General features: G+C 39.7%; 2 protein-coding genes across 20 annotated transcripts in view; one reads left to right on the top strand and one right to left on the bottom strand.

The window, feature by feature from the left end:
- The first annotated feature begins 28,729 nt into the window (after window positions 1-28,729).
- Window positions 28,730-140,765, top strand: thrb (thyroid hormone receptor beta). Of its 19 annotated transcripts, XM_044171200.1 has the most exons (12): window positions 28,736-29,188; window positions 39,355-39,407; window positions 95,788-95,854; window positions 109,461-109,533; window positions 111,432-111,482; window positions 127,093-127,193; window positions 127,276-127,423; window positions 128,304-128,509; window positions 129,642-129,668; window positions 130,106-130,252; window positions 131,237-131,495; window positions 133,569-140,765. In XM_044171200.1, exons 4-12 carry the CDS (start codon window positions 109,527-109,529, stop codon window positions 133,808-133,810), a joined length of 1,188 nt encoding a protein of 395 aa, XP_044027135.1. In that variant the 5' UTR covers window positions 28,736-29,188; window positions 39,355-39,407; window positions 95,788-95,854; window positions 109,461-109,526; the 3' UTR covers window positions 133,811-140,765. The 19 variants fall into 19 exon arrangements, with proteins under 19 accessions (XP_044027131.1, XP_044027132.1, XP_044027126.1 ...); XM_044171191.1 differs by lacking the exon at window positions 39,355-39,407 and having other exon boundaries at window positions 28,731-29,188; window positions 109,465-109,533; window positions 129,582-129,668; XM_044171186.1 differs by lacking the exon at window positions 39,355-39,407 and having other exon boundaries at window positions 28,731-29,188; window positions 129,582-129,668.
- A 3,017-nt stretch (window positions 140,766-143,782) lies between these two features.
- The window catches only part of nr1d2b (nuclear receptor subfamily 1, group D, member 2b), a 13,014-nt gene continuing 12,617 nt past the window's right edge, over window positions 143,783-144,179 (bottom strand). The window contains exon 8 of the mRNA XM_044171183.1: window positions 143,783-144,179. This exon is cut by the window's right edge and continues 1,339 nt beyond it. The gene's annotated coding sequence lies outside the window, so the exon portion shown is untranslated.

The following is a 144,179-nucleotide window of genomic DNA, read 5'->3' as shown; positions in this document are numbered from 1 at the left end:
TATTTGTGTGCTTGTTTTCAGTTCAGTACAACTTTATTTATCTGCCTTAAGGGGAAACTGTCTGCAGTAGCTCGCCTCCTGGATCAGCAGATACACACGCAAAAGACAGGAGAATGACGCAAACACATAATTATAAAGCTAAAAATAATCAAGGAGCACAGCAACGTCCTGAAGGCAGCGATAGGAATTCACCTGCTCAGATGCGCTCAGGTGGGATCAATAGTTTTTGTGTGTTTTTTGTTATTTGTGTGTTTGTGGATTTGGGGGTCCATTTGTGTCTAAGTGTGTTTGTTTTGAGTGCATTTTTGTTTTGTTTTTTTGTGTTTATTTGTGTTTTTCTATTATTTTGGTGTGTTTTTTATTTGGGTGTTTTGGATCGCCTGCGTGTGTTGTTTCTGTGTGTATTTATACGTTCAAGTGTTTGTGTGTTTGTTGAATGTGGGGTACTGGTACTGTTTGTTTATGTGTTCATTTCTTGTTTGATTGGTTGATTTGCGTGTTTGTTGTTGTTTGTGAGTGTGTTTTTGTTCGTTTCTCAGCCTGGGTGTTGGTTTGTGTTTGTCAGTTTTGCATAAAAATGGTCACATTTAATGATTTTGAACATGTTAGAAAAGTGATCAGCTGTCAGCAGCTCCAGTCTAAATGTGTCACCTGCCGTTAACTCCCGGCAGCTTTCGTCCGTTCTCGATCACACAGGCTTAATCACATCAGATATGATGGAGGAAAATCATGTGAACGTTGTGGGCTTGATGGATGACTTTGTGCCATGGTTTCATCAAGCTCTGGCCGATGTAATTGGATCCCCTGGAGTCTCTGGGGGGGGGAAAGCACAAGAGCAATCAGGAGAGAAGGCTCGATCCAGCCGGCCACGGCGCCGAGAACAGTCCTCGAATGCATCACCGCAGAAACAGAAGAACCTATCACTAAAACATGAAAACACTGACAGTGGAGGTTCATCAAAACACCCAGCATCCGTCATTCAGTCTCAGCTTCGAACACCCAGCAAGTGCTTCCATCGTGTTCATTCCCGAGCTCCTCGCAGACCTTCCAGAAGAGCGCTGCCGCCGCTGCTGCTGCTGCAGTTAAACGATATTGTTCGAAGCATTTTTGCTGAGAACAACACGTCTCATTGCAGACGGATGGAGGTCCGAGTTCGCCCTGTGGTGTATGATTGCTTATCTCTGTCAGCAGGCGGTGGCGAACGCTCACCAGGCTTCAGAGGACTATCTGTCTGAGTTTGCAACACAGCTCAGGGGAACTGTTGACGGGGTCAAACTGAGGGCAGCGCAGGAAACAATGACACGCTGCAGATAATGACACAAGACAATACAGGCGCTTGAAAATGGCTGTTTTATCATCAAGGATATCATATGTCGGGGAATGTTGTGACAGTGATATGAAAAACAAGTACTCCCCCTAGTGAGGGAACTCATTTTTTAAGAATCTCCTGTTCCACCTGAGCATGACTGAGGCTGAGAGAACTTGCAACTTGAATAAATATCACACTGTGAAAAGTACTCCATTACAAGGAAAAGTCCCGCATTAAATTAAAATTGTATGTCAAAATATTGTCCCCTATTGTAATATGATATTTCTAACAGAAGCATGTATGTGTTGTATGGGTCGAAGCTAAATTTAACCATTTTATAAATGGTTGGGTAGTTTGTTCTGTAATAGTACATCATATTTTATATGGTGAAAAGTAACCAAGTACATTTACTCAGGTACTCAATACAGTTTTGAGGTACTTGTTTCCATTTTATACCACTTTATCTTCATGTATATGCAGTATATTATTCTACTACTCCACTACATTTTGGAAGGAAATATTATATTTTTTACTCCATTCCATTTATTATACACCAAGAGCTCCTCATTACTTTTCAGTGTACATTTCAAATACAGTATAAATATCAATTCCATGTCATTTGAAATGCCATCGGTAACATGCAGCTGTAAACTGCCGGTTGTAGCTCGGCTTTCTCCGCACTCTCAGGCCCGGGGGGGTGCTGGCACCGCACCTTGTGTGGGGTTTTTGTTTTTCTTGGTCTTTTTTTTTATCTCTTTTTCTTGTTTTTATAAAAAAAAAAAACATATGACGAGCTTTTAATGTGATTTTTGGATGCATTTTTATAGGTTAAAACACAACAGCAAGTAGTTCAAACTGGCTCCACCTCGACAAGCTACAACAGTCCTACTAAAAGCACAGGTTCACCTTTTTTAAATCCGTCTCACAACAACAGTCAGACTTATTGACAATAAGTCCTCCTGAGCAGAGATCTGTTCCTAAAGTGATTCTGATGTAAGTGATGGGGGACAGAATCATGGACTTCTTTCCTCCCCCTTTATATCCTGCCCTCTTTCCCCCTCTTTGTCTTGGTTTTCCCATCGCCCCTTGGCACATGCTGTAAGTCAGACATGATTCCCCCCTCTGCTTCTCTTAGCCTTATTATTGAGTAGTAATAATAAAATAATAAAAAAATTTACCTGCAGAGTAACTTCTTACTATAGCTGTCAAATAAATGAAATAAAAAGTACAAATTTAGCCCTGAAAGTGTAGTAGAAGTGTAAAGTCGTAGTACCTCAACATTGTACTTACTGTGAGGACAGTCCTTGAGTTAATGTTCTTGGACTCACTGTATAGGTGTTATGAAACATTTGGCTCATTATGCAGATTCTAGATTTAGAATGAAATAATTGACTTGTGTATTTCTATTAACTGTGTCTACAGCTCAAATTTCTCATGTCCCTTCTGAGATTCTCCCATTTCCCTCGTGTGTTAAGAGTTTTAGGAGTTTAATTAAAGACAAAAGAGTTAAATGATCAGGAAATAAATTCAATCTGCCATCGCAGTCTGCAAATCAAGATTTTGTGCATTCTCAGTTTGAAATCCCTGTCCATCACTTTTGGCAGATGTTTTTGCATATTTGCCTTACTTTATCCACATGCATCTACTTGACATTATGGAGATTGTGAGTTTTATACTGTTTATTTGCCATAAATAAGCCTCTCAAGATATCTGATTGTTTTACATTCTGTATGGCTTTTAGCCGTCCCAGTCCCGTACTGCACACTGATTTTAAGCAGCTCATGAGTCTACAGTGTGTTCACTGAGAACAGTGACAACATGATGTATACTCAAAACAGTCAGTATGCATACTAAAACACTTACTGTCTGAGTATGCTGTTGATGGTCACTATTGTCCCACAATGCAATGCATAAATGGACAGCTGCAAAAAACTGAACGACTGAAAATAATGGTGGGAAAGCTTGGAAAGCAAAAAAAACGGAGCTAAATATTAGATGTTTCGACATTTTGCTTTGTCTTTGTGAAGTTTAATTGGCAGTCACAGGGTGATCAGCACATACTGCATGAGTTCCTGTTTCCTGTTGATACTCGTTGCTATAAATATGATGTATGAGGTCGGCTGTTGCTCGGCAATTCGCCGGTCTTCTTAATGCTTTGATTGCGTTCCGTTTCATTTCGCTCTAAATTCTGCCACCGTCCTTCACTGCAAAACTGCCCAAGAGGTTGCTTTATAGGACAAGAGTCTGGCTGCAGTTTTTCTTATGGTCCTCATAGTCTTATCAACTGCTTATCTTCTAGCCTTATCACATGCTGTGTGTGTTCATTTAATTCAGTGTAATGAGATAGGCTATGTTTTATCACTTTAGGCTTTTTCCAAACTTACAATAAGGACAACAGGATAATAACATGGGGAGAAAATACAGTTCATAAAAAGCTCAAGGCATTTATTGAACTGGAATATAAAATATTATACATATATACTGTATATATATATATATATATATATACAGTACATTATATGTTCTGGAGACAAAATATGAGCTTTGGATTGTGATGTTGTGTTTAATTGGGGACCAATTTTTGACACATCGTGCATCAAATTATTTTGTTCAAAGATATTTTCAGAAAAGACCTACAGTACGTAAAGGTTCCTCAACAAATTTAAAAAAGGCCATAAAGAAACATTCAACAAACCCGATCATTTCAAATTCTCCAGATGTGCAGTTCCCACATATAACCACTTGATGGCAACAGCAGACTGTTGTTGTTTCCATGTTACATAAATCGGCACAGTACCAAAAGTTTGTCTACCAATCAGATAAAACCATAAAAGTGCCACACACAGCAAATATGTAATTCATTCTTGTTTAGCATGTGTTCATGCGTACTGTGAGGAAAGACAATAAAAGGCTCACATCAAAGCCACATTTATCAGTACCGTGGGAGAACTGCCAGGATGCAGTGAAATATTTGGATTTGGCAGCTGGGGAAGGCTTCACGGTGACCCGGTGAGAGACTGAGGTTACCGTGTGTGTTTAAACTGTCTAACCAGCTGTTGGGATTACAGACTCAGAGGACAGAGCAGTGGGAGTCTAAAGAAATCTCAGTCTGTTTCTAGCAGTACAGACCCTGTACTCCTCTTCACTGAGTCTGTGGCCTGAAGCGAACCCAGCAACACTCACTGTTAGTCAGCTGCTGCTAAATGACGCTGTATAATAATATACTGTCTTTTATTAGAGGGTGTGTTTATGGCCCGTACTTTCAACTTATCAAAGGTCTAGAACATAGTTTGGAGACAGGCCAAGTTTCCAAATTTCCCAATTCAACATGAGCGTGAACTGAACACTTACATAACAAGACATTAAGTGTCCTTATGTGAACATGTTTATGTTATGATTCATTTCTATTCAATTTTATTTATATAGCGCCAATTCATAACAGAAGTTATCTCATTGCACTTTTCCTATAGAGCAGGTCTAGACCGTACTCTTTATAATATTAATTACAGAGACCCAACAAATCCCACCATGAGCAAGCACTTGGCAACAAATAGAATTTTAAAATAGTAATAATGTAACGGTGGAGGTAATATTAATATTAATAAAGTAATAATAATAGGAATGACAGTCACAGGTCTTTTCTCTAAAAAGGCGATGCTAAACTATGAAAACCACTTTTTATTTTTCATTATTCTAAACAGTCATCAAAGTGGAGACACGTTCCCAAGATTCTGTTAGGCCACTCGCTTTAAAGAGGACATCAGAAGGCCGGGATCAGACCACATGATATCGGCCCAGCACCACAGATCTCAAGTTTTATCTCAAGTAGTCAGTTGTGGAAGTGTAATGGTACAATGGAAACGCTTCTTCGTGTCATTCAACCTGCTAAAAATATTATCAAGGACGCGACCCTCAGAGTCCTCACTGGTATATGGCCCTGAACATGAGACCTGCATACTGTATATAGCTATAGAGTTCAATATCGTTTCGGAGTTGTTAGCAGTTCCACCAAAGAGACATCTCCCCTCTAAACTTCTCAGATGGTTTCATTTTAATAATTATTGAAGGCCCTGAGAATAGAATTATAAAACATTCACAAAAAAGCAACAATGTAGTTCAAAGTTCAAAAAAATGAAAACAGATTTATGTGTCAGAAGTTTGTTTTTTCTTCCTTGCTGCTATTTTTGCATTGTTGTGTTTTATTATTCCACTACTGCGTGCAGCGTGTCACAGTGGAAGACATCCGAAGCCTCATGATGCCAGACAAACGCCCTCTCTGGCCAAATTTGACAGCTTCTTTGATGTGTTCCATAATGTTGACCTACAGGAGCTCTTCTGCCCACAACTGGGAACATGATAAGGTAAAAAAAGGAATCATGTTTTGTTTTATTTCACTGAATCTGCAACCATTTCACTATCACCCATGTGTCAGGAGCATTATATCACTTTAATCACACCTGTGGGTGTGACATCACACATGATATGTACTGTATACTGCTCATTCACACTCTTTCTCTTCCTCTTTCTACCGACTCTTACTACCACGTGACGATAAATGGTTCCAGGTTCATGTAATGTGCAGAGGGTGACGTCGCACCCGCAGGTGTGATAAATTTGCCAAAATGTATAAAAAATATAGGCTAAAAAACGGGGATCAAAAATGTAATGCCAGAAGAAGAAGCATAATACAGAAATAGCCAGAAACCAGAAAAACGTATAAAACCGCATGCCCACTTTCACTTTCACCATCTTTTCCTCCATCTAACAAACCAACACAGAGGGCTACACTAACCCTTATTAAAAGACCTCAGTTTTATATGACTTACTTCAGTTTGATGCTGTACTGCACAGCTGCAGTGCAGCATTTCTTTTTGTTTCTAAGTGGCAATACTCCTCTCTCCAAAAATCCTGAAATAAGGGAAACTTTGGTGAACAATTTGGTGGACATAGAGAAGTAACCTGTAAAAGGCGGTTTAAGTGTTTCCCATGTATTCACCTTTTGCCCTCCCACATCACGCCTCTGTTGGGCCGCACAATACATTTAATGCATGGCTTCATGTATGATGCAGCATTTTCTTGAAGCATTAGTCCACAAGACATTGTATCTCTGCAATAATCAGGCTTAACAACCAAACTACCAGAGGCCGTGCCCGGAGCTGGTTTCACTCTCTGGTTAATGTTAGTTCACCTGCATGGTGACCTGTGAAACAACTGGTTATGAGATGTTTGTGCGCGCGCGTGTGTGTGTGTGTGTGTGTGTGTAAACTGGTCTGGAGGGCTCTGTGTTGATGTTGATCGTAACTGTACTTGACAGCTCCCAGAACAAAATTCCCCAGTTGCCAGAGGGAGCAGCCCCTCAACTGCACACATACTTTATTTATAGGTGGAGGAGATCAGAGAGAGGACGGGTTCATGAGGTCAGCGGTTTGTTTTTTACATTGCTGGATGGCACTTCAGACAAACCACAAAAACGGGAAGAATGCTCTTTGAATTAGGCGTCTAGGGAATACGGAGCAGATTGATGCAATTTTCGTTCAAGAACTAATTTTACTGGAAATTAATTACTTTAGACTGCTAAAGGCATTTTCATGTGTGAATGTATCAAGTTTAACAAGCAAAAAGTTTCACGTTGGTCAACTTTGGAGGCAGAAACAAGGGAATCATTGGACGAAATAAGTGAGTAGTATCAGTTAAAGTGACATCAAAGCAGACAACAATCATTGCCCAGTCTGCTCATATCACTTCATGCTGTACAGTATATCACATGTCATTTTAACTTGTTTTCTTGAGTCTTGTGGCCCTTTGGCCCTAATAGCCTCAGATAACATTTCAACACAAGCTCTGTCACTGTAAATATTAATGTTTCAGTGCCCCTGTGCAGCCCTGGACCACCATTCAGGGTTTACCCACTAATGGCAAAGTTAAGAGATAATAAGAAAAGTTGGAAATCTTAGTCAGATTTACAGGGAGAAATATTTGAATGAGTATTGCCACACATCTACAGCTTTCATTCTCTTAAAACACGAGAAGCAGGTCAAAATCGTTGGTTGTCATTGGATTAGGCTACTAGCCATTACCTAGTTATTATGATTGCTGGCTAAGTGGCTGAGTATTAGCAAGACTACTGTATCTGCAGTTTCCAGTTTTGCCTTTTATTTTGTCATTTTGTCCTGGCGAACGTGCAGGCAAAAATTGTTTATACGTACAGATACAGAGCAACATTGGCGTTCATTTGTTCATTTTCTCTCTTTTAGTAGAAGAAGACAACAACATTGCAAACAAATTCGGAGCAAGAAACGAGTAATCAGACAATCAGGCAGGTTGTAAACAAGCCAGCAGTTTAGCCTGATTATCCACACCACTTCATTTGGAGGTAAAACTGAAAGTGAGCGCAGCCAAAATGTCAATAATAATTCCTCACCGCACAGGAAAACAAGTTGTTCACAAAACTACAGTGAGGGTCACATGACCGGCAGGGGTAGCCGAGCTAGCACTACTGCTAGCGAGCTAATCTGCTATCATATTACTGCTGGCTAACCACTTTTCACTGTGCAAGTTATCAGTACGTATATTATCTCATAGACTACACTGACTGAGTTTAACAATGTTGTTTGATGAGTTTTTATTTAAAAATGCCACAATGGAACTTATCATTGAAAATGGCGCTTGTTGTCTTTTTACTACAGTAGCATTTCGCTGTGCAGTCAGAGATGTGCAGAGCTGGTGGAAATCTTCAGCTGGGCAACAGATCCATGCATTAAAGAGTATTGTGCAGAGTCATTTTTCAAAAACAGATGTGCTATGCACTTCTTCACTGAAAAGTAGCATAGCCTGCTGACGCTTTCTGCTGTCTCCGTCTGTCACGTGACCCTTGCTTTGCAGTCTGTTGTAGCAGTCATTCATAAGTCTCCCTTTTACAACTGTAAACCGACATCTCAAACCTTTTGTCTTCCAAATAAGTTTGGCTAACCTGGGGCTGTGTTTACAACATGTCTGACTGTCTGACTGCTTGTGTTTCTTGCCCCATCTGACTTACTTATAAAGCCAGTTCCGGACCGCCTGAGGAGTCATCACACGGAGTCTTGAACCGAGATGGGGGTTATGTTCAACTCCCTAATTACAATGACTTGTTATCAAATGACCAAGTTAAAGTCATGTGATGACTCTTCAGCCAGTTCCAGACTGAAGACTGTAAAATGTGATTGAAAGCTCTGAAGCGAGGAGCGTAGGTATGTGAAATGAGTGGTGAGGGGAGCTTCATCAGCTGTCACTCACAATAGAAATATATGAATATGCATCTGAATGTGCAGATGATGACAGAATTAGGTCTTTGGCAATTTGCTTTTTGGAACAGTTTTGTTATGATATTCATAAAATGACTGGTTGAAAACCCACCTAACAGCATTGTCTTGGAATATTTAAAGCCGTTCTGCAATGTAATCATATTTTAGCTCTCAATTTTTCATATTTACAGTAGATCTGATAAGAATATTTCTCAGAGGGCCCAGTGACTGACTTATCTGTTATAGTCCAAACTGTTGTTAATGGAAAACTCATCAGGACCGTTCTGCAATAACAATTTTCTTGTCAAACTCAAGAGGAAGACTTTCTTAGCAAAACACAACCTGACCTGAAAAAGCCACAACCCAAAAAAGAAAGAAAGAAAGAGCCTGCTCTTCTTAATACATCCGAGGACAGTCATTAAGATAAGACATCACCAGTCTAAAAGTACTGTTAAGCTAAAATCTCCCACAGCTCCAAGTCCATTAAGATCCACTCAAATCAGCTCATGGAGGCCATACAAACATTGAAGCCAAAGTTGGAGTAATATTAGATCAGATTACAATACACTGGATCAGATGAAACTTTAATGATCCATGTGGAGAAACTGGGTCACTGCAGCAGGCAAAAAGATAGAAAAGAATAGAAAATGGAGAGTACTGAGGATAATAAAACAAAGAAGAAAGATGAACGCACGAAAGATGAGTATAACAGTCACAAAGTAAATAAAGATACAGCATCTCTATGCTTCTAATACAGAGCTCCAGTTAGTTAACGAGAGCAGAATTTACAAGTTGGTGGATGTTTGCCTTTTATAGAACTAACTGACAGAAGAAATGGATGGCATGTAAATAAGGATCTTTGCCTGTCTGCATTACAGTTACAGAGTGGATGTGCAGATGTACCTCACCAGCAGCTCATGATCATCATACACATGGAAAAACATATTTACACAATTGTGTAGAGACTATGCTAACTAGGCAGCCTCCTAAGGCAAGAACTGAGTGTTGGAATTAATGCAAAGACTGTTGATTCTTGACTCAGCACCAACAATATACGTAGTGTAACACACTGCTCTAAATTCTTCATATCTCTGTCATTCACAATATTACAAGGATTAGAAAAATCAATAAATTCCTGCTGATGAGCTGTTTATTGCACTATATGAAGTTATACAGTGATTGAAGGTTCTATAAAAAATCAGTCTCAAAATCTTCGTCTAGTGGAGGGGTTAGGGTAAGGAGGACCTCCAGTCACATTACAGCCTAAAGGTGCGTCGAAGCTGATGTTACCCCAAGACCAGTCATGGCCTGGTGCAGGGAAATTACAGTCATGGTCTAGTGCAGGGGTCAGGTTTTAGTCTCGTGCAGAGGTCTCAGAGTCTTTGTTTGGTGCAGGGATCTCAAAGTCTTGGCCCAGCGACGTCGATGTTAAATATTTTTGCCAAAATGCAAGTTTTGCGAACTTCTAAACGTTGTTTATTGGCTCAGACTGGATAATCAAACCCTGAAGTTGACGTTGCCCCTAGACCTTTTCTCTTCAATGATATGTTTGTTCACTGCTGTTGAAAAGGTATATAATTTAGTGAAGTCAGATACCAGTAAAATTAGCTTCTCTATCATTTTCATCACTGTGGTTTCTGTGGTTGCCATGGTCACACAGCGAGCCGTGACAGCAAGTTGAAAAGGCTGAACCATCATCAGCTCAGACAGCAGTGGCAAATAGCCACATGCGTTCTTGATAGCGGCAGCCGGCCTCTATCCCCTTGACTTGCTGTCTTAGAGTACCTTAACTGTGCAACTTGTCAACATTCAGTAAATACTTCATGCTATCAGCAGTCTAAATTTAATGCGATGCCAAACACCTGGCACAAATAAGATCCAAGGTGCAATATACTGGAATTATCCTTCAATTTAATTTCTGAGTGATCATGCAGGTAGGTAAGATAGTGGTTCAAGAAGTTAAATGATTTAGAAGTAACCATCCAAAAATAGCCAGTCTGGAACTGGCTGAGGAGTCATCACATGGAGTCACTTGATTGTCCTCCAGCCATCCACTTTGATTGCAAGGAGGCCATTCACATCCGGCGCCAAAGGCCAGTTTTGAACCAAGATGGGGATTATGAGTTTTGGCCCCTGTATACAACCACTTGTTATCACGTGATCAGCCAGTTCCAGACTGGCTGAGGAGTCATCACATGGAGTCACTTGATTGACACCAAAATGTTCCTGTCTAAACTCAAGAGAAAGGTTGATGACAACAGATATCAGCTAAAAATCAGTTCCCACCCCCTTCACCCCCTTCACTTCACAAGCTGGTTCCTCTGGGACCACTTGATGAGACTCTCCTTAGAAGTTTCCCATGATGAGGCACTAAGACCGAGCCAGGTTCTAGGCTTATGTTGGAAGTTATTCAGTTGTACATCAAAACTTTGTGATGGTTTAACATCTGGTGCTTTGTCAGTTTCGGGCCGTGGAGACGTGAAATAGGCAAAAAAACACAGAATGTAGAAAAGTAATGGTAGTCTAACGTTATCTAGCTCATGCAAGCTAATTATAGCTTACTCACTGACCTTCCAAGATTAGGGATGTTTATGCAGCTATACCTCCAGTGTGCCTGTTTATGATGTGCAGGTGTCCTTAAGATGCACTGCCCTGAGCTTCTCCACGAGCAAATGAGTCAACTAAATGGTTCTCACATGTTTCAAGGACCCTCTAGTGGGAATAGGTTGTACTGAGCAGGAAGGCTATCTGAATGCTTATGTTGGCCTGGATGTAAACACGGAGAGAGTCCTTCAACGCTAGTCTCAGAACCCATTCTCAAAGGGCTTTACATCAGACAGTGAAATTGGTTTAAACAACAACAGGGTGGGGTGATTAATAAATACACTCACATTGTTGGTCTCTGAAACAATGATGCTTGACAACAACAGCTCTAAAAAACGAAGAATCTGCTTCTCCATGAAATCATGCTGTTGTCTAGAAGACGCGGAGCGGCTCGATGCGAGAGCACAGGACCACAAATCTGCAGGCAGAGGCAGATGTGTGGGGTTTTTAACAGTTAATTAGTACAATGATGATAGAGATAAGTAATTTAAAAAATTGTTAAGTGAAACATTTTATATGATTACATCAATCCGACTCGATTTCAGTCATAATTCTTCTGTATTTCATGTTGCAAATGGTTACATCATATCTTAAAATGTGGCACAGCAGCATTTGCTTCGTAATGCATTTCAAGAATAAAACATGAACTCCTGATTTATTTAGTTTTTAAGTTGAAGGCTGTGATGCACAGGATGAATGAGGCCAGTAATCTGATGTCTCCCACATCAACAGCAGAATACTGAGTTATAGCGACCAGTCTGAAGTGGTGTGTAGGTGTGTGTGGTTATTTTGTGGCAGCCTGGTGGACGGCAACAGGTAATGGCACTGTGCTCTCCAATCAGAGGCTGCAGATTTATCAACATCTGTCCTGCTGCCTTCAGGCTGCTGCAGGGATTTAATGAGCTGTCATTGTAAGAATCACACATATTATAGATAAATGCACTGTTTTACCCACATTTCTGCTTTTTCCACAGTAAACGTTTTGTTTTTTTATGACAGTTTAAATACATCTACTGTGCTGGTCACTGCGCTGCCACGAAAACAGGGCCCTAAGAGTCTGCAGTCACACTACTGGCTCTGTGTCCAGCAGTGTGTATCCATCCAATACTTGTCAAGACATTTCATAAGTCAGGGGATCACCAAAGTCAGTAGGATTCATCCTCTGGGACCATGAATGTCTGTACAAATTATATTGCAATCCATTCAGTAGTTGTTGAGTTATTTCACGCTGCTAGCGTGTTACCTTGAATTTTCTGACATGTTGTTTAATTTGCCTTTAAAACTAAAATCCATCTCAATATGAACAATATTAATATGGTATTTAGATGAAAAGAGGAGTTGTTGGTGCATTGCAGTTTGCATTTAACGTGTTGTTGTTTGGTGGTCATAGGCAATGGGATATCATGTTAAGATATTTTCCAGTTTAGCTGTGATACAGTTTGACTGCAGAAAATGTGTCAGCTACTAAAAAACATCACCAGTAAACTCAGGCTTTGGTGTCAGTCCCACAGAATCAAAGAGCAAGGGCTTCTTCTGAAACTCACAGTTTTGCACTGACAGGGAGGAATACACTAATAAATCAGACACAGCGCAAGCGTCAGCATTTTGTGTGTCCGCCAGAGGCTTCGTCTTAAACCATCATAAACTGATATTTTTTCAGGTTTTTAAGCTTTTTTTCCTGGCTATTGTTTTACCTATATGTTTTAACACGGTAAAAGTTTTTAGTCATCAGACGTTTGGATCTTAAGTGATTTTAAGCTGGCTGTCAACTCGACGTGGTTTACCGGCGCATGAAGCCGTTTCAGCCAAGACTGAAGATCCGTGACTCCCCATGGGTGCGAAGCCCAAAGCAATTGCCATTTCTACTCCGTGCCGAGCCCCAGTGGATGCACGGTCACTCGCCGGCGGGGGTGGTGAGAAGGCTCCGGTGAGTTCGACTCCACATCAGTCGGAGCACTGGACTGTAGTCTGCAAGGACAGACATGGTGCAAAGCGCCCGCCTCCCCCTCCTTCACCATCGGGGGCTCCCGCTGGCCAACAGGTTTGACATCCTGGATACGCAGGACTTTCCTCCACTGGAGGGACGCTCCCTTTTTCCAGCGGTCAAGTCTTCCTCCTCCTCTCGCCGCAAGTTACTGAAAGAGGCCGTGATCAGGAGAAACTCTGGAGGTCTCATTCGTCCTGAGACGGCAGAGAACTCCTCTGCTAAGGAGGACGCCGCCCCCTCGCCGCAGCAGTCCCCGGCCACGACTATCCCACAGACGGCTGATGGAACTCGGCGGTCTCCACGATCATCGACTCTGCCTCCTCTCATCCCCCCAACTACGCTGATAGTTGGAGATACATACAGTACACATTCATTCATTGAGGGCATGCCCTCATTTTCAATGATGTCAAGGGTACAAAACAGAATAAATACACACAAAAATAAGTAACAAGAAAGCAAACAAATAGACAGCAAAAGAACATAGTTAAAAACAATTCTATTCAAGTGCAGAGTCGTTGGTAATATTGTTTCTTTAAACTGACCTATAAGTACAAATGTGTTGAGTTTTGGTGTGTGTTGTAAAATGTTCCAAGTGTGTGCAGCACAAAAACCGAAAGCAGTTTTCCCAAATTTAGTATTTGTACGCAGGACATCGAGCGTCAACCAATCACTAGATCGAGTCAAATAATGACTGTGGGACCAGTTTAATAAGTATAATCACAGTTTAATCACTTTTATCACCACCCTTATGCACCTGAGGGATAACTCCAGTAGAAAAAAAGAGGGTGTAGTTTATCCTTCCCAGTTGCTTTCCTGCAGTCAATAGCTTGAAGTGCCTCCTTAACAACAGAGGAGGTGAAGGCCTGTAGGGTGAACTGAGAGGTATGGTTTAAGGAGGGCACATGAGCCCAAGGCTTAGTATTAAGAGCAGATCCTGAGCACACCATATCAAACTGATTCCCAGCAAGAAAATGTGTGTTGAAAGCATGGCAAATCTCTGATGTCTTATTTATTTGGCAGTTATTTAACGTAACATGAGAAGCAATAGATAAAGAGGATTTGTTTTTATTTACATTTATTGCTTTCCAAAATTTTGACAGGTTTGTAAAAGAATCAGAGATTAACCCTATGTGATCATTTGCTTTGGCTCTTCTCAGGGAGGATGTGCATTTATTTCTGAGTTGCCTAAAAGTCAGCCAGTGGGCTGCTTCACCAGTACGGCTTGCTAGCGCCCAGCATTTGTCCCTTGCCTTGAACATAATTGATAATTCCATAGAGAACCAGGGGCTTGATGGGGGCTCAATGATAACAAGAAATTAATTTGTGAAATATTCCAATGCCAATTATACATCTGGTATTTCAGAGGTGTGATGAATATTACTGTCAGCAAAGTCCCTGAGAAAAGCCTGTTCATTAAAAGTTTCTTTAAATAAGAATCCTAGAGCTTGATCTTTCCAGTTTAGTACTTGTGATGCAGGCGAGAGGACAGTGGCCACTAAGGCCATGCGCAAGAACCTCAGAAGAGGTCATTTTGCCCCTCCTATTGGACAGAATCAAATCTATCACTGTTGATTTTAAAGGATCCTTTAATTTAGGTGTGGGCGGCTCATCAATTAGCTGTGACAGATTGAGATTGTCACACATCTCCTTTAGACTATTTGAGTCATTTCCTAACCAGTTTAGATTAAAGTCACCTAGAACCAGCATCTGAGTTACTGTACCGAGCAAGTAAGTCTGCTAGTTTATTAACTGCACTAGAGACAGCTGAGGGTGGTGCGCATACACCCATCACATTTATTGAATAGTTACTAGATAGGATAACTTTCAGAGCAATAAATTCAAAGGAATGAAGTATGGTGACGGCATTTAAAACAGATAAACATGACTTCATATATACATATAAATAATACCTGGCCAGGGTCACAGGGGGGCTTACTCGCAAATGGCAACCTGGAGCTTGTTTGGGGTTTGGGTTTTATGATTATTAAATTTTTTTGGGTTATGGGAATGTAAGACACAGGAGCAGAGAGTGAGAGTGAAGGACAGAATGCGTTCTGAACCGGTTTCACCTGGAAAATGAGCCGCCCAGGTCATACCTTCAGGTGGTGAATGCTTTGCAGGAATGTAGTGTGGGTTTGATGTTCATAGATTGAAGACGGGATCCTGCATGATTTTGAATGGAGGCGATCATGTTTAAAGAGATCTGATCTGATGCAGAATGCGGTGAAGTTGTCTATGTAGGGGATGTTTCCGGTACAGCAGTAGCCCTTAAGCCAGATGTGAAGTTGCCTTAGCTAAACTTTACGTCGCCAAAACGGGCGAGGGCCGGGGGCCTGAAATTATGCACTGTTTGCCAGTGTTCAAGACACAATCCATGAGGCAGACAAAATCCTCTTTAAGTTTCTCCAATTTCTGCTTCTTGAGATCGATTGTGCCCACACGCATTACAACAGTCGAGACAGACGGGTGATGACGTAGCAGCTGGGCGGAGGTGTTAATGTCCTTAACGAGGGAACCTGGGTGGCATGTGGTGCGGCACCTGCTGATAATGACCTGTTGTCTAATCCTAAACAAAAGCAAAGGTGATGTAAGGTAAGTGAACAGGCCTACACCAGGTGATCAGCGCCATCCAAGGTGCTGCATGCATTACAGGGAAATTCACAAATCGCTGCCAGAAGACTTTGAAATCTTCCACTGATAATTTACCTGGAAGCTGTGTTTCTACCAGGAGTTTAGAGCCAGTTCAACACTAAATCCATTAAGGAATTGGAGAGGTAAATAAGAGAAAGGCTAGTCAGGTTGGTGGGACAGACTGATGCACATATCAGGTGGACTCAGACGACCCACCACTAGATAAATTAATGTAAAATGATGAAAAAGTTTATGAAATTATGTTGCAGTTTTTTTAAGCACAAATGGTCAAAGCAGTTAAGTACAAGGCCAACATTCAATGTTCCCTCCCAGCCAGCATGTCCATGTGGGCCCATATGGGTTAAATGTGGGCTACATGGATACCAAGTGGGTGTGGGCTTGAACTGGGCATATTGTGTGGGAAGCCCATATTGGCTGATTATGCGGGCAACGTTCAGGTTAAATGTGGGCCAAGTGGGCATGGGCCGGAGCAAGTTAGACTATCTGGGACCTTTATGGATTCGTTTACTTGGGTCCCACATGTCCAGCCCATGTGGGCTCACCTAATGGGCCCCCTCGTGGGCAAGTAAGCAAATAAATCTAAGTTTTGTCATAGTAATCTGTCACAACGTCTGCCTCTCTGTCCCTCCTTTCAGCCACATTCCCACTTTCCTGGACCCTGTACCTACCTATCTACCTACTTACCTACCTGCACCTGCACCTGCATGTCTGCCTACTTGTACCTGTACTTGTACCTGCCTGTAAGCCTATAAATACCTTCAATTTATCAATAAATACCTGAACTCTTCCTGCCTGCCTGGTCTGTCTGCATTTGTCCTTCCCTTGTTGCCTGTGTTCACTGGTCTTGACAGTAATCAGTGCAGAACTGAGACTGAAAGACTTTACAGCTGTCACTATTTTGCTAACATTACCTTGTTCCTCAGTGGGTTCGCGTCAGTATACCCCTTTGCTTTATAAAGTAGCACTGCCATTTAAATTCATAACGTCATGTAAGTGGCCTCCAAATCTTATTTATTTTACATGGCCTAGACTTAATATTGACAGCCAAGCAAATTATATAGATCAGAATGCTGTATATTATTAAAATAGATACAAAAATTGTACTTTAATTTAGCATTAAACGGTTTTACGAAGTTGGTGATGGAGCTGCTAGCTTGTTAGTATATAATATGGTAGCTACTGAGCTGACCTGACCGCTAACGTTAGCATGGCCAGGTTTGGTGCTGGGCATACTTAAACAAAAATAACTATTGGTAATTTGTTGTTGATGATGTAGCATAGCATTACAGTTAATTGTAAAGATCCATTCTTTCAAAAGGGCGGTCATTCTTGGAAAAAGTTGCGTGAATCCTTTGCAAAGAGATGTAGCTAAAAGATTTTTTTTTTTCAGTAGTGGTGAGATGCTTTTTGTGTGTGCACTTAAAAATTGGGATAAAATACAAACTAACATCAACCACTGAATGCAGTCTGATTTTGATTGTAAAGAAATGCTTGTTTTGCACATGAATTTTGTCCTATCTTTTTGTACGGTCAATGAATGAATGTGCCATATTTACCAATGACGTCTCTGTGCTAGACGTCACTACACATGGTTTCAGAACATGCTGGGTTTTTTTACTAGGGTTAGCAGCCAAGTTATGAGTATCCACCCTGTGACAAATGCAGGAAGAACGTTTAAGGTTGCAGAGTTTGTTTCTGTACAGGTTACACAATTGAGATACACTGTGTAAATACATCAGCTTTAGAGTTGTTAAGGTTATTTTTAAGCTTACTAATCTCCTTTCTTTATGCTAAGCTAGTCTATACACGTTCTCAGGTCTGTACTCAAAGCATAGACATGAAGTAGATATTGATCTCCTTGTCTCTTAACTGTTACTTAACAGCTCACTGTTGCTGCATGTTATGGCTGATTTAATGAGTAGAGCAACTGGCTCTATGATCGATGCTCTCCTAATCAGTGTAATTGTGGCTTGGTGAAAGTTGCCAGTTGAAATTTGGGTTTGACAGAACAAAGACTGATGGCTTTCAATGGAAAATGCATCACTATATTTGATGTGATTTATTTGGCAAAGAAAAACCAATCTAGCGATTCACAGGTGCACACAGGCTCTCTTTCGATGTTCTCTTGCGGCTGATAATTAATTTTACTTACTATAATTTAAGTCTGCGGACAGAGCCACAAGTGAAACTTATAACTGCATGCCCATGCTGGATCAGGCCATTTCTCTTTTTCTCTCCACTTGCATGAACTTGGTGTAGGCCTAGTTCAGGTTGACAGGGAAATCATTCTGTCATGTTGGTTTACTGGTGAGAACAGGATGGAGTGTTATTGGGCTGTAGGCCTGAGTATTAATATCATCAAGGCAGTTAAGAAGCTGCTACAGCCAGATTCTTCATGGAAGGTATACAGCTTGCGTGTAGTCAGAAATGCAGGTAAAACAAATGTTGGTGTTGTGGGCCCAGGGGATTATTTAGATGCAGGTGCAAAATGTACATTGGTTGCACTTATGTTTTTCTTGGCTTTTTGTTATTTTGGAGACACATATACAGATGCTCCAGCAGAGGCTACATCTGATCTACAGACACTGAACTACAACAAAAGGTAAGAGAAAATTACTTACATTTGGTATTGTTTATCATATAACTTGCTTTGATATAAAGCTGTTTAAACCTATTATACTGACTGCATTGGGCATATTTTTCTGGTTATAAAAGTCATGAGATTGTATTGCCACCTACCCCTCCTCCTGGAACTGGCAAACATGCAACATCAGGGCATGTTGTGACCCAGAGAGTGTTCACATTAATAACATTAAAGTTCATAATAGTAGCCCTGCAATAAATCCTACCATACCTTAAATATTTGCTTTTTTTTAAGACGACTTAGGTTTGTGTGTCGGGTCAGTTCTGTGGCGCATTCTAAGCTGTACCTTGCAGTAGTGTCGTATTGGACTGAATTAAATGCAAAACTGTTCATGTTTGTCTAACTAATTTTTTTTAATACACGTAGGAGCCATATATTAAGCCCTATAAATTAATCCAATACAATGCTATCACAAAGTGCAACAGGTAACAATGGAATGTTTTGCATTCCTGCACATTGGGGATATTGCATTCCACTGCACAAGGGTCATTCATTGTATGTTATGTGTTTGTCAATGTACTTTAACTAGTTTTACTGAGCATATGCACAGAGATTCTATGGTAGTTTACAGAGTTACAGCAGCTATGTTAGGCTCACAAAAGGTTAACATAAAATGTGCATAACTCATCTGGATAATCCTTATAAGATGGTATTTTTGTGGACACTAATGTTCACTTACTGTTATTTAGGGTTGGGAGGGTTACTTTTAAAACATATTCCACTACAAATTACTGAATACATGCACTAAATAGTCATTTGTAACGTATTCCATTAAAGTTAACGTATTCCATTTAAGTCTGTGTCTCAGGGCCACCATATCAAGGCCCAACTTTGCTGCAACATCAATTACTCTATAGTCAAATAAAGGCGGTTGTAATGCAGCAAGAGAAAATGTGTTCAAAGTGTTCATCGGTCATGCAGTTACAATGTGAGGTGAAAATAAGCCCTCCCTGATTAAAAGGTCGCGCGACAGGGGCACTTGAAGGCAGCCTGGTGTTGTACTTAAAGAAAAGCGCTTTGACCATCGGATAGACCTTCAATGACTCCAAAGTCTTATCAGGATCCTGGAGGTACTTGTGCACCTCATTCTCTGGCGTGGTGCTCGTCATTTATGTGCTCCCGAAAGAGAAGAAGTCATCCTCACTGGTGCATTCACACTGGTGCTCGCATCAATGTCTTCAATCACTTCAGCAGCACCTGTTGAGCAGTGAGCCTTGTTCCAAATGGCAGCACATTTTGACATGGCACTTCTGTACAATTTCTGTGAGGGACCTTGTGATGCAGCCTTGTCCAGATCATTTGTGGCAATTAGATTAAGAGTGTGAGCATCGCTGGTGTGGGGGCAAAACAAAGTTGAGCTCTTGCTCCTCCTCAAGAATTGCAGAGACGTCTGCAAATTGCACATCATCTGTGTCCTCTTCTGCAGCTAATGCTCCATATTCTCTGAAAGCTTTGACAAAATTGCTTCCACAGTTGGTCACTGTTGCTGTGACTTTGCCCTGGATTTGAAACTCACCATGTATCTCGCTAATTTGTGTTGCGATGATGTCCTCTTATTCTTTTACATGCCACCGCTGCTGACTTCCTCTCCAATGTCTCTGGCTCGATCCAGTGACAAGTGATCCCTCAGTAATTTCTATGGTGGGCAGTCCATATGTTTGCTGTCATGTATACTGTGTGAATCCCGTAAAGTATTCTGGTCATTGCCCCTGTAACGAAGGGCACTTCATTTTTAGTGACTGATGGCTTTGGCATTGTAAATATTGTATAAAGGGTTTTGCATTAATTACACTTTAAACAAACAACTTTATATATCCACGTTAATAATGGCATTTTGCACTTGGGTAGCAATATTTTGCACTTTATAAGATTTGCACAGAACATGTTTCACATTGCATATTTGCACATTTTGTATCAAGTATTTATTGACTCTATTTATTGAATATTTATAGCACAAGTTTTAATTTTGGGGGTACTCATAGCAATAAGTAGATCATTATAAATATTATGTGTTAAATTATATTCTTTTCATTGTCTATGGTAAGTTAGCCATGTGATAGTATTTTGAGAACACCTGTTAATGGAAGCACCCGATGTAGTCAACCAGGGACACAGTACAAAAGGCGCTAGTTTCTATCTGTCTGGGTTGCTGGTTAGGTCTCACTGCCTGTGTTTCTGCCATGTTTGTAGTAGTAGTAGTAGTAGTTGTTGTTGTTTAATAAATCTCACATGGTCTACTGCATTATCCAGCCACTAAAGGGTCATTCTAACAGACTCCTTCATGCTCTGGAATGCTTTTTCGATGCGCTGCATCAGAGTTGTCCTGCACATAGGAGTTTTTCCACCACTGATTCCCTTGATCAGCTTAAAAAAAAAAAAAGGAATTATAATCAGGTGATTAGGTACATTTCACTGAGAAATTAATTTAGATGTACAGAGAGAATAATACAATACTGTTGAATAATTATATAGCCCAGTGCTGATGAACACAAGAATCAACCTAGTGGTGTCAATACGTTTATGGACTAAATAGTAGGCTGGCATGTTACAAATCATACAACAGGAGAGGCCCAACACAACACGTGATTTTGTTGCATCATTCTAGATTTATTTTTCTTGCCACTGTAATGATTTACTACATTACTTTAAACCAAATATCTCACTAGAGAGAACCCTTTACTGTTCTCACTAGGTCACATGGAGCACTACTAAATAAAGGCGGTTGTTGCCATCTTTTGGCCACAAACAGTAGAGTAGCTTATGCACTCCACACATGTCCAAAGAACATGAATCACATGTCTACTTAACTTGAACGGACCATATTTCATCGTTGTTTTGTCGCTTGATGGGTTAGCCACATCAACCGACTGGCTAGCCAGCTACTCTGCCACTAATGTTAACTAGCAGCCAGCTAGCTAGCAAACTGGATAATTAACCGCTAGGTGGCTAATTAGCAATACATATGGGCAGTTCGGCTAAGCTAAGTAGCCAGCTAGCTAAGTAGGTTTTGAGTTGAGCTTTAAATGAGCGCAGGGAAGGGGCTGATCTAAGAAGAAGTGGAAGATTGTTCCAGTTTCTGTACGAATTGCAGGCGGGACATGGATGATTGGGTGATACCGGAGTAAAACGAGTTGCAGTAGTTGATCCGTGAAGATATGAAGGCATGGATGACTATCTCCAGGTCTGAAAGGGAGAGGAAAGGTTTTAATTTGGCTAAGGATCGGAGCTGAAAGAAACTGGACATGACGACTGCATTTATCTGTTTGTCAAATTTCACGGCAGAGTCGAAGATAAAGTAGATGGAGAAGAGGATGGAACCCAGGATGGAACCTTGTGGCACTCCACAGGAGAGATTGGCAGGAGGGGAGGAAAAATGTCTTGTTTACTGAGAACGTTCTGTTGCCGAGATAGGAAGAGAACCAATCAGCGCTGTACCCTCAATGCCCAGCCCCTGCTTGAGGTGGTTGATGAGGACGACATGATCTACAGTTCTGAAGGTGGCACTGAGGTCAAGGAGGAGGAGAATGGCAGTTTCCAGAGTCCACAGTCAGGAGCAGGTCGTTGTGGACTTTTAGAAGGGCTGATTCTGTGCTGTGAGCTGTCTTGAATTCTGACTGAAAAGTGTCCATAACGTTATTGTTTTAACGTTTTTTAAGTGATGCAATAGCTGGGATAGGATGACTTTTTCTAAGACCTTTGAGAGGAAGGGTAATTTGGAGATGGGTCTGTAATTGAAGAGTATTTCAGGTGATGGGGAGGATGTTGGGACTGACCGTGTCAAGGGACTCCATGAGTAAACGGGTAGAGACAGTGTCAAGGGGGCAGGTGGTCGACTTCATCTTTGAGACTATCTCAAGGAGAGAGGCTGGTGAGATGGGTTGAAACATATAACATTTTAAGGGCAAACTAGATTTGGGACAGTTAGGGCTTGGGGGGTGATATGTTGGATTTGTTGAGAATGACTTTGTTGAGGAAGAGCCTTGAGAAGTCATTACATTTTGAAGGTGATCCACTGGGAGGGGACCCTGTGAGGGAATTTATGGAGGTGAATTTGTAGGTGGCTTCTTAGTATTTCAAATGAAATTACCAGATTATTTTCTTTCCACCTGCACTCTGCTTTTCTGCAATTCCTCCTTAAGGTTCTGGTGAGGTCAGTTAGCCATGGTTGGGAGTTGGGTCCAGCATCCAGCATAGAGGAGCAGGTGTAATTAAACCATGATACCAGTTCCTCTGTGCTAAATCGGGGATGGGAAACCTCAGGTGTGCAAGAGTTGTTATGGAATACAGGCGTGACACATATCAAAGAAAATACAACTAGTAATAAGTAACTGTTGAAATGACAAGGCCTTTAGAGATGATCAGGTCAGAATCAGAATCAGAAATACTTTATTGATCCCCGAGGGGAAACTCTTTTGTTACAGCTGCTCACTATCACGTCAGTGTACACAGGAATAGAAGTTCTAAGCAAATCAAAATATAATACACTATAATACAGGCAATATAAATTAAGTACAAAGTGGATATAGAAAGTATAAAATTAAAATAAGTGTAAAGTACAAAGTGGATTTAGAGGTTGATAAGTATGTACGGTATAATACAATGTAATAATATAAGTAATGAGTAATTGTGCATGTACTGTCAAGTTAAGTGTAGCTTATTGAGATGATTATGAGACAGTGGATATTGCACAGCAGTAACAGAAGCATGAATAAATATCAATAAATAGGGAATTTTAAACTGAGACGAGTATGTTGCACAAGAGTATTAAACAGAGCATATTGCACAATTATTTCAAGTATTGCTGTATTGATGTTAATGTCCAATGTCCACTTTAGTGACTTAGGGTCATACAGACAGACAGACACTTAGAGGGAGGAGTTAAAGAGTTTAATGGCTTCCTGTGGCGCTCTGTGGTGCATTTTGGGGGGATGAGTCTTCCGCTGAAGGTGCTCCTTTGTTTGACCAGCACGTCATGGAGCGGGTGGGAGACACTGCCCAAGATGGCATGTAGTTTGGCCAGCATCCTCCTCTCTGACACCACCGACAGAGAGTCCAGCTCCACCCCCACAATGTCACTGGCCTTACGGATCAGTTTGCTGAGCCTGTTAGCGTCCGCTACCCTCAACCTGCTGCCCCAGCATGCAACAGCATACAGGATAGCAATAGCCACCACAGACTCATAAAACATCTTCAGCATTGTCCGGCCGATGTTGAAGGACCTCAGCCTCCTCAGGAAATAGAGGCGACTCTGGCCCTTCCTGTAAACAGCTTGAGTGTTCTTAGCCCAGTCCAGTTTATTGTCCATGTGTACTCCCAGGTACTTGTAATCCTCAACAATGTCCACACTGACCCCCTGGATGGAAATCGGGGTTACTGGTGCCTTGGCCCTTCGTCGATCCACAACCAGCTCCTTAGACTTTGTCGCATTGAGCTGCAGATGGTTCTGCTCACACCATGAGACAAAGTTCCCCACCGCACAGGTCCAGAGTGTGCCCCCTGTTATGATTAGGCCCTGACACATGCTGGGAGAGACAAAAGAATCAAACAAAGCAGGGAACTCCCTAGAGGTGGAGGCGTTGGGATTATTGATGTGAATATTAAAATCACCGGAGATGAGAAAACTCAGTGGATATAATGGATAAAAGCTCAGCAAAGCCATCAATAAATTGCACAATATTTCAGAGGCCTATAAATAACCAATAGAAGGATGCGGGAGAAGCATTTAAAAATGGAGGAAAGGTATTCAAAAGATGTAGTTTCCAAAAGACAACTGTTTACACTGAAATGCAACTCTTGACAAGGCAGCCAATCCACCACTTTTCCTATCAGTTTTGGCAGCATTCATTAAATTAAAATGGAGAAGGGCTGACTCAGTACTTCGCAGAGTTGCAGTCACACAGATAACAAGTAATTTACCAGCTGTAATGTTAAAAATAAAATGAATTTAATAAAAATACATACATTTTTAAATTAGTTAATTGTGAAGTGTGTATTTCTCTCATTTATTATAAAGTTTTAAAAACTGCGAACATGAATTAATTCATTGTGAAATAGTCTAAAATGTCGATTTCAATTTTATTCATACCTTGAAAGTCATTAAATGTCTTCAATTTGAATGAAAAGCTGATAGAATGGCTGAAGTTCTTGTAAAACCCATAACCATTCTACGTCTTCTCTTACCCTAATATGCTTGATGTTAATTGTTACATGCTGTACTTACAGTATCTAGAAATGGCCAAAACCAGATAAACCTGTAATACTGATCTGATGTGAGAAACCCAAACACATGGATGTGTATAATGTAAGGTACAGATTTATTACACTGCTTAATCACTTACTTTGCTACTGACTTAAAGGAAACTAGTGTTGCTAAAGTAACATTCACGAAGCTCAATGTACTACAAACATTTATACCATTAAATTGGTTCTTTTCAACAAATTACAGCCTCATTGGAACCCCTCTATGTGGCCACCTGTTGACTGAAAACCTGCTTAATTAATTCAGAACACCGTCTTAAGTTTCCTTATATTTGATCTTCAAAGAATTGCATTTAATTTTCTCGCCTGAAGGAGCAGTCTTCCTAGTGACAACATTCAAAGATGTAGAGTTATAAGTTGATTCTCAGATTCGTGTTTCAGTTCATTTGTATTTATTTGTGCCTTCCTCAAAGCAGGGGAGTGGCAGAGGTTGGGGCTGTTCAACGGTGAATCCATTTTTAAAAGTGAGTGTTGTCATTTAGCAGAATTAGAAAGGGGAGAATGAAGGATAATATTCTAGCTGCATACATGTGGAATTGTCTTTCAAATTTGTTTTTTTTTGCTCGTCATGGCTAGAAGTTCAGAGATCGGCACCTTTTTGAACTTGGATATGGTAAATTTTGTATTAACTTTGGAATGTTACTTCTTTAAATGTCATCTTTAAATGTTGCCTTGCTGAGAAGTATATCTACTCAAGTAGAAACATTGAAGAGCAGACAGCTGTGGAGGCCTAGAGTGTAGAATAAATCTGACTAGAGGCATCTGCTGTTCAAAGGTTAATAGTAAATCTTTGGCCTTTGGATAATGTATTTGAAGTGGACAGTACCAAATGCCTGATATTGCTATTACTGTAGTGAACACAGTCGCACTGTCAAAGCCCCATGGAGTTGCAGATACTGAATGATATACTGTTGCATGAGGCAAGACTTTGGCTTTCAATTTTTGTCTATTCTCTCCCTGCCGTATTGTGTATATGCTTTCATAATGAAAGTAGGAAGAATGGCTAAAAATCAAACTGCAGTAACATTGTCTTGTTCCTCTCCAAGTGGTTCTCGGGACCTCGTGATAAGAGGTAGAAACGAGATCTCAGAGAGTGTGTGACACAAGACCGATCGAGGACAGTGCACAGTCCAAGTAGGCAAACCTGGCACGGTAGTGGTAGGAGCATGCACACACACACACACACACACACACACACACACAATTCATTGAGCACAGGCTCATTCACTGTTGCTGTCCTCTCTGTTTTAACAAATTATTCAAGCCGTTGTGTTTTTTTCTTACTGGGTTAAGGCATCCTTTGTTTAGTTGTCATTTTATCATGGAGGGTGACGCTGTTATGTTTTGTAAAGATGTTAGCTTGATATACTGTGCCGCAGCTGGACGTTGCTTGGGATGAAAACGGCATGGTTTGTTATAATTAAGAACAGATAATAGATGGTAATACCGTGTGGCATTAGTGTTAACTCTTTGATTTCTTATTTTGAATGTCACTTATTGCCGATCACACAGTACAGGTGATGTTATATATGTGTTTATGTTGTCAGATGACTTTGGAGCATAGTGATTTCATGGACTGTGCTTCAGCTCAGGAACTGTTGTTCAGCATTAATGAGCTGCAATTCAATCACTCGTATATTCACCTAGTCTGATAACAGAAAAAAAGAGCACTGAGAACAAGTTGTGAGTTAAAACACAAAGTTAGTGCTGGGAACATTTAACCTGTTGAGGGGTGGGACCATTTTCAATGTATGCCTTCTGTGACCCAACCCCCCCAGGGGTGCTTGGGTAGAATTCCCCCCCGGAGAACATTTTAGAGACATAACAGCTAAACTGACCATTTTAAAGCATTTTGAAACAAAAATCCTAGATGATGCCTTCACTCCTTCTGTCTCCCTCCCTGTCCACTGAGTCCACAAGAGTCAGCATGAGATAATTTGGTAACCTACTGCATGCTATTTGAACAGCATGGGTCTACATGATTACATGACAGATAGCTGTAGGTGAATGTAGTGTGTTGCCTTCTGAAGTCGATCCTTTCTTATTTACCTCCATGCTTCCTCTGCTGCCATCGATCTCTTCTACTTTCCCCTTTTCTTTTGCCTGATTACAACAAAGTGAACGTGCCATAAGGAGCAGCATTTGGTTAATAAAAGACACTTCCATAGAAATACAGCTATGGAGCTATCTTTGTGGTTTTCCTAAGAAAAGCCTAATGTCGCAGTTCCTTTTCATGGTTAATGTTATGACGTCAAACACAGGTCAAACGGCCAAAGTGCGAATATTGGGGGTCATGGCTAGACCGGATACTAGTTTTGTTGAAACTGCAAATTTCTTGCAGAGTGAGAGACAGCTGGAAGCTCGCGTCAGCAAAGGAGTGCAGACCCTGCTCACCGCAGCGTCACGGATTATGTAATCTATGTTTCAACAAAACTAGTATCCGGTCTAGCCACGACCCAAACAAGCAGGGATTCTCTCTCCCTTGAACCCAGATTTGGAACGTCAGTGCGTTCTCGTTAAATGCGTTCGAGGTTCACTGTTGCTGGAAATTAACGTCGATTGGTGCCAAACTTTATGCATATTATAGAGCATGAAAATAGTCGAAATCAATACATTATTGAGGGGGACAATTTGATACTTTCTGAATATTGTACCCTCCAAAATGTATTGTGATTACACCCCAGCAGCAGTGTAACCAGGCTGTGTCTGTCCCACTGTTTTGATGGCTGTCAGTTTTGTTTTACATGTAAACAGCCTTTTCATATTTATATTCCCGAAAACCTTTCCTTTTCGGTGCATTTGCCACTAAGATAAACAATTGTGCTGTTCTTCTGACATGCGCCATTTTCAGAATTCAAGCAGTATAGCAGAAACAATGTTGTGTTAAGGTCAACTGTGTTTATTCAGTGTCTGCTAATGGCGGCTCAGTGACTACAAATGTGTAACTTGAATGCTGTAATACATTTTAGTTATTAAAAACAATTCTGTCATATTGTATTTTCAGCTGTGAATGTGAGCGTGAATGGTTGTCTGTCTCTGTGTCAGCCCTGTGATTGAGGTGTACCCCACCTCTGCCCAGTGTCAGCTGGGATTGGCCCCGCCCCCCACCCCACACCCTCAGGGATAAGCAGGTGTAGCTAATATGGATGATGGATTTTCAGATTTACAGTAGATATTTATTGCATGCATGGGCTCAGTGTGGATTTACCCGTATACCATTTAAATACAAGATGGGGCTATGGCTCTCAGGGACAAACCCAGAAGCCCACACGTGCCACCCATGTGGCATGTAGCCCATGTGCCACCCACCTAGGCTGCTAGAGGTGGGTTTCAATTGGGTTTGTACACAGTGTGTCAGCCCACAGGGGCTTCAAGCGGATTTCATAAGGCTGAAGGTGAGGCCCGGATGGGTTATACCTATAAGCTCACATGTGGCCTAGGTTTCATCCACCTAGGCTGTAAAAGGTGTAAATAACCCACATGGGGCCCCAGGTAGCACCCAGTCATATCCAACACCTTGGGGCCACTGTGGAACCTGCGGACAAACGTGGTTGGGACCCGTATTTCGGCCTGTCCTTAACCCATGCGGGGCCCCCACACAAATGCTGGGCTCTGGACTAGAGATAGTTTGGTGACCTACACGAAATCATTTTGTCGGTTAGGATTTGTTGAGCACACGTGCACATACACACGCGCACGCGAACACCCACTCAATAAATATGTAAAAAAAAAAAATAAATAAAAAGAATATATAATGAAAATAAAATAATATGAATGTAAACGAATGTGAATCAAATGCATTGAAAAAATACAATGAAATAAATGCTAATATTAGAATAAATAATATAGCCTAACTACATAATTAGAATTTCACCAGAATCGTCCGCCTGCTTTCCCTGAGCACACACACAGTAAGTTGGAGCAGTGTGTTTCCTGCCCTGTCGACATGTACCAGGCCTACTGTGAAAACAGCCAACCGCCATCGAAAAAAAAGGGAAAAAACTTGGGAGTTTGTACGAAGGGCGAGGCTTATTTTGTTCGGTTCCTGCCGTTCGTGAATCGGCTCTCTGATTCCCCGTAGCGATCAGTAGGAGCGCTACAATTGTCGGTTTCGTTAGTGTGCCGCTTTTTTTTTTTTTTTTTTTGCTTTTTTTTTAAGGTTTGTTTTCGGCTCCATGTTGAAGTTTTTGCGTCCAGAGCACAGACTCCCGTAGCCGCATACACTGTTAGCACATACTACACTCACTCCACACAGAGACAGTACTAACGCAGACACACACGTATAGCCCTCGCCTGATTTGCACTAGCTCGGGTCATTTCAGGTTAAACCCTGGCGCTGTGTCCCGTTCAGTTTAGCCGACGGAGATCGACACTGGTTCCAGTTGAGGAGGAATGCACAGGCACTGGGACTCCAAATAATATCTGGATACGAGCTTCGTCTTGCATATGCGGTATGTTTAATTTTTGTGGTATTTTTGACAACAGTCGAACGTTAGCCAGTGAAAAAACTGGGTGCTTGACAGTACCGCAGCTGGGTGGCCGTACATTGCGCTTCCTAAGCTAAACGTTCATATTAATGTTCACGCTTTTAACATGACCACCAATGTGTTATTTATGTCCTATGGAGGGAATAGTGTTTGCCGAACTACATTCAACATTTCTGCAATTCAATGCTGCCTTGCTAATCGGCAGGCGGTTTACGTCTGGTTGAACATGACTTCGACCTTTTACATAATTATATGAGTCTTTATGACAATTCGGAGTACAATATATTCAGCAAGCAGTACATAATTACAGTAATATTTAAACTTTATAATTGGTTAACACTGTTCCCTTACGCCCACAATGGTGTATTATGTCGGAATGAGATAGCAGGAATAAAAGAAGTGATTAAAAAAGTTAAATTTTTATTCAATTTCTGGTGTATTTGAGTCACGCCGAATTGAACACTGTCTCGTAATAATTCAGAAACGTACTAATATGTTATTTTTATGGGTTGTTAATTTGAACAAAAAGCGAGAGGCCATTAAATTGACAGTTATTTGGCTCGAGGTTCTGTCAGTTCAAGAGAACAACAGCACGTACCCGTATTTGCTTTTATGAAGACTTGAGGGAGTTGGTTTATGGGCCCAAGTTATCGTTTCCCTTATAGACTAGGGTTTCCTGCCAGCTTATGGTAATACTTGTCTGGCAGGGTCTGGTTTACTTTAACTTCTGTGGCCTGAAATATAGCCTATGTCAGAAATGTATTTCAGCTCAGTGTTTCTGATGTAACCTTTGCTTTCGCATTGGCAACATGAACTTCATTGAAGCGCTCGATCAACATCTGGCATGCAAAATAAGCAATCCTTTCACAGTGCATTAGTGACCTTAAAGGTTGGACTTTACAACTTTACATTTCAGTGTATCACTGACATTGCACATAGAGTTGACAACATATGTGGCATTATCCCTGGGGAAAGATTTGTTGTAACGTTAGCTTTGTCTATTTACAAACAATTACAAACTGTCCTTTTTGCTTTGCGGTAGCGTGCAGTATGATAGGTGACATGTTACCATGTGAGCATAAAAGGATGCCTTCAAAGGCTGTCAGGAAATACAAGTGTACTCGATCCAACAAGGTGACAGTGGGAGGGTTTTTTTCTGGATGTCGAGAGGAGCATTGAGACTATGACAGCAGTTGGTGTTACAAGTAATGTTTATGATATTCATAAAAGCACATTGTCCTCCTCAGTGCCAAAAAAGACAAATGACCAGAAATATATGAATATTTTGTGAACGTATTTGTAAAACACAGCAACAGACAAAGCATTTCAGCCATTGGCCATCATCAGCTTCTGTTTTCACTGGTAGGTAGTGAGAATATAACCTGTCAGTTAAGCATCATATCAATTTTTAATTTTAAGTAAAAATTATATTTAAATTATGTGAATATTTTTCCAAGGTATATAGGCATCTTAACAGTTTTCATTCGCGAGCATTATTTATTTATCTCTATTCTTTAAAATAATTAACTGACATTTTTATTTTCAAACCAGAAGCACTCAAATGCACGACAAGTCATATTTACATCATGCACACTGGGAGTTTCCAAGGAGTTACTGAAGGCAGCATCAGTTCCCAGCTGAGGGTATTTAAGGTCGTTCTGTCTGCCTATTTGCTGCAGTTTTGTGGGAGCTAGCTTGTGTGGACATCTTCAACTCACCGAGCAGGATCATGTTTGCAACAGTGCAGCCTACAGTGTATTACTGCGAGCTGCATTAGCAGGTTTTTAAAATAATGTAATTTGTGTACATGCAGGAAAGAACACATAGCCGGGCAAATAGCTATAAAGCATTAGTAATGGATGTGCAATGCAATCAGCCCTTTGATGTGTTAGTTGAAACTGTTAGGCTGCTTTCAAATCTAGATGGACACCCCACCCCTATGATGACAGTTGTCAATTTCTCCTAATAGGGGGAATATTCCCCTAATAGGGGAATAGATTAAACTTGTGGCACTTACCTTACAGTCAAACCTGTAAGACCCTCACACAGTTTCTCAGTAAATGATTACATGTAATTGATTCAATTAATTCTTCAAATTGGCAATTTGATTTAAGAGCAATTATTTTACTTTTTCCATTCATTTACAGAAACCAAGATTTGATTCAGTAACAATAAGCAAATAATGTACATTCATCAAATACATGGGCAGTAATTTGAAACTTGGTATTCGCTTACAAGGTAAAAATAGAGAGCATCATTAGATTGAAAGTATCATTTTTTTATTTGGCATAATTTATAATCCATGCATGGATGCAACAAATGATTTGTGGCTCTTCAGACTACAAAGGTGGGGCTACTTAAGCATAGTGTGGCAAGTTGTCCACCAGCCAAACATTGTGTATACCGTAGTGATCATATACTTTCACAGCTTAACATAACATTATTTATAGGGATGCCCCAAGCCTTGTGACTCCTTGTATTTATTTCATCTATTGTCTCTATAGTATTTCAGCTACAGTCATGCTGCTATTGGTTGAAATCGGCATTTGAAGTTCAGTATTTTGTTCATCCTGGAGACTTGTTGCCGCAACAGCTCCACTGTGACATGCATCTCTCCACAGATAATATACAAAATACTATAGGAAACCGTCAAATTGATTAATAATCATCAGAGAAGAATATTTATTGTTCATTCAATTGTAACCTTTAAAAATCACATTCAGTATGTAATCAAGTTTAATAAGCCTTTGCCATTTTAAAAGGGCCTTTTTCATGAATGCGTGAAAAAGTAGGAATAGCACAGGTATAAATAAAGACAAAGGAATGCAAGGTGCATCTCAAGGATCATCTCAGAATTCATTGGGTGTCTATTGTGGTTTGACAGGGGATCTACGGTTTTTCCCCTTAAAAGTTACAATTTTCAACTTTTTTCAAAAAATGACAAAAAAAAAAACCTAGCTGTGTCTCAGTGCTGCTCTGCCGTAAGGCCACAAGTCGCATTTATCCACTGAAATACAGGAAATTCAAAAGAGTTTGTCCCTGAGTCATGTGTTACTATGTGAACATATGCTTCTGCAAAAACTTGTCTCATTATGACATGTGCAACAACTATTATAATAATCAGTATTAGTATCCACAGTCATACGATTTTATTGACTTCTTGCCACATAACAATTAAATGTGGCCCTCAATTCATATTTGAGCTCCCATCTGCCTCTTGCTCCAAATCTTGTCAGTCATCTTGATGAGCTTTCTAGCCGACTAACCGAAGCGTAGTCCGTTTGATGTGCACTTTATCCACACTGAAGCTAAGACTACTAGGAATTACGTTTTATGTGTAAGCCCCATAATGCATCATGTTGGGCAATCTTAACAGACAATGCAGTGAAATGACATCATTAGGCATGTCCCATTTGTGTTAAATAATCCATGTGCAATTGTGTTGCAGATGTATTTCTACTCTGCTGGAAAATGTACATCTCATGTTACAATACAGTGCATCACTAAAGTGTGTAAGATACATGTGGAGTAAGCACATTATGGAACTAGGCAGAATAATGGAGACTTGCAGATGATTCATGACATACAATGCTTAGGGGGGTTGTCACATGATTGTGTTTACTTATTCAGATAATGCAATGGTGCTTTTGTCCATTGTAGGATATAATTAAGCAGAAGAATGAGAAGTATTCAACCTGTTAACCCGAAAACCAAGGCGTGACTTCACAGGAGTTATCAGTCACATGATACAAGCACAGCCAAAGCCGGTACTCCAGTACTGCTCCACTTGGTACTGTAGCTTATGAGGCCGTTGGCTATGTAAGTTGGCAAGAGTGTGTTTGCATGCAAGTACAGGCGGACATGCTCGTAGTTGTACGGGGCTCATTTATTGTTCTTACTGGAGAATCTTGTTACATTCCGAACTGAATGTTGTCTGGTGTGAATTTATCTGATCTTGCAAAAACAGAATGACATTCTGTAGTTGCTTAACCAATAACCATAGATCAGTTTTGATAAATCAATTGTAAAGGCTATGATATGAGGTATTGGCTTTATGGTTTGTTAATGAGGTTAGTCAGGTGTAGAAATTGATATAGGAATCAATTGTACAGTATTGTACTGAGAGGAATTCTATAGCACCAAATTGTAGTAGTGTTTGAAATACAATCAATTATTGAATTGTGGTTTAACAAATCAAACAATCTTACAGTGGAAAAGCCCAAGGTGTACACTAGTGCGTGTGCATGGGTAGTTGATTGGGCATAATAAACCTTTAAAAAAAAAAAAAAAAAAAAAAACATTCCCAATGGTAAAAAACTATGCAATTCTCAAAATTCAGCCAAAATATTTTACAGAACTTATTTTTTGGTCTCAAATAAGGTTTGAACAAAATCTAAAATGTAAACAAAAACCTCTATCTGATTTAACACGGAATGACCCTGGTGTAGTTTTAGGAAGAAAGTTATCTTTAGCTTTGTAGCTTGCTGAAAAGGCTGGTACTTAATGTGTTAAGCTAGCTAGCTACACAGTCCTTTTGATCGCACCTGTATTCACAGGTGACGTTCAATAGAAATACGAAAAGTTGCGTGGGGAAAGTACAGAACAGATAAATGATTGATATGCGCTAAGAGCAAAAAGAATACTAGAAAACTAAGGAGCTGAAAAATAAAATGAGCTAGTAAAGGGGAAATACATAATTGCTCCGTGTATATATATATATATATATATATATATATATATATATATATATATATATATATACCACAGGTTTGCATCAACTCGCTGTGGTCCATCAAATAACTACTTCCTGCCAACATGGAGTATTACAGTGCAATGAAATTTATGATTGCATAGTTGCAATTATACTTTCAAAATAAATTAATTACAGCACTAACAATAGCAATTACATAAATTCATCTTGCAGTTGCAATATTCAGAAATAGTCACAAGTTATTTTTTCTCCTCCCAGTAGTGGGTCTTCCTAGGAGAGACATGCTGGGAAATCTACTCCTGCCATCACTCAGATAATGCTATGAATGGCTGTAATCAACTTCTCATGCATTTTGCACGTGTTAGGTTGAGCTATTGTCAGTGAAATCAAATCACATTGGCTGTGAGGGTTCCAGTAACAGGGTACAGGTAACGGGATCCAAAAGCTCACACCGGGACACAGCAGGTTGAGTTTAAAGGCAGTTCACTCGGTCATTGAGGCAGGATTACAGTTGGCAACTGGTGCACTGAATCAGGCAAACAGCTCTCAGATAAACACATAGGGAGACGGGTATGGTAGGACAACAGGTAAACAGCAAGGCAGGGCTTGAACATTTAGGCAACTTAAAGGGGAACTCCACAAATTTTACATCTCTAGATCCTAGTCTTCAGGAGTACTACTCAACCTTTTGAAAACGGTTGTATAATGTCTTTTGTGGTTTTGGAGGAGCTTTGTTGAGTCTGAGAAATGATGTCATTAGGGTTATTTAGGCTTGGGTTTGGAGAATACAGATGTTTTAATGGAAACTGATTTTCAAGCTGGGGGAATAGAGTTTAAAAGATGTAGATGTATACCAGTTGAAAGACGCTATTGAGTTGCATTATGGGACCTGTAGGATCCAGTGTTTTGGAGCTTGACCCATACTAGGCACTAGAGGTCAGGATATCTTGGGCTCTGCTGCATTGATTTTGAAGATTATTTTCAAATCTGTCTCCCAGTCTTATGGAAGTACAATACTAAATCACTTTAGGATCCCCTTAAGCAGTCCGGCAAAAATAACTACAAAGTTGATTCAACACCTCTCTAAGTGCATTTCCATCCATCTGTTTTTATGCACATTTTCAATGTTCGCATAAACCTGAGTGGAAACGTTAAGTGGAAAAGTCAAAATACTGCAAAAAGTTTTTATGCCTGGCTGAGATAGAAAAGTTGGTTTATCAATAAAAGCAAAATATGACAAAGTGTAATGGAAACAGACTTAGCAGGGCTCAACAATAAGGATTGCCTGATTGCCCGGGGCAAGTAAAATGCCACGTCGGGCAAGTAAATCTAGCAACTCTAAAAAACTAAAAAATAATTAAACATGTATTTTTCCGGAGCTGAGGATGAAAGTAGCTATCTCTGCTGAGAGTTGCACATACCAATCGGGCACTCGCTAGTAGGGATGGGTACTGAAACCCCGTATTAAAAGGCCCCAGGGCTAAATCATTAAAGGCCGTAGTAATATCACGCTCACTGCAGCCTCTCCTGCTGTCTGTGTCGGGCTGATCTCCTCCACACACACACACTGACCTCAGCGGTCAGCAGATCAGACCAAATCCTTTGCAAGTAAAAAGCAATACTTTATCAATACACCTGTTCAATTGATAAGCGCTAATAAATAAAAGTATTTGTATAAAGGCAAGTAAATATTGACTTCGGGCAAGTAGATTTCTGACCCACTTGCCTGACCGGGTAAGTGGGGGGAAAAAAAAAACCTTTACGTTGAACCCTGCTTAGTGAATTAATCATGACACATGTGAAGCAAACATCACTGAAGCTTCCACAGCAAACAAAAACATCAGACCTATGTGGAGTGATGAGGAGACTGTAACCTTCCTCCAAGTAATATATCAAACAAACAGAAATGTCATATTTCCATCACGTTTTTCAAATGGTTTTTGTTTGTTTGAAATTTGACTGGCGCTCTTTTTAATGGTTAATGGTTTAATGACACCCGACAAACCCGAGAATTACTGCCACCAACTGTTTATCTGGATGTGCTCATTTATTCGCATAACAGTAGTGGATGGAGACGTGCATTAATTAGGATTTTCTTTTTCAAGAAAGGTATTTAATGTGGATCGGTCATATCTGACCAATACCTAGACCATTTAAGGTCTAGGTATTGTGCCGGCACCAGTACATATCCACTATATTGGGTTGATGCATCACTACAAATTTATCAGTCTAGTTGACTTGGCTGCCTCATGACAATGTATTACTTTAATAATCAGTATATAATCCTGTAGCTCAATAACAACCTGTCAGCAAGTCTGAACATTGTGCTATCTTAGTTGTACCTGATATCCCAGACACATATGGACGACACACACACACACACACACACACACACACACACACACACACACACACACACACACACACACACACACACACACACACACAGACATGCCTTCTCATGTCTAGATCTGGGGATTCATCTGTCGGTGTGACTCAGATGTATTTGATTTTATTTGAAATGCAGGCAACCTCACAATATAGACTTTTTATTTGAAATACAAACCTCTGCTGTTTTTGTCTACATTAATGACTTAACTTGAGCTCAACTTTATGACCTCAGGACGTATTATTTACACACCTTAAAAACACAACTGAAACCTCATCTCTGTGAACTCTCATTCAACTGATAACTTGTTATGGATTACTTTATGGCAGTACTGTTTGGATTCTACTATAATTATTATAAATGTTCCATGTTAGCTTCAGTTTTATTGATGCTTATGCTAACCCTTTTCCCCTTCTGCGACATCCTCCACAGTTACTAGAAGTTTCACCAATGCAACAATTGGTGTTCAAATAGCTGTGATTACGTGTTCTTTTAACTGAATGACTGTACTGAAATGTCTAGGGTAGCTTTCAGTGTTGCCACTACTCCAGGAATGCATGCACACAACTGGAGCCGGTTGCACCAGCTGTTTGTAAGTTCAAACTTGGCCCGGTTACAATTTATGTTTAAGTTTCCACACAAACTTGTTCTGATGTGCAGATTAGTATTTACACCCAGTAACTGCCAGGTGGAGCTGTTATGTAGCGGATTGAAATGAAACCCAGGCTAGCTTTCTAACATATGACCTGCTGGAATATGGGCAACATATCTGATCGGACACATTTAATAATACAATCTCAAATTACAAAACTTGTTTTTATTATGTTGATAATAGCCCCATTTGGACTGGATTTATATCTCTAGGGAAGGTGGGGTGATTTTAACATCACCTGCGCTAGTTAATGATTTTAATTCCATCTGGTGGACATATCGTATTTTCTCAAATAAAAGCCGGTAGTCAAATAAAAGCCGGGTCTCAAATAACAAGGGTGGATAAACTCCTGGTGCCTGTCGTATAATATGCATGTCAACTAAGCATAATGTACAACCTTTCAGTTCACCAAAAATATGAGCACATTCAATGAATGGCGCTCTTTTAGCGTGTTCGTGCACAACACTGCATGTCACATTCAAACACTGATGGCAGAGGCTACCATGCTAGGTGACAATTGCTCATCAGAAAGAAACTAATCATTCACACACACTCACACAACTCTTGACAAATTGTTGCGGGTGGTGTAATGTTTGGCTGGCTGCACATACTGTACTCTGCAGCTGTCAGAAACAACTGCTCTCATGGCATGCATACAAGAGTTTGGTGATACTGTAGGAGTTTTTAAATAAACAAGTGCCCTTGTATTTATGCCTTATTAATAGTGGACCCTGTAGTGTGGGGTTTCTTTGACTGATACTCAGGACTTCGCTGTTTTCCGAGATACATCACATGGATATGTTAGGTGTATGTTACATGTAAAGGCTTTGTATACAGCAGTTTTGTAGACGTGACACAGAGCTAACATCACATCATTTGTTGAAGACGAGATGATCACCAAAAGGAAAACTCAAACCCCATACATACAGTAACTTGCTTAAGTACAACTGTCAATGCTAGAGAGGTTATTTATATTTTTTATGCTTGAAAAGCTATGTGATCACAGGCCACATGGCATTACATCCCATGTCATCCATTCTTTCTTTTGCTCTCCACTGTAAAACTCTCTCATAGTGTTGATTGGTCAGTAACTGTTTTGCCCACATGTGCTCAGAAATAATGGGTCTTTGGCTGGGTAAGCTCGTTAAGAAAAACACCAAACAGCATCATAAAAACTAATACTGCATGTACCTGTGGGTTTGTGGTCAATAAAGCAAGCACCTTGACATTCATGACCTATGCTGTGAAGAGATTTGGTGTTAAAATTGGCAGTGGCTTTAACATTGTCATAGAAATGCTTTTTATCAACTTTATTGTCCTGGCTTGTTTCAAACAATAGTAATTCCACATAGTTTGTGATTCTGATTTTGAAATTGTTGTTTGACCTTTCCAGGATAGTGATATATCACAAGATGTGCACTCTGAACACATACAGTATGTACCCCAATATATAACTAAATCTTCACAAAAATTACAAAAATATTGAATTCATCAAAATATGTTGTGTATGTACCAATTTGGCTGATGATCTACAAACCAACATCAACTTCCCGTCATTGACTGCGTTTACATGCACACTAGTATCCCAGGTTTGAGTCTTATCCAGGTTTTGGGGTTTTCATGGAACAACTTGATTGTTAATCTCCTTGTATACATGACCCTTGAGCGGAAATGATTAGTCGATTAAGTGATTAGCCGATCGACAAACACAATTTTGATAATCAGTTAATTGTTTTAAGCCATTTATCAATGGAAAAACATCAACAATTCTTTGGTTCCAGCTTCTCTGAAATGAAGATTTTCTGTGTTTGATTTCATTGTAAACTGAATATCTTTGGGTTAGTTGGGCTGTTTATCAGCCAAAACAAGACATTTGTAGACGACATCCTGGACTGTGGGGAAACTGTGAACTGGGATTTTTCACGATTTTGTTAAGTTTAACAGAGTAATTATCCATTTATTCAGAAAATAATGGTTGGATTAATCGACAATGAAAATAATAATTAGTTGCAGCCCTACATGACTAACGTTATGCAGGTTTCTGATAGTGGGGGCTCATTGATTTGCATTTGTATTATTCCTCGGTAGTTGTAAGTTTCATGTATACTTCTGTGTTAGGGGTTATACCATACCTAGGTTGACTACATGTGTGGGCTCAAAGCTGCCGACATGTGCCTCTTCAAAAATGTAACTACATATTGGGGCTACGGCAACAACAGAGATACGAGATTGCAAGAACTATTATTGGTCAGGTTCAGCTGCTTGTATTTTCTCCTACAAATTTCTGATGCCGGTAGAAATTGATCAGAGTGAAGACAACATGAAGCAAGTTAAACAATAGACTCAGTTATCTGCTACTGTACTCTTCTCTAACACAGATGTAGCAGAGACCTCTCCACTGCAAACATTGCAATCCCTGCTCTTTATCACAGTGAGTGAAACAACATAAATACAGCAAACACATGGAATAGTCTCATATTTAGTAATGAAATAAGGCAGACCCTCCCGCCGTTGGTCGAATCACAAAGTAAATGACAGCCTGTATGAATGAAACACAGCAACTGTGGGGAATATCATTAAAGCACGATATGACAATGTAAGATCATCCGTCTAGTGTTGTGGAGGTGATATCAACGGGAGAACTCCGACGCTTAACTATAAATCAAAACCTGTGCCATCTACAGTGGGACTCCCATTAACACCTTGTGTCGACCATGAATCCAGCTACAGTAGCCATGTTACCGCTGTTTTTTCTCTCATGGCCTCAGTGAGCAGAGTCTGTAATCAGTGGAACTTGTCTGGTGCATTGCTGTCCAGATTTTGCAATACACTCTTTCATTTCTCTGTCGACGGAGTTATCTCAGCAGTTGAGGATAAACCCAGTTTAGTTAATTTACCACAGCATTTACCTCTCTGCTTAAGCCTGACACATCAAATAATAGCCAGAAAATTCAAATTTTTTTTAAACTGAAGTGTTTATTGGACCTTTTTTTGACAAAATAAAAAAAATAATGTTTTTTCCCCCTGTATCATATTTGATTCATCAGGCTTTTATGGCAATTTAATGATCACAGCAATATTTATTTTATGAACAAAAACAAATTTGTTTGATTCATTTGATTTAGTTCAGTTTCTGCTCTTTGCCATCTAAAAATACACACAAAAAACAAATTATTGTGTACTCTGAATTTCTTCTCTGAATTGGTCAATATAACATACAGTTTATGCCAATGAATTGTTTTAGTGAAAAAACAGACAATTATTAACAAGTGAGCCATTGCAACATCCAAATGATTATCATGAGAGCAGGTTCCATATATAAATAAAACATATAAATATCTTAATTTCCACTAAATATATCTTAGGATGACATTTTAATCTTTAATTTGTTTAATTAAATCATCAAAACAGTGTATTCAGCATTGTGGTAGGTATAATGCGGATGCATCATGAAATTCAATGACGATTGAGGGTTTTATTAATCTATATACCTGAGAAATATGGTTAGCTTTGGAAAGCTCTCCCCTGTCTGAACGGTTGGCTGATGTAGACCTCACCCGTTTTTATATATAATATAAATAACAAAAAAATATGACTGACACTGGGATTCAAACCCACTGCTGGATGTCCAGCAAGAGACAAGAGAGAGGTGGAGATATACAGTGGTGTGAAAAAGTATTTGCTCCCTTCCTGATTTCTTTTTTTTTTTTTGTCACACTTAAATGTTTCAGATCATCAAACTAATTTAAATATTAATCAAAGTAATAACGCAAGTAAACACAAATTGCAGTTTTTAAATGAAGCTTGTTATTATTAAGGGAAAACAAAATCCAAACCTACATGGCCCTGTGTGGAAAAGTGATTGCCCCCTAAACCTAATAACTGGTTGGGCCACCCTTAGCAGCAACATCTGCAATCAAGCGTTTGCGTTTGCAAACTTGCAATGAGTCTTTTACAGCGCTGTGGAGGAATTTTGGCCCACTCATCTTTGCAGAATTGTTGTAATTCAGCCACATTGGAGGGTTTTCAAGCATGAACTGCCTTTTTAAGGTCATGCCACAGCATCTCATGGAACTCTGTCATGCCACAGCATCTCATGGAACTCTGCCATGCAGGCCATTTTTGTCCAGTCCCTTTCTTATGGTGGAGTCATGAACACTGACCTTAACTGAGGCAAGTCAGGCCTGCAGTTCTTTGGATGTTGTTGTGGAGTCTTTTGTGACCTCTTGGATGAGTCGTCACTGCGCTCTTGGGGTAATTTTGGTTGGCCAGCCACTCCTGGGAAGGTTCACCACTGTTCCATGTTTTTGCCATTTGTGGATAATGGCTCTCACTGTGGTTCACTGGAGTCCCAAAGCTTTAGAAATGGCTTTATAATCTTTTCCAGTCTGATAGATCGCAATTACTTTCTTGTAATATTAGTATCTGTTCTTGAATTTCTTTGGATCTCTGCATGATGTCCAGCTTTTGAAGATCTTTTGGTGTACTTCACTTTGTCAGGCAGGTCCTATTTAAGTGATTTCTTGATTGAGAACAGGTGTGGCAGTAATCAGGCCTGGTGTGGCTAGAGAAATTGAACTCAGGTGTGATAAACCACAGTTAAGTTATGTTTTAACAGGTGGGGCGATCACTTTTTCACACAGGGCCATGTAGGTTTGGATTTTGTTTTCCCTTAATAATAACAACCTTCATTTAAAAACTGCATTTTGTGTTTACTTGTATTATCTTTGACTAATTAAATTAAATTAGTTTGATGATCTGAAACATTTAAGTGTGACAAACAAAGAAATCAGTAAAGGGGCAAACACTTTTTCACACCACTGTAGTTCAGAAATAAAAGTAAAGCCTCTAAACGGTAAAAAAGTTTAGAGGCTTCCACACAATATCAATTAACAGTGTGCCATTCTGCAGGAACGTCACAGGAATGAACTAGGCAGTGCTAGTAAACAAACACTTCGCTAAATGGAACACAGCAAACCATTCTCATTTACTACACATAACTTTGGCAATCAAAGTAGTATGCTTATGATTAACGTTACAGCTTTCAATAGAGCTAACATCAGCAGCAAGCAAGCAACAACGTGGCTGTTACTAAAAACAGAAAATCCGTATTTTACAGAACAAAACAGAGAATCAAACACTCAGTCTTTATTTTTCTGTGATAACTGGTAGGAAACCAATAAACGTAAATGAAAGATTGTCCTTTTTAACAATACCCGCTGTATCAAATTTGATACACACATTTTCAACACAATTTTACTATAAAATAAGGTACGAAATATGAAGTAATTATAAGTTGCTTTAATACAGTAAATATTCATATTGAAATATCAGTAACAATATAAATGTTATTCTAACCGTAACTTTTTCAAAATTTGCAAAAACTTGCAAATCACAACATGACAGCAGCCATTTTGGATATGGCATTCAAAGGCCCGGTATGGCCTCCACCAGAGGACAGAAGACGTGTCAGATTGCATACAACAGGTTTTTCAGGAAAGTACTGATCCTGTTGATGACGTAGAGGTCTCAGAAACTGGCGTTACAGGATTTACCTTCACCATCTGATAATGGAAGACAGGAGCAACAATGAAATGTGTTCTCTTTATTACTGGTGGCAGACGTTGACTTTAATTTTAGCATGTAGATCATCATTAATTTATCCTAATTTTTTTGTTTTACTGCCGAACCACAAATTTTTTTGTGTGTGAGCATGCTCCAACGTGCTTTGCTGCTCCGTCCCATCGTCTTACTTTTTCCAACTTTTAGCTTTCCTTTTTCTTCAAAACTTAAGTAAACTTTTGTGTAAGGGTAATTTAAACTAAGCTCTTTACGAAAATGAGAGTACAGAGTGTTTTGTTTTTTTGTTTTTTTTCTCCTGCTACTCGGTCAGGGCACCGCTGCAGAACAGCTGTTTGGCCGCATTGTTTACACCAGGGAACAGCTAATCACGCTGAAGCTGAGTGGCATGGCACCCAGGACAACCAATATCCCCACTGAGATCTGAAGGAGGACACACAGAGGATGCAGAGGTGGAACGAAGCGGCGAGCAAAGAGAGAGGGGTCCAGACAAAAGAGACTTAAGAATAAGAGATTTAAGCCGTGTCTGCCTTCTCTTGTCATGGGCAACGTGAGATCACTGGCGAATAAAATGGACGAGCTAATGGTGTTAGCCCGGAGTCAGACGGAGTTCTGTGAGTGTAGTTTGATGTGCTTCTCATGGCTACACCAGGATATCCCGGATCATAACGTTTCCATCAGCGGCTTTCAGACTGTTCGGGCTGACAGGGATCACACCGGGAGCGGTAAGCGGAAAGGCGGCGGGCTTGCTGTTCTGGTTAACAAGGGATGGTGTAACGCTGGTCACGTTACTATCAAGTAGAGTATCTGTAGCCCGGACATTGAACTGTTAGCTGTGGGACTCCGGCCATATTGTCTGCCACGTGAATTCTCACATGCCATTGTTGTGGCTGTTTACATCCCCCCCCCGCTAACCCGGCATCGGCGTGCAACGGCATTCACACCAACAAAGCACAACTCCAAACTAAACACTCCAGACTAAACACCCGAGTGCCTTCATATTAATTTCCGGTGACTTCAACTATGTCAGTGTTTCAACAACACAAGTGCTATCCAGTGCTATCCTGTATGCTGTTGCATGCTGGGGCAGCAGGTTGAGGATAGCGGACACTAACAGGCTCAACAAACTGATCTGTAAGGCCAGTGACTGTGGCTGTGGAGCTGGACTCTTTGTCATTGGTGTCAGACTACATGCCATCTTGGGCAGTGTGTCCCACCCACTCCATGATGTGCTGGTAAAACAAAGGAGTAACTTCAGTGGAAGACTCATCCCCCAAAAATGCACCACAGAGCACCACAGGAAGCCATCAAACTCTTTAACTCCTCCCTCTAAGTGTCAGTCTATATGACCCTAAGTCACTAAACTGGACATTGGACCATTAACATCACTGCAATACTTGAAATAATTGTGCAATATGCTCTGTTTAATACTCCTGTGCAATATACTGTTTTCAGTTTAAAATTCCCTATTTATTGATATTTATTCATGCTTCTATTACTGCTGTGCAATATCCACCGTCTCATAATCATCTCAATAAGCTACACTTAACTTGACAGTACTCATTATTGCACTATTGCACGCATTGCTTATTACTTATATTATTACATTGTATTATACCGTACATACTTATCAACCTCTAAATCCACTTTGGTACTTACACTTATTTTAGCTTTTATACTTATATCCACTTTGTACTTAATTTATCTTACCTGTATTATAGTGTATTATATTTTGATTTGCTTAGCACTTGTATTCCTTCTATTCTCAAGTGTGCATTGATGGGATAGTGAGCAGCTGTAAAGAAATCGTTTCCCCTCGGGGATCAAAGTATTTCTGATTCTGAGATGAAGCGCCTGCCCACATAGCAGACAGTATATCTGCGCATATCTGCATAACATTGTACCTACCAATATTTAGTATCTTTAGTTTTGGTAGCGTGTTTCAGAGGTCAGAAGTCAACCAAAAGGACTTTTGTTTATGGTGGAATCATGAAGTATCCTGACCTTTCCTTTCCTTTCACCAAAAGCTTGCAGGCTGTACCCATGCAACAGTCAGTGTGAATCCTGCTGCTGTGTCCTTGAGCCAGTTACTGAACCTCTCTCCAATGAGAAAGGCTTCAGTTAAATGCCAAAAATGACTACGCTTCCTGTAGGTTTTTACAACCCTTCATTTTTATTCACTTAGTTGTTCAGTTAAGTTAAAATTGATTAGGCAATATTTTTGTGCCGTCAACGCACACACTCTACCCTAAAATGAGAAAGCAGGTTAAAAAAGTTTAGCTGAAATACAAAACAATAGGTGTTTTCAGAAGCTTCAAGCTTAAAGTGTTCTTGACTCTCTACAAGAGTTGTATACTTCGATTTGAGCAGATTCTTCCTTGCAGATCCTCTAAAGTTTTGTCAGACTTGAAGGGGATTATTTAACTGATCGTCAGCTCACTCTACAGTTTGTTTTGGAGCTCAAGTTCAAACTTTGGCTGGGTCATTCAAGGACACTCAAACTTGAAGCCACTCCAGCTTTGCCTTGGCTCGGAGCCTCGTCCACTCATGCTCTTCCTGTCTGAGGCTGTGTGCGCTCTGCAGCAGGGTTTCTTATAGGATCTCTCTGTATTTGGCTCCAGTCATATCCTCAGTCCTGACCAAACTCTCAGTCCCTGTCAGTGAGATCCATACCCAAAGCATTATGTTGCCACTGTGCTTCACAGCAAGAAAGGTGTTATCCAGATGTTGAGTACTTACTCACTTACTGGTGTTTCCCAGGTATAGTGGTTGGTATTCAGGCCAGAGGGTATTCTTTAATCAGACCAATAATCTTTTTGCACATGCTGAGTCGTTTAAAGGACCACACCAGTAGTTTGACAATATAATCTCAACTCAAGGTCTGCTTGCTGGCGATGGAGATGAAGACCGTTAGATACAGTTGAAACGTGGCTCAAACTACTTTTTCCAAGGTCAAGAATGAACTTTCGCACTCAACCACAACAGTAGATTTCCATGTTTTGGTAACTAAAAATTGTCTGTACTTAGTTTTGCATTCTTGCTGACCACTTTCCAAAGAATATCATCAGTCTGTGTGTGTGTGTGTGTGTGTGTGTGTGTTGTTGGGGGTATCAGCAACAGGCGAGCCCCCAGACCCTGTTTTAGGTTAAAGTTCTCCTATTGAAGTCCTGTATAGATGCTAGTAGCCTACCTACACCTTTTTGGCTAAACAACATGGAACTTTGTGTGCAGTTTCTCAGCATTCACTTCACTTACACTTCATTAAGACAGATGCAAATGATATTAGAGACAAAGTGTAATGCTTTAAGTATGCCATTCAACCATAATGTTGGAAATGTGAGTGATGAGACAAAAAGTTATGAAATATCAGTAATGTTATTGATGTGTAACAGTGAAGAGTTATGTAGCTGACTTCCCCATACATCAAAAAAGTGATTTTAAGAGAGAGTGGGCAAGCCAGGGCAAGAAATGAACCTAAAACTGCTAAAACAGTTACCTACTAAAGCAGAGAAACACTCACCAAGAGAAAATCACAGACTTTCTCTCATGGAGTTTTTAAGTTTTTAATAATTTAATTTTAAAGTCACTGTTCAAAGAAGTGGTAGCTTTGCTATTATATGGGGAGCATTTCCAACTTTATTCCAGCAGTTAAATAATACCAAAACTTTAAAGCTGCTCTAATCAATATTTTTCTATTAACAATGGATCTAATGACTGTGTAATGTGAAAGATGGCGCTCATATTGATGAACCCACAGAGCATTATCACAATTATCAGGCTGCAGAAAGAACATTTAGTTGCGGCTAGCGTTAATGTTCTGTGGCCATCAATAGTTTAAGCTAATTTTAGGTAAGGGCTAGCCTAGGTAGTTAAAGCTAAAGTTAAAACTAAAAATATTTTTATATTAACAATGGATCAAATGACTATGTATAAGGTGTTGCTTATAGTGACGAACCCACAGAGAATTATCCCTGAACTTTGCAGTTCCCCTCAGCTCTATGGAGCGTTTTAGCCTCTTTTGGTTCATTCTTTTGGTTTTACAGTTCAAAGCATTTGGTACAGTCTTCTCACTCTCCTCAACCTCGTTTCCAGCAGCAGCAGCAAAAAAGCTTTGATAAATCCACTATACACAGTTAGCAATTAGCTGATGAACATAGTGGAGCATTTAGCAGCTAAAGAGCTATATATTTTTGGGACCAAAACAGAGCTAGAAGAGTGGTGAATATTGGACTTTTCATTTGGCTAAAAACACAACTCCAATGAATGCTGATGTTGCTCTGTGTCTGCTGGGTGTATAAATAGGTGATAGTTTGCTAATATGTTTGTCATAAAAATGTTATTGTTGTCTTGTTCCTCTGGGGGAAAAAAATTACATATATTGCAGCTTTAAATAAAAATGATTTCTGATACTCTTTAATAGCCAAACTTGGGTGATTTAAATTCTGGTTGAAGGTGGAGGTCGGATGGTTGGCGCTTGCTAACATTTTTGTTTAGCTGTCTGCAAGGCTTGAATCACTGTAGGAAAGAATTTGATGGTGAGGTTAATGGGTTAAATGAACATTCTCATTCTTCTTTGTGAAGTGGCTGTATGTAGCCATATTGTTTTCAGTCACGCTTCTTCACCCTCCTCTCATCTTTGCTCAGCATATCACAGCCAGACACTTAGACAGAAGGAAGTAAAACAGATAGCTAGGCAGAAAGGAAGCTGTCAGACTGTGCCCACACAGACACACGACTTACTGTCTTCTGGCATCATGTAGACTCTGTATGGACCTGTGTGTAGGATTGTGCAGAAGAACACAAGTTGTGCAGAAGAACACAGGTTGGCCAGTCTTCCTTGTATTCTCTGTTTTTGCCATGAGGTGTACTTGCTCATCCCTGTCATTCTGCTTTCTCTTCCTGTGTCACTTCTTTTTTCTTTTCTTGTTCCTGTACCGTAAGTTGGTCTCTAGTACATGAGTGTGTGTGTGTTTCTGTGGTTGTTTAAGTCATTTGAAGAGCAAAGAAAAAAGAATTCTGCAAAACACTGAATTCTGAGTGATGTGAGTGGTTATTTTGCAGACTTTATATTTACTTGTCAAATAGATGCTGTGGCATAATTTGATATTTTTTTTAAGACTTAAAAAGATGTACTTTCCAGATTAGCTTAATGAAAAAAATATAGGCGCTTTGAGTAGTCAGAAAGACTAGAAAGGCGCTATATAAGTACAGTCCATTTGCCATTTACCATAATAATAGCACATTTGTTTCAGCAGGGCTTCAGAGGAAGTGTGCATTCAAAGTTGTACTAGCAATTCCTCAAAACCTTGAAAATGGATTTAAAAGACAGTATGCTTGTTGTGAGAGAATGAGACATGGGGACTGCTCGAATCATTGAAAGGCTGTCAGAGAAAAATCCCAGTTTTGTGTCTTCGCAGTGGGATTTTCAGAGAAGACACATTAGGCTAATTAGATTTCCAGACATCTAAGCAATCAGATGATTCAGCCTGATTTGGTGGAAATAGCTGAGAAGTAAACCAAACGCTTCAGTGCTAGTTCTGCCACAGGCAGTCTTGTACCTTTTAACCTTTTTGCTGCAATTAGATTTATGTCAACTAAACCCTGTGTTGAAATCTGCTTTGGGGTCGAAAATGAAAATCAGAACCTAAATCACAATCTGATCTTATTAAGATCTTATTGATTACTTTTAAGGCTCTTCATGGCCTGGCTCCAGACTATATTTTAGATGTTGTAATCCCTTATGAACCTTCACGTAGTTTGAGATCTTCGTGCAGGGGTCTCCTGTCTGTTCCTGAGTCCAGGATGAAAACTAAGGGGGACAGAGCTTTTGCTATCAGGGCCCCAAGGCTCTGGAACAACCTGCCCGAAGGTGGTGGTATTTTATTTCTCTCTCTGTGAAGCACTTTGTACTTTTTGATAAGTGGTCTATAAATATTATTATTATTATAAATTAAACAAAATGTCAATATTTGTGTGTTTGATATATGGAATGCACCCAGTAATATGTGTAAAATATGATAGAAAATCATCTGTGCAACATAAATGCTTTTCCTACACATCCCCTCCACCTGTCTGCATGTCCCAGCAGCTCTGGGGTGATGGAGCAATCACCCACAGGAGGTGGGTCTGAGTAGCAGTTTAGCCAAAGATATGAATGGATGACAAAAAAATTTGCCAATCAGCGTCCTCAAATCGTATCCGAAAAGGGCGATATTTTTTATTGCCCCAAGCGAGCCACTGCTATAGGTCAGGACCCTCTTTTATACAGTCTATGGTCAGGACCTCTACAGGTGCCATTTTAACTACGTGATAATGGTGAGCGTAATCATTAACTTACTCCGCCCAGACCCAACGTTAACTCGGTAAAATCTATTCCAAGATCGGTTTGAGAGGAGAACTTTGGCGGAGAAACTACAAATGAAAGAGCTGGGCCCAGATCAACGTGACCCTGCAATCAGAAAGCAGGCTAGCTAGAAAGGCAAGCAGTGTATGTGATGCTTCTCTCGTAGCTGCTACACCAGAAAGGCCTGGCTAGCTGTATACAGTCATGCTAATGCCTTATGTTGCTTTCCATGCTTGCTTTTTTAAATAAAGGGGACAGATCCAGCATGGACAGTTACAGGAGTGAGGGATATGAAGCATCTGTCTGAGAAAGTAAGGAAACATGAGAACACCAGGGCACACATGGATAATTCTGTCACGCTAACGTTAGCCACAATAGGCAGAGTAAACATCGCTACACAGCTGGATGATGGCCCCAGGATCGTGGTGAGGAAACACAGTGAGGAGGTGGATAAAAACAGACACATTTTATCCAAAATAATTGATTGTGCGACGTTTTGTGGGGCTTTTGAGTCGGCCTTGCGTGGTCATGACGAGACTGGCAACCCTGGCATTTTCAGGGGATTGGTGGATTTTGTTGCCTCCCTAGACAGCGTGCTGGAGGAGCACCTGCTAATGTACCGTTTTAAAGGCAGTCAAAGACGGTACAAAACGAGCTGTTGGACTGCTGTCAGTGCTAAAGGATTACATTCTGAAGGAAGTAACGAGCGCTGATTTTTATCGCCATTCAAGCAGATGAGACAACTGACATTTCCACCTACTGCCAGCTGGTGCTTGTGCTAAGCTACATTGACACCAACAGAAACATTACACAGCTGTTTTTCCGAGTCCATTACCATTCAGAACACAACTGCCGACACCGTCGCTACAGCGCTTCAAATGGCCAATGATCAGCACCAATGTGTGTTTTTTGCGCAATGTGTATAGTTGACATTGTAAAACAAATCTCAAATTCTTCCTTGTGTGAGATGTCAATTGATATTTACAAGATTGTTTATGTTATTATTTTAGGTATTTACTTACTGTTTTGTATTGGTTATCAGGAACCCCACAATTTATTTTTGAATCTATTTAAATTTTATTCACTTCTGAGAGAGTTTTGAAGCAGAAGTTTGCTGGAGTTTACGATCTCCACACCTCAGAGCACTTGACTCCCATGCTTATGTCCTTTAAAGAGTCTGAATAGCAACTTAACACCAATAACTGCACTTAAGGTTTACTTTTCCTGATCTTTACCTCCCTATTGGTTTCCCCAACAACACAAGATCCATAGGGGCATCTCAAGAAATAAATTTAATTTAATAATTTTCTATTATATGTTTTCTATTATACTGAATTCACCTGTGTGGGTGAACAAAATATGATCTACTGATGCGTTTATCAAGGCGTTACCTCCGAAAACCTCCCCCTCCTGGCAGTCCAAAGCTCCTCTGCTAGGACTGCTAAGTTAGCTGCACAACTAACTAAGCTAACTACCGTTAGGTAGTTAGCAGCAGTTATGACCTGATATGTGATATGCTGCTCCCTATTTTTTGGAGTATCAATTCTTACATGTTGCGTCTTTAAGAACATTTAATAATGAGTTGATTTTTAATAATTTCTAGAATTATTTCAGTTAATATATTTTACACAATTTATTCATAATATTTAATTTTTACATTTATTTATTTACTCAATATTGAATGCATTTGGGTTACATACTGCAAAGCAGTGATGCAACAGTAATTTCAGTGAATGAACTGCTAACAAATATTCAAAGTGTGTGACTGTGGTGTCTGTCTTTTGAAAATTCAGCTGTGCACTCTAAACTTACTTAGCCTCCAAGGTTGACCGTTTTTAATTGCCATTTCGGCAAAACCACATGGAACTAATGTGTGTTGTATTTTGGTTGAAAAGAAAAAGTTCTTTGACATTTCTCTAAGAGGGACCCCTGTGGATTGGAAAACACTGCTGTTGATCACAGAGGTTACTGTGCAGCATACAAATTTAAAGTTCAGTGAGGAGAGCAAACTGTGCAGCAGTTCTCAGAAAAACACACACACACACACACACACACACACACACACACACAAATAAAAGTGTGGCAGCCAGAATTAGTGTTTTTCCAATATAAAAGACAGGCAGGGTGCCGGTGTGCAGATTTTAAGTAAAAGCTGTAGTCTTGTCTTACATCAAGTTAACCTTTTATTTTTTCAGCCTGTTATTTGGCCTTCTCTTGTACACAACTGTTCTTTTCCGAAACATATAATTTGGTCAACTGCCTGACACCTTGACCTGAGCAATTCAAACAAAAGCAATTGTCTACAGTCGTCTTGTGGTGCAAAACCAAACAAGAATTTGGAAAGCCAAAATCTAGGAAATAATTTTTAAATGCTAAAATACAAAATTACAAAGAATAATAAATTATAGATAAACTGATTTGTTCACTCAATTGCACTCATACATACAGTATTCCATAACTGCAGTGTTGAAAAACATTATGCCAGCCAAATGAATAGATTATCTTTTATACAGGCTGAGGCAATAATGTGACAGCATAGTATTGTATCAGTGGAAAGTATGCCCAGTGTGCCCTGATGACTGGGCAGTGATGAGCTTATTACACGTCAAGTAGCCCACACTATCTCTAATCTTCCTTTAGGTAGCCTAATCCTCTTCTAGCCTTGGTAGCAAGAACACTGTTACTTTTCATTGTCATACTTTTTACAGTGCTTATTCATAATAGGGGTTTCAATGAGAGAGCACAAATGTGAGTAATACATTTGATTTGAATATTTTTACTGTCTAAGCTGGTTTTTGAAATGTCAGCAGTATGTTTTATGGCCCAAAAAATCCCCCTCTCACCCCCCCGTGGGGTAGTATGTAACATCCTTTAGCACAGGTCTGTATCAGAATCAGAAATACTTTGATCCCCGAAGAGAAACTCTTTGTTACAGCAGCTCGCCTTTACGTCAGTGCACACAGGAGAAAGTACTAGCAAAAAATATAATACAATACACTATAAAAACAGATCAGAAAATAAATTAAGTACCAGGTGGGTATAAGTATAAGATAAAATAAGTGTGAGGTACCAAGTGGGTTTGCCGGTTGATGATGATAATACAGTATAATAATACAATGTAATAATATAAGTAATAAGTAGTGGTGCAAGTACTGTCAAGTTAAGTGTAGCTTATTGAGATTATTAAGATATTGCACAGCAGTAATGGAGGTAATACACAGAATATTGCACAATTATTCAAGTATGGCAGAGATGTAATGATCAATGTCTAGTTTAGTGACCTAGGGTCAAACAGACTAACCCTTAGAGGGAGGAGTTAAAGAGTTTGATAGCCACAGGCAGGAATGACTTCCTGTGGCGCTCTGTGGTGCTTTTTGGTGGGATGAGTCTTCCGCTGAAGGTGCTCCTTTGCTTGACCAGCACGTCATGGAGTGGGTGGGAGACACTGCCCAAGATGGCGTGTAGTTTGGCCAGCATCCTCCTCTCTGACACAACCGACAAAGAGTCCAATTCCACCCCCACAATATCACTGGCCTTACGGATCAGTTTGTTGAGTCTGTTGGCGTCCGCAACCTTCAACCTGCTGCCCCAGCATGCAACAGCATACAGGATAGCACTGGCCACCACAGACTCATAAAACATCTTCAGCGTTGTCCGGCAGATGTTGAAGGACCTCAGCCTCCTCAGAAAATAGAGGTGGCTCTGGCCATTCCTGTAAACAGCTTGCGTGTTCTTGGTCCAGTCCAGTTTATTATCCAAGTGTACTCCCAGGTACTTGTAATCCTCCACAATGTCCACACTGACCCCCTGGATGAAAACCGGGGTCACTGGTGCCTTGGCCCTCCGTAGATCCACAACCAGCTCCTTAGACTTTGTCGCATTGAGCTGCAGATGGTTCTGCTCACACCATGAGACAAAGTTCCCCACCACAGCCCTGTACTCAGACTCCTCACCACCGCTGATACATCCCACCACAGCAGAGTCATCAGAAAACTTCTGAAGGTGGCAGGACTCTGTGTGATAGCTGAAGTCCGTGGTGTAGATGGTGAAGAGGAAGGGAGAGAGGACAGTCCCCTGAGGGGCCCCAGTATTGCTGACCACGCTGTCCGACACACAGTGCTGCAGGCGCACGTGCTGAGGTCTGCCAGTCAGGTAGTCCACAATCCAGGACACGAGGGGGGCATCCACCTGCATTGCTGCCAGCTTCTCACCCAGCAGGGCAGGCCGGATGGTGTTGAAAGCACTGGAGAAGTCAAAAAACATGATCCTCACCGTGCTTGCCGGCTTGTCCAGGTGGGTGTGGATGCGGTTAAGCAGGAAGATGATGGCGTCCTCAACTCCCAGCCAGGGCTGCTAGGCGAACTGAAGGGGGTCCAGGAGGGGTCTGACCATGGGCCGCAGCTGTTCCAGCACTAGTCTCTCCAGGGTCTTCATTATGTGGGAGGTCAGTGCCACCGGTCTGTAGTCCTTGGAGCCACTGGGACGCGGCGTCTTCGGCACAGGAACGTGGCAAGATGTCTTCCACAGAACAGGGACCATTTGAAGACACAGGCTCAGGTTGAAGACATGTTGAAGGACTCCACATAGCTGGGGGTCACAGGCTTTTAGCACCCCGGGGCTAACGCCATCGGGGCCTGCAGCCTTGTTTGAGTGGAGTTTCATCAGCTGTCCTCTCACCTGGTCAGCAGTCAGGCACACAGCAGAAGTTACAGGTGGGGGAGGTGGGGAGTCATTAGTGTGAAGAGGGCTGTTAGCCTGATGGGTAGGGGGGAGCAGAGTACTCAGAGGAGCTTGAGGGCCGACAGCAGCTGAGTTAGAGGGGGGATGAGCAGGAGCCGGTGTGTCAAATCTGTTAAAGAACAGATTAAGTTCGTTGGCACTGTCCAAGCTGCCTTCAACTCCTCTGCTGCCAGTCGGTCTGAAGCCAGTGATGGTCTTCATGCCGCTCCAGACCTCTCTCATGTTGTTCTGCTGGAGTTTCCACTCCAGCTTCCTCCTGTACTTCTCCTTGGCCTCCCTGATTTTCACCTTCAGGTCGGCCTGGATAGCCCTCACCTCCTCCCTATTACCATCAGTAAAGGCCCTCCTCTTGGCATTCGGGATGTCCTTGATGTCCTTTGTTACCCAGGGTTTCTTATTTGGATAACAATGGACCATCTTAGTTGGGCAGTCGACACAGGAGTTAATGTAGCCAGTAATGCACTCAGTGAGCCCCTCAATGTCCTCTCCATGAGGCTCACAGATTGCATCCCAGTTTATCACCTCAAAACATTCCTGCAGTGTCTCATAGGCGTTCTCTGACCCTCTCCTCACCGTCCTTGTGGTCATGGGCTGCCTTTTAACCAGAGGCACATAGCAGGATTTAAGGTAAACCAGGATGTGGTCTGACCTACCCAGAGGGGGGAGGGGGGAAGAGCTGTATGCGTCCTTAACGTTAGCATACAGCAGGTCCAGTGTCCTCTCCTCTCAAGTAGGACAACTCACATACTGGGTGAAATTAGTCAGTGTTGTTGAAATACTGACATGGTTGAAGTCACCCGAGATTAATATGAGTGCACTCGGGTGTTGAGTCTGGAGCTGTGCTATGGCGGTGTGAATGCCGTTGCACGCCGATGCCGGGTTAGCAGGGGCGGGGGTGTAAACAGCCACAACAATGGCATGTGAAAATTCACGTGGCAGACAATATGGCCGGAGTTCCACAGCTAACAGTTCAATGTCCGGGCTACAGATACTCTGCTTGATGGTAACGTGACCAGGGTTACACCATCTCTTGTTAACCAGAACAGCAAGCCCGCCGCCTTTCCGCTTACCGCTCCCGGTGTGATCCCTGTCGGCCCGAACAGTCTGAAAGCCGTCGATGGAAACGTTATGGTCCGGGATATCCTGGTGTAGCCATGAGAAGCACATCAAACTACACTCACAGAACTCCGTCTGACTCCGGGCTAACGCCGTTAGCTCGTCCATTTTATTTGCCAGTGATCTCACGTTGCCCATGACGAGAGAAGGCAGACACGGCTTAAATCTCTTATTCTTAAGTCTCTTTTGTCTGGACCCCTCTCTCTTCCCTTGCCGATTCGTTCCACCTCTGCATCCTCTGTGTGTCGTCCTCCAGATCTCGGTGGGGACATCGGTTGTCCTGGGCGCCATGCCGCTCGGCTTCAGCGTGATCAGCTGTTCCCTGGTGTAAACAATGCGGCCAAACAGCTGATCTGCAGCGGTGCCCTGACTGAGTAGCAGAAGAAGTTCCACGGCGAAAAAAAGTACCAAAACACTTTCTACCCTCATTTTCGTAAAGAGTGTAGTTTAAACTATACTTACACACAAGTTACTCAAGTTTTGAAGAAAAAGGAAAGTTAAAAGTTGGAAAAAGTAAGACGATGAGACGGAGCTACGGCAACGGGCAGCATGCGGGCTGGCGCATGCCAGTGGATGTATGCATGTATGCCCTATGTGTACATTTAGCTTTACCACAAAGATCACATTTTTGCACTGATAGATTTACAATAAGTGCAGCCCTTGATACTAGGAGAACGCCATCATGCAGCCTCATGCAGTTGGCTCTAAACTGGTTCTCATCATTTTTAGCCACACTATCGACGTGGCTCGGGGGATGTCAATGTTGCCGGTCTGTCACTCGGCCCACCACTTTGGTCTAGACTGAAATACTTGAAATGCCATTTTGTACAGATATTCATGGTTGCCAGAGGATGAATCCTATTGACTTTGGTGTTCCCCTGACTTTTCTTCAAGTTCCATCATAAGGTTGATGTCTACTATCAGATGGATTGTCATGAAATTTAGTTTCTGCAAAACCATTGACATTGCCATCAGTGCTAATTAGCACTGACATTGACATGCTAAACTTAGATGGTGAAAATGGTAAACATTATACCTGCTAAACATGCTGATCACCACAAGTACATGAAGTAAAAGTTACTTTTACGCCAGATGTAATGGGATACACATCTTTCAAAAAGTTCAACTTTTGTCTCGTCAGTCTGCAGAGTATTTTCCCAAAAGTCTTGGGCATCATAAAGATGTTTTCTGGCAAAAATGAGACGAGCCTTAATTTTATTTTTGCTCAGCAGTGGTTTTCGTCTTGGAACTCTGCCATGCAGGCCATTTTTGCCCAGTCTCTTTCTTATGGTGGAGTCATGAACACTGACCTTAACTCAGGCAAGTTGGATGTTGTTGTGGGGTCTCTGAATGGCTGAACAACAAAATGAAGACTTTGGAGTGGCCTAGTCAAAGTTCAAAGGGGCAATCACTATTTCACATAGGGCTATGTAGGTTTGGATTTTGTTTTCCCTTATTAATAACAACCTTCATTTAAAAATTGCATTTTGTGTTTACTTGTGTTATCTTTGACTAATATTTAAATTAGTTTGATGATCTGAAACATTTAAGTGTGACAAACATGCAAAAAAATAAGAAATCAGGAAGGGGGCAAACACTTTTTTGCACCACTGTATTTGCATCATCCATCTCGCCTGCTTTGAATATGTACCTGAGGTACCTAATTTGAGACTCGCTTTTTGATAGTACTGTAATGGTTCCAAATGGACTGACTTGGTGCCTTCGGCATTGTATTTCTGTTTATGTTCTGTCATTATTTTCTATGTACGTATCAAATGTTCTTGGATGCAGAGATACGTATTGACAAAGTGTTGACTCTTTGAAACCCTGTTCCGTGCAGAAAAGCCTCACATTAGTGATTTACATTCGGGAACAATCCAATTCTTTTCAGCGGCTCTTTGGTACGAATAAAGGGAACCGAGTCGTACTTGTTGAGAGCCATCGTTTTTATCGTTGTGCCCAAATTTCAGATAAGCCTAGTAACCCCCGTCCCCCCAAAAGGAAAAAAAGAACAGTGAGCTGTTCGTTTGACCGTCTGTCAGAAAGGAACAGAGCTGTAAGATCCGGCTCCCCTATTGACTCAAATGACTGAAGACCAGGAACAAGTTACAGGTATTCTAACAGTCATTTGACATTTCTCATTTGGCTCACACAGACTGCTTGTCTGACCTGTTTTTAGATGTTTACAGCAGATAATCTTGTGTTTGCCATCTTTATGCTGACACACACTTCCTTTACTATCCTTCACTGAGCAGGCAGCAACATTTAAACACATATATAATCTATTCACTGTGTGGTTATCTTTTAACAACTATTTAAAATTAGCTGCACAAAAGTAGCATCAAAGGGAGGCCTTAAAGTAAAACCTAATTTATATTGAAATGTGCATTCAGACCACTTGGATCAAACTGTGCAGCCTGGCCTCGTTTACCAGAGTTTACCATCCTCAGAAACAAATAACTAAAGTCTCCAACGTTTTCATGTGACTTGCAGTGAATGGGGTTATGCATCTGACACAAATTGACTGACTGAATTTACTGTGCAGTGATCTACAGTGTAATAAACTAATGTTGTACCCTTTCTTTCTCTTCTATGTGACTGGATTGTGATAATCAACCACTGACACCACTACAGGTAAGTTGTGATCTCCTTTTATTCCTTATTGAATATGAACTGTATACCTATGTGGGGATCTTCTGAACTTCACCCAAATTCAGTTTTTCAGGTTTAAGTCAAATTCATTATGGAAACCTGTTAAGGACCAAAAGCTGGTCAGATATATTATCTTGATTGCTTATTCTTTGATCAGAAAGTTCCTGATTATAATCAGAATTTTGCCAGTTAGATTGTAATTTATTTAGGCAAAGTCTCTATATGGCTGCTTATGTTTAGACATCATTTAACATTGTAGAACTTTGGCTTCATTTGTTAAAGGAAAAAAATATATTTCCTTAGAAAAATTATTTTGTGTATCACAAAGTAAGGTATCAAAAAAGAGGTGTGGACTTCAATCACAAATCTGGTGACTTTGACTATCACCAATGATTTGTGACTTCACTCAGAGGTTAGCCTTTTGACTTGGAATGACTTGATATCTTCCCCAAGCCCAAGACTTGAAACATATATTATAAAAAAGTGGGCCATGAGTCAATTTGTTCCTGGAAACAGCTATACTTTGAATAAATGCAACAGCAGCCAATCACCTCGTGTCAGTCCAGACCAGACTGTATATAAAGATGGATGAAACGTCTCCAGTTCCTCCCAAAAATGAAGCCAAAATATCCCGGATACGGGTGCTGCCATCTTGCGCTGGTGACGTCATTTGGAGCCAGAGTCTGCGCAGTAGTGATCAGGGTCGGAGCAGCAGTATCGCGGTCCCGCCGACTCAATCGCAAGCAGTGCTTGGCTGTCAATCATGATGTGAAACCCCCTTTATATAGCCTCAAATAACTAATTAAAACCAAACTCACCAGAAAAATGAACACTTGGACATGCATCAGCTAGATATGAACTACCTAAAATGACAGAAACCATCTTTGGGAAATATTTTTTGACATGTACTTAAGCTCGGCTCATGTCCCATCCGCTCCGTCATAAAGGGTTTATGACCTATACTGCAGCCAGCCACCAAGGGGCGATTGAGATGTTATTTATAGTCAAGCAGACAGACTACAGATGATACATCCGATTATCACATTTAGACATTAAGAATATGCTGTAGTCAGCAAAACATGGAATGCAACATTCAAAAGACGTGATGATGGACTGATATAGATGGAGGCACAACAACTTACAACTTAATTTGGCATTTGAGGCTGCAATATAGAACAATATATTGATATTAGCTAATGTTAACAAGCATTAGGTAGTTAAAGCTGCACATGTGAAAATTAATATATTAACAATGCCTGTGAAAAAGTTGCTCATAGTGACAAACCTACAGAAAATGATCTCCTGACTCTACAGTTCCCCTCAGCTCGACAGGGCTTTATTGATTCTTTTAGCTCACTGTTTTGGTTTTACGACCCTCAGCTTTACTGTTTGATTCAGTGTCATGGCTCCCACCAACCTTGGTCCCAGCTGCAGTAAGCAGCTGTTTTCAGGGGAAACATTACGATACCAGTCCAGCACCAAACAGCAGACAGGCATTTAGTAGCTAAAGAGCCAGATATTTTCTCAGGAGTTGATGGAGACCAAATCAGAGCTAAAAGGTAAGTGAATATTAGGTGGAAAGAAATACAACTCCAAATGAACACTAATGTTGCCTTGTGTCTGCTGGGTTGGTAAACGGTCAACTTTATGTGACCATAATATGTCTATGTTGTGTTTGCAGGTTGTTTCGCTGCCCCAAGTGGCCAAAAAAATCAATCAATACTGCTTTAACTTTGCAAACATGAAAAGTGAGCCCTCGACACAGTCAGCATGGCAAACCTTTGCGTCAACCATGTGGTAGCCTAAATGTTGTCTTTAAAAATCTAACTGTCTGCAAAGTCTAACATTAGCTATCTGTCATTAATAGGTGGTAGCAGGAGTAATATAGCCTAATGCGGTTTCAAATTCCTCATTAACTTGTTTAGGACTCAAACAAAAGTTTAGGCTTGGACTTGACTTTGGGCCTTACCTTCCTTGTCTTTGGTCTGAACTCTGGACTTCATAGCCAAGACTTCAGACTTGGAAAACAATGACTTTGTCCCACCACTGGGGGGGAAAAAAGTACCTGAAACTAAGGTATCATATCAGCACTAGTATCAAAAATTCACTAATTATACCCAGTGCCAATTTTAGTATGTACCTTTTAATAGAATGAGCTCTAGCATTTTGTACTTTTTGTTTTAAGATTTTGAATCTAAAACAGTGCTGGGGAAAAAAGGGAGTGATTGATAATGACACACACACACAAAGGTAGCAAGATTCAGCACTGCTTAGAAGTGGTTGCAAATATGAAGGATTTTTTTCAGCAATTTTACTAAAGCCTTTCTCTGGTTTTCTGCATCAATTTCAAAATCTGTTTCTAAATCCAAATTTCCCAATTCAGTGCATGATTTCTACAAAAAGGATAACACACCCTGTGTGGGTTAAACACTACCTGTGCCTTCAGCAAAACCTCTATTTGTGTGGCCTAATGTGATCCTGTTATAATCGGGAGTGGATTTATGTTAGGTATGAGGAGCTTATGAACCCCCTGGCAGTGGGTGTGGAGCTGCGCTGTGTTTTCATGCTTCAGGGAAAGTAGAAAAACGCTCTCAGGCCTGGATGGGGTTGAATTATTCATGGAGATAGAGGGAGAGGAACTGTAAAAGCCTTCATCTTCACTTTTCTGCCCCTGGCTGTGCTGCTCCATGGTGCACGTGACTATCTTTATAGAATATTGATACCACATGGACTTGCAGGGGAAGAGCGGGAAGGGGGGCTATGCTAATGGGGTACACCAATTGCCTTTTCCTTGTAGATTCCCATCCAGACCGCAATTTCTTGGGATGTTGTTGATCCATATCTTAACATCTGTTTTGTATTTTGGTTCACCCATCATGCTGGTAGTCATGTTGACATTCTCATACAGTATATACTGAAGCTGTCACGGCTGTCAGCAGGTTGTAAAATACTAGCATTACTATGTAATGCTAGTAGGCATGAAGACAAACTGTAGCAGTGCTGGCAGTGAACTGCAGTAATGCAGTTATATGGATGAAGTGTAACCGCCATTGGAAATATGACATACTGTAGCTTACATGTTATGAATGGAATACACTCCAACTGTGAGACTTAACTTGTCCTGTGTGTTCACGTTTGACCAAAAGTTGTCCTTATATGTTCATTGGTTAGTTTAAATTTGAGATTGTGAAAGAAGTTAAAAGATAAGTCTGATGATATACTATATTTTTCTTATTGTCAACAACTCCCATTAAAAGAATACCAATGAATGTATCCTATTAACAAGTATTGTGTGTTTATCCAAAGCCCGATATCTTATGCCTCCGTGCCATAGAGCTTCATTGTTGAAACTATTAAAAACACAGAAGTTACATGTTCCTTCATTACCATAAATACACACACTGAAGTTTATTTTGACTTTTGACCCACCATCCTGCTGTTGTAAATACTTACTTGAGCACCAAATTTATTTTTATTAATCTACAGCTGAAATTACTCCCCAAAAAATGAACCATGTCATGTTTGAGTAACATTTGATAAAAGCCACAGTGGCCACCAGCTTTAGGAAATTAAACTACTTATTTGTGACCCACATTTAAAAGCTTTAGCTACTTGCGTTAGTGAGGACAAATGGGCTGAATGCCACAGACAGGGTAGGGAAATCAGAACGTATTGAGAAATGGACTAACACAATTGTTGGGTTTGGTCGTTTTATGGGCATTACTTCATGCATGATGACAAGAAGGTTAATAGCTAAAAGGAGATACTTCAAACCTTGGCACGGGTTTCCCTTTGTTGGGTTTGTTTGGTCATCAGATGTGAAAACAGCAACTGGACTGACACATTGTTTTTTAATTCTTTTTACATTATGAACAAAGTGGTAAACAAACTGGGGATTGCCATTTATCACAAAGTTTCAGAGATGCTGAGAAGATGGAACTCTTGTCAACAGTTGATGGTAAAAGTGATATTTGGCTTACCATATTTTAAAATAAATGTATCACACAACATGGTTCCTCATCTTTGCACATTGTGAGCAGTGGGATGATGGGTGGAACTTGAGGTTTGCCTGTTCAAAGTGCTGATTGGCTGTAAATATTGTTACTGGCCCTTATTGATCTTTGAGAAAGACAAGGGAGGGGTAAGGTGAAGAGGTAGAACTATCTTATTTGTAACAAGGAGCAACGTTAATAGGCAACAGAAAATATGTTAATTTTGAGAACCACAAATGTTGCTGCCCGACCATGCATTTCTGGGTCCATTATGTAACGTTGTTCGGGTGGAGGTTTTATTTCCGTGGATAACAGGGAAAACATACTATAGATGAAGTCAGTTTTAAGATATTTGTAGTGTTGCTATAGTGGCAAGCAAAGCAAAAAAGAAAAAGCATTTAATATCAGTATTTTAGAAACATATCAAGAGCTTCTTTACAGAACCGCCATTTGGTATGAGTTGGTCAGTGAGCAGTTGTGAGGGGAGAGATGGTAAAAGTCAGAGATACCAGTTTCTCCACAAACAGTAGCCACAGTAGACAAGAAAGAAGTGCAGCTCAGTCTTTATTAAGTAGTTGGTCAGATGTTTAAAAATAAGTTCCTGGTCATTCTGGTGTTTTAAAAAGGAGTTCTTGGAAAGTACAGGATGTACTTGCCTACTTAGGCAAATTATGCAGTTTGAAGGAAAGTGAGTACACTAAGACCGTAACATAACAATTCAAACTAACTATCGGAGAGTAATCTATATCACACATAATACTGTACTAAAAAATAATGAGTGTCCCAGGATGTTTTTTGCTCCGCTTGCTACAGGGCCCAAGGATGGTGACGCTGATCAGTTGGTTGGTCTGTTCGTCCAACACTTTTGTCCTCGCAGTCCAAAGAGGATAATATCTAGGTTTTGTTGATTTCCTGACCTGACATAGCATAAGTATCCATTCAAATTAATATTCCATGAAATTTGCTGTGAATATTTGTGGCCCCCACAGGATGAATCCAAATGTTGTTCCTTTTCCTGTGACATTTTAGGCCGAAATGTTACAATTACACACAAGATATCTAAACATTTTCAAAATACATTGGCAACATACAGTACATGGCAGATTGTCATGACCTTTGCTGAGTAGTTCCATGCTCCCTAGGGAATAAACCCTTTTGATTTTAGTGACCCCCATGGCCTGCCTTCTATTGCCAAGTTCTATTGCCTTATTAAGTTGTTATTGCTAATGTTGAGAAAGTTCTGCCTTTTTACTAGGGATGTCTAGGGATGATCAAGTTTTGTTCCCGGTCCGAATCCTTTAATATTGGGTATCTGCTGATACCGTATCATATAGTCCGATCCAAAACTTTTATTTACCTAAATGTTGATCAAATTTGTATCTGACACGCTGAAATAACAGCTGTAGCCTTCTGAATTTGGCACACCTTATTTTTAATGAGCTATTTAGTCCAAACACTGAAGGTCCTGATTCAAAGCCATTAGGTTTATAAGCTTAAATTATTGATGAATATGAATGAAAGTTTAAGTGGGAGAATGTGACTCCTGAAAGTGGCATGAAGCAATCAGAGTTGTACAGTGGTGTTACAGAGTGATGCTTCTTTTACCTTATTAACAGTCTTTGGCAAAGTACAGACAACAGCTGCAGAGAGCACTTTAATCAGACAACAGCCAAGTTTTGTTTTGGCCTGCCATCAAGTTACTCCCGGATTAACGTTAATTAGTGACACCAGATATGACCTGCCACCGGTGAAAGTAAAGGTCAGCGCCGGCTAAAAGTGAGAAGCTGCTACCTGAATGTTTTGTACACTGATCTTTGCTAATGAGAGAGGAGAAAAAATGGATGTTACCATCGGAATCTTGCCAACCAGAACAATCACCAGTGCAACTATATCTTTTTTCACATTCACACTCTAAATTTCACTCTCACATGCAGTGAAATGCTCGCATAGAGCTGCACCATTAGTTGGTAGGGTTTGACACAACAACCTGTTTCACTTTACACATGATCATTTGATTGATATTTAATATAAAAATATTGATGGGGCATCACAGTGGCAGAGTGGTTAAGACAACTTATGACCGCAACACCTCTGCTGTAAGTGCATCTTTTTCTCTCCCCTTGTTTCCTGTCTGTCTCAACAACTAACTGTCTAGTAAGAATTGATAGTGCTTTAACCACACTTCTGGTAAAGCCAAATCATTAGTATGTTTTTGTTCCATGTGGGATCAGACAAGGCTGTGCAACTTTTGGAGTTTGTAAAATCCAGCCCAGAAAGAGACTGGATAATTATAACTAATAAAAAAGATAATAACTTTCTCTGGCTGGATGGTAAAACTCATTTTCTGATTGGATAGTATTGGCAAATTGGATTCAGCTGTAAAGATTGCATTATAATTCTTCATTGTATCTTCAGTGTTTGCACACTTTTACGTCTCACATTCACAAGTTTGTGAATCATTTATTGGCGTGTTCACATGTACATTCAGTTACATTCTTGCAATGTTTGTCACAGGCTCAAAAAAGGTGATATACAACCACAATGATTTATGATTTCACAAGCTAAGAATATTTCATAATATTCAATAGTTCAATCTAATATTTTCAAATTGTGGGGTATAATGAACATTTTACGCTATATATGCAGTCAGCAAGACTTCGAGCTTTTTGCCTGGAGTCCTCTCAGTCCTCCTGTCTCATGACGAGTGTGCCTGCACCTTAACGGGGTGCTGGAATGGGAGCGTTCAGCACTGTGGCCTGTTACATAAGGCTTTGGCTGTGGTGCTCAGAGCTGCGTGGCCCCTGCGCTGTCCCGCTGCCAACAAGCACAGGAGGTTTCATCACCCCTCTATTTCAAAGGGCCCTCTGGACTCTGGATATTGTTTAGTGCTGCTCTGTAGTTTGCCTAATTCATTTTCTCCTTTACACCCACCATCTGTCATCCTCCCTGATAGTCTCCCTCTCGTAAACCCTCTGTCTTTTTCCTCATCTGCTCTCGCCTCTTTTGCTGACTCACTCCACTCTCTGAATTTATAATGCACTGAAATAGCTGACTTTCGCTCGCATGGTCTTATTGCACCATTTTGTTTTTATATCTGCTTCTCCTCTGTGCTTCCCTCTCCACTTAGACTGTGTTTAACAAGAAGCGTAAGGCTAGGGTGACTTACTTCCATTGGGTTTTTTTATTTTCGTTTGTGCTAAAATACATCATTTGGTTTTACACACCGAGGAAAGTAGAGCTGGTTGGTATTTGTCACATGAAAATCATAAATTTAGATATCAACATCTGTCATAATAATACAACAACATGTTTTTGAACTGACACACAGAACCCTGTTATTGGAATTACTTTGAGATGCTCATAAGGCATTATAAAAACAGTATATTATTATATTATGACACGGTGTAGTCCCTCATTCGTCCAGGAGTGTTCCATCGTAGGAAAGGTTTCAGTCGTAGTCATCTGGACACTGTTTTCAGAATTAAGACGTTTTGGCTCCCATCCGGAAGTCATTCTCAATAGTGAAAATGGTCTGAGAACTCAGAAATTTAAGCAGAAATGGTGGTCTGAGATTCAAGTTGCCAATCGTTTACCACAGTGTATTAACACCATGGTCAAGCCAATCATATGCTAATCAGGTACTTAACAGTGATGAGGGAAGTGCAGCCAGAAAACAATAGGCCTGCTTACTGGGCCATCATGGAAACAAAAGAAGGTCAGTTTCAGGTGAAACTAGGCAGGGTAAACAGCAGACACTCAGGAAGACTCCTCCCTGAGGGCAGGGTTTAAGCAACACAGAGTAGCTTAAATTTCTGAGTTCTCAGACCATTTTCACAATTGAGAATGACTTCCAGATGGGAGCCGAAACGTCTTGATTCTGAAAACAGTGTCCAGATGACTACGACTGAAACCTTTTCTACGATTATATTATGACCTTATACAGACACATTATAAAAACTATGTAAATTATTATTGTAAGCATGAGTAAGGGCGCGGAGGGACAGATGTAAGACCAAAATACTATGTGAGGTGAAAGGGACAGGTGCATGCCAGTGTTCAGTTAATGTAGCTTGGCTGCTGATTATGCTGCTTACCTACATGGTCAGCATTTAGCCATTTGCTGCAATTTGCATCATAAATCACACTCACTCACAACTCAACACATCAACATTCAGTGTGACTTACACTCCCTGAGAATATCATTAGTTTTGTTGTCCATTGTGAATAAATGTCTATAAATCCACTTAGAAATCATAGAAGAAAGACTTCAGAACTTGCCTGAGAATCATCAAGTTTTTAAGTTTTCTTCAGTATCAAAGTAATCCAGTGATAACTGTCTGTACATCCATGGGTACATTGCAAACAGGAACTGCTAATAGCAAATGCTACATACTTTTATTGGTGCCAATGTGCCAAAATGTACACAAATGGAAAAAGACGGGGAGGGCTGCAGTTGTCTCAATTTTGTCTGAGGGGCGACCCACAGTGTCAGACTTTGAAAGCCCCCGGTCTAAGCTTTAAACAAGCTTATGTGCACTTCAGTTAAAGTGTTCCTGAACAAGCTGTGTCCAATGAAGGAAAAAATACAAGCATCTTCTTAATGTTTTTATGTGTCAGTGGATGAAACTGATTTCTCTAGAGTTTTTGTGCTTTGTGGTTCTAAATCTCGACTTGGCTTGCTTTGTGTCAGGTTAGAGAAGAAGAATTGCTGAGGGACTAAATTTAAGTCTTAAGTGAATAAAATAGTAATGAATAAAGTGCTTGTTAAATAGTTTCCAGCTTCCTCGCCACAGTGAATGGTTTTACAGTGACTGCCAATAATCCTACCAAATGAATGTAAAAAAAATAAAAACACTGAGAAATGTAAAAGTGGTCGTTATAAAAGAGACTGTCCTCACCGGAATAATGACAGCATTGGTTGTTTGATCAAATACTTAAAACAATGTCTCTATAACATACTTATAGTTGTGCAAACTATAAGCAAAGCCTAATTAATACATTTAAACGCCTCCTCTACATATTTGAAAAGCCTCAATTATGTCTTTAAAGTCCAATATCAGTCCTTATTTATCTACAAAAACCACAGACAAATACACAATGGGGGTTTGAGATTTGATAGTCTGTGTGTAGAAAAGCAAACAAGGTTTAAGGTTTAACTTACTGTTAAATCCTGGTGACACTCCTGGTGTTGATTTTAGATAAGTCATGAAGGTCTGAGGGTGTGCCTCCACAATCTACATGTATCTGTGTGTGTGTGAGTGTGTGTTTATTTAGTTATTTTTATCATTTATTTATGCATCATATTATTCTCCGGTCATTGTGCACCCCTGCAGTACCCTGGCGCCTGTAATGCCCAGAAGCCGCTCTGAGCCAGTTTGATCACAGGTCAAGTCAGGTCTTACATTAACGGGTCAGGTTGGGTCTGGAATTAATGTAGAAATAATTGATCATTGGTTCTGGTACCGAGCTTTGCCGGTATGGGGCACAGGTTGGCAAACTGGGCCACTGCAGGACTCTGATCCAGAGATAAAAAACATCCTGGAATGTGTTTTCACTAACATGTTTTATTTGTTCATAACTGCATTTCACCAGTCAGTGTTTGTTTCTTTTAACCATGCAGTTGATCTGTGTGTGTGTGTGAGTGTGTGTTTATTTAGCTTTTTGTTGTAGAAGCCTGTACAAGCAGGAGCACCAGAAACATCCTGGTCATGATAGTCAAAGACAAATTCAGCTGCTGTCAAGGGTGTCTGTTCATTGAACAGGTGCAGTGTTGCATGTCTGGGTTCTATAATTGACAATAAGCTGACATTCAATGACAACACACATTTGATGTTTTTTTTGTTTGTTTTTTGATGGATTGAATGGCGATGGCTAAACATACTCTAGGTTTCTTGTTGTCATTTGATGTATTCATGTTTTATGTATTTTATCATGTTTTTATGTACTTTAGTCTGTGTGCCTAAGTCTCTGTGTTCTATGTTTTACTTGGCTGCAAGACACATTTCCCCTCAGGGACAATGAAGTTAAAATTGAAGGTGAAGTTGCTGTCTGTCACTTTAGATTACTTTAGATATCTTATCAATCTGATCTTATCAATCCAAGCCTAATACTGTTAATGATTTCACTCCTAGTAAATCAAGGTTTAAAGAAACACTCACCAACTAATAGAAAGAAGGCTCTCTCTGTTTACATCTGATTGGAGAGCAGTGAAAAGTCTGCAGTGATGTACTGTGAGTAAGGCCTTTCCACTCAGCACTGAATATTGAATATTTTTCTGAGTGCTCAGGGCATTTCTCGAACAAATATGAGGTACGCTGGGTGGATTAAATGTGAGGCACAGAGTGAGCAGAGGCGGTGCAAAAAACACTTAAAACCATACTGAAAATAATTAGAAAACAGCAGCTCTCACTGCCAAATGTGCATCCTGTGTGATCAGGCCCTAAGTCATTTGTCTTTCAAAACCTGTTGAGTAATAAGTAGGTGGATGATCAAAAACAACAGACATGTGTGTCTGTGTGTGGGTGTGTTTATGGGAATGTGGGTGTGTCGGTGGGTGGGGTGGGCGGTGAGAAAGCTTTCGGGCCTCTTCAAAGTGATTTCACATGGTGATTTAAAGCTTTGGATTTAGGTCAGGGTCAAGGTTCCTCTCCTAACTTTGTCAGCCTACAGTTAGTACAGTGGCAAGGAAATTTGCTCGGCGTGTGTGTGTTTTCATACCGATCCTGCTTTACTGACATCTGCAATGAAAGGCCGAACCACTACGGATCATCTTATCTCTGTTCTAACTGATTATGGCTATTGTTAGAGGCTCTGATTGCATCTATACTGTGGTTTCATGCAGCTTCTTAGTAATGAGTGACCAGTCAAGTACTTGTGCTCTAGCATTACTAGCATTAGTGGAAAATAAACAAAACAACCTCCAAATTACTTTAGAATTTGACACAAATGAACTGTTCTCGAGATAATGTTTACTTCTGTAGTCTTTTACACAAAAGTTCTGAATGAGTGGAAAACGCTGAATGGCTCTAATGAAGCAACAACATTTCAGTAACTCTGATACATTATGGCATTTGATTGATGCTTTACCCTAATGTGGCATTAAAGCAATCAAACTTTAGCTATTTGCAAAGCACCTTTCATACAGGTTAGTGAAATTCAAGAGACAGAAAAGATTGCAAGATGCAGTTGAAAGCTGTGGGATAAGTGCTACTGTTTCCGTGAGCTTTTATCGTATCTTCATTTTATCAAAACAGTTTTTCCACCTCGGCCGCAAAACCTTTAATTAAACAGATGGGTTTCTTAAGACTTTCTTAATTAAGTCTTTTTAAATGCAAATTAAAATTTGCATAAAAGCAGATGGAAACACTGGTCGGCCAGGAGGAATGCAAATTTGAGTTGCTTTTGACAGCAAATTACACGAGGAGATCCGTCATGGTCAACTTTCCTCCACCAACAAACTTTCTTAGCGTCCACACATCGGTTGACTTTCCTCAGTCGCCTAGCTGCACTTTATCTGAAATTGATGGACTCCAATGAGCTGATGGTGTGAGTGTGAGCAATTCCCCTGGCTGGGAGTCAGGGGAAAACGGTGAATTACTGGATGCAGAAATGCGACCCAGCACTAATGGATGTAGAATGAGATAATCAAGAGGCTAACGACGACAGGAATATTTGTCAGAGAGAGCAGCAGTGAAGAGCTTTGTACTTAGCTTTAGACATCCAAAATGCATCCATTACTCCTAACTATACCAGGGCCTTTCTTATGCACTGACTTACAATTTTATGTTCCTTCAGGGCGCATGAATGTATCCCAACACAAAGGGCCTCTTCTAGACTCACAGCTGTGCATGAGGCTTCAGCTGGACTCACTGCCCTAGTTTGGCTGCATATTGACACACACACACAGACACACAAATACAGTCGGCACAGGGAGCTTAAAGAGCGAGACAGCGCACTCAGGGTACATGGGGCATGGAAGGAAAAACAGTATGTGGTGTTAGACTGCCAAGTGTCCACACTGACCAAATGAAAGAGACCCCTGTCCGTCCTGTTTGTCCCTTTTGTATTGTTCCTTGTTGTGATGTGGCCCAGATTCCCCAAACGGGGTACTGTGGCTAAAAGTAACACTTTGCATACAAGGCTGCTCAGTTAAACTATGTGTGGTTCTGTCGGCAAGATTTGCAGCATCGGGTACGTCTTGCCTGAGTGATTGTGCCGGTTTCAGCCATCTGCAGTCACTTCCAGGGGGATGTGGGTATGGGGAAAAAAATCATGATTGTCTTAAAGTACAATATCACTTTTGTTTGGCTGGTCCTAACTTGTTCCAGAGCCCAAAGGAAATTCATGCAGACCCGCTGTCATGAACTTGGAGAATATTCTTAGAAGGCAGAATATTCTTGCTGCTGCTGTTGACATGAAAGTATTTCCACTGTTCTGTAATTTCATCATCAAAATTTCATTATCATGGGTATCTGTTTGGAAAAACAGGGGTAAAGTTTGACACCAAACCTGCAGTATTCCAATGTCAAGGTGATTACACAATAATCTTGGCATGGGATAGGCTAAACTGTGATCTAACTGTGTTTAAACTTCAATGGTGTGACTCTGATTTCAAGGTGGGGGCCATCTGGACATGGGACAACATCAGCATTGTGACTCGACAATTCTGCACTTTACGATTTATGTCCAACGGCCAAGTTCAGTGCCAATGCAGGAAGTAGTGTTTCCTTTATGTAGGGAGGTGGAAAGTAAAGGTGTCATTATGCTAAAATTGAAGTGCTTGTCAGATGGTCACCCAGCCATTGGCCAGAAAGTTGGCAGGGTTTCGAACTTCTCTCTCAACCTCTCTTTTTTTCATTCTTAACAGAATTACTTCATTTGTCACTTTTATATGTACAAACAAGTGCAACACAATCGAGAATCGTCCAGTTAGTGTTCTTGTCTGACAAAAGGGTTGTCCAATGCTGGTTTATAAGGGGTATTGGTAACTTAGAGAAACTAATCTTTGAACTGACCTAATTTTATTCATTTAAACAGTAGTGTGTAATGTGTAAATTCTCTCTTCCATGAGGATGGAAGCTTTAATCTTCGAAATGTGAAGGCTTAACCAAATGTGGGAACAGAGTTGTATAGTGATGGTTCTTGTTAAAGCAGGTGAAGGTTTATTAGAGATGGAAAACTACCTAACTCAGCAATCTTCACTGTCCAGCTGTTTTACCAAGACGTATTTGTATTTCCATCTTGCTCGAGTCCTACCTTACCTCTTTTGGAGCAGTTTTGCATCAAATTTTGGAATTTTAGCACCGTATGGCTATTTTCTCACCACAGCCCCTTATGCTTAGCCTTGCAAAGCCAGCCCACCAAAATGTGGTCTGGCCAGGCCTACTTGGCATTTTGCTTTGGTTTGGGTCTTCATCAATAGACATAGACCAAAATTACCTTGCAGGCAACGGGATTAGCTTTTAACCATTTGGAAACAGACACCAATTACGACACCCAGTTTAAATTCAAATTAAAAAAAGTTTTTTTTAAGTGGTCTGGCTTATATCCTGACCAATTCCAGATTCATATTCCAAAGTAAGAACTGAGCCTGAACTATCTAAGGGCCTGAACACACTTTGTCTGGTGTGATCAGGCCCTTAATAGCTTTATTCTCAGAAGTTTACACAGACAGAACTGCTTGCAGGGTCTTTTTGCTCTTGTTGGACAACTGCAAGTCAGCTGCTGTCAATCACTTAGCTAGCTTACCTGATGACATAATGTCATCAACTAACTCAAGAAGAGAAGTATTCAAAACCTTACTTAAGTAAAAGTATGTAAGTATTCTCAGAAAAATATACTTTAAAAAAAAGTTAAAAGTATCAAAAGTAAAAGTACTCATTATGCAGTAAAATGTTCCCTGTCAGTTAATATTATATCTGATATTTCTGGATTAATATTACTGCTGCATTAATGTGTGTGTTGCATGTTACTGCTGCAGATGTTTAAGGTTGAGCTAATTTTAACGACTTAATATACTGTTGGGTAGTTATATCTACAGCAATGCATCATATTCTGTAAGATCATATGTTTGTAGCGTTGCTGTCCTGTGAGAACCACGTATCTCTAAAAAGTCAACTTTTAATGAGCTCAGGAAAAACAGCCTGTTTTCAGCTTTGTGACGATGCATTTTCCAGCTGATCCAAGGGGGGTTTAAATAGTTTATTTAGCTTAAGAAGTAGGAGAATTTTCTCAAATCATAAAGCAACACTATCCTTCAGTTTATCACAAACATTCACATTCAAAAATCACATGACTTGTAGATACATGGTTTTCACTGGACAGGAAGGATATGAAAAAATGTAATCTGAAAAGTAATTTGGTAACTAAAGCTGTCAGACAAATGTAGTGGAGTAAAAAGTACAATATTTGCCTCTGAGATGTAGTGGAGTAGAAGTATAAAGTTGCACAAAATGGAAATACCCCAGTAAAGTACAAGTACCTTGAATTTCTACTTAAGCACAATACTTGAGTAAATGTACTTAGTTACATTCCACCACAGGGTGTCAGTGTTATAGATGAATCATGTAAGATTTATTTATTTATTACCATGGTAATCCTTATATAGCAATATGAGAGCAAATAAAAGTCACTTGTAGTCTGCATGTATCTTGATCTTGTTTTGTAGCACGTATCGCCAGTATGTGGACCAGATGGATTTAGTTTTTTTGCTGCACTCAAATTAGAAAACAGCAAATCTGTGTCACATGTGAAAGCAAGAATCATATTTGGGACCTGTCCCTGTTCAGCTCAGTTAGATGTGGCTCCTCAGTGTCAGTCCAGCTCTGCACTGTTTGCCTGCTTTAGTCTGTTTTGAGGCAAAGTTGCCTGGAATAGTTACAGATTTACATTTAAGCGAAATAACTGCACAAAAGCCTCAGTCACCCCCACCTCCCTCAGTCTGTCTGCTAATGCCAAGGGTTGTGTCAAAAACAAAAGCAGCGCAAAAAAAGCAGAATGTGGATACAATACTTGGGGGGGAAAAGCACAGCGCCTGCCAAAATATGTGCTGCTTGAAAGCTGGATTGCTTTCAAGCAGTGAAAGAAGGGGGGAAAGGAGGCGATAGAGAGGCCGAGGGAATGAAGGAAGTAACGGATGAATAAGGCAAAGAGACATATTGTGAAACTATTTTCCGATGCTGGGATCCCAGAGGCTACGGCGTCTCAATCAAACCAAGTATGCACATGTTGTGTAGGCCTGTAGGCAGGCGAGAGGGGGAAAGAAGTGTTTGTTGTCATTCCCTTTTAAATTAAGCCGTGGGCAGAGAGGGAGAGGAAGCTTTCTAATAACACGTTAGAGCTCATTGATTTCAACATGTGTCTTTTTCTATTTTGGTTTGATGGTTTTAATTTAGGGCTGAGTGTGTTCTGGCACCGTCTTCACCCTCTTTCTCTTTTCCATTTTGAATGTGGTTGCTCAGTGAACTGGTCATAAATGGGAGGTGATTTTTGCTCATGCTCAGCATTGCAAACTGTGCCTTGTCTTTTTTAGCCACAGAACCAGCAAGTCTGAATCAAGTTGTTGCAAAAGGAACTGGAGGGTTGCTAAGAAGGATGCAAAATAGTCACCGGTGGGAGCTGTGGCTGCAAGAGAAGATTATTGATAAGGTCCCTTAACAGGGTTGGACTTCTATGTTTGTAGACATGAAAATTGACTTTTATTTTATAGTGAAGGTTGTCCAGTCATTGTCACACAGAATTTAATGCAGTCTATTGCAGTAGAATTTTGGTAACCTTTCATTTTTTTTGGGCCCATGATTTCCTAATAATTTACCATTTTCTACTGTGGATAGTGTCCTAGAATTTAATAGTTTCTCCTCCGGGTGATCATGAATCCTCGGAGGATGAAACCTAACGACTTTCGTGATCCCCTTGACTTTTCCTGTAGCGCCACCAGCAGGTCAGAGTTTTCACTTAATATTTTAACATCTACAAGATGGATTGGCACAAAAAATATTGTACACACATCCATGGTTCCCAGATGATGAATCCTACTGACTTTAGAGATCCCCATCTTCAGGTCAGAATTTTAATTTGTCCAATACTTTGGTTTATTGCCAACTGCTAATTATCAAATGTTAGCATGCTAACACACTAAATTAAGGTAATGAACATGATATACCTGCTAAACATCAACATGTTAGCATTGCCCACGCTAGCGTTATCATTTAGCATTTAGTACAGCTTCACAGAGCCGCATGGCTGTAAACCTGGCTAAAATAATTCATAAAAAAAGTTAATTTGAATTAGTTTCATGTCTCTATTTTCCTTCACATTAGTTCAAAGTAACAAAAATAAGTTCCACCACACTGTCAATACATAATGTGGTCAATTTAATAAATAGTTTTGGTACCGCAATCTTCATCAGGCGTTTTTCGTACTGAAACGTAGCTATTAAATACATTTACCATAAGTGTCGGTATTGTGTGGAGCTGATTTTTGTTACTTTGACTGGTGTGCAAAGATTAATTCCTTGTATGTATTCCTATAATTACTTCTCAATTACAGTGTTCTTTTCAGGAAACTCACAAGGAAATTACTAGAAGATTATTAGGAATTTATGGACACGTAAAGCGCCACCAATGTTTTATTTATTCATACTTGTTTGTAGATTTTTATACAGATTACATTGTGATTTTAAATCAGAATTTTGCCCATTTTAGAGATTTAAAATTTGAGAACTTTGGCTTCTTTTCTTCTTTTTTGAAAAAGAAAAAAAATGAAATGAAAGACTTCTGTCCTCCTGTAACATAAAAAAGAACTGTTTTGTATCAGTGCCAAACTCCAAAAAGGTGTTTTATTGGCAATAGTGTCCTATTGATTTCTAAACATGACAAGGACTGGATCCACTTTCTAGCACTTGGAAAAATACACTGTACATGTCTCCACATTAGTTATCCAGTTACTGTACTGTAGCTGTTTGTTGCAGCGAGCCAAAGCCTGTTGCTGCCCCGACTGGATTATGGGATTTTACACTGTAACCTTTTCTTTACCCTTTCATCGCATCTGGGACTGAAGCTTTTTATTCGATGTGTATGCAGCTGTAAGTTGTTGGTTTCAGCGGAACCCTGCTTACAGTGTCAACAGGACATGTGTCTGTCTCTAAATGCAGTAAAGGAGTGGAGATACAAAGAGAGGCGCAAGCAATTTGTAGTTTTCCATCCAAATCACTGAGTTGTTATCTGATATCACATCTGGGGTTTTTTGTTTTCTTTTGGCCTCTGTAAATGATTGCTAAAGGCTCTAAAGTGGTAAGAATAAATAAGTTGGTAACACTGACAGACTGTGTATCGTAGTCTATTTATGTACCCTGCCTGAGGTTGAATGCACAGGAGTTGCACAGATGTTGTTGCCAGATGTGGATCAAACTGTGACCTCAGCTTTGCACATCACCTTTTTAAAGTTGCTTGCACATGTAAGAACACACACACACACACACACACACACACACACACACATATATATATTTGTTGTCAGGAGTGGAGGTGTGTAAAGCTTAGTAAATACTACTGCTGTGTTCCTAATATGTTTCCACAGTCATGCAGCAATGGTGCCAAATCACAGTGTGTGTCAGTCTCCTTTCTCTGCTTTTATTTCATTCTTGATAGAATATCTGTAAAAGGGCTCTATGGAGATTTTAGACCACTGGCTGTGCTTTAGAGCAATGTTTAAGGAGCTTGTCAATGTATTTGTATTACATGTTCTACCAGCATTTAATGTTTCCAGCTGACTTGTTTCAAAACGAGCACCCTGTAAAAGTGGTATTGAATATGCACTTGATGGGATAATACATTATATTATGCTAAAAGAGATGTAGAAGACATGGCAATAAGGAAACAGCATTGTTCTTGTGTTGAAGTGTAGAGCTAGCTAGTGCTAGCAGTTATAAGTATGATAAGGGAATATTTTCCCCTCTGCTGATATACGCTGCAGATCAACATCAACATGAAGAGTCATTCAATTTTCATAGTTATACCTACGAAAGGTAATGCACTATAATTTGTATATAACCCACATAATAGGGAGCCACGAGGCAGTTACATTTATCATTAGGCGGCGACCTCTAGTGGCCTCAGTAATTATGAAGGGATCAAAGGAGGAAGTCAGATGAGGAAGTATAAAGAGCGTCAAAGTCCAAACACAGGACTTTCACCCGGGAGACCGGGGTTTGTGTCCCATAAGTCAACGTTATTTTAAGTTACGCTTAACCTACGTAAGTTAAGTCACGTGACGTAAATCACCTACGTGTTTACGCCATGTGACTTACTGAGAGTTACTAACGTAAGTTACTTTTAACTGTAACTGTGAGCTTTTCTTAAACCTAACCAAGTAGTTTTGGTGCCTAAACCTAACCGAACTACGACCGTTTCACCACGTTAACTACGTGTTTATTGTTACCATGATGACAAAGATCCGGTTCGCCTGTTGCTGGTTGCTGGACATTTGTAGGATAATGCACGAAAAACGGTGCATTACTTTTCGTAAGAAGCTTAGTGGTAGAGCGGATCATCCACCAATCGGAAGGTCGCCGGTTCCCCCAGCCCACATGTCGGAAGTGTCCTTGGGCAAGACACTGAACCCCAAATTGCTCCCCGAGGGTTGTGCCTTCGGTGTGTGTGAGTGCGTTACTTTCTTTCAACTGGGTGTATGTGATTTGTAGTTGAAGCGCTTTGAGTAGTCGGAGAAAGGCGCTATATACTAGAAAAGCGCTATATAAGTACAATCCATTTACCTTCTACGAACCGTTGTATGAGGATACGTTGACATGAACAGAACCTGACGGTGATTTTTGCCTTTGTGAGCGCAAACTGGACCAGTTCGAAAAGTTTAAACAATGTATCATCCTCGCATTGGTTCGATTCAGGGACCAGAGCTTTATGTGTGAACTCGACCTCAGACAGCAGGAAAGTGTATGTGGGATTGAGTCAAAATAAACTACAGTGTGTGTGTGTTCATGGGTTCATGGTAATGGAGGAACATGTCACCCAGAGCAACAGTGTGGCTCATTGATGTGTTTTTAATAGTTTTCAAACAACAATGGAGCTCTATGGCACAGAGCATTAAGATCTATCAGGCTGTGGATACACACACAATACTTGTTAGTAGGATACATTCATTGTTGGTATAGGTCTACACATGGGATTTGTCGAAAATAAGAAAAATATATAATATCCCTTTAAAAATCTCTATAGCTTGGGGTGCCCTGGTGGGTTTAAGACACTGTCCATGTAATTGCAGCAGCCCTGATTTGAGTCTACCCATGGATCTCTCTCTTCCCTCATTTCCGGTCTATTGTATGCTATCCAGTAAAGACAATAAATAACCTATATTTATCTCCATGACTTGAATTGATGGAAGTCCTGATTTGTACTATATGCAAATGAAATCTCGCAAATCACATTTGTGAGGCCTCAACACTTAATTCCAAAACAAATATTCCACATGGGCTGATACAGTGACACGTTAACTAGAGCCAGACTGAGATTGATTGAGAGGTCAATATTAGCCAATGCTGGCTTAACACACATATAGTGTATTGGCCTACATTAATTGCAGTAAGTTACAGCAATAAATGTTTTATAGTATATATAGTACTTCTATAGTACTTCTGTGACAGTTGGTTGTGACGACTGAAAACATCACAAGGAAGTGGTTTTGGTTCCCTCTGCCACTTGTTTTTTTTAAGGCATTTAATAAGGTTTATTTTCAGGTCACATCTTCTAAAAGTGATTTATTTAACAGATGAGTAACTGTAATAGTATTTTGTAATGAAAAAATCTTATTTTCCCTGCAAGATTGGAAGGCAAAAATTTCCAAAAGAAATCATTGTTGAAGGCAGGAGTGGTCAGACCCTCAGCAGGCAGTAATGCTCAGTAAATCCTACAGTAGGCCTGGATTGCGTAGCTCACTCTGAAATGACGCATGAGGCCAACTACCCTGCAGAGGAATGTTTTACTACTTGCATTTGAAAATTAATTCTTTTGGCCAGTGTCCAAAGCTCATTATAATAGTTAAGTGTTGGAATGAAGACTGAATGGTAAACCAAGCAAAGAGCTATGCTTCATTGCTCCACTAGACATTCATTCAGCACGGCACAAAGCCAAATTTACAGCAGCTCATGCACCTGACTGGCAGTCACACTCTTAATAATCTTTGTTATGATTAAGATCCAATTCAATTTAGTGATGTCACCATGTTTCTAGATCTCCTTGGTGGGCACAATCCTATTATTATTATAATTATTATTATTATTGTTGATAGAAATTATGGCCAGAACTATAAAAAATGTAATAAACTTGAATTAACCTTTAGTAAGTTTTTACAGCAGGGTTCTAGAAGTAGATGAACATCTTTAACTGTCCAGAGCCATGCCTGTTCCCTATCCAGCTGTTGGGAAAAGCTGTGTGTGCTGTTAAGGGTCAGAGAAATCCATCTTGCAGAGCCTTGTGGCCCCAGCTGTTGGGTGGAGATGAGCCCAGTGTACACAGAAAAAGCTGACCACTTGCCAAATCTTTATGGATCCAGAATCCAAGGAATTCAGCTTCTGGTTTCAGCCTGGTGAGACATCCCTATCTTTACAGGCTTGCATGTATGCTGTGTATGCTTGGATGCTGAAGGGGCTTACTGTCTGGATGTGTGTGGGGGCATTTTGGCAATCCACTGTGTTCCACATGCATATAATGTCGTGTTAGGGTTTTTACTGAGTATGTGATTGTGCTTGTGTGTACTTGTACTACTGAAACACGTTTTTTACCTACAGAGTGAAGTTGTGAGGACCAGCCAAAATGTCCTCAAAGGGCTGTTTTAAAGGTTAAGACTTGGTTTTAAGGGTTAGGTCAAAATTAGGTTATGGTTAGGGTAGGGCATTTAGTTGTGATGGTTAGGGTAAGGGGCTAGGGAATGCATTATGTCAATGATGGTCCTGTTGGGATTTACAGTGGTTAAAGGCACCAAATTGTGTAGGTGCAATCAATTAAATTATCAAAGATAATCATAAATAATAACTAATAAAGTCCTCAGAGGCACCACTCTTCTTAAATCTTCTTCTTCTTCTAAATTTTAAAAGAGAATGATAGCCAATCAATTGATTGAGTCTCATATAATATACTAAACTATCAATTGGGAACTCAGATTAATAATTCAATTAATAACTATAAACAGAATTACCATCAATAACTAGTAGGTTGAAGGATTTGGAATTCAATATAGAAGAGGTTAGCAAATGATTCACTCTTTTGCAACATTAAAGAAACCAGCATAATTATACACAAGCATTTATTAACACATAATAAAGCAAAAACAATACGAAGTCAAACTCTAAATGCACTAAACTACAGGACAAAGTGTGTGTGTGTGTGTGTGTGTGTGTGTGATTCAAAATGGCTGCTTGGGTCCAAAATGGCATCAAACAAAAGAAATCTAACTAAAAATGGTGGCTGAGCAGCGGTCGCATGGTTTAACAAGGAAAGGAAATTCAAAATGATGGCTAGGCCATGTTTGAAGAGAGTGTGGCTCTGTTAAAGCGGCCAAATTGAAGTGTACGTGTGAACTGTATAGGATAAATGGTTACAGGATAGAAAGATGATAGTTAGTTAGTTGCATGCAAGACCCTGTGTCTGTGTGAACATCACTAATATCAGCTTAGCATGTGGCTACCAAATAACCAATAGTGAAAACACATCACAACAGTAAAACTCAATGAACCAAATCAATACAAGGAAAGTCCTTGCATCTGTTGTTCTCCTTGCACTTAGCTCTGCGCTAACTTCCTTAGTTGCTTCTTAAAGTTAGCTGGCAGACTTTGTGTAGTTGCCGTTGGTGCTAACTATTGTTGCAGAAATCTTATGCAGGTCCTTGCATCGCTGCTGTAAGAGAGAGTTTTCATTTCTGCTGCGTGTCTGTTCCAGGCAGGCCACACAGAGAGGGAGACAGAACAATGACCGCTGACCCCCTTTATTGACCTGGTGACACGGGTCACAGGTCAGACTGACCAATGGGAGACAGAATTCCATGGCTCTCCTTATTTTTTTTTTACAGAACAAAAGAGCATGCGGTCTCCTAATAGTTCAGTTAAAGTCACACAAATAAATGAATTCATCTATGGAGGCCCAACAGTCCTCACAAAGATAGAAGTACATGGTTGTGTGTGTGTGTGTGTGTGTTTCTCCTAAAACCTGGCAGGGTTCCTAGCTAGCGAGGGTTGCGCCAGTGTGGTATCCAGGTTTCTGCCCCTGAGACATGGAAACTGTCCAATCAGAGGAGTTTTGGAGAAAATCCTAGGATGCCCTTACTGACCTATTTGCAGATAGGCAGGCTTTGACACTCTTTGCAAACCCTGTAACTCTCCGAGCAACCTTATTAAGAAGATGGATAGATAGTTGTATCAAGTCAGCACAACACATTACTTTCGCTTATTGAGTTACATTTAGAAGCTCTTGTTTGTTGTTGAGCAAAATCCTTTAATTTGACTTGTTTTTTTCTGCTTTGTTTTTCCTGTATGTCTTTCCGATTTTACTGCCTGGAATGCTGCTGCAAAGTGCTTCCTGCATGTCTGCCAAGAAACATCTTGTTCATCCAACGCCTTGCCATGGTACTGGCATCCTGGCACCCATCATGCCTCTATGCTTTCCTTCCATCCCCAGCCCTGCCTGCCTATCTGTTGGGGAAAACCTAGTGTTTACTGTAGAGAACTGGGCAGTGCTGCTAAACCAGTGGGAGGAAAACCCAGACCCAGATTTTACTGGTTTAGAGCTGTCTGAATTTAGATCCTGAGTGTATAGCTCACTTCCTATGCTATATATTATCTTTATGGTGGGACCCGCAGACTTAAATTACAAAGGCTAATGAGCAAAACATTTGTTCTCCAACAATATGGAAGACTTTCTAACAAAGACAGGCTTTTACAGTGTGGTGTGTTCTATGAATAGGCTCTACTTTGAGGTACATGGTGAGGCATTCACTGTGCAGAGTTCACAGCAGCTTTAATGTGTCTATGTGCTGTTTTATTGCCCTTGTTAGTGACTTGTAAAAGAATAATTACGGCTTGGATGAATGGATGAAATTAGCTCTTACAGTTCAAGTTAAGTATTTACAGTCACTGAAATATAGGCCAGCAGGGACTGAAGGAGGGCAGGCTGGGCTGGTGGAAAGGTCAGTGGTTTTGGTTTGAAGGTCAGTTCTTGAAATCAGTGTTGTTGCATCCAGTCTGTTGCATCCAGACTGCAAACCCCCACCCATGCAAAGCCACCACCAAACAGTTTGTTCCTTCAAATTCAAAGACCGCATACAAACAGCCAAATAATGGTGCGACACTGTGCTTTTAGGGTTTGTGTTTACATACTGTTCTGAATAATAGATAATGCCTCACTTAAGGTCTTGTCAGGGATAAGCTGTTGAAATGCATCTTCATATGCGATTCAGGAATAGTGAGCAATCTTGTGGTAGGCTTAATACTGTATGTGTCTATGTATGCACTGTTTAACTGAGAATAGACACTTTAGCTGCTGGTGCTGCTGGTTTGCTATTACACTTGATGATTCATGAGAGCTAGAGGTCTTCACTGGAGGTCCACTCCTAGTAACCAAGACCCAAGCTGGGACCTGAGCTGGGTCCAAAGTATATTCAGTATATATTCAGCAACTACATACTGCTATTCTATTTCTATTTGGGTCAACCACATTTTGAAGCATGTCTCACTATCCTCGGGTTTAATTCTCACCAGGTCTGACTGTTGTTGGGTCCATTTCAGATTGGGTTATTATTAAGGGTGCTTTCACACCCGACCTGTTGGTTAAAATGAGCCCTGTTGCATTTGCCCGGTTAGTGCAGTTCATTTGGACTAGTGTGAAGGCTGTCAATCGATCTCTGGTGTGGACCAAACAACCAGACTGAGACCGCTTGAAAAGGAGGGTCTCGGTCCACTTCCAAGTAGACTTGAAAGCAAACAGACCAACAGGCTTTTATGATAGTGGATTTGTCATTTGAGCATGATTTTCATGTTAAACTACTAATAAATCCATCTGCTGATTGTGAACTGCATGACTTGTTTTCAGCCTCTGGAATTTGATTTCCCCACGTGGGTCCTGATGATGTGTTAATGTTGCAGGATTACATCACCAAAACTTTACAGCTATTGGCTCATTTGTAAAATGCCAGTGAGAGCACAAACTGGACCAGAACTAACAGGCAACAATGTATCTTGTCGTCGCGCCCCCCCCCCCACACACACACACACACACACACACTTTCCTGTGTCAGAATTTGGGGGGGCCGCATCCGACAATTTTTGTAACTTTCCAAAACAGACAATCCAACAATTAGACGCACATTACGCAGAGATTGCCCAGCTGTGTGGATGTGAGAAACTAGACGAGGTTTGAACCATAAATGCCTTAGAGACTATCCGAAAGTTATCCCCATTTGTACGATTTATCACGTCTCGCCTCTCTCTATGACGGCAGGCTTTTCGCCCCATCTTTGAGCGTGACCATTCAGAACAGGTATAAACACTTCAGATGTGTTTGGGAGACACTTCGTATGAACTATTTCATTACTGAGACCTTTAATATCAAAAGGCTGTTGGTCTGGTATAAATGCTATGTATCTATGCAGTCAGTCAGTGAACTAACAGGCTTTCTAAGTAGAAAATGAGAATTTGATTTCCAAATGCACCTACTAATTTTCATACAACCACAAAAGAGTCTTTATTACAGGTGCACAAATATTTGCTTTGGCAGCAAACATCACCACATGATTATCTGTTGGACAGATGGTTCCTCATCACTGTTTAGTTTGCACAGTTTTTAAAGTGGATTTTATTAAGTTTTGTAAGGCATCTTAAATGTACATTATTTTACCATTTTATACTTAGAATCATAAATTGTACACAATGAGCTAACTTTAAGGAGGTTGACTGTTGCAACATTGGGCTAAAATGTATGCCTCTAATGGTTTCATAATCTGTTGCAGTGCAACAGCTCACTTCAAAAGTGTTACCACTATTTTTAGCATGTTTTTTTTATTGACAAACACTGGCCAGCTAAAGAAAGATAATTTTTGCAATTGAATAAGTTTGAATTTTTAATAGATTTGTTAAAATTGTCCTTTTTCCAGTCAGATTTTCTAATATAATCACTGACACACGTCATCACACAGGTTTACATCTTTGCTGAGTGTTGGAGTGGTGGATCTGTGAGGTGCTAAATATATCATTGGAACATTAATAAATACTTGCCACATACATTTTGATACATATTTCATCATCTGCTACAGAGCTAACAGGTCAGATATGTGAAGAAATCTGCTATTGTTATATTACACAAAGTAGGAAAAGGGGCAATGTTCTTCAAAAATATTTCAGAATATCTGTGACATTTTGAATGGCTCGAGATTATTTGTATTATGTTTTGATTGATGTTTTGAGTTTTGAGCACCAGAAATCTTAGTAACTTAGTAACTCTTATCAAAAATGTTGACTTTTTTTGTTGGCTTTTCCCTTAGCTGTTTGTCGTCTTTAGCCATTCAGAATTGAGGAAATGGGCTGAAAAACGCTAGATATTCCCATGATATTTAAAAGTACAAGTATTATTACTAGTTAAATAGTCTGCCCGCTGAATCAAATGTTGAGTTGCAACAACACATTATACTGAAACAACAAAATAGGTTGTTTGTCAGTGCCCTCAAAACAACCCATATGACAGTTATTCATTAGTGTATAATCACCTGAAAATAAGAATCGTGTTTTCGTTACCTTACAATAAGCCCTTTATATCTACAGAGGGGGCGGGTTCCCTCCACAGAGGCCGCCATGTTGCACCCCTATGTTTCTACAGTAGCCACCGTAGTTTTTCCTACACGCTTGGAAGGGGAGGGTGAGGCGAGTGGTATTTAAATGGTTGCAATCTGCAACACCGCTACTGCATCCTACACACTGGACTTTTAAGTGTGCAGACAGTGCTGAAACAATCTGTCGATTAATTGCTTGGTGAATTGACAGAAAATTAATTGACAACAATTTTGATATTAGACTTTTACCTGATAAATGACAAACACTCTCTGGTTCCAGCTTCTCAAATGTGAGGATTTGCTGCTTTTCTCTGTTTTTATATGATTGTAAACTCAGTGTCTTTGGCCTTTCGGACTGCTAATTGGATATAACAGTCCGAAACCTCAGGCTCTGGGATCTTTTTCCAACTATTTCTTCCAACTATTTTCAGACATTGTATAGATTAAATGGTTTGACTAATCAAAAAAAAATCAATAATGAAAATAGTCACTAGTTGCAGCTCTAGCAGCATATTGCTGGATATTGTATTACTGTTACTTTGTCCACCATCCACATCCAGTAGTATGAGATGGAAGCCACTACTAGTTTGCTTAGCTGTAGCCTCAGTAGTTCATAGTAATTAGATTAAGAGTTAATTTGACATTGATATGATGATGTTTAGAAACACCTTTTAACAGTGTGACTGTGCACAGCGGGTTTCAGAGCAGGTGTGTGCCATCCTGTGGGCCGGCTGCAGGGGCACTCCCCCTGGCCTAGCCACGGTCTGGATGCTGGCAGCCTTGCCTCACATCTGGCAGAAAGCAGCGGCGGCTGATCAGTGCTGACACAAACTATGAACATGTATTCCCTGTAGCGCTCCCTGTCTGCTGCGAGCAAACACTCTCAGCACTCGTGGTAAAACTAATTCACACACTGACAAACTTCAAATACCGCTGTACACACACACAGGGGTCGTGCAGGGGTCAGGATTTCATATAGTACCATGCAGCAGATGCTTGTATGTCAGTGCTGTGGTGGTGCAGCGGTGCTGACAGTTGAATGCCAGCGGGGAGGCTGGGGGAGGGAGAGTTGGCACAACAAGCAAGGTCAGTGTTAGCGACGCTGCCTGGGTAAAACTGTGTGACCCAGGTTAGATGTGAAACAGAGGCTAAATTTCGGACAGAAAGAGGTACCAAAATAATCCACTTATTTCTTCTTCTTTCCTTTTTTACTGCATGTCTTCTTCTCACATTAATGTTAAAAGCACAGCCTGCATCTGCTGTGCTTTACTATTTACTGCTTTTCTTTGTCATTTTTAGTGCTGAAACAATTAGTCAATCAATCTTACTGATCTGTTTTGTATATTTTTTAAACATGTTATTTATAATTTTCAGGTCCTATCCAACAACATTTCCTCCCCCTGTCATCCCTCCTGCTGTCCCACCTCCTCACCGCCTGTAGCTAAATAAATCCCCATGGCTCTATAGAGCAGAGTCAACCCTGTCTCCTACTAATTCCGTTTATGTACTACTCAAATGGTTTTGCCAAATATGTTTTGGAGGAAATGTAATTGCTGTATGCATTATGTTCAGTGACCATGCTTTTTCCAGTCCAAGAGGTTTTTAAGATTTTTTTTTTTACCGCACCAGGGAGATGATGGGGATGAATGGTTGGCATACAAAACGCATGATTTGGCAGCAGATACTTTCCCAAACCTTAACCAAGTGATTTGAGTAAAGAATAAAGTATAAAGAGTAAGAATAAAAATGTTAATCATGCTTTCCTTGCCATAAGTGGATATTGTAGAAAAATTGTCAGTGAATGTCAGACATAGGTTGTTATTAAAATAATGTAATCTAGGCTGCAATATGTTTCTTCCAAAACATATTTACTTTTGCAAATTAGTGATGGGAATTACGGCTCTTTGAAGGGAGCCGTTCCTTTCTCATTGTTCTTTTTTCTCTTTATTTAGGGGGCGGGGTTACTAGGTTTATCTGCAAAATAATCACTAGGATAATGATAGGGTAAGATTTGGATCAGATTTAAACTTAGACATCCCACTAATATAATTTCATTTCACATGTGTGGACTAGGTTTAGCAGCACTAATATAGCACTAGTATTGCCGGACCTGATGTCAACGATCTGTGTTGTAAACATTACACAAAGTGACGCCATATCCCTCTGCTTTGTCTGTGAATTTACCACTCAGAATTTCCCCTCTGTATGAAATGTTATGTTAATAAAGTTGACATTTTAACTCCACCCAGCTGATGTGACACCAGCATACGCCGGGATAGTAATCAAGTGGACCTACTAACCTTTCCAGGAATCTTCATGAGCTCTCAATGTTTTCTGTACTTATATATATATAATATTACTTAGAATTTGTGCTCTAAAGCTAATTACATTGGCTTACCCACAAACACCAGAAATTAATAAATGGAAAGAAACTGTTTATGAGGAATACCAAATGGAATTAATTATATATATATATATGGAATCAACGCTCCCTCTTTGAAATGAGATGGGAGAGAGTTAAACAAATAGGTCGGAGCTGCAGTCCCTGTTGCCCGAGCCGATACAGGAGTCAGGAGGTCAAGAGTGGAGCCATTTTTTTCCCCAACAGTTTTTTAAATGATTAACGAACAGCTCCTTTCTAACAATTATTCTGGGGCAGAAGCCACAGTGATAATGACTGTTAACCACACAGCCAAGGTGGCATTTATAGACATTATATCCTGAAAGACAGACAGACAGAAAAAGTGATTTAAAAGACTCTAGAAACAGACAAATAATTCTAATTGTGTACAGACATAATTTGAAAACAGGTGTTTGTGTGAGAGCAATAAATAATCACATCACTCACAATTACATTTTTTGCTCAAACGGAAGGTCCATGCCTATAACCTGAAATTTTGCTGAGTAAATGTGATAATCCTCAAATTGTGCTAATATAAATTTTGTTCTTACACCCACATTAGGTTATTATTCCATCATAACTAACAGGTCAGGACCTGAATATAAATCTCATTTGCAGTGTGAAAGCTCACACAAACATCAAATGAGCCCACAAGTTCTGATCTAACACTAATTTACACCAATGATGTCCTGGGGCACAGGAATAACAAGTGATTTCATAATATGTGAGGCATGTTCCCTTAAGGAAACTTGGAGAGCATTCACACTTCAAATGATTAAATATATGTCAATCATATATATTGACGTACCTCTATATTTTACAACAGACCTCTGGTGGCCCTGCAAATGGGCCATAAAGCCCTGTGACAGACTGGCAGTGGAAAGTGCTCCATCTGGGAATGCTGGGTTGTTTATCTATAGGAGGATAAAATATCATTTAAACTTTAGTGAGTTTGATGCTGGAAATACTTCTTAACATCTCAAACAAGCTGCATAGGATTGCATCCGCATATGTGACGAAGCTGGCCATACTTCCTCACTTTAAAAAGGTTTGAAAGGAAACTGAGGATAAAATATTAAAAAAAATAGTTTAATTTATTTAAAACTGCAGGCTTCCACCACGGTTTAAAAGCTAAAACTGAGTGACTCACAACGTGGACACCCTTCCCCAGCCTCAACACAAACCCCATTTAAAAACAGAGGCTCTGGCCTAATTACCTAATTGCATCCACCTGAGGGACTTGGCTGCACCCACCAATCAATGTATACAATTTTACTTTAAAACACTCATTGCACTAAAAGAATAAATATAATAAATAACATTGCATTTGTACATGTCTGCAGTATAACACAACTAATAATGTTTCAAATATAAAACATAAGATGTCCAAAGTGAAGGGCTCTCCTTCACAGCCTACCTGCTTTGCAATTTAAATGAATATGTAAATGTCCACAATCTGCAAGACTCTTGTACAAATGAGACTTTCTGCATTGTTCCATCTGTCAAGCTAAAACATGTGTAGGCTAAAGAATCACATGTCACTGTTGCCCTTTACTCCAAAGAACTTTCAGTTTCTTTAAATAGAATATTTCAACTTAACATTCCTTCAATTCATCTTGTTTTCTTCTTGACCTGAGCTTCAAGTACTCAAAGGGCAACCTGACTAAAGCTTCTTGAATCCAAGTTCATCTTTACCTAGCATTAGCGTTACTTGGTATCAATTTATAACACTAAAGCTTGCTTGCTAAAGAACTCTAAGGCACGTGGGGTTTTGTGTTAACAAGCCTCAATATTGATTAAAATGCACTCACGTATATAGGTTTGGCATTCTCACCTAAGCTTTCGGTGCCATGTTTTTGTTTTCTGCTGCAACCCCGGCCAAGATAAATGACATGATGTTTTGGGCGCGGCCTCTTCTGTAACCCAACCGGCCCATGAACCATAATTGGAAGTTCAGCTTCCTTCACGTTCGTACCGCGGCCACAGCTGGATATACTTGGACTAGAGTGGTAACGTTACTGGTACACTGTTCACGTAAAGTGGAGTGGATTCAGGGCAGGCAGTGAAATTTGGCCACACCGATAAAAAGAACGGCTCTCACCAAGCGCGACTCGGTTCCCTTCATTCGTACCAAAGATCCGTTGAAAAGAATCGGATCGCTCCTGAGCTTAACATCACTTTTGCAAATGAATATACAAATATCATTTTTAGGAGACAGTGATAGTAGAGAATACCACCAAGAATATTAATGCTTTTCATATTTGATCATTTAGTAAAATATACTACATACAGTGTAATGTATTATTGTAATATCTTTACTAACAATATGTCCTTTTTACTATTGCTCTGCATGCTGATGTCATATTTCAGTGAATGCTTTCCCTGTATATTCTTTTTAAGGCTGACTATGCAATATAGTGATTTGGCAGTTTTCACTATATTACAGACTAAATGATTAATCTATTAATTAAAAAAGTAATTAACACGTTCATTGATAATGGAAATGACTGTTAATCGCAGCCCTAGTTCTTCTATAATTATTTTTTTGCAGTTAATTTAATTTCTGAAAAGGTCTTCAATTTGATTACATGCAGCATTCATTTACCATTTTAAAAAGTCTTACCACACCACTCGCTGGAACACAATCAGCTCATCTAGCGTTTCATGTGTCCACATTTCAGTTTTAATGTATCATCTCTGGTCAAGTACAGTAAGCAACAAACTGAAAGAAGATGCGCCTTCTCCCCATGAAAGAGGCGTCTTGTGGTAGCCTTTATAAAAAATTAAAAACAACGCGAAAGAACCAAATAAGCTAATTCATCTCAAATCCTTCAGACTCAGTCGAACATTGCTGCAAAGCAGCGTTTTCCTATCAGTGTACTGATGCAGATCTAATGACATAAACAATTAAAACAGGGAACCGCTGCGTCAAACATTTTCATATTTGTTAGAATGAAATGTTAGTTGAATTCCTCCATCCTTCACTGATCCTGCCAGTATTTTTGTCTCCCTCCCCTCCCCTCCCCTCCCCTCCCTCCGTCTCTCTGCATCTTTTTCTTTGTGAACAGCTTACTGCAGTATCCTTAAAGTCCCTGCATGTGTCCTGAGTTGTCCTCTCTTACCCAGCATGCACTGCAGCGATCTGGAGCTCTGTCGGCTCAGGATGGGCGCACACTTTTGATGTCGGGGGGGGAGGACAGGCAGACGCTATGATGCTGCTTTATATACTCCTTTCAGTGGTTTCCCTCAGCGCCACTGCTGTCATCAATTTGAAAAGGGCTTTTTTTCACCCTCCCCTTTTCCCTTTTTTTTTTTTTTTTCATTCTGGCTCTGAAATAGTGTCCATGAGGCTGAAAAAAAAGGAGAAAAAAAACTCTGTATTGCTGCAAACAGAGTCTGCGAGCCGGCGCATTGTCCTGATGTGACCCACACTCACTCATACAGGCGAAAGCAGCAACTGTCAGGCTGAAAGGGGAGGTGTGTGTGTGTGTGTGTGTAAGATGGTGATGTTAGTAGGGCAAGAGATGCATGAAATTGAGATATTTTTCGAGTCTTTATCTGCAGCATCCTAATTATTTTCCACACTGTATGTTCACAATATTAACCTGCGCGTCTCCCACTGCACCCTACAGTAAAACACACTCACACACACATCATTTGCTCTGTGGTTGTAATCTTATCTCATATACATCCTTATCATATCGTACATCTTGGCAATAATTCAGTTAGTGCTGAAACAATTAGTCAGCTAATCAGTTATTAAATTGACATAGGATTAATCATCAATCATTCTGATGATTGATTAATTGTCATTTTTCAGGCAAAATTAAAAAAACATTCTGTAGTTCCAACTCTCACTCAAATGTGAGGATTTACTGCTTTTCTCATTGTAAATTGAATTAGGGTGCAACTAATGATCATTTGTATTGTCAGTTAAGACGCCAATTATCAATTGGTAATCCAGATCACCGATTATCAATTTAGCATTTAGTCTTAAAAATGTCTTGTTTTATTCGATCAACTGTCTAAAACCCAAAGCTATTCAGTTTACAATGATAAAGCAGAGAAAAGGATCACATGCTCACATTTGAGAAGTCAGAACCAGCAAACGTTTGGCATCAGTCACTTTAATTGCTAGTTAAAATCAGGGTGGAGTTTTCAGCAGACTCCATCTACTGATGGTGCCCTTGTTATATGGTCAAAAGCTCTGAAAAAAGCTAGTAAGAACAGAATGAACTTTGATGCTTGAGTGCAAATTTGATTAGAAAACTAAGATGACCCATTTTGCGAAATATTGTTTGTTTTAGTTTTGACTGCAGTACAATATGATGAACATCAGTGTGATGATGTAACATGCGGTTTATTCAACACTCAGCACTGGCAGTGATTACAGCTTTGACTCGCTGTTTGTCGGGTGCTGGCAGCTCAGAGCGGTCCCTGACTCTTTCCTGTGTGCTCGCTTAATTTAGCTGCGCTCACTTGAAGGTACCGTTTCTTTGAAGGGTGGTGTTCACCTCTGTCTTGTGTTTTTTAAATGCTCTAGAAAGATTCCTTAAGATTTGTTTTGTCTTTTCTCAGATCTGACTCCTGCCTCACCTCTGTACACAGTTTCCTCTCCCCAACTTCCTATAACATTGTTTGAATTTTTTTTTTTTTTTGGCACCTACTTTCTATATTCCTTCAGTCATGTTACTTTTTATTTTTGAGATCTAAAAGGCCTCAGTGATCAGGAATTTCAGAAAGAGAGTTATTCAATTTCATGTGGGGGGGGATTAATTACTTTAAGTCTTGTTTTTGGTTCTGTCTTTATATTCGGTTTTATTTCTATTTCAAAACAATGACGATTCATGTCATTTGTTTTAGTTATGATTTGGGGCGTCACAACTGATCCAACAAAGTTGGGGTATGTTCTAGTCTGGACAATTTGAGTACCAGAAATCCAGTTGTTGCCAATCATTCCCACTAAAAGGATTTCAAACATGTTTCATTTTTACAACAGTATTCAGGATTGCGAGCACACAGAAAAATAGTATGTTGTGCAAACTACTATAAGCTAATTCATCCAGGTTCAATGCATTTGAAGTTCACTAACCTTAAACTCGCTGCAGAGCTCACAGTCCTTGTTGTCCACATCTTTCCACCCACCATTTTTCTCCTGTTACTTTACCCTTTCAATGCAAACACAGTGAGAACAGCAAGTTGTTTATTGACGGATGACTATTTCTGTTTTGCACACAAGAATTTGTGTACCCTCTTGATTTGGGGGGTTGCCTAGTGACTGACGTCTGACATCTGCTTGTTGTTCATTGGGATGTCCATTGTATTTTTTTAGTCTTTCAGTATGTGATCCCCTCTAAAAATCTGGGTTGTGTGTAGATTTCAAAGGTCTCCAGCATTGTTCCATCTTCAGCAATTGTCAATAGTGACTTTTATGATCAAGTCCAGATTTTCATTGTAGCAGTGTCTAAGGAACAGTCAGAAAAACATAGACAGTCTTTTGTGGAACCTTGGTTTAATGTGGTTTTAATGCCATACCTTAATTGTGCTTTAGGTGCCACGAGTTAATATTGTAGAAAAGTTTGACAATGAACATTTTGTAGGAACTTTAGCAAAATACATAGTCAGTGAGCATTGTGCAGATACTGTATGATGGGATGTAATGTGAAAATGTTTTCACAGTTTTGTGCCAGTCCAAGTAGGTATTGAGATATTTCACTGGATACGTCAAAACTTTGACCAGCTGGTGGCACTAAAGGAAAAGTCAAGGAATCACCAAAGTCAGCAGGATTCATCCTCCGGGAACCATGAATGTCTGTACCTAATGTCATTGTAATCCATCCAATAGTTTTTGAGATATATCGGTCTCAACCAAAGTGGCGGACTGACTCACCATCATACCTCATAAATCTTGGCACATGGCTCGCCCCAACGTGACAGTACATTAGGCGTTTTTCATCCTAAAAAGTATTGTTGTATTGTATTGGCGATTCTGTCCCTGGTATTATTTGGTATCGATCAGAACCAGAATCGTGCACCCCTATGGAAAACCACTCGTGCTTTGATCTGAGCTTCTCATGGTGTGACATGGCCCAGGCATCCCATCATATGGAACTTTGGCAGTAGAGTACACCTCAAGATGTAGACCTCACAGTCCTTTATATGTGTTTAGTTTAGTAAATAATTTAGAGCAGTTTGACCTTTTTGTCTTTTTAGAGCACTTCTTGACTGTATACAAATGTTTCATTGCCTTTTTTAAGCAAGATTGATAGTGAGCTACTGTGTAATGTTTTTAAAAGAAAAGAAATTGCATAATTTTGGTTTCTTTACCTTCTGTAGTGGAAAATATACAGAACTGTGGCTCCATGGTTATGTATCAAACCTTACATTTTGCATCATGATCTCCCGAGTGCTTTGCACTGTTTCCTCAAAGCTAAAAGGTCCTCTGGTTTAAACCCGACTGAGGCCTTTCTAGGTGGAGTGATGGTTCTCTCCACGTTGACATGGTTTCCTTAAGTGCTCCACTTTCCTCCCACACCAAAGCACTTGGACACTGTCCTTGACCAAGGCACTGGCCTTAGATCTGGAAGGAGGATAAAAAGTTCAGTTTTTGCCCCATCAGAACTAAGAATCTTTTTGGTCTTTTTTCCCCATTGAGACTCACCAAAGAAAAGAAGAAAAAAAATAAATCCAAAAATAAACCTTGGACTTAAAAAATCAATGGAATAGGTTAGGCTTTAGATTGGGGCACAAGGCAGAGTTACATGATATTTTCTTTAGTGATTAAAGGCTAGCACAAAGTCAGCTGCTGCCAGTCACTTAGCTAATTAATGACATTATGTAATATTGTTGGATAACTACAGAGGAAAACTCCCCATCCATTTTAATCATGACCCAGGCCTGATGCTTTCTATTTTTATCATGATATTCTCTTTTGTTTCAAAATTGACTTTCCTCCATTTTACATGCTTATAGTGCACAAGTGAAGCACGTCTTGTGTGTGTTGTTACCGGAATGGACAGAAGAGAAAAAGCCGCAGTGGTGTAGGGCATTTGAAAATGTTGTAACCTGCTGCGCTTTTAGGACCACAAAGGTACGTCAGGTGCCTGAAGCACAACAACAGCAATGTGCAAAAATACTGTTGTAAACAACAGGATATAGGCGCCTCTCGCTGCAGAAAAAGTGACAGGGGTGATCATCCCCTAAGCTATTGCAGCTAATATGAGCAGATTCAACAGAAACACCACAGCATGAAAAACACTGGAATAATAGTACTGTGATGTTGTTTGTGTGAGCTTTCAAAGCCGGTAATGTCAGCACTTGCATTACTGGCCAGTACATTATTGCATCTTTAAGTATCAGATGTATTTCCCAGAGTTCAAACTCACATTCAGCTTTTATATGCACTGCAAGTTCAGAGTCGCTGTAGCACCATTCAGACTGAGTACTAATTCCTTGGACTTAATAGTGAAGTAATTGGAGGCTAAGTACACAGGACTAATCACACTGGAAACATGAAGTGGGGACTCACGAGTTGGGATCACAGACACAAGAAGGCCTTGAATTCATTAAGTTTCCCACAGACCACTTGACACACCCCTGGAGGAAAACACTGGGGAGGAGCTCTGCCCTACACAGCCTTTACTTAACCATTTACAGCCATTACAGTCCAGCCCGTCGACACTCACCCAGATGTTTTTTCTAGACTTGCTCAGGCCGAAATGTTATGTTATCTTGCTTTTCTTTAGTATAAACCATTCATACTTTTAGCTCGCTGCGCTGGGAAAGATGAAGAAACCTAACAGCAAAAGTGGATGCTGAAAATGTGCGTCACATTGTCAAATATAACTCAAATCACCATGGAAACTGAGTAATAGAGTGTATCAGTGGGTGTTTTTTCACAACTCTCTCTCTCGCTCTCTCTCTAAGACACACACACTTTCTTTTCATCTCTCTACTTGTGTCTCTCTTCACCAAAATATATACAGACACATTTCTGACTGGATAATAGCATCACAGTCCAAAATCACTTATTGGTAGGAAATATTTTAGAAACAGCTGCATTTATTTATGGGGGAAAACATGACGAGTTGGAATCAAGGACATGGGAGGTGTTAAATGTATTGTATCATTGTCATATACTCTGTGTACTTAACAAATTCATTTATTTACCAAAGAGAACAAGTGTATGTATGTCTCGCCCACTGGAATTTAGGAAATAGTTTGTTATAGCATTTCAATTCCAACAGCCTAACAGGCAGTTGACCAGCTAGCTGGCAAAAAAAAACAGGTCACAGGACTACCCGCTGCTGTGAGTTTTGACAGTCTGGCGATTTGTCATCACCCCATCTAGACCCATGTAAGAAAGACGGCTAACACTAGCCAGTCCCCCTCCTTTCTACAATGCAAGTTAATTGAGATCTGGGAACAGAGCAACATCACTAAAAAGAAGTCTGACAGGTCAAGAAACACGAGCAGTCAGACCAACAGGCTGGGATTATTATTGACATTTCAGGTGCCCTCACTTTTAGTTTCACCTCCAAATAAAGTGGTTTAATTAATCTTGTTTCCAACAAGCAATCAGGTGATCTCCCATTTCTTGCCCCATTGGACTTTGTTACCTTAGAGACAGGGTGCTGCAAGATTTATTCCCATTTGTTTACTGTACATGTCTAATAACGTCTCACCACATACAAGAAAAAACATTTGGCAACATTTATATTAACTACACTTCAAACAATCAAAAGGGAAGAAATAAGCAGCTCACAGTTTCCGGTTGTCATAATAATGCAACAGTCATTCCGGCACAATAACCACTGCTTTGTCGTCGTGATTTTACCGTGTTCCCAGATCACAGCTATTACCTTGATGGGTACAATGTTATTATAACTGATGATGGCAAAGACTGCGACAATAAGTAATAAAGCAGATTATCCTTTAATGAGCAATGTAAACTGTGTGTTTGTAAAATTGTGTAAGTGTTGATGGAGACAGAGCTGAGCTCAGCAGAGTAACCAGCCTCAGCAAATGAATGAGTGCATGCAAATGAAACCTGAAGAGAATATGAACCAAGCAAAAATGTAAATTAGCATTACATACAAATAGGACTTGATTATGTTGTACTGTTATGGATAGACAGTATTATTAAAACAATAATTCCCGTTCAGATTGAAGTGCGGCATTACATTTCCCCCAGATGAGATGCAAATGTGCGCGCACGCATGTGTGTGCGCGCTTGTTTGTGTGTGGACAAGTGTGTTAAAGAGTGCTACAGACAGAGCATGCACAGAGGCAACGCATTCCCATTAGAGTGCCCATTAAGTCTGATTACAAGTGATTACCGTCTGTCGGAGAGAGATGACCAGCCCTGTCCTGCCACTGAATTAATGACACAAACAAATGCTTTCCTTTCTCACTCTCATCATAATCAAACCGCCTCCTGTTTCTTTCTTCTGCTTCTTCCCTTGAGATCTCACCATGAACTTGACATGACTTCCAATGATTTTTGTCCAAACACAAGACTGAGTCAAACCTGAGCGCTCGTTTCTGCTTCCCTGCACATGTTTTGACACTGTTGTTTTATTTATGGCCGTTTTCCTCCCAAAATGCAGCCCTTCGCTTCAGGGGCTGACACACACAAAAATATATATTTACTCATTTGAGGGCTGCCGTTCCAAAAGGGGAAACGAAATTTATACTAGCACATCCTCACTGCAGCGAGGGGGGGTGTATTTGTGGTCGTAATCACATGTGGAAACCACCAGAGGTTATTTTAAAGCAGCTGTGGGAGTTTCTTTGTTGAGCGTAGTGTTGCATATAGGTCATCTTAGTAAGTAGTATGTAGTGTTCTGACTACATCCTGCCACACAGACAAAGCACAAAAGGTGTTCAAACTAGTGTCAGTACTTCACTGACGTCCTTCTGATTTCATTGAAAACACAGGCAGCCACCACAACCTGGATAATAGGGGGTTTAATGGCTCTGCTCACACCAATGAGAAGCTTTTCAACTTTAAAACCCACCCAGCGCCTTGGGTCAATATTTTTATGCCATGTGATCGTTTCTAGCCTTTCTGAGGACCTACTGGCTTTCGTAGCTGAACTGTGATTTTAACCTCATTTGCTCATTATTTTTATCGGGCTCAATATATGTGTGTGTGTGTTTGTAGGTGTTTCTCTCGGGGAGCTCAGCAGCTCCTCAGCGCTGCCTGGAGTCAGACTTCACCACTATCTCTGGTAAGATTTTCATGTTGCTCAATTCCACACAGCCAGAGTCCTGCAGCCTGCAGAATGCCAATGCAGTGTTTCTCTCCACTGGATCTCCCTGCTGTGGCCAAGGCGCACACACACACACACACACACACACACACACACAGAAAATCAGTGTCTCTAGCAGTTGGGAGTCGTGATGTAAATCTTGGTACTGATCCAGGTTAAATCATTATGTGCCAGACTGGTGATCTGTCTGTTTATTCTGTTTCTTGTCTTTGGGTTTGACAGCTGCAGACTGTGCATGTGTCATAGGGCTGGGTTAAAATCAGAAAAATGTTGATGATATGAATATTTCTCCAATACTGATGCAAAATCAACTAATGTTCAGTGCAATAACCTGTGTTCCACATACATTCACACATAAAACAATACCTTTGTTTTTAATTCATCACAATGTAATTCAATGATGTGATTCCATGGAAAAGTCAATAAACGATAATATTCAATGAAGGCCCAGTCCTCAGGTGTCATTATCTCATGTATCCCATGTAATGCGAGGGTGTGTATTTGTGATGTGAAATGTATTAGTTGCATCGATTTATCAATTATAAATTATGGCAGTTGAATGGAATTAGTTGCAAAAAGAAATAACCAAATATAATCAGCCTTGCTTCAGCAATAATCAATATGAAAACACATTGTCATAATCAAATGGAATCAAAACTACATGCAGCTCTAAAACTAATTAATACAGCAGATAAGTCATCAGCTATAGCTCTGTAGCTCTATATCACTTAAAAATGTTATGAATCTCCAAGCCATGTTCAAACCAATAGCATTCAAGCTAGGGAAATCAGGTTTTCAGCCCCCTGGAAGTTAGCCATGATAGCCATTATGGCTAACTGCACAGGAATCTAGAGTCGCAATGGCCACATTTATGGGAAATACGCCGGGTTGAAATAAACCAGAATTTCCCTTAAGTGCATGTAAACACACTGAATGTTATTAAATCCAAATTCTCCTGTAACAGTTTTATCTCTTAAGTCTTATTTTAACTGTAACAGTACATTACATGTCACAATATGATAACATATCATATTGTGACATAATAATATGGTATTGTTTCAGTTATCATTGTATTTTGGGTAAATTTGAGTAGAACTTTTTTTTCCAGTCAGTTTTAACCACAGATATGTTCCAAAATGTTATTGGACTTAAACAATGGGCCTTCTGTTCTCCAAACTCCAATAAAAGGGCTGCCTTGCTAACAGTTTAACTGTCACGTGGGTGCATTCGAGCAGAATGTCGGTTATAAAAAGCATAACATGCAAACACTTCCCCTATAGGCGTATTCTGCTGTGCATTGGGGGCAGTGAAAATCTTGCTGCACTCAGCACAAGCCGTCACCTTTTTAATCAACAGCTGATACATCAACACCTCACTGTGATTTAATGTCAGCTAATTAAAAAGAAACAAAAAATTATGAGTGAAATTGTTTTTCACCATTAAATAAAGGCAGCTGCTACATTTACCCCACTAGGCAAAGGCTTGTTACCCTATAAATTCAACTCAACAAACCAGCATAGTGTACTGTATATTGCAAGGAGGGAAACATGTGACAGCTTATTAAAAATGAAGACTGTGTAGCTTAGAGGAGATGTTGGAATGAAAGCAAAAAGGCTTCCATCTGCACACATAAAATGGGAAAATGTGTTGGACCTAAAATGTAATGATGATAACTTAGACGCCAAACATCATTCATGGGTCTGCAGGTGATTAGCTCCAGCTGTCATGATATGTTCTCACTGCTGGTCGTTATTATTGGTTTAATACACCCGATGCATTATTTGGACCTGCTCAGCTCTCAGCCTCCAGTGAGGGATCATGCTCATGACCGTGTACAGTGTAACAGGAACACTGTGGCATTTCCAAAGCACACCAGATAGCCCCTGTGTATCAGCGATCCTTTTTGTGTGTTTTTTCCCCGGCAGCCTGAGAACTTAATGTAATTTGATAAGTGCACTGGAGACTCCAACACAAAGTCATTCGGTTGATTCTTCTATTAGCTTGAATTCTTTAATGAAAACACCATCTGCTGTCCTTTTTGTGTTACCAGTTGCCATGATGATGAGCCTGTATCACGTTGCACAGTGTGAATACATTACGTATTAGAGAGCTCTAGACATAATGGTCGGCAGATCAAGATTGACTGTTATCTGAATGCAACCTCAAATAAGATGCACATCGGTCAAGGCTGTGACTATTGTTTACTGCTGCTTGTCAGTGTTAATTCATGATGCAAGCTGAAGTTGCGCACAATGAGATTACCACTGAAGACTGTTAGGAGGGCTGACATTTAGATAAGGCCCTGATGCCCTTTGTGAAGTTTTCAAAACAACTGGAGCAATATTTTTTATTACAAGTGAATGCAGCATTTACTGCCTTTTACTTAAGTAAAAGTACATAAGTATTATCACTTAATTGTACTTAAAGAATCAGAAGTAAAGTACTTGCTCTGCAGTAAAATGCCTCCTGTAACTGATATTATCTCACGTTATTAGATTGTTAATACGATGATGCATCAGTGTGTATAAGCAGCATTTTACTGTGCTCGCGGTGGAGATAGTTTTAATTACGTTACTGTTAGGTAGTTTAATCTACTGGTTCACAACCTAGGGGTCAGGCCCCTCCAGAGGGTCCAAATGGTCACCAGATAAATCCGAGGGGTCGTGAGATGATTAATGGGAGAGGAAAGAAGAAGAAACAAAGTTCTGATACACATCTATATTCATTTTTTGGACTTCTCTCAAAGCTTTTTGTAACATATTGAATGATTTGACCTCTTTTGATCTTTTAAACAGTTATCTACATGAAATCATGTGAGAAGTTTAGAGGGGAAATGTCTCTCTGATGAAACTGCTAACTCAGACATCTGGAATATGACAAGGAGCCAACTACATACTTATTGTAAGGGATCGCAAGCCAAACAGGCTGGGAACCAACGGTTTAATGTTTAACAATGTGATGTATGTTTCATATATATATATATATATATATATAATATAAAAAGTTAACATATGTTTTTTATGTTAAGTCTAGTTAACTAATAACTATAGCTGTCAAGTAAATGTAGTGGAGTAAGAAGTACAACTTGCCTTCCAAAATTTTGTTAAGCAGAAGTATGAAGTAGCATAAAATTAAAATACTCAAGTACCTCATAATTGTACATAAGTACAGTACTTGAGTAGATGTATTTAGTTACTCTCCACCACTCAATATATTATGCTGAAGACAGATACTGTCTCAGCAATCCATATAGGAACATTTCAGTTGATATTAATATTGAACCGTAGAACCTTCCACACCATTGTTTGCTAAATTCTGACAAATTTTCAATGGGTCACCACCAGGTCACCAACTGTTCAAGTACTGCATAGGCATTAATCACTGTAATACTGCCTCCCTGAAGCCCACAAAGCTACACTATATGGCCAAAAGCATGTGGACACCCAAACATTGCACCCATTGATGAACATCTCATTCCATTACCTTGGCAACACATTAATGCTAAAATATTCTAAACCCAAGGTTTACTTACTTAGTTTTCCAATATTTTGACCATATCTCACAGCTTTCTTCAGGGAGTTTGTACTTAGGTCATGTGATGACCCTTAGCAAGTTCTACTTGCTGAAGAAGGCCGTGCGATATGGCCGAAAGCCCTGGGAAAAGCTAGTGGGAGTTTGAACTTGGCAAGTTGAACTAGAGGGTCCAAACTTCAGACGATGGGAGGATGCAGCACCCTTAATGAGCAATTGGCACAGAAGCATTCTTGCTGACATCCCCAGCTCAGCCAGGCTCTGGTGTTCTGTGACAAAATCATCTAAACTCAAGGTCCACTAACAGGCTTTTTGGAAGAAAAACAATTGCTTTTTTGGAGCGTTCAGCAACAAAATGAAATGTTGTCTCTTCCAAAAGGAATTATATGTTCAAAATGCTACCGAGACATCAGAGCCAACAATAAATTACCAAAGGGTTTACCGAGATAAGACTGTTCTCCCCGGGATGACGGTGGAAGTTGACTGTCCACTCATAATGCCTCTCAAGTAGGCCTTATTTTGATATTGTAAACTAATTGGTTCATTTTAAAATCCTCCGCCATCACCACTAGTTGATGTGAACTGCATGCTGGGATATTTCTTTACCCCTGTTGTGTTTTTGTAAAGTAGGTAACAGGGTATTGGACCCAAACACAGACACCGAGGCAGAGCAGGTATAGTTCAGTGATTTCATGAAACAGAAACAGGCTTAGACTGATTATCATGCAGGCAGTGGTCAGAATCAGGGAGGCAGTCCAACAGAAGGAAATAAGTCCATGAGGGTAAGCAAAAATCCAATATTACAAAAGCGAAACAAAATAATACAATACACTGGGGAACCAAAGGCCAGGACGCTTGACAAGGAGACAATGACGATCTGACAGAGACAAGGGAAGCACACAGACTAAATACACTCAGGTGAAGGGAGACAACGAGACACAGGTGAGACTAATCAGGGCGGAGCAAACAAAACTAGCAGGAAAAGCGAACAAAAACAGGAAGCAAAACTACCAGACACATGAGGGGAAAAAAGCATTTCAAAATAAAACATGAAATTCTATACATAATGCCTCAAACCATGAGAACCCCAAATTCACACAAGTCAGAAGAATCCTCAATAAATCGGGTGGAGCAAGAACACTTTTGGTCTTTTGAATATAATTATTCAGGCAGGGAATCTAGCAACATCCCAGGCCAATCTCCACACATTCACAACTGACCATGTATACTGTAACTGTTTTGTTGAAATATGTTTACTGTTTATGCCAGTAACATATCTTTTAGTTTTATTACTACACACAAAAAGTGCTTCAGCCAAGTGTCTTCAGTTTCAAGAGTTAGTCAATTGCACTTCCATAATTAAGGGTACAGGAATAAATATTCATATATATAAATTTTATGCACTTTAGTTTGTTTTGCACATGCCATTTCCTCAAAGCTCTGCCAGGACTTGTTGAAGCTCTGGTAGCTCTGAGTAACTGGAGGTACTTCCACCTGACAGAAAAGCTCTTTATTTTTGATATTATTTCTATGCATACTTATCTCCTGCTTTCCTATATAGCATTATTATGTTTTCATGCCATTGATTACTTTTTGTAAAACATAGAATCATCTCAGGAAGGATAGTTGTGATATTATTATGTGCAGAGGGTGGCTAGCACAGAGGTGTCCACATACTTTTGACCATATAGTGTAGGTGTTAAGTTTTAATTTACAATGATAGAGGTTTTCAGTTTCATAGCATCTGTAAGAGTCACAAATTTCAGTTTGAAGTTATGGAAATTCTCTGGGATTTAACTTTTGAAGTGTGGGAAACCCTGTATATGCATTGCATCATATTGTGTTGCCTCTTTAACTAAACTTTGCTTGAGTAAAGCATTTACAAGAAATGGGTTCACTGAGAAGCTGTTTGAAGATGCAGGAGCATGAACATGGTGAGGCTGAAACCTTTGATCCAGTCATTCATATGGCTACTCTTTTACAATTTGACAGTCGCTGGTTTACAGGATGCTCTCTGGTGATAGCTAAACAATACAATATTACAGTCAGAAAAATGCTCTTTGGTCTCATTTAAAAGTGGAGGATTTTGATACAGATGTGTTTTTAATTAACTTTGTCAGACTCAAAGAATTTTAATTTCTTTCATGCCTAAAGCATCTGCCTTATTTTGATGACTTGTTGTATAGTTGTGCTTTAAGGATCTGTTGCACCCATTCATGTTGGCAAAAGGTTTTACAGGGTAGCACTGACATTTGAAGAAAGCATGTAAAACTAATAACAGGCATGGTAGAAATGCTAAGCCTAAGAGTCAGCTGAAGGTCTTCATCTGTATGTTTGTACACTGTTGTGACAGAGTATCTGCAGTATCCTTGTCTTTCATCTCGGATCAGTTGTAGTTTTGTGTGGAGAAAATGCTAGAGTCTATAAAAACAATACGACTTTGTTGGATACAGCTAGTGTCATTGTCTTGTATGTATCAAGAACTGGTTTGCAATAATCAGTTAGCCTAATCTGTTCTCTGGATGGTAGCAATGAGGAAAAGTACAGCATGTACAGCATGTACCTCATTAGGGGCCTATTTCCTGTTTCCTGCCTTACCCCAGGCTTCTGAGTGTACACTTGTGGGTTATTTCACAATGATTTTTTTGTATTAGCTACTGTCTGTGTTGTTGCATCAATGTCTATGTTAAGCTTGGAATACTTTTGGTTCTGCTTTCATTTAAAGACGTGATGATAAATTGTGCTTGTTAAGAATCCACTTTTCTTATTATAGTGGATAATATGATGTAGAGACTTACGTTTGATATAGAAAACTTTCAAGCCATCTTATTATCAACAGCAAAGCATAAGGTTTTGGAGTTTCTCAGCGAAAGATAAAGACAGTCAACAATCATGCATCATCTATCATTCTCTCCACCTACTCGTTACAGCCAAATTGAAAGTAATTCTTAGAAACCCAGAGAATCTCTAAACAAGTCAGGCTGAGGGAAAGTGGGTATCGCTGAATAGCACACTTTATCACTGAATAGCATGCAACAGTATATCTGAGGATGGAATTTCCCATTTTAAAAAGTCCACTCATTAGTAAAACAGTATCATAAAGAAAATATTTCCCTCTAAGTTCTCTTAAGATTTCTTTGGAAAAACATAGCTGCCACATTTAACATAAGCTATGTCATGGGAATATTCTTAAATAAGCAAGGTTTTATAATTATATGTTTTTCAAAGCTCTAATGAATTCATTTTTAGTCTGTTCATCAGAGAAACTAAAGGGGTACTCTAGTAATTTATTTTTGCACTTCCATGACATAAAATTTTATCATAACACAAAGCTATGAAAATATGTATGACATGGGCGTCACATACTAGTCAGCAGTACACAATCTCACAGCTTTAACAAGTGTCATCGCAGTTTTATACCGTCAGTATGTATTTCTATTACTGTCTGTGATATTCAACACATAGTACACAGCATTAATCAAAGTTGCATAATGCTTTTCAAGTGATGTAAGGAGGTAACGCATTTGATCAAGGTGTACAAGTGAGTTTGTTATTCCTGCAGCTCTCATCATGCAGGATGTGGTAGCTGTTGTGGTGGAGAAATTGTGTGTCACAGTGTAGAGGAAGGAAGTGCTCACCCATACCCTACAGAGTGCTCCGCATACAACACACCTACAAACCCATGACTGTACCTGACTTCCAAGCACAGACTCTCTCGGGTGTTTGCAGTTGTAAGATGTGTGAAAGGAACGAAGAGTGTGAATATGGTTAAGGATTCAACTTTTTAACAACAGATCAAAAGGTTTAGATTTGACTGCAGTTGAGGCTAAAATCTAACAGGCAGCTATAACACCAAAGCAGCTGCCAGTACAATCTGAAACCTGATGGCTTTGGCGACTCCTTGAGTCTCCTAAGTGGAACTGTTTAACATCATCGGCGTCGAGGAAAGTTCATGCCAAACTGAGCCAGTGACTTCTTGAGACAATAGCATTTGAATGAATCACTTAGTATTTTGGCTTTTGCCTTTTCTCAAACTTTGTCCCTGTTGGCTCCCGTACATTCAAAGTCCAGTCAAAGCAAGACAACTCAGCTGTCATCTGTGCTTTGAATTCACCACAAAAAATAAACATCTGAACCAATCATTTAGTTTATTTTCATAGTAATAAAGTCTTACTGTCCTATAGCAAAAATCTGCCTGTGAATTAGGTTATTTCATCTGTTTCCAATATACAATAATTCAGCATATTTCAAAACTTTTGAATCAAGTTGGATCTCTTGTGTAGTGCAGTAATCATCCATCTGCGGTCCAATGACCACCGTTATAAAAGACACGCCTGTAAAACTGTTGACAGGACAGCTCGAACTGCAAACAAGGTCAGTTATTACTTATTACCCACTTATTATACAATTATTAGATTTGTTTTTTTCTTATGAAGGTTTACTATTTGTAAAGGTTTCCCAGAGCCTAGAAAAGTTATTTTGTGTGTGACGTCATCCCAATGTAAAGTCTGTGTCGCGATATGTCATGACATATCGGCCAAAACTATTTTCCTTTAGACAAAACACATTCATCTTGGCATGTGGATGCATGTTCTGCCATCATCAGGTGGCCTGTTTGCCTTCCAGTTAAGCAAAATAAGTCGAACGAGAAACCTTTATTGGGTTATGCGTTGAGCAAGCGATATCCATAAGATGAATGGACGCCATCTTAGAGTCTGGCATCCACGTCTTACAATGCATCCATGGTTCATTCAAAACAGAGAAAGGCAAGTTGAATCTGTTCCACCCAACAAGTCCTCCAAATTAAACAACCAATTACGGTGTTTGTAACTGCGTTTTAGAACGACATATAGAAGCGTTTTGTGATCTGATGTCCACATGAACAGAGGACGACATCATTTGTCTGTGCCGTCCAAAACCGTTACAAATCACTGTTGAAAAATAAAATCCCTTTTATGATGTGACAATATTAGGGTTACGGTTTGGCTAGGTTTAGGCACAAAAATGACTTGGTTAGGTTTGGTGAAAGATCATAGTTTGGGTTTAAATAAGTACTTTGTTAAGGTTAGGGAAACATTTTGGTTTGGGTTAAAATGGCTACTGTAAGGTTAGGGGAGCTTCGTTGTCATAGTTACAATAATAACCCCACGCTTGTGGTCATGTAAAGTAAAAGTACTTAAGTGTTGTCAGCAAAATGTACTTAAAGTATCCAGTAAGTAAAAGTTAAGTAAAAGTACACATATTTTATACTGTATGTTATATGAATGATGTCCTGCAAACCTCATTTTCTTAAAACGAAGAAAATCTGTCGTTGCAGTAGGCTTATTTTTGTCTATAGCTTGGAACAAAGAAGAATAAGGCATTTTGCTGCACTAGAATTATGAAATATTACTTTTTGGAAAATACATGAAACAAATTAATTTGCTTTAAAAACTGTAGCCCTGGCCGATTGTGTCACTTTTTTTAGTCAGTTTGGCACTAAAAATATTCAATAAACAGATTTTGTGCACTGAACAAGGCATCATATCTTATATGATATATGTTTTGAATGTGAAACCATAACCTGCAAAATAACTAGTAAGCTCAGGTGTAGAAGTATAAAGTAGCAGAAAAATGAAATACTCAAGGTAAGTATTAGTACATCAATATAGTACTTGAGTAAATGTACTTAGTTCCTTTCCACCACTGAGTGTTGGGGCAGATGAAGAAGAGCTGGCCACGTAGACACACTCTCACCTCAACACCACACTGAATATAACCAAGCCAAACGTAACTACTGTTGGAAAATAGTTGTGGCTTTGAGAGGAAGGGCAGCAGTTCCATCACCTGAAACACAACCATGCCGAGACAAAAGTGACTATAGAAAGTCTCACACCTGACCAGGGCACCTTTCAGATACAGTGTTTGTTGACATCACTTCATACCCTAAAACCCAATCACAGAAGCCAAACATGTGTTAGTAATTATGTTAATAACATGTTACTCAGAGTCATCTCTGATTTTCTGTTTTATTGTTCAGTACAAATAATTAGTGTAAGGTCCTCTGCGAGGACAGAGGATTTTGTGCACAGGTATGTGAGGAGATAAGATGCAAGAACATTTTTGTAATTTTATTCTAAATCTCTCTCGCTTTTTCTTTTTTTTTTTTTTCGGTGAGGCTTGTTCGTTGGAGCGTTCCAAGTTGGATTCAACAAACTCTTAACTGGACAAAGAAGAGAATTTTCTTCAAAACTAATGAACTATATGTACGTTTCTGTGCCGAGATTTGCCAATAAAAATCATAAAATCTAAAAAAAAAACCTCTCAGTAATTTGACAAGCCATGATGATGATGATTCTGTGAACAGAATATTTTGCAGTAAGTCTGTCTTAGTTATATATTTTATATATACATATACATAAAGCAGTTGCATATTGTAAATTATCTGGAAACATTTCTGAGCAAGTAATTTTTTTATTTGAATTGTTTTTGCTTGTGCATACTGTGGATGAAGCTGTTTAACGTAACTTGCTACGTGCTAGCAGCAGTGCTAATGTGATTGAAGCTGGGTAGGTGTATAAAGAAAGCCAGCAGTATCTGGTTGTGATATTGTTGAAGCAAAGCCAGCTTGAAGGCTGCAGCATGTTAGCTCAAGGACATACATGCACACACACACACACACCACTCTGTACACAGCATGACACACAACTCACCGTCACAGAGTAAACACCAGGCTGTAGTTTAAATTGCTCAGCATCATAGCTCAGCGCTTTCTCATCAAGAAAAAATGTGGATTCTTTTAGGACTCCATTTGGGCTCATGTCAGTTCCAGGAAAGTCAAGGGTAGAAATCAATATATGCACATAAAGTACAAGCAGAGAAAATGTGAGACACACCGTAACGCCATGCCTGGAGCAGTGCTCCTGTGTTTTGCAAAGACAGGGAGGAAACCCTGGAGGCTTTCTATAAGTTTGACAGATTCTGTTGTGTTTACTTGAAATGAGAAGAAATGGGCCAAAGCAAAATGTGCCAAAGCTCGATGAAAAGGGAAAGGCTGGACCGGAGCAACCCTGCTCCCTGCCACTGCAGCTAATTTTCGCCCGCGGTGGAAGTCCATTATTGTCACTTTAGTTTATTTGGGACACTAATGTGCAGAAATGGCAATTACAGAGCCACAAAAGCACTCAGCTGGATGATTTTTTCCCCCTTCCAAAGTAAACTGCCATCTGTGGACCTCCTATCTGATGGAATCGGGCTGTCCTGAAATGCCTCCCTGTGAGCACCTATAGTAGGTGTGACTGTTTGGTTTGGTTTACGTCAAACTCTGTTTCCTCTGATGTTTTTTTTTTTTTTTTTTTAGCTACATATATTAGTCTACATTTATTAAATTAAACATATTTTAGTCCTGGTTAGATCCTTCTACAGAGGCAAATAAACACCAACTTTACATTAACAAAATGCTGTGAGAAGGTATTTCAGGCAGTAAAAGTCACGTTCATAGTCGCTGCTATAGGTGATTGTTGCAAACTTGCAATTTACGTTTGCCTTTTTATTGACTAAACTATTATCTTGAACCTTAACCAAGTGTTTCAATTGCCTAACCCTAACCATACCTTAACCGTACTGTAATTGCCATGAGCAGACTTTATAGATTTTAAAAAGCTGGAATTGGATGTAAAAAGAAATGGCGGTTGCAGAATGTTCCAATATAAGTTCTTGTCTGGTGAAAGGGTTGCATCATACCCAACTGAAGAGGGGGAAAAAAAATCATGATTTCAAAGAAATGATTATGTGGGGCGCCCTGGCTGAGTCCTTACCGCAGCGGCCGGGTTCAGATTCCAGCCCGGGCCCTTTGCTGCATGGGCCCCCCCCCCCGCCCTTCCTGCCTCTCCTCAGCAGTCAGACTCTAAATAAAGCAGAAATACCTAAAATAATCTTTAAATGATTTATGTTAAGAAACATTGTGGATACCAATAAAAGTCTTAAAAAGGCTTTGGGAACCCACAGGCCCTCCCATGTAGCAACTCTATAAAAAAAAAAAAGAGATAAAGTTTATTATTTATTTATAAGACAATCTGACAAGAGTTTTGTTAGTCTCTGGGCTTCACAAATGTAGGAATTTACTAACCTGAAACTGGAACCAGTTTTGGGAAGCCAGCAATCGGGAGAGACTCATTTTCCCTCAACATCCGGTGTGACTTTGAGCCAACGGTTTTCCTGCAGTCTGCCTGCTCAGGCAATAGACTCAGCCCCTGTCTATGATATAGAAATCTGATCGGAGGTTATTTATAAAAATGTCCCCAGGAGAGGAGTTCGACTTTGCTCAGTATCTGTTGTATCTCATTATCTCACCACCCTACTGTGACCTGCAATCATTTATCTCTTCCATCTAAGTATGTACATTCTAGCCCGTTCATTGACTGATTTCCATCTATCTTCATATGTGTTCCAGCCAGAAAATCTTTGGGCCTCTATCTGTCTGACTATGTCCTCATTAGGGCTTTAGAAACCTGTTGTATGGATGAACCAGCCTTCCCCAGCAGCTGTCTGGATATTAAATGCTCTCTAGGGTGAAACAAAAGCAGAGTTTCCTGTAATGCTTTTCAAGCCAGCTGTTCTTCCAGTGCAAAGGAATTATGAAAGCTGTAATTCTTTTTGCATTTTCTTTTTTTTTTTTCTGCGCTTGTTGACAGGCTGAGTTTTAGAAACCACATATAGGCTGGGTTACAAAATGGAAGTCTTAGTGGTTGGTTGTTTTAATGGTTGATTCCCACTGCTAAATGCCAGCCAATGTCGTGCCCGGCAAGTGGCTACATAAATTGGCAACTCTGTTTCAAAGCTGTCCCGCTGGCCGCCCCAGCCCACGCCGCCTGGGACTCCAGAACAGCTAGGAAATGGGCCTTGAGGTTAGATTGTTTTGCCAACCAAATTATTATGAGTTGTATTGTTTCTCTCGTCTTCCACTACTGGTCTTAATGAGAAGCCAAATCCAGGAGAAGTACAGGAGGAAAATCCAGAAACCCTAAACTGTAATTCGGTCAGGATAGAAATGTCAGAAAGTGCTCGTCACAAAACACATATTGGAATCATGAGTCACCATGTTTCTCTATAATCCATGTAAATCTCACATCCTGAATATGATCAAAGACGACCCAACATAGTAACGTGCGTGTAATCATCCTCCATGTGTAGTTTCCCATCAGGTCGTTTTTCTGATGTACTTCATATATGCAACCCCAGCACTGAATGTGTGTGCATGTGTGTGTGTACAGCATTTGTCTGTGTGCATTTCTGATGAACTGCAGCACATCGTGTGTCTCCGCAACGCCTTTTGTATGTATTATATTTTGATTTGCTTAGTACTTCTGTTCCTTCTGTTCTCAAGTGTGCACTGACGTGACAGTGAGCAGCTGTAACGAAAGCGTCTCCCCTTCGGGATCAATAAAGTATTTCTGGTTCTGACCTTTAAACTTTACTCTGCTTTGCCTCAACTCGACTATCTGATCCAAGATGAACACACACTGCTGTGACTGTAACATTTTATGCTTTTAATGTGTTTGCTCCTTTATTATCACATGGAGTATGTGATAGAGAAAAAAAAAAATCAAACCTTGAGAATAAAAAGTCTGCAATCAACACCTCATTTCTAAAAAAAGGTGTTGTGAGGTTGTGTAAAGTGGTTTTCCATGTTTGACCACTAGATGTCACCCTACACTGCGGCAAAATGTCACAAGGGCCAAAACATTAGAACAGTCTGCAAGATTCCCTTTTGATAAACTGACAACACAGTAATACCTGCATCCTTGAATGTCCCCTGATATGCAAACAGAGGCATCGGACATCTCTTTCAACCTGTTTTATCAAGCTGAAGAGGCTGATTACATCAAATTAGTGGCACTTTTTCCTCTTAACACACGCTTTTAGTTGCTAAAATGGCACAGCAGGAATGGCACAAAATACCTTGTTTTAAGATATTAGATTGAAGTGTTGTTATCATCAACTATGATATAAGTAATACACGTAGTGAGTGATGGTTTCTTGGCTCTGTGTTCAGCTAGGTAGGTACCCAGATGTCTGAGGAGGCTCTGAGGATGACGTCTTGGCCTTGAACCCCACCAGTATGTCAGGTAAGATGTCTGGCCGCCTGACTACCCCAACACACACTCACAGCCTCGTACCTCCAGGTTTATTCCAAATAACATTTATTGTCTGACTATTTAGTGCAACTATACTTTAAGTGTGCTGTATTTTAAAGTTGCTGATATTTAAGCCGTTATTCACTAAATCTAAATTTGACCTTTCATGCCTAAAGCAAGTATTCCACGTTTCCCCTGAATTATATTGTTGTCAGCAAGTATCTTCACTGAAATACAAACATATCGGCTCTAAACCAGCAACGTATCATTTTGTGTGTTTTTTATTTTTCAAACTTAAGTCTGGGAACTTAAATGCATTAAATCGGACAATTACAATCAGTTGAAAATCTAATTAGACCCTATACACGCGATCAGTGGCAGTATCACTTTGCGCCTGCGTGAGTCATTGTCTTTCTGTGGAGAGAGCGAAGAGGCCTTAGGCTGAGATAGCACACCTCAATGCTGCGCTCAAAAGTCAGTCAGTTTCAGCTTTGACCTTTGGACCTTGAAACTAGAATGAACTGTCAAGCTCAGAATCGAGGAAGTTTGAACATTTGCAGCTCTATAACAACTAAGAACACTCAATCTGCTGATGAAGATCATGCAGTATGGTCAAAAGCTCCAGATCAAGCGAGTGACTGGACATAGTCAGCTGCTGCTGCCGGCTTTTAAGCTCGACTTTGACCTTGTTTGTCAGTCACCTTTCTGTGCTCAGCCAATGAGACGGCAGCCGTCCATGGCGTAGCATCAAAGCCATGGAAAAAAGCGAATTGTTTTAGATTTCTTTCAGCTGTAGAACACAACCATAAAATCATAGCTAATCTTGGCATAACGACTGTAGCATGCCATGTTGGCGGCATAAACCTACGCTACACCTCCACTCTGCGCTGGACTGTGCGCCCCTTCGTAAGGCTGAAACATGCTTCTGCGGGCGTGTAGGTGGATGTGCATGACGGTCTTTCAGAGACAGAACCAGGGCTGCCTCCTTCAGACTTGTACACACAACTTTTTCGTATCCTGGCAGAATCAACCAATCAGTTTGCTTGACATGCAGGTCCACAGAGCATGTTGTTGGGATTTGGGAGGTGTGCGCATCGGCTCCTATACGACCCTCTCCTACCTGCGGTTACCCATAATACTCTTCGCTTTGTAGGTTCGCAAAGAATTCCAGCTTTACATGAGGCACAGCTCGTACCACTGATCATGTGTAGAGGGCCTTAGAAAAACACCGTTTTCTAATTTCACTGGTTAGTAATGAGCTGTCCGAACCACCAGAGGACCCCGTTTACTGTAAAATGCAGTGAACGGTGTCCTCTGGCAGCAAGAAACAAACAACCTTGTGATGTGAGGGAACATAAAATCACTTTAAATCAATCTTCTCCTTTTTAAAAGATAGTATTTTTTAGCCAAAATTGTTAAACAAATCGAAATCTATAATTCACTAGTCTCAGTCCCATCCTGTATAAGATGTACGTGTTGCTTTCTACAGAGAGGTTGTCCCATACATTGAACAGACAGTCTGTGCCACTGTTTACTCAGCACAGACAGTGTACTGTCCAAAGCGAATTGGCCGCCACGTGTGGATTTAGCCGGTCCTGGTGACCTCGCTGACCCGCCACATATGCTATCGATCTCAGCATAGTGAACATGCATCACATGAGGAAACAAACCTGATCCCCTTACTCACTGTAACACCAGACCAACCACAACATGCTGTGATGAAGTGATGTTTCTCATTCTGTTGCTAAGGGTTCACATTAACCTGCTGTTTTATTAGCATCTGACTGTTGATTCCTTTGATTTGATGTAAAGCAGAGGTGCGTCAGTCTGCCTCTCTCACCTGTTTCACTGAGCAAGTAGCTTTTTTGTGCCTCTCCCATCTATTTTAGAGCCAGCAGAAAAATGCTCCCCCCGCTGGAAAGATGAGGCCATTCAAAATGGTAATATTTATCCTCCCTCTCAGCTCTTCTTTTCCTCCTCTCTGTCAGTCTGGGTGAGCTTTGGAGCTCTCGTGAAAAATGAGTGAATAAAAACTGAGGAGCTGCTTCAGATTTTGCTTTAAATGTTGTGAAAGGCCTTGAATGACATGATTGATTCTGTTCAGATCTGATAACTCGGGTAAGCACTCATTTGGAGAAGCTTCTTCTTTTTCACATCTTCGAGGCTTTCTCTCGCCTACAAAAATCACAATCCATTGCCCAAACCATTAACCAAGTACCTGGGGATTATTTCACTGAAATCTAATTGAAATGCTGTTTTCTGTGTATGGCAGAGCAGCTGCAGACAGACAAGTCATTTTTATTCATTTTACCTATGGTAGTGGAGCTAAGGTTAAGCTAAGATTTGGTTGTCCTGGTTGGTATAATAATATAAAGACCTGCAAATAAATGCAAAACTGAATTATAGATTTTTAATGCAAAACAAATCTCCACTCATTTAGTTAAATATGAATGTTGTCTGCTTGCGCAAATAGATTTACAGTAGTAGAATTAAGAACTTTGTGATATTATTATCATGTAGCAACTTCACAGTAACACTTCGGTAAGTTCCTAAGGAATTTGGCACTAATTATACGTAAAATAGAGACAGAGTTCAGTTGGTACACTTTGAATGAATGAATTTCAATTAAATACCAAGCTACAGAAAGAGTATTGTGGTCACATGTCAACGTGCAAAAATGTCACATTGCCTACAGGCTTGCATACAACTCAACATGTATGAAGAATAAAGTCCAATAAGAAGTGAAAAATTGATTAAAATGCACTTGGGATTCAATGGAGCAGTTCTTTTAAGGAAATGATCAGCACAGACAACTAAAGTAACTTCAGTAACAGCCTCAGAGCTCTCTGGTTTCCCTATAATAAGTACCAAAGTGCATAGTTCTTTCCAGGATAGGAAATCATTACAAAATAAAAGATCCGTAAATTAAAGCATTATCGAAATTTCTGTTAATGTTATAGTTGTTGTGATCTTCAGGGACAAGGACGAAGGATCTCTTTCATTCGCTAATTCACATGATGAGCAAAAGAAAAACTATGAGACATGACCAGAGACATATTTGATCACGTTAACAACAAGCGCATGTCTCTGATCCTCATATACGTAGGAGCTATGGGAACACAAATAAGTCCGCATCACTTTCAACCATTAAATTAACAAAATAAAAGTTGCAGCAGACATTAAACCAAACATACCGTGCATAGAAAATGTCTGCCACAGATGCATTTCAATGACAAGTATGTAAAAAAAATAAAATAAATAATAATACATGCAGGTGTTAAATGATTATATCCTGTACCAGTCTGGCTGTAACATGTTGTAAGCCTACACTGTATATTATCCAGATGATATGTGGAAGGAAAATGAAGCTATATCTCAAAAAGCAGAGGTGTCCTCCTGAGCTAAAGGACTGAAGCTTGTGTGGAGATGACAGAGACATTTTAAATGAAATGCACCACACACACACACACACACACACACACACACACACACACACACACACAGTCTCTGACCAAGTTTCCATCATGCCTGGCAGCTGTTTTATACTCTGCACTGATCGCTGGTGCATTCAAGGACACTTCAGTCAGTGTTGTTACAGCTTTATATGACCTTTTCATAAAGGCCTGGGCTGCCGTGAATACACTAGACTTATTTCTGGTCCTCACATGAAAGGATGACTTTTAGAATTGTCTCAATACAGTTTAAATTGCCTCAGTTCACATTTTACAGCTTTTGTTGACTTTAGAGGGTTGTAAGAAGTGTTTATTCATATAAGGGCCTGTCTGGTGTCTTTCCACACTGTTTCCATCACATCTTGTCCTCTAGGTCCCTGCAATAGATTAGTAAACCAAACACACTGACTTAAATGTGACTTTGATTGAAATTGCACAGTTCTCCAGAGGTAATCACATTGTCAATCAATGCCGATGGTACAGAGAGCCACTGGTCTTCTACATCACTACAGTGTTTTTGCGCTGCACCTCGAAACCATCCCGAAATCCAATTTAAACCGCCCCGAAGTAAATGCTGACCGTCCCAGTTGTAAAATGGCTTTTCGTCATTCTGTTTGTGAAAATGCAAAAAAGGGAGACTTCACTGCTTTTGTCACGTCTTGGCCACATTTGACCAGGTCCAGATCAAAAGCTTTGAACTTCTAACTGTGTTGGCTTGATCACTGGAATTACCGCTCGCGGCTATATTTATAAAATGTTTTTTCTACAGTAAAATGACTTCAATAATTAAAAGTGATGCGTGGCATAAATAAAACATACCCAGTCATACTCAGTGTTTTGTTGCAAATATTACACTGCAGGTCTGTAATAACACTTCAAATAAAATGTAAAAATAATCTTCTCATTTTTATCCCTCTGGAGTCCAGGTTCATTTTGCATAAATTATATATATATATATATATATATATATATATATATATATATATATTCATAGAAGTTCAAAGCTTTTGATCTGGACCTGGTCAAATGTGGCCGAGACGTGACAAAAGCAGTAAAGTCTCCCTTTTTTGCATTTTCACAAACAGATTGAAGAAAACAAACAATTTCTGATTCATAGTCTGATTCGTGTTATGCCACGCACATGTTTTGCCCTTGTAGCGCCCCCTAGCGGCCGATTTGAATGAAACTTTCAGGGTATGTTTCAGGTTCATTGGCTGAACGGTTATTGACTTTGGTCTATTTATGTGCTGAGCAACACCCCTTTTGAAGTTCATTGGTCATTATCTTGAAAACTAAATAAGATATCAACAAGCTTTATACAACTTTTGATAAGCTTCGTCCAGTGATGATCCATCGAAGATTTGGTAGCAATCAGACCTACGGTTTAGGAGGAGATGTCAAAATTGGGTTTTTCAAAAATTTCAAAATGGTGGAAAATCTAGTTTAGTGGTCCAAGAGGCTTTTTTGTAGAGCGCATTGAGCTGGACTTGTGGGAGAAATTTCAAGTCATTCTGACTTACGGTGTGAGGGGCGTGGCCTGTTCAAAATAGCATTTTTGGGCCTTAATTACAGCGCCACCACGTGGCCGATTGGGCTCATATTTCTGTGGAAGCACATGCACATCATCTCCCCAAAGGGGCTGAAACCCTAAAAACTATAATACAGTCTAAAGTGTTTTTATCCCAACTTTGTGCCTTTTTCGTTGAAAGTCTACGCATGCCTGTAAATCACTGAAAATATTAATAATTCACAGTTTTGAAAATTTCTTTCAAAAAACATTTTTATTGTCTACAAACGTAAATGAGACACTGTATGAAAGCCCCGTTTTGCACTTTCACCTGTCTTTCTTAGCTTGTCTCTACATGATATTTAAATACCGTTGTGTTGCTATAAATAAAACGGGCTCCGTGTATTCGCAGATGAATGGACAGACAGAGGGATTGTCCACTTGTCAGTTTTAGTTAACACAACTGGACTTAAAATCCGTTCCAAAAGGAAAATCCATCCTAAAACAGAATGTGCGCTCTCTGTGTGTGTATCAATTTCTGAATAGAATGACACCCCGGGCTCTCAGGTGAAAGGCCCATATGTTAGTACTAACTACCCACTGCCATTGAATTAGTGACCTTAATGTTATAGCGTTGAAGCACGTTGTATCTTAACGGGACTGGACTGGATAAATCCAGATTTCTTCTTTTGCTTGCTTGCTTGCTGTTCAGTGTCTACGGAGCAGCTGCCGCTTGTCTCTAGATGACATCATCGCCACAGTCTGTCTCTCAGCTGTTCAGCCAAAGGAGACGCTTGTTCAGATTCACAAATTCAGACAGAGCTGTGTAATGTTGTAATGACTGTGGAGGCTGCTTTTTTGTCTCCAACATTTTTATTTTGCGTTGTCCTGCTTTGTGCCGTGCCCTGAATTTAGAGTTTCGTACGTCTTCTCAGCTCTGTTCAAACAGACATAGAGTGGTTTTGTCAGCTTTGTTCTGGTGTTTAAGCTGGAATTGAATTCCGTGTGTCTCAGGAGAAATCACATTCACTAATGTTTGCCTCTAGAAATCTCTGCCGTGATGATTCACTCATTACATCTCTATCTCAGCAGTGGCTTGTCTGCAGACTTCTTAATGAGATGAGGGGAACAAAAGCAGTTCTGATGAATAGTGACAATCACCAGAGTCACTTGTAGAAGAATAAGTCTATAGTTATTAAAACGTTTTTATTGAGATGCAAATATTTCATCCATCCATCCATCCATCCATCCATAGGAGAACGGATCACAGGTACGGACTCAAATCATTTCATCAATGTCATAGGCTCCAAATACTTTATTGTGAAGTGGAAATAATTTTTCAAATAATATGGCACCTTCAAATTTGTGAATTTGTATACATAAATATACACCAGAAACATCAAAAACTGAGAAAATTAAAACAAATAAAAAGTTGATCCCCAAAATATACATGTAACAAGAGGTAGACAATTAGATAAGGTAAGAAATGCAAAGTATTTATTCCAAAATTAAAGATGGACCTCAAAGAAAATGTAATTATAAGATTACAGTATAAAAAATGACCCAAACATCCAAGGTATACCCAAATGAATGACTATCAAAAGAGGATAACATTAATAGTACCAAAAACCGAAGATGAAAGTAAAAACATACAAGGAGGGCCTTTAAAATTGAGTAAATAAGGAGGCTATCATGTACTTCATAGAAAAACTACCACTGGAAAAAAACTGCAGGGCAAAGTGAAGAGGCATATAGGTGAGCTGACCCTGTGGATACCTGAGCATAGGCAGTGTCCAACGTTTCATTTAGACCATATGCTCCCACTGTTTTCAGAGCAAAGATCCAGCAGGCTTTCCTCATTCGCAGTTGTTTTTCACGTCAGCTGTAACCCTCTACACACCCATACATCTAAGAGCAGCAGCTGATCCACGGATCTTTCCCCAACGCTGTCCCCAGACAGAACGCTCTGCAAAACCCCGGATCGTGATCAGGGACAAGTTTTTGTCAACGATTCTTTAATTCTCACTTGATGCAATATCTGTGCGTTGCAACTGCTGTATGTATGGTCAGTTTCAGGGAATTATTGTGGTTAAGGCAAACTGGATATGGTTAGGGTTGGGCAACTAAAACACAAAGATCATGATTATGGTTGGTAAAAATGTGACGTTATTTGCAGGTCTGTGACAGGACACGAACATGAAAGTCAGATGTGCTACACGTCCATGCACCGTCTTGACCTCCACACGCTTACATTCCACCTCTCCACACTTCTTCCTGCAGTGGCACTGAACATCATCCACCCTAATTCTTAATGATACTGGGCTGTTTTTCTTTGTAATGCCTGGCTATAGCATAGTCCATGTTTATTACCTTTTTTATAGCTGCCTTGTGTTCATCACCCCTCAGTTTTCAAAGCCCATTTGGTCTGGGACATATAAGACACTATGATTTTATTTTTGTCCTACCTTTAATTGTTGGAATGGCCACGGTTTCAATGAGACAAAGGTTTTTGGTGAAAGAACTTTTACAGTATCTTACTACTCTCCAGCTCTACGGGGCAGCTTTTAAAGTACTTGGGCATGCTTTGCCTCCTCAGAATGGCCCAGCGTTTGTAATATCCACTTAAACTTTAACCTTTACCAATGGGAGCCTTCTGTTGTTCCCCGGAGCTTACCCTGAACTTTAAGAGGAAAAGTTCACCAACTAATGTGCCCTCCTCAGGTAACGCAGAGTAGCCGGGGACATCTGGCTCAGGGCATCATGTCAGTTCACGGCCCGGGGTGAAAGAGATTCCTCACATCCAAAAAGTGTTCATGACCGGCTTTGAACCCCCAAGTCCTAAAGTAATCTATCAAGGAGGGAATAGATCTGTGCAAAACCCCACTGCAGGGCCACAGTGGTGAGGTGGCTTCGACAGAGAAACTATGTTCCTGTTTGCAAGGCAGGAGAGATTATTGTAAAGTAGGACCATGAGGGAAGAAGTCTATTATCTATTATTATTATTATTATTATTATTATTATTCTAGTTACCTAAAATAGAAAAGCCTTGTTGTTACCTAGAGTCATTGCTGGAGACAAGACGTTAGTATTCCGTGGAGTATTTATACTTACTCAGCATAACTTCACACAGGAAGTGTGAAATATTCTTCCGGACATACTATTCCAACACGTTTTTATTAGAGCAAGGTTATAGATGTACCTGATAAAAAAGACAATTGGGGTAAGTCGAGAAGTATTTAAATAGTCTCAAATTGATTGTGGATTGAGCTATTTTGAAACAACTCAAATGTATTTGCTTGTTTTATGTACTTAAAGTGAGGCATTGTGGTTACAAGGTGCTTCTGAAAATATTGAATATTATAGTCACTTATATTAATATTGAATGTTTTGTCTGTACCGTCATATTAAGTAGAAATACAAAGTAATCTTAAATCAGCTTAATGTGCAGATGTATTTAATGTTAGCCGTAAACAAACTTCTATTTGCATGATGTCAAAGGAAAATATTAAAGCATACAAATTCATCATTAAATAAATACTATAATAATATAAATACCTTGTTCAATACCTGAATTTGTAAGAAAATCATTTTTTATATATACGTAATGAATACATGTGTATATGGGATTATATTTCCATAAATATATGTACTGTAAGCCGTAAACTGTTTTCAATAACATTCATCGAGTCAATTTAGCGTCTGTCACATTTTTTAGAAATAAATGTAATCTTTTTGTGCTGCACTTGCTTCTCTACAAAAATTCTACGCTTATTTTAATTAAAATATATGAGAAGGAGGGAAAAAAAACGTGTCACAAGCTTACGGAAAGGTCTTTGAAAACGTAAAACCTCACAGGGAAAAACCACGGGCATTAATACTGTCTGCTGTGATAACAGATTGCTTCGGTACTGACAGGCGTTAAACTCTGTCTGATGAACGCTTAACAGTTTGTCGAGAGTCGTTTAAGAGACTCCAAACAAGATTAGTCCATGGCAAGGACATCACCTCATCAAAAAGTTAAACTGGTATCAAGTCCTCTTTGCAAGCAGATTTGCCTCATAGGGCCTGCCTCTTACCAGCTGTTGCATGTTGATCACATCTTCTTGTCACATACTCACACTTATTACATTAATGGAGTCAATAATCCCACGATGAGCCTTTTTTAACTCTTCATTCAGACAGATTACATAAATTAAACATAGATCCTTTATTTCGGCCTGGTTGTCATTCTCCAGTTTGTATAATTATGGTTAAAGGTGCAGTTCATTTTGGCTGTGTTCGTTTGTGTTCACACAGTGATTCCAGAAGAAAGCAAAAATGTTACATGTCTATAAAACAGTCATTACTGCAGCAAAATGAAAAAGTTTTAACATGTCAAACAGTTTAGTGTATCGCTTGATAAAATGTTAATTCTAGATATAGTTTTGAACACCATATATTTTAGCATTTTTTGGGTAAATCTAAAAATAGAAAAGAAGTCAGAATTCAGTGAATTTCATACACGTTTGTTCTTATTTAACTGGAAATGAGCTCAGTCTTTACATTTTTATATACTGGAAGATTGCACCGCTCACCGCCACCAATATAAATTTCAGCATTTGGATACTAATACTGTTTTACATACTTTTATATTTTTATCTTGGAATTGTTATCCTTTAGGTTTCTTTTTCTAATCCTTATTTGTTCTCTTATTCTAATGATTAATCCTCATTGCACGCATCTTCTTAGCACTGCCTCAAGAGTATGCCACCCTGCATTTCACTGCACATACTGTATCGCCATATGACAGCTTTGTATCTTAATCACTATAATGTTCCACATACAGCAAGACATCTTACATTTAATTCCAGGAGTGTCTGTGTTTAACGTATAGAGGCCTAGCTAGTTGACCTGTCTTTAATGAAGTACTAATCAAGATTGAGAGCTTGCCAAAGAATAGGTCCAAATAAACAATGAAAGATAGATAGACTTCAGGTGTTTCGTGGAGCGTTGTAAGACTCTCAGCGATCACAGATAGAACATTATCAAACTTGTGGGTGGGAGCTGCATGTATAACATCACTTATTGCTCCACACTCACAGCAACAGGCCTTCTCCCAAAACCTGTTTCAGCACTGAAGGTAACTTTAATTAGTTTTGTGCAAAGAACAGAGGACACCGTGCAGAAACACTGAAAGCTTTCCAGCCTGCGTTGCTCTGCAGTCCTGATGTGTCTCTGCAGGCGTTCAGTGCTGTCTGCTCTCTGTGACAGACCCACAGACTGTCTGCAGCTTTTCAGTCGCCTTCTTGTTTGTTGCTTTTTTTTGACTCATACAAATACAGCACATTAGCTTTATGAAGTAGATTCAAGTGCACATCTGTAATTCCGCCTCTGGAGACGTCTCATTTTCCTCAGTGAAACCCCTCCGTGTACAGTAACTGTTCACGAATTATATATTTATTATATATTTATATTTATATATATTATATAATGCAGATTACCGTACTGCTTTCTTCTGGAGAGACCTCTTGATCTAAGAATTTGTTTAATTTTACTTTCACTAATTACATAACCATGCCTGCCTATTGAGCAGTAGTACTGTAGCAGTATACTTAATGCCCAGTTGAAAATAAAATTCAATGAGCTGATATACTGTTGTGTTGCGCTGGGAGCAGCTGAGTGGAAATAGACACACAACGCTGAAGGAACGGAAGAAGAAAAGTATTGCGAGGGAACGCAAAATTCATTGCAAGGGAACGCAAAAGTAGTCCTCAAAAAAATTCTGGCTGTGATCTTTAGGGGGCTCCGTATACTGCCTTTACCATGCACCTCCCACTTCCCATCATCAAATCTAAAATTGAGCTGGAGTGAGAATTGTAATAACACATATCTAGATAGATTATCTACATAGATTAAATGTAACTATATGAACTGTTTTCTATGGAAGCCCTGAGAGGCAAGTGAGGAAAAAAAAATTCTGGTGATCGATTTTCTAAGTCTGATCTAAATAGTTTTCTCTCCTAAGTTCCTTCATATTTTATTTCATCTCACACATGCATACGTCTGGTTACAGTCTACCTAACGAGGCTAATTTAATTAATTAGGTAATTGAATTATTACTAGTGGAAATATCTACTTTTTATATCTGTGGTATATGATAAATCTGTAAATATAATGTTAATTGTAAATATTTGTAACTTTATTGTAACTACCCATAAGTCAAGACACCGTTAGATAACGTTTCATAAAAGACATTTAAAATATTATTTAAATATCTAAATACATTTAAAACCAGCCCAAATTAAATTAGTACGACTTGAAATTACAGGACAGAATTTTAATTTGGTGTGATGGACAGTTAAGATCAGAGATTAAATCATTAGTAGGAAACAATAACCAACAAGCTTTTATAACAAAATGTATTGTTAGATATCATAAATCATATTATGACTAGTCATTCTTGAATTTTTTCAGTCATTCATACTGTAGGCACAAATCCAAAATGAAACGGTTGGTAATATGCACTTCAATGAATCCAAATTAACATTTTTAAAATTAGGTTTTTTACATTAGCACAAATTGTGTATATTTGAAATTGGAATTTCTGATGGCTTTAAAATAGCTTTTTATTTGGTCAACAGAAAAGTTGTGGAAATGATCAAAATGAATAAAGCATTTTCACCAGACACAACAGAAGTACTAATAGCAGTTATTGAACGAAAGCTGTTTGTAAACTGAACTGTAACTGTTACACATGATGTCTTTCTTAAATTGTGATTATCTATACACATTCACTGCTTTGTTTTTGTTAAAGTCAATTCTCGTTTGCTTCAGCAATTAAACAGTGTTTGCCATAATAATCCGGAGATTCACTATAGTGCACTCATGCACATTAGGACCCATATTGTGTTCTCAACAGGCATTGGGTCATTTTGTTGGTAAACTTGTGTGGTATCCTGTTAAAAAGATAATTCCTACATTCAATACGTACATATACAATGTGCATATTTATACCCAAATCTAAGAACATTTCAAATATGCTTACAGTAGCAGTATTTTTGTGTGAAACTGACAAAGTATGTGAATGTAATGTGAGCTGCTTACTGTGCAAATTGTTCACATTATCTTGCAAACTGATAATTACAGACAGCACATGTGAACAAGCCTCAAAGGTGGCAGTGAATCTGACAATATTACCTTCGTAAGGTCATAAGAAATGACCAGTTATGTTCACAATGTGGTGCAGTTTGTTTATGGTTGGATTTAATCTCGTAAAAAAAAAAATTTCAACCAACAAGCAAATGAAGGGTTCAAACATGTAGCACTCTTCAGTCTTCCGTCACATTGTTTCTATGACCTGAACGAGCAAGCTTTTGACAACATGGGAACAATTGATTTCTCTGTTTGAGCGATAGTTGAAAACCTGAGGGTTTAAATATACAGTAGGGTCAAATAAAAGCCCCTCAATAGGTGATTGTGCTTTTTAGTGTTTTTCACATAGTGACTTTAGATTTGTTTGTACCTTGACTATACCGTGATTAAGAGTCGGTAGCCCTACGTTTTAACAGAACTGTCAGGAACTTCTCAGCCTATATGTGTAGGATGTGAGAGAACACAAATGCATTGCTGTCATGCAGATCATCTTGTGCTCTACAACTAATGAGATTAAAAAGCCAATGCTCCACAGTCAGACTTGTCACTTCAGCATGAGTCGGGTGACATGTTTAAGTCGCTTTAAGTGTCACATTATATCTGGACACATAATCGCTTTTAGTCTCAGGTTTTCCACCTGCATTACAGGATTATCAGGATTATCAGAAGCCATGCTGAAAAACAGATTTTTTTAAATTCTGATATATAAGATATTTTTATTCACTTATATCAGCATTGCCACAGGGACAAATCAGATGATAATATAGTGAGGTCAAGGTGAAACAAATGTATCATTAATTTAGATACTGTCATGCAAAGTGTAAAAACCATTCACTTTACCAAGCCAGCCTTCCATATGTTTACTGAAATGTGCGTTGAGGGTGTGTAGGCAGCCCCTACAAGTCGTGTGCTTTTGGTCATATGCAGTCTGCAACTTATTTGATGCTGATTTCACATTCTTTGGGGCATGTGAAAATACAGTGCAGTAAAATACAGAATCATTTTGTTCTCAGTTTATAATGCGGGAAATACATAGTCATTTTTTTTTTTTTTTTTTTAATAGTTTGATGGCAAAGAATATCTGCTAAATGACAAACAAAGTGCTGTAGAGCATAAAGGTAAACAATGTGTACAAAATCAATTTTAACACTCAACATTTCTCAAAATCAGTTATTTTAGTACATTACATTGGAAAGAACTACATATGGAAACAAACCGTTACTTAGCACGTAAAAAGGTTTAGTGACATTAATATTCAGTCGCCTGCTGTGGCACAGTGATTAAAAGCTGTGGCATTCCTCAGACTAAAACAGATGGGTGCTAAGGGAGGACCCTTAACTCTTATGGGGGGCACCCCCAATTTGAACTCTGTAGACAGAGTGATAGAGCTGAGTTGGGTAATACCACTGTTTTTATAAATCACATTAAACAGAAAACAAAATTGTGACATAATCCTGCACTCCAACAGTATTGATCGTGTCTTTTTTTGAAAGACGTGATGGCGAGCGTGCATCTGGCTGCGATTCTGAGAGTTCAGTTAAGTACAAGCAGCAGGGATTTTAGAGCCAAAACTGCATGCGTCTTTACTCAGACTTCGCCATGTGTTCACGCATTCACACGTCTACATGTTTGTGGCCCACCCCTGTGATCCATTAACCAGCGAGACGTTCTGTGTTCTGGTACGTTAGGTCATGACAAATACGGGAATGGACACGAAGGGTGGTGGTAAATTAAAGGTATTTATTGAAATAAAGTGCACAACTAAAGAAATAACTAAAAATATGGGGTGTGTCAGTCAGTGGCATCAGTAATGTAGATGTGGATGGGTGAGCATAATGGAGCGAAAGCAAAACAAGGGCTAAAGTGTGCAGAAGCTGGCTGGGATGAGCCTGGGAGAGAGAGAGAGAGAGAGTCAGAGTAACGCTGAAGCCGAAGGACACATAAGAAAACAGTAACTGGCTAAACACTCCGCCATCTCAATAGTTAGGCAGGCGCTGTCACAATACGGTCATCTTAAGAAGATAAAAAGGCGTCTTGTGTGATCAAATCTGACCCAAAATGTCTGCAGAAACAAAGGAAAACACGGTTTATATTCGGATTGTGATGTATCTTGCCTAAAAGGCTAAATGAACAGCAGTTATTAGACTTCACAATTGACCACAAATACTTTGATTATTAACTGATTAAACTCCGTTCAGACTTGAGTATCTGATTCAGACTGGGCTTCTTGATAAGTAGACAGGATCACCTGAGACCTCTGCTGGAAATGAAGAGATATTTGTAATAGTTTTAGTTTTTGTTCCGATATAATCAGTTTGGAGCTCTCGCAGTGCTACTGAACTAAAGTATACCATACTCAAATTCACGTGGCTCCTTACTAAGCCTCTAACTACAGGGCTCATGAGAATTTTGGGACCTAAACTCAGAGAAATACTTGTACAAATGAAAAGCGAAAGTAACCACATAAATTAATAACATCTATCACATTTAACAGGCCAGATAAATGAGTTTGGTTCAGTGCTTCTTGGTTTCTGCATTATTATCCATAACTTGAGGTTTGCACAGAAAACTTAATCAGAAGCTTCTCCTTTTTTTGATTCTGTAGAGTTTTTGTGTGTTCGTATGTGAGTTTCAGCCCTTAGTAATAGCATTTCTAAGCACCACAATAGGTTGTTCTATAAAGGGGTTAAGTAACAGATACACATCCTCGCCATAAGGCTTATCCCATCTTTACTGGACAGGAAGCCTAATCAATATGGCTGAGTGTAGTCGGTGTCTGGGATAATAGGTGTATTATCTGAAACAGATCGCGCAGTGTGTCGCTCAGCGTGTTCCTCGCGTGTCTTACATTGTGGGGAAACTATTGATTTTGCGAATTACAGCCGTTCTTATTTTAGGCGGGCGCGCTTCAGTACCAAATTATTTTTAAAGAAAATAGTTTCATTTTGTAAGATTTCAGTATGAATAGTACAGAAACGCACACAAAAAACTGTCCATTACTTCAGTATATGTTAAGAGTAGAAAAAGTAGTTTTGTTGATCTTGTTTTTAAAAAATAAAATTTCATTGATTTAATTCTAGTGTTAGCTATGTTCATTTAGATGCATATACATGTTATTATGCATCTTACAAAAAATACAGATAATTAAAAATCTAGTTTATTCTCTGAATTAGATTTGCCCTGTAATCTAAATGCAGTTTAAGTTAAGTCTTATTTTGGTTATTGTTCTTTTAGTGTGTGTAAGTGTTAGTTATTCTCAGTAAATCCTGCATTAAAATACTGTGAAGTGCTCAGTCGTTTTAAAGATAATACCTTTTAAATACATGTTAGTCTTAATGTCAGTCAGGGTTATGTGTGTAAAACACGAAACCCTTTTTAAAATCTTCTTAGTGCCATAACAATCACTAAATAGTTGGCGTCAACAGTTATATGGCACTGACTTTAGCGAGCTTGTTTGTGGTTTCCATTTAAAATACCCTCAGTACGGGGGTTAATACACAGAGGTTAAAGGTTAAAGGGTTCGGGAGGGTATCAGGGTTAAGAGAACTACAAATTCTTACATGATTTGAGAATCGTTGTCCAAAGGCTTTTATAGTTAAAATGTAAAGTTTTCATGGAATTTTTCTTTGCGTTCTTTAGAATTGTTTTCCACTCGCTGGACGTTATTAGATGGTATTTACTGAAGGTGCAACACACAAGGTCTTAATCTGTGACATCGCCGCTGTCTGTGGCACATCAAGGATTTGTGGAGTGTAAGATTAGAGCTCTACGTCGTCATAAATCTCTGCTTCCCAATTCGGCGGGGTGGTGGCGGGTGGGGCAGTTGCTAGGTGTGGTCTGTGGATTTGTTGGATAAAATGTTTGTGGGTCTGCGTAGGGTCGACCTCGAAGAAGTTTTGTTTATTTTTTTCAGCGCAGGACACGTCTAATTGTCACGTTCACATGGCTTGATGCTCTTTCTTAGACCGGATTTTTTTCTAGAACCTGCTTTTTGTTTGTGAGAACGGACAGCTGCCGGAGTTGACCCAGGACTTTTTATGGTGCTCTGCTGCGGCTCTCCATGATGAACTACTGCATACCAGACATGTATGAGATGCCTCACGCTGAGGTGGGAGCATACACGGTGCAGGGCGGTGGGGAACACTGCATGTACCCAGGTGAGGGGCCCGGGTACAGGCACTGTGAACCCCAGCCGCTGCACCATCCGCCCTGCGTGGAGCAGGCTTGGCCTCCCAGCCAGCACTACTGCTGCTCATACGCCGGTGGCCCTCCGGTTTTTAAGAGCGAGTTTTGCAGCATGGAGATCCCTCTGAGTCGTTTCCACCATCAGCCTGAATATTTCCCTGACCTCAATCCCGACTTCTCACACCTGCAGTGGATGCAGGGGGCGCACAAGAAAGGTAAAACATCCGGATGGTGATTTGTATTTTTGGGTGCGTGTGCACGTTCTAGTTTAGTTTTGATTCGACTGAATATTTGAAATAGTTTCTGTTGTTTTGAGGGTTGTCTCTCTGGATTGTGCGTGAAGAATACGTTCCACGTTTCGAATGGTTTTTAAAAAAAAATATATTTTTGGTAATTAGTGATGACTCCATCCTTGATCAATGATGTCTGGGATTTTCGAATTAAGGCTGATAAGCGTAAATCCAAGACTTAAGGCGTCATGCAGTGGCAGGTCTGTGAGCAGGACTCGGTGCATCTGATGCTCAGAGTGTTTGGCTGAGGCGGGCGGGGGTTCCTTATTGATTGATGGTGAGGCAACAGAAGGCTGATGCAAGATGAATTATTGCTTTCTTAAACCCTAGAAAGCTATTGATCAGTTTTATTAACATCCAGTCCTGGAGACTGCCAGAGGTCAAAGTACTGAACTCATTAAGCCGAATCCCAAAATTGGGCCAGGTGTTAACTCGGTGAGTTAACTAGAAGCAACAGCGCTCCGCGTGGAAGTCGGTGCCAAGAGAACATTAGGTGTCGTACTGTTGGACAAGAGTCAGCCTACTTTTAAATCTCCCTGTGTGACTTTTCAAAGCAACAGCATGTCGTCACCAGTCCGCACCTAGATGTTACAAATCGACACAAAGGAACAGTTGATATACTGTACATACGGTAAATAGATAGCTTGTTAGCCTTTGAGCCCCACGTGTTTGTGCGATTTCCGTTTCACTTTTTTCTATATAAAAAGTAAAAGAAGCAAAAAACGAATGCATTTTACATAAAATTACAAAAATATCAAAAATGGAATATTATTATTAAAAAGACCTCTTAATTTACCAGTTAATTTTAGCTCAACAACAATTAAAATCCAGTTGAAAACGTGAAAAATGTGAGTATGTGAGATGCCCAAGTGAATGAATCCACAGCAGTCATGAGAAATGGTTCACACTACAAATCCAGTGATCTTTTTATTTTATTTTATTTTTTCAACAAAAGCTACTATTAACCATTTTGTTTTCTCTCCAGGGTACATTCCAAGTTACCTGGACAAGGATGAGCTCTGTGTAGTGTGCGGGGACAAAGCCACAGGCTATCACTATCGCTGCATTACCTGTGAAGGTTGCAAGGTAACACGAGCGAGTCCTTCTGCAGCTCATTCAGTGCATCTTTTTCAAGGCCTTTCTGAGCACGTGCCTGTCCGCTCTCTAGGGTTTCTTCAGGCGGACAATCCAGAAGAATCTCAACCCAACCTACGCCTGTAAGTATGAGGGGAAATGCGTCATCGACAAAGTGACCCGAAACCAGTGCCAGGAATGTCGCTTCAAGAAGTGCATTGCAGTGGGAATGGCGACCGACTGTAAGTTTTTGTCTGCTAGGGACCACAGATGAAAATTTGCCTCTTGACATTTACATTCACATATTTAGCAAAACAATGTATACTGTGCAAATTAGAGCTGAAACAGTTATCAATTATTCATTTCATTCAAATATCCGCTGGTTCCAGCTTGTCAAACTTGAGGATTTGATGCTTTTCTCTGTACGATAGGAAATCTTTGGGTTTTGGACTGTTAGTCAGATAAAACAAGCAACTGGGACACATCAAGGGGCATTTGTCACAAATATGACTAAATAATATTTTGGTGCATCAGAATCAAAATTTCTGATATAAAACAAAACCTAATACTGCCTTTGTACTGACCTGCTACACTTACTTGCTGGGCAATTCCTCTAGTAGCCCAGTAACCCAACACACATTTATTTACCTGCTATACTGATCTGTACAGAGAACATCAAGAAAATCCTCACTTGTCCCACTTTTTGTGGAATAAAGTCCTGGGTACATTTAATTGTTCCACCACCCACCGTAATTACTCTGACCTCATACCGATCTCCCCATTACATTGCCGAAAACTGAAGACTTTTCATCTGAGCCCTTATGTCCCCACTACTTTTAAACACAAAGTGACGCCCTTGGTACTTACAGTAGTATGCTTCAAGTAAAGTGTCACCTAAATTGAATGTCATTTTCTTGTGTTTGAACAGTTCATCTCGGCCCGTTTTGGGATTTTAATTTATAGAATTAGTATTTTTTACAATTTAAGCAGCATTGCCCGGTATTTTCAACTGTATCACCAATTCAGCATTTCATGATTTCCCCTCCTCCTCATTCCTGTCCACTCTCATTGCCTCCCTTTTTCTTCTTTTGCCCCTCCCCCCCCCACCCCACCCCACCCCAGTGGTGTTGGACAACAGCAAGAGGCTGGCCAAGCGGAAACTAATCGAGGAGAACCGGGAGCGCCGTCGGAAGGAGGAGCTGCAGAAGACGGTGTGGGACCGACTGGAGCCCACCCAGGAGGAGTGGGACCTCATCCGTATGGTGACCGAGGCCCACATGGCCACCAACGCCCAGGGCAACCACTGGAAGCAGAAGCGGAAATTCCTGGTGAGACATCCTCCTCCCTCCCTCCCTCCTCACCACAGCCTCCATCGTATTGATTACCCTGCTTTATTCAATCCACCTCCCACCTCCCCCTCCCACCCCCCACAGACCCCCTCCCATATCATGCCCCTGTCTCCTCCACCACAGCCACTGTTCCACTGTTCCCTGTGTTAATATGTCCATGTGTTTTTTTGTATCTCCTTGTAGAGTGGGGAGAATTAGCTGGACGATGGAGAAAAGTGTGTTCCTCAACGCAGCAGCTCTAATTTATAATGGCACATCTTATTCTTGTCTTTTTTTATGTCTTACCAAGCAATGATCCTTAAGCGCTAATACTAATGACTTGCTTTTGTCGTGCTGTTTCATTTTTCTCTCTTTCTGTTTGTAGCTTTTGATTTCACACCTCACCCTTTTTTTGACTAATTTTCTTTTCTTTTCTGTAAAGTCTAATTGCTCTGTCCAGATTGAAAGTCCGCCTCTACTGTTATCTTGGGTTTCTATGGCACGATCGGATAGAGCACTCGTTAAGGCATACAATTTAATTAAAATTTTATTCATTCAAGGTTCTCATTTGTTGTGGAATTTGTGGAATATTCTGAGAGGCCTGTGGAAGTGAAATTTGTTTAATTTTCCGGTAAAGTCACTTAACACAAATATAGCGGAATCCATTTTCACTACGCTTTGCGCTCTCATCACGTTACCTGGTGGGTTTCAGCCACACTGTACTGTAAAGTAGTGTTCACGCCTTAGAAAAACATTAGAAAACTGTAACAAGTGATTGAAGCGTCCCATCGCGGGGTTTTGTTTAAATAGTCGTCCGTTAATTACGCTAAAATAATATTTTCAAAATTTCACTGTCGTCGACAGTCGTGGTGGTGCTAGTGAGTGTTTCTGAGGACCTGTTTGAAGTCGGAGTCCTGAGCCCGAATCTCACCATAGAAACCCATCTTGGATTTCTCACCTGTTTTCTATCTGCACTCTTTCATCTGTCCTCAGTTTTAACTTGTTTTCTTTTTAGTTGGCTTGACACGGGTTCTTCATTGAAACTTCACGATTCCTGTTGATTATCCAACAGGTCGAGGAAGCTATGCTTCTTAATGAAATAACATGTAATTTATTCTATACTTCTGACCAGAGTGCAGCGGGGGTGAAGGAAACTAAGGTGAGACACAGCAGACAAAAATATTTATTGAAAGCGATGCCTTGTGCCTGATACAGTATCACCAATATCAGACATTAATTAGCAGTTATTTACATGCATAACACATTTAATTAAGTGCAATAGATATATAAGTGCCACATGTCTCTAGTGACGCGTCACCATTTACATCTTTACATCACATTGCCCGGGCAAAATCTCGTCAACTAAATCAAAAGTAAACCACTTCACTCAGCTTTTATGTATGCCACCTTCAACCTCTTCCCATTTCGTATTTGACCATGGATGCTCTACACTCCTCACCTTACCCTTGAACTAGTTTCATACTAATGCTAAGTTCAATACTGCTCTCAAAAACAGAAACAGTTTGACGTGCTGTTTTTTTTTTTTTAATTTTGTATTCAAAATTGGAGACTGACCTTCTCTCTTTGTCGTTTCAGCCTGAGGATATTGGTCAAGCGTCCATGGTCAATACACCTGAAGGAAACAAAGTGGATATAGAAGCCTTCAGTCAGTTTACAAAAATTATCACCCCTGCCATAACCCGAGTGGTGGACTTTGCCAAAAAACTGCCTATGTTTTGTGAGGTAAGTGGAGCTGCTTATTTGACAACGTTTCTAAAAAATCCAGTTCAATTCACTTGTATTTATATGGCGCCAAATCATAACAGAAGGTATCTCAGGGCACTACAAAATGTAGATGGAGAGTTCCTAATGCTCGCTCTGGCGGCTGCAGTGGAGGTCAGGCTGTGGACACCTGTTTGACTTTCTAATGCTGCTGTCATGTTACATTGGATTTACAGGAAAACCACCAACATTAGCTTATCACAGATATATGAGCAACAGCGGAAATGTAACATGGAATTGCAGTACAAAACACGGCAAAGATATGTTTGAGGTCGTTTAGAAGTAGTGACCAAACTATGTAATGGTGACACTGACAACTGTGACTCATCACATTTCTTTAATAACCATGTTAAAGAGATTCTGTCAAAGACGTTTCTAAATGTTGTGTTTATGTAAAATGGTAAAGAAGTATGTATTTATCAGGACTAACTATAGGGGAAATAGAGAAGCTGTTTATAAGCGGTTGTTGATTTCCAGCGGAAAGTAAACTTTATTACTGAAAGCTGTAGTTGAATTAAATGTTTGTCTGTACACAAATTGCACATATTCTACAGAGCTGGCTAGAAACCTTTCATTTCTGTTCCATGTTTGGCTGGAAATGTTGTTTCACAATTTACTAATACTATATTCATTAACCATACTATTAGGTCAACCAACTATTAGTGTCTTAATAAAACATTTGTACTCACGTTAATGTATTGCTAATGGTAATGGTATTGTTCAGTTAGCCATCGGTTAGCTAGCAAGCTCAGTGACTGCTTCTCGAGACTGATTCTTGTGATTTTAATGTTCCAAGGTTTTTGTCTGTGGTCATTCCCTTTATTTGAACAGTAAGCCTATTTAAGTCTGAATTTTCACCAGTTAAAAAAAATAAATAAATGCTGCGCATGCTACCGCTACATTAGCCATATTCTTCTATGCTTATCGCTCTCTGCTTCTTATCAGCTGCCTTGTGAAGACCAGATCATCCTGTTGAAAGGCTGTTGCATGGAGATCATGTCACTGCGAGCTGCTGTTCGCTATGATCCAGAGAGTGAGACGCTCACGCTCAACGGCGAGATGGCGGTCACGCGGGGACAGCTTAAGAATGGAGGTTTGGGCGTAGTCTCGGATGCCATCTTCGACCTTGGCGTGTCGCTGTCCTCCTTTAACTTGGATGACTCTGAGGTGGCTCTTCTACAGGCTGTCATCCTGCTTTCATCTGGTAAGCACCTGCTGTCCGGACTGTCATCACGCATGCATACATGAGCTGATTAGAGGGTTTCTGTTGTATATTTATAATATTTTAGAACATTAACATAATCGTTACATTACTGCCGACCATTTTCCAAAGCATGCCATTAGTTTCCAGACTCATTTTTCTTCTAGGAGGCCATGTCTTTCTCTTAATGCTAGCATTGACTCAAACTCAACTTGCCAGCAGAGAGGAATATCTTTTTTAGGGAAATAGTGAAAAGTGTATATTTTAGAGACCAGTAAAGCAATAGTTCATGGGATTGTACACACAAATCAGGCTCCATCTATAAATCACAGAGGTCACTTGTCCTGCTGTAAGTTATTGTCTTTGTAATGCTCCTTCTCTTCTCTCTTGCACAGATTGTGTGAACAGTATTTTTCTGACATGAAATCCATACCAAACTACAGTTCAATCAATTAATCACCATAATCATTCTGAGGAGCTTTGTCCAGCTAGCTTGGTTTTGGCTCCGCTGCCATTTCTCTTTGTGACGCTCTGCATCTCATTGAAGATCAATACTGTTCTGCTGTGTGTTGTACATGTAGACATGCCATGGGGATAAACTGCCCATCTGTCTTGTCGTCTGACACACTTACAGTAGCCACTAGGGTTTAATCAATACCATTTTCAAGGGTAAATGGCTGAAACCAATCATTTTAGGATTGAAAATTGATACTTTGTGCTATAATTAATTAAGTTGAAATTGTTTGGTGCAAAAGTTACTATACTAACTAGTATAACTAGTTACTAACTATTTGACATTTATTCCTGAAATGAAACATTCCGTTGAATGTCGGGTTAATGGTAAATAGAGTATAATACTCAAATAAATAACAACTGGCATCATATTCATGTCAACCATGATAATGATCTATCTTGCTATGAAGCTAGGTACATAGTATAGATACAATACATAATTATTGCTAACTCACCTAGTGAACTAATAATTAAGAACACAGAGTTGCAGTATCTACTTGATGAATTAAATTGTAAGTTTTATTCTGCTAAAGAAGAACTACATAAATGCATACAGCACCTATGACGGTCCAGATATTAAAGACAGTTGCTAATGGTTTCAGCGCAACTTTGTACGTCAAAGTTTACCAAAGTTGAAGTTGACACATAAGTACATTGTGGATTTACTTTGCTGCTGTGAGAGAATCCTATTATTACAACCATTGATCACAAGCATATGATTTCACTTGAGTGAGAAATTCTGGTAAGTAATTCTGGTTTATTACAACTTGGACCTATTTTTTATAGCTGTGGCCATCATTTCTATTACTTATACCATTGTACTCACCACAGCTATCGCTGATGCCTTGTGACATCACTACAGCAAAGTGAAATGACTGGACAGGTTGTAAACCAACCAACAGTTAGATTGTCAAAATCATTTTAGTTGGAGGTCAAACTGAAAGCAAGCACACCTGAAATGTTGATAATCCCACATTGCACAGGAAAACTGTCCGCACGCATTACTACAGTAAATATGGTAACTGGTAAACATTCATTATCATTAACAGACTTACCACCTGGTTCAACTTTGACCCACTGTGCTCCGAGATCTCAGTAATTACTTTGGTTGTCATAACTGTGTGTGAAAAGAAAAACCAAGTTGTAATAAATCGTAGTTTTGCTTTAATTTAGTAGAAATTACTCTCATTAGAAAATAAATAGAAATGACTTATAATTATAATTATATAAATATAAGTTTCTCTCACATTAACTAGCTCAGTGGTTCTCAAAGGTTTTCTGTCATGCCCCCCCACCACACGTAAACGGTTGAATTCAATCAATCATTAAGAACACTGGGGGAGCAACAAATTAAAAAAGGAGCCCAGTTGAATTCGATTGAAATAAAAGAAATGATTCAGATCACCTTCAGCAAACTCTTGTTTTTTTTATTTCCCTACATAAATCATATTCATTCAACATAGTTCCACTCCACATTTTTCCCCTCGTCATCCACACTGGCCCAGCCCCAGTGTGAGAACCAGCGAACTAATTAATAACATTGTCGATGTCTTTTGTCATCAGATCGGCCGGGCCTGAGTAGTGTGGAGAGAATCGAACGCTGCCAAGAGGAGTTCCTGCTGGCCTTTGAACATTACATCAACTACCGCAAACACAAAGTGGCGCATTTCTGGCCCAAGCTGCTAATGAAGGTGACGGACCTGCGGATGATCGGCGCCTGCCACGCCAGCCGATTCCTTCACATGAAAGTGGAGTGTCCCACCGAGCTATTCCCTCCACTCTTCCTGGAGGTCTTCGAGGACTGACGAATGGATTTTATTGTATGTGTGTGTGCGTGCATGTATGTGTGTTTGTATGTGTCTGTGCACATACGTCAGCGCCTGGGCACCCTGGTGGTTTCAGGGGTGGAACCAGCAGAAGGCCCGTCACAATGAACTTTCTATTAGCACTACTGAGTGTCCTTCATTCCATAGTTTAGGAGTAGCTCTCTGGTCTAGTTTTGGATGGAACCATTCCTTACAGTGCGGGTACATGTGAATAGCATTTTGTTCTCTCTCTTTTTTTTTTTTTGGTTTGTTTTGTTGTTGTTATTGTTGTGGCTATAACCTCTCACCTCGGATTTTACTATAGGGTTGTTTTTTTTGTGTTGATGATTGTACAGTTGGCATAATGGTGATTTTTATCAACACTTGTTCATTCATTAGAAACCATGCAAATGTTGTATTTTCCTTCCTTTTATGATGAAAAATTCAAAATGGCTGCTTACCTGATACATAAAATAAGACATTGTTAGCGATCCATTACCCTTTCCCTCACCTGCACAACCTTTTTGGACCCATTTGTTGGTTAATACGTACATTATATTAACGGTCATATAGTCAGCCATCCATCTGGTGAGTGTCTGAACTGTTCAGTGCCTCACCTTCATACTGTGACCTGACCCATTAACAGCAACACTCATTCTAATGGACAATAGCTCACATGCCTTTGTAAGGCCCTGGGTAGCCACACATCACCACATTAAGTCATAATGTTGCGTTCCAGAGATGTCGGAAAAATCTGAATTTTTCAACAGAACAGCAACTCAAGGCAGAACTCCGAGTAAGACGCCTGGGCAAGGTTTTCCAACATTAACTTTTCTGAGACGCCGTTATTTGATGTCACATCTCCGTGGCAGCATACACTGTTAACACTACACAACAATACTGTTAAACTTGTTTGTAATCCTCAAAACACACCAGTTCATTTTTCAGTAAAGTATGAGCATAATTCTGCTCAATACTTACCTACCTACCTGTGATAAGTAGCTAAACATGGAATTATGGAATTATGAAATTTAAAGGTACACTGTGCTAATGTGCTGTGCTAACTACCTAACAAACATTGCTAAATATCATGGACAGCATTAGCTGTTTCACTATGACAGCATATCAGGGCCATTGCAGAAGAAGAAAAAAGGACGACAAAGGATGATATTTTGGAAAAAAAATCTGCCAAATGAATGCAGAGAATGTTTATATGACACCAAAGTCAGAAATATGCAAGTCAAATCTGTACATTTATTGAAGTAAACCACACTGCTCTTCCCTTTGACATGCTCCTTCTCGTATGTAGAGAATGGCAAACCAAACTTCATTCAAAAATCTGTTTGTTTGCTAATCAGAGAGATAGAGACTGTATGTCTATGGCGCACATATGTGACATATGTGTATTACCTTTCACAAAACCTTTTTTAGTTTACAGAGCTCCTACCCAATGTCTAATGAAACAGATTGTTTTGGGCTTTTTACATAACAAATGGAGAGTCGATTAGTTGATCGACAGAAAAATAATCTGCAACCGTCGTTTAAGACATCATCTTAACCCTTAGGAAATTGTGTTTTTTACTGTTTTCTCACATTTTATTAAACAAACGCTTAATCAAGAAAATAAAAGCAGATTAATCGATAATTTAAATAATTGTTAGTTGCAACCCTAAACAAATTTATTTTCATTATTTATAAACCAGAACTTGGAATGGCAGAAGTATTGCAGGGGACAAATTTCTGTTCTTCCATGGCCCTAATACTCTGTCGTAGCTGCATTTAAAAAAAAAAACAAAACAAAACAAAACAAAACAACAAAAATCTGGCCAAAGACAATCTTGCTTGTGTCCATGTTTTTTGTCTTTATTTTTACAAACTGGACTGTGGAAACGCACAGTGGTTGTAATTCTAACCCACCTGCTGGTTATTCAGACTTCTGACATTGAAGGGAACGCAGCAGCAGCAGCAGCATTCAAACGAGCTTGTTCATCATTGCCAGAGAGTGGTCAGGACTAACTAAAGCACATAATGACACTGATGTCAGGAAAAGACAATCATATAGTTCTTGTTTTTGTGTAACGATGCCACATGCTGTGCCAAAAGTGAATGATGCCCTCCTTATTGAATCCCTGCTGGGCTTTCATAGTGATTCCAAGACTTGACTGGTTATGCTAGTTAGTGCATGCCGCTCACACAAAGTCGTCCTTCTGACTCGTGTTTTAGTCCACGTTAGCAGCTTCTACAATACAACCATTTTAGTTTGAAGTGTTTCATCTCGGCCATGTTGCCTCACTAGTCCCACATACAATGATTTCAACCATTTTGTTATTTGTTTTGGGTTTTTTTACAACTCCCTAAAAAGGGAGACTGTATGTTAAAACAGTGACATCATGGTGCTATGGTGGGTTGGGGAAATGGCTGATTGAACTGTATTGTTATTTACATGCAGACATTATCTGTTTGTATAACAGCCCACCACCCTTTTATGATGGCATGCATATACACTAACACACAAACATGCACATATACAGTACCTACAGTATACCTGTACACATACTGTACACATGCACATATATGCATGTGCCTCGACAGGATATGGGTCAGACCCCGCCACTGTGACCAACAGGGGGGATTTGGAGGCCAAGTGAACATTGGCTGGCCCAAAAACAGTATGATTTATCATCAGCAAGGTACACTCAGAACGCTGATGAGATTGTGAAAACGTAGCGCTTTCCTTTCTTTTATTTTAGCCGGTATGTTCTTTTTTTTTTTGTTGTTGTTGTTCTAAAAGCCTCTCTATGGTATTGTCGTTTGCAATGTGACAACATTTGCTTTGTATATCTCGCTTTTTCCAGCTTCACACTACTCCTCAAAGCAGCTTGTGTTTTTTTTTTTTGTTTTGTTTTTTTTTTGTTTTTTTTTTCTTCTGTGAAGTGATGCCTTTTATCAAAGCAATAGACTTGCTGCAGTGTTTGAATGACCCGGACCTCACACACACACCTCGCAAACTGTACAGACTCAAAATAAATGCACAGACAATCAGAGGGAGAGAAATGGATGGGGGGAGAGGCACCCAGGCTAAGGCGGCCCGGTTGACATGTAGGGCCGGGCCGTGCTGAGCCAGAGCCATTTGGAAAAGTAACATTGGCCACGTTTACATGCACCCCTGTTGTCCATAGTCCTGTTGAGGTTATCTTCACGTTAAGTCGTTTGCAGGAGCCTTTGATACCCTGTGACTGAGCCTGCCTGCTGCCATTAATGAACCAGTTAACAGAGTAGTCCTGGTAGAAAAAATACAGCAAAAAAAATCAAACTGATGTCCCATTAGTTTGTTCTCACTAATGTGTGAAAAGATGAACAAAAGTTTAAAAAAAATAAAAAATTAAAAAAATAACAAAAAGTGAAATGAATTTGGTCAGTTATCACAACCAGAGGCTGGTTGCACAAGCATGCTTATGTTAGACTGATCTATAGAGTTAGGCCAGTCTTAATTCTGCTCTTAGACTTGTCTAACGGCCCAAATAGTTCCAGGAACTAAACTCAGGAACTAAATGAGGACCTAAAAGTCGTTTTGTTGCATTTGTGTTTTCGTTTCCATCGTATCTGAAGAACCGTGAAGATTAGACCAGCAAATTACTTTAGCAAATTAGACCTAAAAGGCATTAAAACTGCTGTAGCACTTTGGAGGCTTGTGTTTGACCAGTCAGTGGCATCAGTACTTAAACCCCACCCTGATAGCTGCTGGACCATTAATACATACTTCCTCAGGAGCAGGAATTTTTTGGAGGGCGCAATCTATGGCCCAGGAACCAAAACTGGAACTACTTTCCTTAGATCGAAATGCAAGTCAAATTCCTGAGTTTCTGTAAATATTTCTGGGTCCCTGCACAGGGAAAAGAGCCACAATGAGAGTTAAGACACTTAAACAAAATAAAAATGGAGTCATTTCATAGCTGCATTCATTGATTTTTTTTTTTTTCCCCACTAGATGGCAGAACTCCACAACAAGTTGATGGACACACAACCTTGACATTTCACTGTATAATGTTGTTATGGCTAATGTGTTAGCAAACAGTTTTTTGCACAAACCGAGCAGCATTAGCATTCAATTGGAGTCGTGTATGTGTCTGATGACGATGAATGTAAGTCGAATATTCACTTTTGGTGTCCACCAACTTCTGAGGGAAATATCTAACCCGTTATCTGCTAGATGTTCGGCTTTCTTCACCAGCTAGTCACTAACTTCGCCTATTTGACATTAGGTGCTTGGCAGGTAGCGTACAGTAGGTTTATCAGAGCTACTGCCTGGAAACAGGGCCGGTGAGAGTGGTGAGACACCACTATACAGTAAATTACTTAAACAATGAGTCCCAAAAGACAAAAAATCTCTGTAGCACTGCAGAGTTGGGTAATAATTGTCTGTGGTAACCACTTTCACATTAAACATTTATTGCTAAGATATTGATCAATAGAGTTTAAAGCCTAAAGTTAGCCACTGTATATCCAGGCTATGTCAGAGCAATCAGAGCTTTTCCAGAGAACAGTCACAGCAATATCACTGTTGACCCCATTAACTCTGCATTATCCTCCGCTGTTTATCCCCCAACCCACCACCAGGTATATTTAGCACAACTTTGACATCTTTCCAGTGCTCCTTTTTTTAAGCTTTCCTTTAGCTATTGTGAATCAAGGTTTGTGGAATATTTCCATCCATTTCCTTCAGTGAACTAACCCTAACCCTTCAGAACTCTGCCTTTCTGCTTATGGGCAGTGAGTAAAAAACAAAGATAGGTTCACATTTTGTTGAAGTCTATGTTTAAAGATCGTTAGATGGTTTTGTGAAACTGAAGAACTTTGACATCAGTCTAAAGTGTGACTTTTAGTTAGATCTAAGTCATATCCAAAGTCTACCTGTGCAGCCAGCCCCGGGTTCCTCATGGTCAAAAGTACAAACTTTAAAGGCTAATGGTCTTTCAGGTGAGTCACAAGTCCTACTTCAAAATTCTTGACAGAGATGTTTGGGCATTGCATTCTAAAAGTTTGTAACTGTTCTCAGCCTGCCTATTTCCCTTAATGCACACCAAGTAACTTACCACATCTTGTGCAAAGGAAAACAAACAAAGGCAAAATTACAAAAATCCAACTTCCAATCCAAACAGGGTAATAAACCAGACATTACAGCAGTGATAAGTTTCATTTGATATTTAAAAGGAATGGACTGTTAACGCAAACAGGGTGGGGTTTTTATAGCAAAATAAGCAACCAAAACCTTACTTCACCATTAACCAAAATAATTTACAGTAACCTCAAAGCTGCATTAATCAGTTTTAGTTGGCCGTTTGGTGGCAGAACTTCATAACAAGCTGAAAATCACACTCATTTGACAAATTATGGCCTTATAAAGTAGATAACATGCTATTTACACACCTGCAGACGTGGCGCTAGCATTAATTTGGGGTGGTTTCTGCTGACCTAATGAATGTAAGTCTAATGTTCACTCTCCCTCAATCTCTGTTTTGGTTTTGAACAACTTCTGAGAAAAATATCCGACTCTTTAGCTGCTACTGTAAATGCTTCATTGTGTTCACAAGCTAGTCGCTAACTTTTTCTGTATGCCGTTTGGTGGAGGGGAGGTAGCGTACAGTTGATTATCTGAGGTCTGATAACAGCTGCCCGGTGAAGGAGGCGATGAGAACGTTGAGACAGAACCAAAACAGTTAAATTGTGGACCATAAAACCAAAACAATGAGATGAAAGATGCTAAAATGCTCCGTAGAGCTGAAGAGCTTGTGATGATTCTCCGTGGGTTCGTCACTGGAAGCGACCCCTTCACATTACAGGTAGTTACTTGACTCATTGTTCATATAAATTTAATAATCAGTGCAGCTTTAACCCAAAAAAATTAAAACAAAAAATATATATTTTTGACCAAATTACATTCAAATAAAATTTGAGCAAGCATTACAAACTTTAACTGTTTGTAGTCTATGATATGAATGTTTGTGTTTTTTGTAGGTTATGTACAAAGTGGAGTTAAAGGCCGTAAGAATATGTTGGATTTGTATATGTCACCCACTTAACTATAATTACTTGAATAATCATATGCACAAAGCTGTTGGTGCATGTAAACATAGTCAATGCTGACTGCTGGTTCAAAAAATGTTTACTGTTCCTGAAGAGGTGCCAGTACGCTGTTATCTTTCCCACGAGTTGTTACTCTTAAGGTTACTCAGTTACAAACCAATAACAAGAGTTGCACCATAGAAAAGCTATTTTACAGTACAAAGGAAAAAGGATGTATATTTTCAGACTGAAGATTTTTTTTTACGGATGTTGTTAGCATAATATGAACATGATATTGTTTTGCATAGCGTTAAAAAAAAAATACAGTATCTTGCTCTCAAATCCATTTCCACATCTCTGTAAAAGTATGAGCAAGACATTATGAATCATAAAAAACACTTAAATTAGTGCATTAGTTCTACAATTGCAAAAAAAAAAATCAATTATTACTGTAGCTGGACTTCACTGTCAGTACAAAGCAGCATAGCTACACATGAACACATTTAAGGAAAACTTATTTGTCAAAGTGTAACCAGCATCAGAGAAAAAGTCATCCACCGTCAACACAGATTTCTCCTTGTGTGTTTGAGTGTCTTCTTGTTCAATTCATCTTTTCAACATGTACTGGAAAACCGTCACGGAGAGAAAGGGAGATAAAGTGTGTGTAGGTTTAGGAGCGGATCTGTGGCAGCAGAACAGAAGATGAGAAAATTTTGTTCCAAATTTGCGGTCTTGCACTCTGCATTTTACTGGAAACATTATCTGGTTATCCATTGTCCAGCTCCGGACATGAGCGCGGAGGAACTCGAGGAAATGATTTGGATGGTCATGACTGACGATGATTGCAGCTAATGTGAATTGGCTCTTGAGAATAAAGATGGTTTTGAGAGAATTTGGTTTTGTGCTTTTATTTTTGTTGCAATTTAATATTCAGAGAATTTTCTTACCCTTGTCTTTTAATTGCTTGTGATTGACATTAATTTAAAATTACTCGATTTGTTTTTTTTTTTTCCATGGATTTTATTCCCAGCACAGTAGACGATTAGGGAGCAGGATTGTTTTTTTTTTTACCATAAGTACATTTTAAATTTTGTTTTTTATTGTTGTAGTTGTTTTTTTTTACATATATTTATTTATTTGGGCGTTGATTGTCTTCCATACACATTTATCTGCTTGACTTTCTTTTTGGCTCAGAATGAGAATGTTCTTCCTGATGTTTTCAAATGCTTACTTTCAAAATGTTTTTTAAAAAGTTATTTTATTTTTTAAGACTCATTCGCAACACTGGACCCTGATTGGCTGATACAGAGGCTAAGGTAAACCAAAAGGCCTCCATTAGCTTCAGTCAGAGTGCTTGTTGGCTTATCTAACTACATCTGAAACCTTCTTTCCAATAGTGGAAATTTTTCTGCATTGTGCAAATTTTTGTAACTTTCTGAAACAGACAATCTGGCAATCAGGCCCACTAAACACAGTGATCGGTCAGGTGTGTGGTGTGAAAGTAGACAGGGTTTAAACTTTTCTGTCTAGCTTTATTTTCATTCTTCGCACAACAACTTCTGTAACTTTTTTGTGTAAAACAAAATGAATGCCTTTCAGGAGAGACTCCAAATTCTTGAGGAGAGATCACGCTGCCTTTGAGTGTGGCCATTCAGAACAAGTATCAACACTTTTGCCTTTAGACATAGTCAGTACTCTAATTACAAAGTAGTCTCGTAGTCAGTTACTTTCTTGATTGTTTACAAGAAAACGCCACCGTGTTGCTGACCAAATACACTGTGTGTATCCTTAAGGCCCAACAAAAGTGTTAAATGCATTCCCTTCCTCATAAAACATTTGCAACGCTAGTTTTTAAAAACATTTTAAATCCATTGTTTACATCCATGTTCGCTAACTTGCAGTCTTTGCTATGTTTCTTGGCTAATACAATGTAGCAACAAAGGTAATCAGTAGAATAGCTTGAAAGCTTTGGCAGAATGTGGGTCCTTGTGTGCGTGCATGACGTACAAACAAAAACCGGACCCACTCGTAAAAACACTGATCCATACCACTACTAGTGGCCAAACTTTCCACAGGGTACCTTTAAGTCTTTAGGGATTCTTTTTCCACTCTGCAGGTTTATTTAGCCACTCTAGCCAAATCAAATCTGAACATAGTCTTCATTAAACATCTGACTATTTATAATTTGCAATTTGTGGAACGTCTAAATTCATAAATTATGGGCGCTTTAAGTAGTAATATCTTCCCATATCCTAGTCTTCTACCAAACTATAGTACAAACTGGATTATTACGTCACCTGCAGATCCTTAATGTGTGAATGTGAGACAACAGTGATTAACTGAAGTTGTTCAATATAAGAGTATACATGCAGTTATGCTTTGCACAGGAAAACTATCTGGCATTTTTATCCGGTGTTCAATAGAGGTTAATGCAGTTCAATATTCATTTTGAGTTTAGGACCACAATTATAACTAAAATATTAATATGAAGCCTTTATTGACTCTGTGGAGTATGTTTTGCTTACAAAGAACTAGAAGCCAATTCTAATTTGGCTTCCAGAGGGAACATGAGGAGGGTGCAAATGGTGTCGAGTCCCAGGCTGCAGTGAGATGAAGCTGCCTGGTTGCCATCTGCCGATGGATAGTCACACTGTTGAGGTTTGACTCCTGACAAGTTTAGATGAACCAAATTATCTGCACATCATCTTCATAATAAATCTCATGTTATTGTACCTGAAGTTTCCATCACAGCTCTGTAGCTTTATTTGAAAGAAGTTACAAAAAGCTGATTGAGATGCAAAAAGATGTGCAGAAGATTCAGTCTGTTCAGGTTCTTTTCATGTAGCAATTTAACTTGCCAGATATTCATTTTGAGTATTTGACAGTTTTCATTTAGAAGTCAATCGACATGATGTAGCAGGAAATTAATACAATTACAAGGATTGTAGTAAGTCATATTCCATGTCGAACCACCCAGCACAATCCTCTCACTGTGGTGGCTCAGACTCATGACCACCATGAGTTGTGCTCATTTTAATGTATGATTGTTTGTATCCAATATGCCACGCATACAAGAGTTTGAGTAATTACAAGAAAATAGTTTGCGATATTGATGTGTTTTGATGTGTGTGGTGAGAAAATAGAAAATCTGTTATAGTGGAAACTGGCACTGCTTATACTGATAAATTAATTTTGAATTAAGGAGTTCAGGAAACAAAAACGTTGCCTCTGCACCTCACAGTTCATTTAGGAGCCGAACGCTGTGTCCCATTTCCATACTACATAGTAAACATTAAAGCGTTAGAAAGACATTTTGCTTTCTCTTTACGTTTAATTAGCTCTGGCTTTCTAAAGTCACAGTTGGACTGCCATCTGATGGTGAACTTACTGCATCATTTCCTGTTAGTCTAAAATGGTTTGATTCGTCTCTGACCGCACAAACAGAAGATTATAGAGACTAGTATATACATATTGCACATACGAACATATAATTAGTGTGTGGTAAAAAGTTGGGACGCAGTTAAAATCTAAAGTGTTCTTAAATGGCCAAAATAAAAAATGAGCACAATGTACAGTAAAGCTTTCGGGCAGCTGTAAATTTATTGCTTGGTTATTATAGTGAATCAAATATGAATTAATGTTTGATATTATAGCAACAGCTGTAGTTTTAGTGCAGTTTTGTTATCGGCCTTGCGTTTAAAGGTTTGTGTTCACTGCTCTCAGGCCTCTGTGGAGCCAAACTCAACAGGCGGAAAGCTTGATTTAAGAACAGAGTCAACACAGACGGCTTCAAATAAAACTCAGTTAGGAAATCATTTTCAGTTAAGTGTATAATACCACCCAGATTTTCTACTTAACTTTATTATACATACAACCAGACACATTAAATAATCACTTCACAACATGAACTGCATTTATAAAATTTATTTATACAGATATATTCATCTATACAGTTATGTATGTATGACAGTATGTATATATTTATATAGAAATCTATGCATACTGCAATCCTTTCACAGAGGAGAACAGAACCACATGTCAGCAATGTTAACACAATGACAGAAGCTCTGGATTTTAAAAAGGCCAGACATTCTGAATTCACCGACAGGGAACAAAAAGATGGCGTCACCAAAATATCTGAACACCAGCAACTCAGCCGTCACCTCGACTCAGCTAATTTCTTTAAATTACAATCACTTCAGTGATATTACAATCATTTTAAGTGGAATAGTCCTACCTATTCAGTTCAACTACACTCAGCTAAAGTCTGTAAAACAGAAATGGAGTTTATTCAAGCATGTGGGAG

This window comes from Siniperca chuatsi, linkage group LG17 (genome assembly GCF_020085105.1).
Source record: "Siniperca chuatsi isolate FFG_IHB_CAS linkage group LG17, ASM2008510v1, whole genome shotgun sequence".
Classification (NCBI taxonomy): domain Eukaryota; kingdom Metazoa; phylum Chordata; class Actinopteri; order Centrarchiformes; family Sinipercidae; genus Siniperca; species Siniperca chuatsi.
This window is presented reverse-complemented; position numbering and strand designations above follow the sequence as displayed.

Bases quoted from the DNA above. Each gene is read 5' to 3' on its own strand.
- thrb (XM_044171184.1), top strand. From the start codon at position 125,693: ATGATGAACTACTGCATACCAGACATGTATGAGATGCCTCACGCTGAG. The intron at 127,194-127,275 runs GTAACACGAGCG...TCCGCTCTCTAG, and splicing joins TTACCTGTGAAGGTTGCAAG to GGTTTCTTCAGGCGGACAAT. The intron at 129,669-130,105 runs GTGAGACACAGC...TTGTCGTTTCAG, and splicing joins CGGGGGTGAAGGAAACTAAG to CCTGAGGATATTGGTCAAGC.